General features: G+C 51.5%; 4 protein-coding genes across 5 annotated transcripts; 2 read left to right on the top strand and 2 right to left on the bottom strand.

The window, feature by feature from the left end:
• The first annotated feature begins 35,417 nt into the window (after positions 1-35,417).
• On the top strand, positions 35,418-61,375 carry LOC306755806 (uncharacterized protein). The gene is made up of 9 exons (XM_079240343.1): positions 35,418-35,640; positions 36,427-36,576; positions 49,821-49,954; positions 50,178-50,295; positions 50,393-50,463; positions 55,971-56,046; positions 58,568-58,630; positions 61,026-61,095; positions 61,242-61,375. Exons 2-9 carry the CDS (start codon positions 36,442-36,444, stop codon positions 61,322-61,324), a joined length of 750 nt encoding a protein of 249 aa, XP_079096469.1. The 5' UTR covers positions 35,418-35,640; positions 36,427-36,441; the 3' UTR covers positions 61,325-61,375.
• Positions 61,376-62,030: 655 nt separating this feature from the next.
• Positions 62,031-67,716, bottom strand: pmvk (phosphomevalonate kinase; the record flags this gene model as incomplete). Its single annotated transcript, XM_079240344.1, has 5 exons — positions 67,512-67,716; positions 65,193-65,256; positions 64,969-65,121; positions 64,756-64,885; positions 62,031-62,182 (listed from the first exon to the last, which is right to left on the bottom strand). Exons 1-5 carry the CDS (start codon positions 67,604-67,606, stop codon positions 62,031-62,033), a joined length of 594 nt encoding a protein of 197 aa, XP_079096470.1. The 5' UTR covers positions 67,607-67,716.
• Positions 67,717-67,777: 61 nt separating this feature from the next.
• Positions 67,778-94,725, top strand: decr1 (2,4-dienoyl CoA reductase 1, mitochondrial). 2 transcript variants are annotated; one of them, XM_079240342.1, is made up of 10 exons: positions 67,778-67,858; positions 77,444-77,637; positions 80,227-80,284; positions 81,110-81,196; positions 82,819-82,966; positions 87,302-87,401; positions 87,522-87,594; positions 87,682-87,828; positions 94,404-94,466; positions 94,543-94,725. In XM_079240342.1, exons 1-10 carry the CDS (start codon positions 67,802-67,804, stop codon positions 94,600-94,602), a joined length of 987 nt encoding a protein of 328 aa, XP_079096468.1. In that variant the 5' UTR covers positions 67,778-67,801; the 3' UTR covers positions 94,603-94,725. The 2 variants fall into 2 exon arrangements, with proteins under 2 accessions (XP_079096468.1, XP_079096467.1); XM_079240341.1 differs by having other exon boundaries at positions 87,302-87,594.
• A 3,736-nt stretch (positions 94,726-98,461) lies between these two features.
• pnp4b (purine nucleoside phosphorylase 4b) lies at positions 98,462-141,447 on the bottom strand (the record flags this gene model as incomplete). The annotated part of the gene is made up of 7 exons (XM_079240523.1): positions 98,462-98,602; positions 98,683-98,762; positions 99,002-99,192; positions 99,264-99,439; positions 99,671-99,774; positions 109,255-109,427; positions 141,425-141,447. The coding sequence occupies 7 exons, from the start codon at positions 141,445-141,447 to the stop codon at positions 98,462-98,464; spliced, it is 888 nt and encodes a 295-aa protein (XP_079096649.1).
• Between the last annotated feature and the right edge of the window lie 2,732 nt (positions 141,448-144,179).

Raw genomic sequence — 144,179 nt, 5'->3', positions numbered from 1 at the left:
CATTACCACACCTACCGGTGAACATCCAGGAGGAGGACATTACCACACCTACCGGTGAACATCCAGGAGGAGGACATTACCACACCTACCGGTGAACATCCAGGAGGAGGACATTACCACACCTACCGGTGAACATCCAGGAGGACATTACCACACCTACCGGTGAACATCCAGGAGGACATTACCACACCCACCGGTGAACATCCAGGAGGACATTACCACACCTACCGGTGAACATCCAGGAGGAGGACATTACCACACCTACCGGTGAACATCCAGGGGGAGGACATTACCACACCTACCGGTGAACATCCAGGGGGAGGACATTACCACACCTACCGGTGAACATCCAGGAGGAGGACATTACCACACCTACCGGTGAACATCCAGGAGGAGGACATTACCACACCTACCGGTGAACATCCAGGAGGAGGACATTACCACACCTACCGGTGAACATCCAGGAGGACATTACCACACCTACCGGTGAACATCCAGGAGGACATTACCACACCTACCGGTGAACATCCAGGAGGACATTACCACACCTACCGGTGAACATCCAGGAGGACATTACCACACCTACCGGTCAACATCCAGGAGGACATTACCACACCTACCGGTGAACATCCAGGAGGAGGACATTACCACACCTACCGGTGAACATCCAGGAGGACATTACCACACCTACCGGTGAACATCCAGGAGGAGGACATTACCACACCCACCGGTGAACATCCAGGAGGACATTACCACACCTACCGGTGAACATCCAGGAGGACATTACCACACCTACCGGTGAACATCCAGGAGGAGGACATTACCACACCTACCGGTGAACATCCAGGAGGACATTACCACACCTACCGGTGAACATCCAGGAGGACATTACCACACCCACCGGTGAACATCCAGGAGGACATTACCACACCTACCGGTGAACATCCAGGAGGACATTACCACACCTACCGGTCAACATCCAGGAGGACATTACCACACCTACCGGTGAACATCCAGGAGGAGGACATTACCACACCCACCGGTGAACATCCAGGGGGACATTACCACACCTACCGGTGAACATCCAGGAGGACATTACCACACCTACCGGTTAACATCCAGGAGGACATTACCACACCTACCGGTGAACATCCAGGAGGACATTACCACACCTACCGGTGAACATCCAGGAGGACATTACCACACCTACCGGTGAACATCGAGGAGGAGGACATTACCACACCTACCGGTGAACATCGAGGAGGAGGACATTACCACACCTACCGGTGAACATCCAGGAGGACATTACCACATCTACCGGTGAACATCCAGGGGGAGGACATTACCACACCTACCGGTGAACATCCAGGAGGACATTACCACATCTACCGGTGAACATCCAGGAGGAGGACATTACCACACCCACCGGTGAACATCTAGGAGGACATTACCACACCCACCGGTGAACATCCAGGAGGACATTACCACACCTACCGGTCAACATCCAGGAGGACATTACCACACCTACCGGTGAACATCCAGGAGGACATTACCACACCTACCGGTGAACATCCAGGAGGACATTACCACACCTACCGGTGAACATCCAGGAGGACATTACCACACCCACCGGTGAACATCCAGGAGGACATTACCACACCTACCGGTCAACATCCAGGAGGACATTACCACACCTACCGGTCAACATCCAGGAGGAGGACATTACCACACCCACCGGTGAACATCCAGGAGGACATTAGCACACCTACCGGTGAACATCCAGGAGGACATTAGCACACCTACCGGTGAACATCCAGGGGGAGGACATTACCACACCTACCGGTAAACATCCAGGAGGACATTACCACACCTACCGGTGAACATCCAGGAGGAGGACATTACCACACCTACCGGTGAACATCCAGGAGGACATTACCACACCTACCGGTGAACATCCAGGAGGACATTACCACACCCACCGGTGAACATCCAGGAGGACATTACCACACCCACCGGTGAACATCCAGGAGGACATTACCACACCCACCGGTGAACATCCAGGAGGACATTACCACGCCTACCGGTGAACCTCCAGGAGGACATTACCACACCTACCGGTGAACATCCAGGAGGACATTACCACACCCACCGGTGAACATCCAGGAGGACATTACCACACCCACCGGTGAACATCCAGGAGGACATTACCACGCCTACCGGTGAACATCCAGGGGGACATTACCACACCTACCGGTCAACATCCAGGAGGACATTACCACACCTACCGGTCAACATCCAGGAGGACATTACCACACCTACCGGTGAACATCCAGGAGGACATTACCACACCTACCGGTTAACATCCAGGAGGACATTACCACACCTACCGGTGAACATCCAGGAGGACATTACCACACCTACCGGTCAACATCCAGGAGGAGGACATTACCACACCTACCGGTTAACATCCAGGAGGACATTACCACACCTACCGGTGAACATCCAGGGGGAGGACATTACCACACCTACCGGTGAACATCCAGGAGGACATTACCACACCTACCGGTGAACATCCAGGAGGACATTACCACACCTACCGCTGAACATCCAGGAGGACATTACCACACCTACCGCTGAACATCCAGGAGGACATTACCACACCTACCGGTGAACATCCAGGGGGAGGACATTACCACACCTACCGGTGAACATCCAGGAGGAGGACATTACCACACCTACCGGTAAACATCCAGGAGGACATTACCACACCTACCGGTGAACATCCAGGAGGACATTACCACACCCACCGGTGAACATCCAGGAGGACATTACCACACCCACCGGTGAACATCCAGGAGGACATTACCACACCCACCGGTGAACATCCAGGGGGACATTACCACACCTACCGGTGAACATCCAGGAGGACATTACCACACCTACCGGTGAACATCCAGGAGGATATTACCACACCCACCGGTGAACATCCAGGAGGACATTACCACACCTACCGGTCAACATCCAGGAGGAGGACATTACCACACCCACCGGTGAACATCCAGGGGGACATTACCACACCTACCGGTTAACATCCAGGAGGACATTACCACACCTACCGGTGAACATCCAGGGGGAGGACATTACCACACCTACCGGTGAACATCCAGGAGGACATTACCACACCTACCGGTGAACATCCAGGGGGACATTACCACACCTACCGGTGAACATCCAGGGGGACATTACCACACCTACCGGTGAACATCCAGGGGGAGGACATTACCACACCTACCGGTGAACATCCAGGAGGAGGACATTACCACACCTACCGGTGAACATCCAGGGGGACATTACCACACCTACCGGTGAACATCCAGGGGGACATTACCACACCTACCGGTGAACATCCAGGGGGAGGACATTACCACACCTACCGGTGAACATCCAGGAGGAGGACATTACCACACCTACCGGTGAACATCCAGGAAGACATTACCACACCTACCGGTGAACATCCAGGAGGAGGACATTACCACACCCACCGGTGAACATCTAGGAGGACATTACCACACCTACCGGTGAACATCCAGGAGGAGGACATTACCACACCCACCGGTGAACATCTAGGAGGACATTACCACACCTACCGGTGAACATCCAGGAGGACATTACCACACCTACCGGTGAACATCCAGGAGGACATTACCACACCCACCGGTCAACATCCAGGAGGAGGACATTACCACACCCACCGGTGAACATCCAGGGGGACATTACCACACCTACCGGTTAACATCCAGGAGGACATTAGCACACCTACCGGTGAACATCCAGGGGGACATTACCACACCTACCGGTGAACATCCAGGAGGAGGACATTACCACACCCACCGGTGAACATCCAGGGGGACATTACCACACCTACCGGTTAACATCCAGGAGGACATTACCACACCTACCGGTGAACATCCAGGGGGAGGACATTACCACACCTACCGGTAAACATCCAGGAGGACATTACCACACCTACCGGTGAACATCCAGGAGGACATTACCACACCTACCGGTGAACATCCAGGAGGAGGACATTACCACACCTACCGGTGAACATCTAGGAGGACATTACCACACCCACCGGTGAACATCCAGGAGGAGGACATTACCAGACCCACCGGTGAACATCTAGGAGGACATTACCACACCCACCGGTGAACATCCAGGAGGACATTACCACACCTACCGGTGAACATCCAGGAGGACATTAGCACACCTACCGGTGAACATCCAGGAGGACATTACCACACCTACCGGTGAACATCCAGGAGGACATTACCACACCTACCGGTGAACATCCAGGAGGAGGACATTACCACACCCACCGGTGAACATCTAGGAGGACATTACCACACCCACCGGTGAACATCCAGGAGGACATTACCACACCTACCGGTGAACATCCAGGAGGACATTACCACACCTACCGGTAAACATCCAGGAGGACATTACCACACCTACCGGTGAACATCCAGGAGGACATTACCACACCTACCGGTGAACATCCAGGAGGAGGACATTACCACACCCACCGGTGAACATCTAGGAGGACATTACCACACCCACCGGTGAACATCCAGGAGGAGGACATTACCACACCCACCGGTGAACATCCAGGGGGACATTACCACACCTACCGGTGAACATCCAGGAGGACATTACCACACCTACCGGTAAACATCCAGGAGGACATTACCACACCTACCGGTGAACATCCAGGAGGACATTACCACACCTACCGGTAAACATCCAGGAGGACATTACCACACCTACCGGTGAACATCCAGGAGGACATTACCACACCTACCGGTGAACATCCAGGAGGACATTACCACACCTACCGGTGAACATCCAGGAGGAGGACATTACCACACCCACCGGTGAACATCTAGGAGGACATTACCACACCTACCGGTCTACATCCAGGAGGAGGACATTACCACACCCACCGGTGAACATCCAGGGGGACATTACCACACCTACCGGTGAACATCCAGGAGGACATTACCACACCTACCGGTAAACATCCAGGAGGACATTACCACACCTACCGGTGAACATCCAGGAGGACATTACCACACCTACCGCTGAACATCCAGGAGGACATTACCACACCTACCGGTGAACATCCAGGAGGACATTACCACACCTACCGGTGAACATCCAGGGGGAGGACATTACCACACCTACCGGTAAACATCCAGGAGGACATTACCACACCTACCGGTGAACATCCAGGAGGAGGACATTACCACACCTACCGGTGAACATCCAGGAGGACATTACCACACCTACCGGTGAACATCCAGGAGGACATTACCACACCTACCGGTGAACATCCAGGGGGAGGACATTACCACACCTACCGGTGAACATCCAGGGGGAGGACATTACCACACCTACCGGTGAACATCCAGGAGGACATTACCACACCTACCGGTGAACATCCAGGAGGACATTACCACACCTACCGGTGAACATCCAGGAGGAGGACATTACCACACCTACCGGTGAACATCCAGGAGGACATTACCACACCTACCGGTGAACATCCAGGAGGACATTACCACACCTACCGGTGAACATCCAGGAGGACATTACCACACCTACCGGTAAACATCCAGGAGGAGGACATTACCACACCTACCGGTGAACATCCAGGAGGACATTACCACATCTACCGGTTAACATCCAGGAGGACATTACCACACCTACCGGTGAACATCCAGGGGGAGGACATTACCACACCTACCGGTGAACATCCAGGGGGACATTACCACACCTACCGGTAAACATTCAGGGGGAGGACATTACCACACCTACCGGTAAACATCCAGGAGGACATTACCACACCTACCGGTGAACATCCAGGAGGACATTACCACACCTACCGGTGAACATCCAGGAGGAGGACATTACCACACCTACCGGTGAACATCCAGGAGGACAGTACCACACCTACCGGTGAACATCCAGGAGGACAGTACCACACCTACCGGTGAACATCCAGGAGGACATTACCACACCTACCGGTGAACATCCAGGAGGACAGTACCACACCTACCGGTGAACATCCAGGAGGACATTACCACACCTACCGGTGAACATCCAGGAGGACATTACCACACCTACCGGTGAACATCCAGGAGGAGGACATTACCACACCTACCGGTGAACATCCAGGAGGACATTACCACGCCTACCGGTGAACATCCAGGAGGACATTACCACACCTACCGGTGAACATCCAGGAGGACATTACCACACCCACCGGTGAACATCCAGGAGGACATTACCACACCCACCGGTGAACATCCAGGAGGACATTACCACACCCACCGGTGAACATCCAGGGGGACATTACCACACCTACCGGTGAACATCCAGGAGGACATTACCACACCTACCGGTGAACATCCAGGGGGAGGACATTACCACACCTACCGGTGAACATCCAGGAGGACATTACCACACCTACCGGTGAATATCCAGGAGGACATTACCACACCTACCGGTGAACATCCAGGGGGAGGACATTACCACACCCACCGGTGAACATCCAGGGGGACATTACCACACCTACCGGTGAACATCCAGGAGGAGGACATTACCACACCTACCGGTAAACATCCAGGAGGACATTACCACACCTACCGGTGAACATCTAGGAGGACATTACCACACCCACCGGTGAACATCCAGGGGGACATTACCACACCTACCGGTAAACATCCAGGGGGACATTACCACACCTACCGGTGAACATCCAGGGGGACATTACCACACCTACCGGTGAACATCCAGGAGGAGGACATTACCACACCTACCGGTGAACATCTAGGAGGACATTACCACACCTACCGGTGAACATCCAGGAGGACATTACCACACCAACCGTGAACATCCAGGAGGAGGACATTACCACACCTACCGGTGAACATCCAGGAGGAGGACATTACCACACCTACCGGTGAACATCCAGGAGGAGGACATTACCACACCTACCGGTGAACATCCAGGAGGACATTACCACACCTACCGGTGAACATCCAGGAGGACATTACCACACCTACCGGTGAACATCCAGGAGGACATTACCACACCTACCGGTCAACATCCAGGAGGACATTACCACACCTACCGGTGAACATCCAGGAGGACATTACCACACCTACCGGTGAACATCCAGGAGGAGGACATTACCACACCCACCGGTGAACATCCAGGAGGACATTACCACACCTACCGGTGAACATCCAGGAGGACATTACCACACCTACCGGTGAACATCCAGGAGGACATTACCACACCTACCGGTGAACATCCAGGAGGACATTACCACACCCACCGGTGAACATCCAGGAGGACATTACCACACCTACCGGTGAACATCCAGGAGGACATTACCACACCTACCGGTCAACATCCAGGAGGACATTACCACACCTACCGGTCAACATCCAGGAGGAGGACATTACCACACCCACCGGTGAACATCCAGGGGGACATTACCACACCTACCGGTGAACATCCAGGAGGACATTACCACACCTACCGGTTAACATCCAGGAGGACATTACCACACCTACCGGTGAACATCCAGGAGGACATTACCACACCTACCGGTGAACATCCAGGAGGACATTACCACACCTACTGGTTAACATCCAGGAGGACATTACCACACCTACCGGTGAACATCCAGGAGGAGGACATTACCACACCTACCGGTTAACATCCAGGAGGACATTACCACACCTACCGGTGAACATCCAGGAGGACATTACCACACCTACCGGTGAACATCGAGGAGGAGGACATTACCACACCTACCGGTGAACATCCAGGAGGACATTACCACATCTACCGGTGAACATCCAGGGGGAGGACATTACCACACCTACCGGTGAACATCCAGGAGGACATTACCACATCTACCGGTGAACATCCAGGAGGAGGACATTACCACACCCACCGGTGAACATCTAGGAGGACATTACCACACCCACCGGTGAACATCCAGGAGGACATTACCACACCTACCGGTCAACATCCAGGAGGAGGACATTACCACACCTACCGGTGAACATCCAGGAGGACATTACCACACCTACCGGTGAACATCCAGGAGGACATTACCACACCTACCGGTGAACATCCAGGAGGACATTACCACACCCACCGGTGAACATCCAGGAGGACATTACCACACCTACCGGTCAACATCCAGGAGGACATTACCACACCTACCGGTCAACATCCAGGAGGAGGACATTACCACACCCACCGGTGAACATCCAGGAGGACATTAGCACACCTACCGGTGAACATCCAGGAGGACATTAGCACACCTACCGGTGAACATCCAGGGGGAGGACATTACCACACCTACCGGTAAACATCCAGGAGGACATTACCACACCTACCGGTGAACATCCAGGAGGAGGACATTACCACACCTACCGGTGAACATCCAGGAGGACATTACCACACCTACCGGTGAACATCCAGGAGGACATTACCACACCTACCGGTGAACCTCCAGGAGGACATTACCACACCTACCGGTGAACATCCAGGAGGACATTACCACACCCACCGGTGAACATCCAGGAGGACATTACCACACCCACCGGTGAACATCCAGGAGGACATTACCACGCCTACCGGTGAACATCCAGGGGGACATTACCACACCCACCGGTGAACATCCAGGGGGACATTACCACACCTACCGGTGAACATCCAGGAGGACATTACCACACCTACCGGTTAACATCCAGGAGGACATTACCACACCTACCGGTGAACATCCAGGAGGACATTACCACACCTACCGGTCAACATCCAGGAGGAGGACATTACCACACCTACCGGTTAACATCCAGGAGGACATTACCACACCTACCGGTGAACATCCAGGGGGAGGACATTACCACACCTACCGGTGAACATCCAGGAGGACATTACCACACCTACCGGTGAACATCCAGGAGGACATTACCACACCTACCGCTGAACATCCAGGAGGACATTACCACACCTACCGCTGAACATCCAGGAGGACATTACCACACCTACCGGTGAACATCCAGGGGGAGGACATTACCACACCTACCGGTGAACATCCAGGAGGAGGACATTACCACACCTACCGGTAAACATCCAGGAGGACATTACCACACCTACCGGTGAACATCCAGGAGGACATTACCACACCCACCGGTGAACATCCAGGGGGACATTACCACACCCACCGGTGAACATCCAGGAGGACATTACCACACCCACCGGTGAACATCCAGGGGGACATTACCACACCTACCGGTGAACATCCAGGAGGACATTACCACACCTACCGGTGAACATCCAGGAGGATATTACCACACCCACCGGTGAACATCCAGGAGGACATTACCACACCTACCGGTCAACATCCAGGAGGAGGACATTACCACACCCACCGGTGAACATCCAGGGGGACATTACCACACCTACCGGTTAACATCCAGGAGGACATTACCACACCTACCGGTGAACATCCAGGGGGAGGACATTACCACACCTACCGGTGAACATCCAGGAGGACATTACCACACCTACCGGTGAACATCCAGGGGGACATTACCACACCTACCGGTGAACATCCAGGGGGACATTACCACACCTACCGGTGAACATCCAGGGGGAGGACATTACCACACCTACCGGTGAACATCCAGGAGGAGGACATTACCACACCTACCGGTGAACATCCAGGAGGACATTACCACACCTACCGGTGAACATCCAGGAAGACATTACCACACCTACCGGTGAACATCCAGGAGGAGGACATTACCACACCCACCGGTGAACATCTAGGAGGACATTACCACACCTACCGGTGAACATCCAGGAGGAGGACATTACCACACCCACCGGTGAACATCTAGGAGGACATTACCACACCTACCGGTGAACATCCAGGAGGACATTACCACACCTACCGGTGAACATCCAGGAGGACATTACCACACCCACCGGTCAACATCCAGGAGGAGGACATTACCACACCCACCGGTGAACATCCAGGGGGACATTACCACACCTACCGGTTAACATCCAGGAGGACATTAGCACACCTACCGGTGAACATCCAGGGGGACATTACCACACCTACCGGTGAACATCCAGGAGGAGGACATTACCACACCCACCGGTGAACATCCAGGGGGACATTACCACACCTACCGGTTAACATCCAGGAGGACATTACCACACCTACCGGTGAACATCCAGGGGGAGGACATTACCACACCTACCGGTAAACATCCAGGAGGACATTACCACACCTACCGGTGAACATCCAGGAGGACATTACCACACCTACCGGTGAACATCCAGGAGGAGGACATTACCACACCTACCGGTGAACATCTAGGAGGACATTACCACACCCACCGGTGAACATCCAGGAGGAGGACATTACCACACCCACCGGTGAACATCTAGGAGGACATTACCACACCCACCGGTGAACATCCAGGAGGAGGACATTACCACACCCACCGGTGAACATCCAGGAGGACATTACCACACCTACCGGTGAACATCCAGGAGGACATTAGCACACCTACCGGTGAACATCCAGGAGGACATTACCACACCTACCGGTGAACATCCAGGAGGACATTACCACACCTACCGGTGAACATCCAGGAGGAGGACATTACCACACCCACCGGTGAACATCTAGGAGGACATTACCACACCCACCGGTGAACATCCAGGAGGACATTACCACACCTACCGGTGAACATCCAGGAGGACATTACCACACCTACCGGTAAACATCCAGGAGGACATTACCACACCTACCGGTGAACATCCAGGAGGACATTACCACACCTACCGGTGAACATCCAGGAGGAGGACATTACCACACCCACCGGTGAACATCTAGGAGGACATTACCACACCCACCGGTGAACATCCAGGAGGAGGACATTACCACACCCACCGGTGAACATCCAGGGGGACATTACCACACCTACCGGTCAACATCCAGGAGGACATTACCACACCTACCGGTAAACATCCAGGAGGACATTACCACACCTACCGGTGAACATCCAGGAGGACATTACCACACCTACCGGTAAACATCCAGGAGGACATTACCACACCTACCGGTGAACATCCAGGAGGACATTACCACACCTACCGGTGAACATCCAGGAGGACATTACCACACCTACCGGTGAACATCCAGGAGGAGGACATTACCACACCCACCGGTGAACATCTAGGAGGACATTACCACACCTACCGGTCTACATCCAGGAGGAGGACATTACCACACCCACCGGTGAACATCCAGGGGGACATTACCACACCTACCGGTGAACATCCAGGAGGACATTACCACACCTACCGGTAAACATCCAGGAGGACATTACCACACCTACCGGTGAACATCCAGGAGGACATTACCACACCTACCGCTGAACATCCAGGAGGACATTACCACACCTACCGGTGAACATCCAGGAGGACATTACCACACCTACCGGTGAACATCCAGGGGGAGGACATTACCACACCTACCGGTAAACATCCAGGAGGACATTACCACACCTACCGGTGAACATCCAGGAGGAGGACATTACCACACCTACCGGTGAACATCCAGGAGGACATTACCACACCTACCGGTGAACATCCAGGAGGACATTACCACACCTACCGGTGAACATCCAGGGGGAGGACATTACCACACCTACCGGTGAACATCCAGGGGGAGGACATTACCACACCTACCGGTGAACATCCAGGAGGACATTACCACACCTACCGGTGAACATCCAGGAGGACATTACCACACCTACCGGTGAACATCCAGGAGGAGGACATTACCACACCTACCGGTGAACATCCAGGAGGACATTACCACACCTACCGGTGAACATCCAGGAGGACATTACCACACCTACCGGTGAACATCCAGGAGGACATTACCACACCTACCGGTAAACATCCAGGAGGAGGACATTACCACACCTACCGGTGAACATCCAGGAGGACATTACCACACCTACCGGTGAACATCCAGGAGGACATTACCACATCTACCGGTTAACATCCAGGAGGACATTACCACACCTACCGGTGAACATCCAGGGGGAGGACATTACCACACCTACCGGTGAACATCCAGGGGGACATTACCACACCTACCGGTAAACATTCAGGGGGAGGACATTACCACACCTACCGGTAAACATCCAGGAGGACATTACCACACCTACCGGTGAACATCCAGGAGGACATTACCACACCTACCGGTGAACATCCAGGAGGACATTACCACACCTACCGGTGAACATCCAGGAGGACATTACCACACCTACCGGTGAACATCCAGGAGGAGGACATTACCACACCTACCGGTGAACATCCAGGAGGACATTACCACGCCTACCGGTGAACATCCAGGAGGACATTACCACACCTACCGGTGAACATCCAGGAGGACATTACCACACCCACCGGTGAACATCCAGGAGGACATTACCACACCCACCGGTGAACATCCAGGGGGAGGACATTACCACACCTACCGGTGAACATCCAGGAGGACATTACCACACCTACCGGTGAACATCCAGGAGGACATTACCACACCTACCGGTGAACATCCAGGGGGAGGACATTACCACACCCACCGGTGAACATCCAGGAGGACATTACCACACCTACCGGTGAACATCCAGGAGGACATTACCACACCTACCGGTGAACATCCAGGGGGAGGACATTACCACACCCACCGGTGAACATCCAGGAGGAGGACATTACCACACCTACCGGTGAACATCCAGGGGGACATTACCACACCTACCGGTGAACATCCAGGAGGAGGACATTACCACACCTACCGGTAAACATCCAGGAGGACATTACCACACCTACCGGTGAACATCTAGGAGGACATTACCACACCCACCGGTGAACATCCAGGGGGACATTACCACACCTACCGGTAAACATCCAGGGGGACATTACCACACCTACCGGTGAACATCCAGGGGGACATTACCACACCTACCGGTGAACATCCAGGAGGAGGACATTACCACACCTACCGGTGAACATCTAGGAGGACATTACCACACCTACCGGTGAACATCCAGGAGGACATTACCACACCAACCGTGAACATCCAGGAGGAGGACATTACCACACCTACCGGTGAACATCCAGGGGGACATTACCACACCTACCGGTAAACATCCAGGAGGACATTACCACACCTACCGGTGAACATCTAGGAGGACATTACCACACCCACCGGTGAACATCCAGGGGGACATTACCACACCTACCGGTAAACATCCAGGGGGACATTACCACACCTACCGGTGAACATCCAGGGGGACATTACCACACCTACCGGTGAACATCCAGGAGGAGGACATTGCCACACCTACCGGTGAACATCTAGGAGGACATTACCACACCCACCGGTGAACATCCAGGGGGACATTACCACACCTACCGGTGAACATCCAGGGGGACATTACCACACCTACCGGTGAACATCCAGGGGGACATTACCACACCTACCGGTGAACATCCAGGAGGAGGACATTACCACACCTACCGGTGAAAATCCAGGGGGACATTACCACACCTACCGGTGAACATCCAGGAGGAGGACATTACCACACCTACCGGTCAACATCCAGGAGGAGGACATTACCACACCTACCGGTCAACATCCAGGAGGAGGACATTACCACACCTACCGGTCAACATCCAGGAGGAGGACATTACCACACCTATCGGTCAACATCCAGGAGGAGGACATTACCACACCTACCGGTCAACATCCAGGAGGAGGACATTACCACACCTACCGGTGAACATCCAGGGGGAGGACATTACCACACCTACCGGTGAACATCCAGGAGGACATTACCACACCTACCGGTGAACATCCAGGAGGACATTACCACACCTACCGGTGAACATCCAGGAGGACATTACCACACCTACCGGTCAACATCCAGGAGGAGCACATTACCAACCTACCGGTCAACATCCAGGAGGACATTACCACACCTACCGGTGAACATCCAGGAGGACATTACCACACCTACCGGTGAACATCCAGGGGGAGGACATTACCACACCTACCGGTGAACATCCAGGAGGAGGACATTACCACACCTACCGGTGAACATCCAGGAGGAGGACATTACCACACCTACTGGTCAACATCCAGGAGGAGGACATTACCACACCTACCGGTGAACATCCAGGAGGACATTACCACACCTACCGGTGAACATCCAGGAGGACATTACCACACCCACCGGTGAACATCCAGGAGGACATTACCACACCTACCGGTGAACATCAAGGAGGACATTACCACACTTACCGGTCAACATCCAGGAGGAGGACATTACCACACCTACCGGTGAACATCCAGGAGGACATTACCACACCTACCGGTCAACATCCAGGAGGATCACATTACCACACCTACCGGTGAACATCCAGGAGGACATTACCACACCTACCGGTGAACATCAAGGAGGACATTACCACACCTACCGGTCAACATCCAGGAGGAGGACATTACCACACCTACCGGTGAACATCAAGGAGGACATTACCACACCTACCGGTCAACATCCAGGAGGAGGACATTACCACACCTACCGGTGAAAATCCAGGAGGACATTACCACACCTACTGGTCAACATCCAGGAGGAGGACATTACCACACCTACCGGTGAACATCCAGGAGGACATTACCACACCCACCGGTAAACATCCAGGAGGACATTACCACACCTACCGGTGAACATCCAGGAGGACATTACCACACCCACCGGTAAACATCCAGGAGGACATTACCACACCTACCGGTCAACATCCAGGAGGATCACATTACCACACCTACCGGTCAAAATCCAGGAGGACATTACCACACCTACCGGTGAACATCCAGGAGGACATTACCACACCTACTGGTGAACATCCAGGAGGAGGACATTACCACACCTACCGGTGAACATCCAGGAGGAGGACATTACCACATCTACCGGTGAACATCCAGGAGGACATTACCACACCTACCGGTAAACATCCAGGAGGACATTACCACACCTACCGGTGAACATCCAGGAGGACATTACCACACCTACCGGTGAACATCCAGGGGGACATTACCACACCCACCGGTGAACATCCAGGGGGACATTACCACACCTACCGGTGAACATCCAGGGGGACATTACCACACCTACCGGTGAACATCCAGGGGGACATTACCACACCTACCGGTGAACATCCAGGGGGACATTACCACACCTACCGGTGAACATCCAGGGGGACATTACCACACCTACCGGTGAACATCCAGGAGGAGGACATTACCACACCTACCGGTGAACATCCAGGAGGAGGACATTACCACACCTACCGGTGAACATCCAGGAGGAGGACATTACCACACCTACCGGTGAACATCCAGGAGGAGGACATTACCACACCTACCGGTGAACATCCAGGAGGAGGACATTACCACACCTACCGGTGAACATCCAGGAGGACATTACCACACCTACCGGTGAACATCCAGGAGGAGGACATTACCACACCTACCGGTAAACATCCAGGAGGAGGACATTACCACACCTACCGGTGAACATCCAGGAGGAGGACATTACCACACCCACCGGTGAAAATCCAGGGGGACATTACCACACCTACCGGTGAACATCCAGGAGGAGGACATTACCACACCTACCGGTGAACATCCAGGAGGAGGACATTACCACACCTACCGGTAAACATCCAGGAGGACATTACCACACCTACCGGTGAACATCCAGGGGGAGGACATTACCACACCTACCGGTGAAAATCCAGGGGGACATTACCACACCTACCGGTGAACATCCAGGAGGAGGACATTACCACACCTACCGGTGAACATCCAGGAGGACATTACCACACCTACCGGTGAACATCCAGGAGGACATTACCACACCTACCGGTGAACATCCAGGAGGACATTACCACACCTACCGGTGAACATCCAGGAGGACATTACCACACCTACCGGTAAAAGTCCAGGAGGACATTACCACACCTACCGGTGAACATCCAGGAGGACATTACCACACCTACCGGTGAACATCCAGGAGGACATTACCACAACTACCGGTGAACATCCAGGAGGACATTACCACACCTACCGGTAAACATCCAGGAGGACATTACCACACCTACCGGTAAACATTCAGGAGGACATTACCACACCTACCGGTAAACATCCAGGAGGACATTACCACACCTACCGGTGAACATCCAGGAGGACATTACCACACCTACCGGTGAACATCCAGGAGGACATTACCACATCTACCGGTGAACATCCAGGAGGAGGACATTACCACACCTACCGGTGAACATCCAGGAGGAGGACATTACCACACCTACCGGTAAACATCCAGGAGGAGGACATTACCACATCTACCGGTGAACATCCAGGAGGAGGACATTACCACACCTACCGGTGAACATCCAGGGGGAGGACATTACCACACCTACCGGTGAACATCCAGGGGGAGGACATTACCACACCTACCGGTGAACATCCAGGGGGAGGACATTACCACACCTACCGGTGAAATTCCAGGAGGAGGACATTACCACATCTACCGGTGAACATCCAGGAGGACATTACCACACCTACCGGTAAACATCCAGGAGGACATTACCACACCTACCGGTGAACATCCAGGAGGAGGACATTACCACATCTACCGGTGAACATCCAGGAGGAGGACATTACCACATCTACCAGTGAACATCCAGGAGGACATTACCACACCTACCGGTGAACATCCAGGAGGACATTACCACACCTACCGGTAAATATCCAGGAGGACATTACCACACCTACCGGTGAACATCCAGGGGGAGGACATTACCACACCTACCGGTGAACATCCAGGAGGACATTACCACACCTACCGGTGAACATCTAGGAGGAGGACATTACCACACCTACCGGTCAACATCCAGGAGGAGGACATTACCACACCTACCGGTCAACATCCAGGAGGAGGACATTACCACACCTACCGGTCAACATCCAGGAGGAGGACATTACCACACCTACCGGTGAACATCCAGGAGGAGGACATTACCACATCTACCGGTGAACATCCAGGAGGACATTACCACACCTACCGGTGAACATCCAGGAGGAGGACATTACCACACCTACCGGTCAACATCCAGGAGGAGGACATTACCACACCTACCGGTGAACATCCAGGAGGAGGACATTACCACATCTACCGGTGAACATCCAGGAGGACATTACCACACCTACCAGTGAACATCCAGGAGGAGGACATTACCACACCTACCGGTCAACATCCAGGAGGAGGACATTACCACACCTACCGGTGAACATCCAGGAGGAGGACATTACCACATCTACCGGTGAACATCCAGGAGGACATTACCACATCTACCAGTGAACATCCAGGAGGACATTACCACACCTACCGGTAAATATCCAGGAGGACATTACCACACCTACCGGTGAACATCCAGGAGGAGGACATTACCACACCTACCGGTGAACATCCAGGAGGAGGACATTACCACACCTACCGGTGAACATCCAGGGGGAGGACATTACCACACCTACCGGTGAACATCCAGGAGGAGGACATTACCACACCTACCGGTGAACATCCAGGGGGAGGACATTACCACACCTACCGGTGAACATCCAGGAGGAGGACATTACCACACCTACCGGTGAACATCCAGGAGGACATTACCACACCTACCGGTGAACATCCAGGGGGAGGACATTACCACACCTACCGGTGAACATCCAGGAGGAGGACATTACCACACCTACCGGTAAACATCCAGGGGGACATTACCACACCTACCGGTGAACATCCAGGAGGACATTACCACACCTACCAGTGAACATCCAGGAGGAGGACATTACCACACCTACCGGTGAACATCCAGGAGGAGGACATTACCACACCTACCGGTGAACATCCAGGAGGACATTACCACACCTACCGGTGAACATCCAGGAGGACATTACCACACCTACCGGTGAACATCCAGGAGGAGGACATTACCACACCTACCGGTGAACATCCAGGAGGAGGACATTACCACACCTACCGGTGAACATCCAGGAGGAGGACATTACCACACCTACCGGTGAACATCCAGGAGGACATTACCACACCTACCGGTGAACGTCCAGGAGGAGGACATTACCACACCTACCGGTGAACATCCAGGAGGACATTACCACATCTACCGGTGAACATCCAGGAGGACATTACCACACCTACCGGTGAACATCCAGGAGGACATTACCACACCTACCGGTGAACATCCAGGAGGAGGACATTACCACACCTACCGGTGAACATCCAGGAGGAGGACATTACCACACCTACCGGTGAACATCCAGGAGGAGGACATTACCACACCTACCGGTAAACATCCAGGAGGACATTACCACACCCACCGGTGAACATCCAGGAGGACATTACCACACCTACCGGTGAACATCCAGGAGGAGGACATTACCACACCTACCGGTGAACATCCAGGAGGAGGACATTACCACATCTACCGGTGAACATCCAGGAGGAGGACATTACCACACCTACCGGTGAACATCCAGGAGGACATTACCACACCTACCGGTGAACATCCAGGGGGAGGACATTACCACACCTACCGGTAAACATCCAGGGGGACATTACCACACCTACCGGTGAACATCCAGGAGGACATTACCACACCCACCGGTGAACATCCAGGAGGACATTACCACACCCACCGGTGAACATCCAGGAGGACATTACCACACCTACCGGTGAACATCCAGGAGGAGGACATTACCACACCTACCGGTAAACATCCAGGGGGACATTACCACACCTACCGGTGAACATCCAGGAGGACATTACCACACCTACCAGTGAACATCCAGGAGGAGGACATTACCACACCTACCGGTGAACATCCAGGAGGAGGACATTACCACACCTACCGGTGAACATCCAGGAGGACATTACCACACCTACCGGTGAACATCCAGGAGGACATTACCACACCTACCGGTGAACATCCAGGAGGAGGACATTACCACACCTACCGGTGAACATCCAGGAGGAGGACATTACCACACCTACCGGTGAACATCCAGGAGGAGGACATTACCACACCTACCGGTGAACATCCAGGAGGACATTACCACACCTACCGGTGAACGTCCAGGAGGAGGACATTACCACACCTACCGGTGAACATCCAGGAGGACATTACCACATCTACCGGTGAACATCCAGGAGGACATTACCACACCTACCGGTGAACATCCAGGAGGACATTACCACACCTACCGGTGAACATCCAGGAGGAGGACATTACCACACCTACCGGTGAACATCCAGGAGGAGGACATTACCACACCTACCGGTGAACATCCAGGAGGAGGACATTACCACACCTACCGGTAAACATCCAGGAGGACATTACCACACCCACCGGTGAACATCCAGGAGGACATTACCACACCTACCGGTGAACATCCAGGAGGAGGACATTACCACACCTACCGGTGAACATCCAGGAGGAGGACATTACCACATCTACCGGTGAACATCCAGGAGGAGGACATTGAGGTAGTGGACAGTTTTAAGTACCTGGGTGTTCACCTCAACAATGAACTGGACTGGTCTCACAACACTGATGCCCTGTACAAGAAGGGTCAGAGTCGCCTCCACCTTCTGAGGAGACTGAGGTCCTTCGGAGTCTGCAGACCTCTGCTCAGGACATTTTATGACTCTGGAGTAGCCTCTGCTATCCACTACGCCGCAGTCTGCTGGGCCCCGGGCAGCACAGAGCGGGACAGGAAGAGACTTAACAAGCTGGTCAGGAGGGCCAGCTCTGTCCTGGGCTGCCCACTGGACTCTGTAGAGGAGGTGGGGGAGAGAAGGGTGTTGGCCAAACTCACATCCATCATGGACAACAGCTCTCACCCACTGCACCAGACTGTAGAGGAGCTGAGCAGCTCCTTCAGTGGGCGACTTAGACACCCTCAGTGCAGGAAGGAGCGCTACCGCAGGTCCTTCATACCCACAGCTGTTAGACTGTACAACTCCACTGTGGAAATAGTGCAGATGTATAGATGTATAGATCTTGTATGTACAGACAGATGTATATATCTTATAAATAAATATATATTATATTTTATATATATATTGTATATCACATCTTTAATGTGCATTGTACAGTATTTTGCTCGTTTTGCTTGTTCTTTAGATTTTTTAACTTGTAGTGGATTTGTTATATTTTTATTTTTATTATTATTATTCACTACCTATTTGCTACTACCTACTTTGTTTGCACCTTTCATTACTATTTGCACCCTCCTTGTTGTTTCTGAGAGCCTATGTAACAGTGAATTTCTCCACTGTGAGATAAATAAAGTCTTATCTTATCCATTACTTATGTAGCAATGGAGATGTTACCTGATGCACTGAGAAGTACCTCGCTCCATTTCTCTAATATATTAATGTATAAATATATGCCAATATTGCAGTCTCTAACTTATTTCTCCTTTTTTCCGCAGGTCTTCCTGAATAAGTGCAGTTGTACATGTTGATCTGTCTTTCCTTTTGGAGTTGCGACTGTGGGCCTAGAAACACTAACTAAACATTCAAAAACTGAAATCAGGAACCTTGGTTTTAAAATGGACAGTGACTTTAAGTTGGACAGTCAGATTCGCTCTGTGGTCAAGTCCAGTTTCTACCACCTAAGGCAGCTAGCCAAAGTAAAGCACTTTTTATCACGACAGCCCCACACCAGTGATCCACGCCTTTGTCACCACACGGCTGGATTACTGCAATGCACTTTACTTTGGTGGAAACCAGTCCGCAGTTACTCGCCTGCAGCTTGTACAAAATGCTGCTGCACGTCTTTTAACTGGCACTCGTAAATATGAGCACATCACCCCAGTTTTATCGTCTCTTCACTGGCTGTCCGTGCATTTTAGGATCCATATTAAACTTCTTTTATTTGTTTTTAAATGTTTGAATGATGTTGCCCCCCTCTACCTCTCTGAGTTGTTGTGCCCTTACTCTCCGACGCGGTCACTCAGGTCGGCTGACCAGCACCTCCTGAGTGAACCAAACACCCACCGTAAACTCAGAGGGGACAGAGCCTTTTCAGTTGCAGCTCCAAAACTATGGAACGAGCTGCCTTTGCACATCCGACAGGCCTCTTCTGTAACTGTTTTTAACCCACCTGTTTTCACTGGCTTTTAACACCACCTGAGATGTTGACATTATTAATCTGACTGTTTTTATCATGATTCTACCAGTTTTAGAAATTTTATATGTTTTTGCACTCTGTATTTGTATTATGATCATTATCTCTGTTTTACTCTGTACAGCACTTTGGTCGACTGTGGTTGTGTTAAAAGTGCTATATAAATAAAGTTGCAGTTGCAGTCTTTCCTGTCCTCTCCACCCCAACCAGTCGAGGCAGATGGCTGCCCTCCCTGAGCCGGGTTCTGCTGGAGGTTTTCTTCCTGTTAAAGGGGAGTTTTTTCCTTCCCACTGTCGCCTCGTGCAGCTCAGGATGGAGGATTGGATCCAAGTCATGACTCGATGCTATCAGTTGGTTTCTTTTATAGGATATGTATGAACTGGCCTGAAATGATGTGGATGTAAAGTGTCCTGAGACAACATTGTTGTGAAGTGGCGCTATACAAATAAAGCTGAATTGAATTGAATTGAATCATAAATGAAAATGGGCACCTTGCTATTCTTAGGTGTAAAATCAATAACCAGTTGCCGGGTTTCAAAAGTATTTAGAAGAAGGTTATTTTCTTCGCTCCAGCGGACATTTCCTACCTCTGTTCTGTAATGTGATTCATCATCTGATCAGACGGATAACGGTGGTATCGTCTGCATACTGACCACCAGACTGTTGAGTAGCAGCGCAGTCATATGCCTACAAAGTGAAAAGCAAAGGATTTAAAATACAACCTTGTGGAGAACCGATGCTTACACAGAGTTCATCAGAGACTGTCACTAATTTTGGCTCTCTGTGGTCTACAAATTAAAAAGTTATTTGCAAATGGCACCAAGACCAAAAATCTTCAATTTGTGAATGAGGTTCACAGGAACCAAGGAGTTAAAAGCAGAGCAATATTCTATAAAAACCATCCTTGCATAAGATTTCCCTTTGTCTAAATGTTCAAATACAGAGTTCAGAGCAAAAGAAACAGCATCTTGTTTTTCCTGTAAGCAAACTGGAATAGGTCCACAGACAGAAATCTGTCCTTTAATATAGTCCAGCACCAGTTGCTCAAAGGTTTCCATGAAGACAGAAGTTAACACTACTGGCCGGTAGTCAGTAAGACATGTCACAGGTGTCTTTTTAGGCACTGATATATGACACGCTTTTAAAAACCAAGTGGAAACCAGTAGATCCCTCTCAGGAAAACAGCTCCCATTACATCAGGAATGATTAAGACCTGGTCTGAAGGTGCATCTCAGCAAGACTGCTTTGAGACAACAAACTGGGATGTGTTTGACAATAAAGACCTGCAGCAGCACATAACAACGGTTTTAGATTACATTAAATTCTGCACTGATGTCCCAACTGTGGATAAACACATCTGGGTTCATCCAAACAAGAAGCTCTGGATTACCAGACAGGTCCAGAGCCTGCTGAGGGAGAGGACCATCGCTCTACTGCAAAGCTAGACCTGAGGAGAGGTGTTAGGGAGGCAAAGGCTGCGTACAGCCGGAAGATAGAAGACCACTTCAAGAACAAGAACGCCCGGTGTGGAGGGTATCCAGCACATAACCAGTTCCAGACCCTGCAGCCTCTCAACTGAGGACGGTGGCGTCTCTTTAGCGTAGGAGTTAAACAGCTTCTTCACTCGTTTTGATGTTCCACCAGTGGATCTGACCCCCCCACACCATCCAGCTCGCAGCAGCAGCACTCTTGTGGTGGAAGAGTTCCAGGTGAGGCACATGTCTGTAGGCCCAAGGAAAGCTGCCGGACCGGGAGCCATCCCTGGTCAGGTGCTGTAGGACTGTAGCACAGCTCCCGGCGGTCTTTACCAGGATCTTCGGGCCTTCGTCCCACCCTCTCTGAAATCGTCTATCATCACCCCGCCCCAAAGAAAAACAACATCAGCAGTCTGAACGATTGTCGTCCAGTGGCTCGAACACCAGTCATCACCAAATGTGTTGAAGAACTCAGTCCCTCATCACCTCCATCCTACATCCCGTCTCGACCCGCTGGAGTTTGCCTACACGGCCAAAAGGTCTCCCAAGGACACCATCACCACAGACCTCCATGCTGCCTTGTCCCACCTGGAGCAGCTGGGGGGGGGCAATGCCCGACTGCTCTTTGTGGATTTCAGTTCAGCCTTTAATACTTTATGGCCTGACAGACTGCTGGCTAAACTTGTTGTGATCCTGTTCCCTGGTGGGCGTGTCGGGCATCCTGGCACCTGGATCAGCACCTGAGCTTCATCTGGCAATCAGCAACGGCACTATTTAAGACCTGCCCAGCCTGCTGTTCATCGCCAGATTGTTGAATGCCCTGCGGTACAACTCTCGGCCTCAAAGATTCTTCCCAGTGTGAATCATAGATCGATAACCTGTGTGTTTTTACCCCATCAGAGATCCTTTCTGCATGCCCGATTGCTGCCCTACCGCTTGCCTGCCTGCCTGCCCGCCCGCCCGCCTGCCTGCTCGCCTCTCTGCCCGCTAGTTTACCTCCTCACTTGCCTGCCTGCCGACTAACCTGTCTCCCGCATCCACCTTGGAAAGAACCCGAAGTCTGAAAGGAACAAATAAAAGCATTGTTTGGAACTCCGAGCCGAGTCCGCATGTGAATGCCACGCACATACGTCAGCATAACAAAACAATCTGGCCACAAATGGATTCAGCGGACTCAAACCCGGAAGTCGCCTCGGACCCACTTCAACAAGCCTTCTCAGGTCAGAATGCTCGTCTCGCTCGACATGAGCAGATGATGTTGACTCTGGATCAGAATTACCACACTATACTCTCTCAGCTGGCTCAACTTACCACACATGTCGCTGGAATGACCCCTCCTGCACCTTCCCAGCTGCCGGTTCCCGACGCACCTGCACTTCGACCTGGTCAAGCAGTCACAGTAAGAGAGACACACATCCCGGATCCCAAGCCCTAAGCTGGGGATTTGGGAAAATGTAGGGGATTCCTCCTCCAATGCTCCATTGTTTTTGACCAGAAACCACTCACCTATGCTAATGATAGATCCAAGGTTTCATATGTTATTGGACTTCTGGAAGGAAAGGCACTGGCATGGGCGGAGGCAGCATATGAACAGCAGGGTTTCAGACACTCATCATACTCCTCATTTGTCAAGGAGATGAAAAAAGTCTTTGATCACCCAGTTCGGGGTGGACAATCAGTCAAGCGTCTCCTTAATCTCCGCCAGGGAGATCGGTGTGTAGCTTACTTTGCAATTGATTTCAGGACAGCAGCTGCTGATTCAGGTTGGAACAACGAGGCACTCCGAGACATCTTCGCCAACGGATTAAGCAGTCGGCTAAAGGATGAGTTGGCAACCAGAGACACTCCTGGCTCTCTGGTTTCCCTCGCCATACGAATAGATAACCGGCTACGGGAAAGGGACAGGGAACGGCGATCCGGATCTGGCCGAGACTCTGGGATTCCCTCTGGAGCAACTACTTCCCCTCTGCCTCACACACCACCTACGGAGGAGCCCATGCAACTGGGCAGGGCTCACCTCTCTCCAGAGGAGCGGCAGAGGAGAAGGGACTCTGGAGATTGGTATTACTGCGGAAAATCCGGATATCTCTCTGTCCCTACCGGGCAAAAGACCAGGGTTGTCAGTAGCGGTGGGAGGACTGATGACCACATCTTCCAATGAGATCCCCCACACCAAGATACTTATCCCTGCAACCCTGTTCGTAGATAAGACCCCCCCCCCATTCTGTTGAGACCTTAGTTGATTCCGGAGCTGAGGCCAATTTTCTGGACGAGACTTTGGCCACCACTCTTGAGATGTCTGGAGGCTCTTTCTTCCCCTGTATCAGCACAGGCTCTGGATGGAAGCCATCTTTATTCCATAACCCGACAGTCCATTCCCGTTAGACTGATAGTCTCCGGCAACCACCAAGAATACATCCATTTTTTTCATTGTTGACTCACCCAAGTCTCCACTGGTCTTGGGTCACCCCTGGCTGTCATTACATAACTCGCACCTAGATTGGTGTACTGGGAGAATAATTAATTGGAGCGCCTTTTGTCATGCCACCTGTCTTCAGTCGGCTGTTCCCTCGACCTCATCCGTTTCTGGTCTTCAACCCGTTGCCCCAGACCTATCTGCAGTACCTACGGTGTATCACGACCTAATGGAGGTTTTCAGCAAAGACAAGGCTTTAGCACTGCCACCTCATCGACCTTATGATTGCGCCATTGATTTGCTCCCAGGTGCCCCGCTACCTACCAGCCGACTATACAACATATCCCGACCTGAGATGGAGACCTTGGAGGGGTACATCTCAGATTCCCTGGCAGCTGGATTAATTAGGCCCTCATCTTCACCCCTAGGAGCTGGTTTCTTCTTTGTCTCAAAGAAGGATGGCTCACTTAGACCCTGCATTGACTACCGGGGCTTAAATGCAATCACCGTTAGAAATAAGTACCCTTTACCCTTACTGGAGTCAGTTTTCAATTCCCTTCATGGCTCCACAATCTTCACTAAGCTCGACCTACGCAACGCATACCACTTGGTCAGGATAAAGGAGGGAGATGAATGGAAAACAGCGTTTAGGACACCCTTGGGCCATTTTGAGTACAAAGTCATGCCGTTCGGCCTGTGTAATGCTCCTGCCATGTTTCAGGCCCTGGTAAATGACATATTGCGAGATTTCCTTAACCACTTCGTCTTTGTCTATCTAGACGACATCCTCATGTTCTCCCAGACCCAGTCTGAGCACATTCAACACATCCGACTAGTCCTACAGAGACTGTTGGAGAACCGCTTGTTCGTCAAGGCTGAGAAATGTGAGTTTCATAAAAGTACTGTATCATTCCTTGGTTACATCTTTGAGACTGGGCAAGTCCGAGCAGACCCGGAGAAGGTAAAGGCGGTTGTAGATTGGCCCACTCCCACCTCTGCAACGCTTCTTGGGATTGCTAATTTCTACCGCCGTTTCATACGTAACTATGTCAGATTGCAGCCCCTCTCACTCGTCTTACCTCTCCATCAATTCCCTTTACCTGGTCTGAACCTGCAGATCAGGCTTTCCTTAAACTGAAGGACCTATTCACCACAGCCCCTGTTCTCCTCCACCCTGATCCCAGTCGTCAATTTGTGGTTGAGGTTGATGCCTCAGACAAAGGAGTTGGAGCCGTGCTGTCTCAGCGATCACCTAAGACTCAGAAACTCCATTCCTGTGCTCATTTCTCTCGACGCCTCACCCCAGCTGAACAAAATTACCACGTCGGAGATCATGAGCTCCTAGCCATTAAATTGGCTCTTGAACTGTGGCGTCACTGGCTGGAGGGCTCTAAGGAGCCATTCCTCATTTGGACAGATCATAAGAACTTGGAATACCTGCAGTCAGCCAAACAGCTAAATCCCCGTCAAGCCCGTTGGTCCCTTTTCTTCAACCGCTTCAACTTCACCTTATCGTACAGACCTGGTTCCAAGAACCAGAAGCCAGATTCTCTTTCCCGCCAGTCCACTTCTGAGTCCACAACCTCCACGGCCACTATCCTGCCTGCTACCTGCACTGTTGCAGCAGTTACCTGGGAGGTGGAGGATAAGGTCCTCGCAGCCCAGCAACAGCAACCTGACCCAGGTACAGGACCTCCTAACCGTCTATTCGTTCCAGATGCCGTCCGTTCCCTGGTCCTCCAGTGGGGTCACTTGTCTCTGGCCTGCCACCCTGGATCCACACGCACTCTGTCTCTCATAAGGCGTAGGTTTTGGTGGCCCACGATGGAGAGGGATGCTCGGGAGTATGTAGAAACCTGTACCACCTGTGCCCGGAGTAAGGCCACACACAAACCACCAGCCGGACTTCTACGCCCCTTACCTGTTCCTAGCCGGCCATGGTCCCACATTGCCCTGGACTTCGTCACTGGCCTTCCCGTCTCCAGAGGTAATGATACCATCTTAACCATTGTTGACCGCTTTTCCAAGGCCGTGCATTTTGTTGCACTCCCCAAACTCCCTTCAGCTAAGGAGACGGCTGACCTACTGGTTCATCACGTTTTTCGGCTCCACGGACTGCCCGCGGACATCGTATCTGACAGGGGGCCCCAGTTCACGTCACAGGTATGGCGAGCCTTTTGTCAGTCCATTGGAGGCACACTGAGTTTGTCGTCAGGATTTCATCCCCAGACCAATGGTCAGGCTGAAAGGACAAATCAGGACTTGGAGACTGCCCTCCAGTGTGTGGCACAGGTAAACCCATCATCTTGGAGTGAACATCTGGACTGGGTTGAGTATGCACACAACTCTCTCACCTCCTCAGCCTCTGGATTGTCCCCTTTTGAGTGCTCTCTAGGGTACCAGCCACCACGATTCCCCGCCCAGGAAGGTGAGGTTTCTGTGCCATCTGTCCAGCTTCACATCCGCCGTTGTCGACGGGTTTGGCGGACCGCTCGGGCTGCGCTTCTCCGTACTGGGGAACGGAACCGGCGCCAAGTGGATCGACATCGGACTCCTGCGCCCAGTTATTCCCCGGGTCAGAAGGTTTGGCTTTCATCCAGGAACATTCCTTTGCGGACCGATGCCAGGAAGCTGACACCTCGTTACTTGGGCCCCTTTGAAATCCAACGGATCATCAACCCTACTGTGGTTCAACTTAAGCTCCCCAGCTCCATGCGGGTCCATCCCTCCTTCCACGTCTCCACTTAAACCAGTTTCATCCAGTCCTCTGGTCCCTCCTTCCAGGCCCCCTCCTCCCGCCCGGCTTGTGGCTGGTCGCCCGGCCTACACGGTCCGACGTCTTCTGGATGTGCGCCGTCGTGGTCGGGGTTTTCAGTTCCTGGTTGACTGGGTGGGGTATGGTCCTGAGGAGCGTGCCTGGGTCCCTCGCTCTTTCATTCTGGATGCCTCCCTGGTTCGTGACTTTCGCCGGGCTCATCCTGACCAGTTTCGGTCGCCTGGTGGCTCCCGTTGAGGGGGGGTACTGTTCCCTGGTGGGCGTGTCGGGCATCCTGGCACCTGGATCAGCACCTGAGCTTCATCTGGCAATCAGCAACGGCACTATTTAAGACCTGCCCAGCCTGCTGTTCATCACCAGATTGCTGAATGCCCTGCGGTACAACTTTCGGCCTCAAAGATTCTTCCCAGTGTGAATCATAGATCGATAACCTGTGTGTTTTTTTCCCCGTCAGAGATCCTTTCTGCATGCCCGATTGCTGCCCTACCGCTTGCCTGCCTGCCTGCCCACCCGCCTGCCTGCTTGCCTCTCTGCCCGCTAGTTTACCTCCCCGCTTGCCTGCCTGCCGACTAACCTGTCTCCCGCATCCACCTTGGAAAGAACCCGAAGTCTGAAAGGAACAAATAAAAGCATTGTTTGGAACTCCGAGCCGAGTCCGCATGTGAATGCCACGCACATACGTCAGCATAACAAAACTGGCCAAGCTGGAAGTCTCCCAGTCCATCTGCCACTGGGTCAAAGGCTTCCTGACGGATCGTCCCCAGAGAGCGAGAGTAGGCCCCCATGTCTCGTCCACCATCAGCACCGGCTCCCCATAGGGCTGTGTGCTGAGCCCCCCACTCTTCAACCTGTACACTGATGACTGCTACTCACCCCACGATACAACAATGGTGGTGATGAGTCTCCATTACGTGTATGAGTGGTGTGTGGAAAATAACCTCCTCCTCAACACCTAGAAGACCAAAGAGGTCATCGTGGACTTCAGGAGGGGGTGGGGGGGGGTGGGCCACTGCTTATCAGGTGAGTGTGTGGAGAGTCTCCAGCTTCTGTTTCCTGCTGGTTAATAGTGAAACTATTCTTCTCACAACAAAGGGAAGAGAGGACGTCAGGCTCCTTATTCTCAGTTCCAAATCTACCATAAAACTGATTCAGGTCATTTGGCAGTGGTCCGAAACGATGATGTCTCCTCAAGGTTTCCAGGAGGTATTAGTGTTCAGACTTGACCACATGCGCTGTGGGTTGTCCTCTTTAAAATATCCCTCTTTTATCTCCGTAGGACCGTTTTTTGGCCTTTATGGACCCCACACTATTACTGACCCACTGCCAAACCGGTCCTGCTGCTGGGTTGTTGTCCTCCCACGGCCTCCTCCACGTCTCCTGATGTACTGGCCTGTCTCCTGGTAGCGCCTCCATGCTCTGGACACTATGCTGACAGACACAGCAAACCTTCTTGTCACAGCTGGCATTGATGTGCCATCCTGGATGAGCTGCACTACCTGAGCCTAGTGATGGCCAACACGAAGCAGGGCTCCGAAGCTTGTATCGAGTAATTCCGGAAGCGCTTTGCCGAAGCGCTTGTCGACGTGTGTGTCGCTGACGTATGCAGTGACGTGTGAAGCATCGTGAAGCCTCGCCGAGCATGCGGCGTCACGTGACAGGTTCAGGAAGTGTCTCGCGCTTTTGGAGCGGCATTCGAAATAAAAGGGGGGTTGAAACGCAATGGATTGCCCGTGTCATCTCGTTCATCTTGAGTTATTGGGTCCACTTTGTTGCTGTTTCAATACAATTATCACGTTTTTGAACTGTGTAATTGTTGCTATGGAACCAGCAGCCAGAAAAAGAAAAACTTCACCTGTCTGGGAACATTTTGATTTGATTTCTCCGAATAAGGTAACTACCTTGTTATGTACAAATTCTACAAATGTAAGTTTAAAAACAGCTGTATTCTGTTTGCATTTTACTAAATCTATAGCCCTCTTTTTTTTTTTTTCAGGTTAAGTGTCTGTTGTGCCTCAGGGAGCTGGTGTATAACAACAACACCTCATCAATGCTAAGGCATTATCGGTCTTTGCATGTCAATGTGGAGGCCACTCAAGAAAATCCAGGCCCAGGTATGCCTTTTGGAAACACAATAATGTGATCTCACTGTATAATAACACATTATTGTAATGCATTTAGACAAGAATGCTGATATTGCAGAGTTGTTGGTGAATATGGTCGTTGAAGATTCCCAACCCTTTTCCTTTGTGGAGGGCACTGGCTTCAAAAAACTTTTTGAAGCATTGGCCCCTAATTATGTTCTACCCACAAGGAAGGTAAGTACACAAAGCATTTTTTATATTTTTCTCATTTTCTTTTTAACACATTATATTTTTATTGTAGACTCTGAAAGCCATGGTGGATAAACGATACCAAGAAACCAAGGAGAAAGCCAAGGCTGTGGTTTCTAAAGCCCAGGCTGTCAGCATTACATCAGATTTGTGGACATCCATCAACACAGAATCTTTTTTGGCGGTGACATGCCATTTCATTGATGAAAGCACCAGTCTTTACATGCACCATGTGAATTGTTTTATTTGTGTGTGTGTGTGTTGACAAGTTTGTTGTTTTTTTATAGGAAAGACTGTCACAAATGCAAGTTCAGATGAACCTTCCTGTGTTGAAGCTTGTTCAAGAGGTGGAAACTCGCTGGAACAGCACCTATTTAATGTTCCAGCGGCTATATGATCTCCGTGAACCTGTTGGTGCAGCTTTGGCCGGACTGCGAACTGACATTCAACCGCTGTCGGCAGATACTTTTACAATTATCAAAGACTGCCTCAAAGTTTTGGAGCCTTTCAATCAGGTAACGACTGAGTTGTCTGAGGAGAAGAGAGTGTCGGGGTCAAAAGTTATTCCACTCCTTTCAATGCTCCACTGTTCCCTGGAAGAGGAGGAGATTGGGATGATCCAGACAGCAGAGAGCAGAGAAATGGCCCAGTTTCTTCGAAGCTGAGGGACAAACTAAATAACATCCAGTCAATGAGCATCATGTACCGGTCAACACTTCTGGACCCAAGATTTAAAAAAATTGGTTTCTTTAGCCCAAATAAAGCAGTGGATGCAGAGACAAGACTGATATCAGAGTGTGCTGCTATTATAAGGCATCATCAGTCATCATCATCATCATCATCATCTCCATCTCCATCCACTCCATCAACATCAGCTACTCAATCTGTGGAGCAAGGTAATTAATACAGTACAATTGTGCTAATAAGTAATGTTTATTTATTCATTTTTTTGTAGGAAGCAAATTGTGGCATCGCTTTGATGCAACTAGTCAGCAGACTAGAAAGTCCCACCTCACCGGGACAGCCCCAGGGCAGAAGGGCAACTCACGGCCCGCCAGGCGTTGCAGGAGGCAGCACCCCGGTCGTCCCCATATCCCCGGCGGCCCAGCGCCAACACTCCAGGGGCCGGAGAGTCCCCGGCTCCCACCCAGACATCCATCCAGGTCCGGGGCCCGGTGCCACCAGCAACGCCAAGACTGCCGCTGACAGGAGGAGACAGAGCCAGAGGGAGGATCCCCTCCGCCTGCTTTTAGAGATCCCAAAAATTGACTATAATTGGTGTACGCGGGGTTCTGTGCGACAGTACTAGTTTAGTACAGTAGTTTCCGTGCTACATTCCTACTAGTTTAGTACCGTGGTTTCTGGGCTACATTCCTACTAGTTCAGTACCGTAGTTTGCGTGCTACATTCCTACTAGTTTAGTACCGTAGTTTGCGTGCTACATTCCTACTAGTTTAGTACCGTGGTTTCTGGGCTACATTCCTACTAGTTTAGTACCGTAGTTTCCGGGCTACATTCCTACTAGTTTAGTACCGTGGTTTCTGGGCTACATTCCTACTAGTTCAGTACCGTAGTTTGCGTGCTACATTCCTACTAGTTTAGTACCGTAGTTTCCGTGCTACATTGCTACTAGTTTAGTACCGTAGTTTCCGGGCTACATTCCTACTAGTTTAGTACCGTAGTTTCCGGGCTACATTCCTACTAGTTTAGCACCGTAGTTTCCGTGCTACATTCCTACTAGTTTAGTACCGTAGTTTCCGTGCTACATTCCTACTAGTTTAGTACCGTAGTTTCCGGGCTACATTCCTACTAGTTTAGTACCGTAGTTTCCGGGCTACATTCCTACTAGTTTAGTTCCGTAGTTTCCGTGCTACTTTCCCACTAGTTTAGTACCGTAGTTTGCGTGCTACATTCCTACTAGTTTAGTACCGTAGTTTCCGGGCTACATTCCTACTAGTTTAGTACCGTAGTTTCCGTGCTACATTCCTACTAGTTTAGTACCGTAGTTTCCGGGCTACATTCCTACTAGTTTAGTTCTGTAGTTTCCGTGCTACATTCCTACTAGTTTAGTACCGTAGTTTCCAGGCTACATTCCTACTAGTTTAGTTCTGTAGTTTCCGTGCTACATTCCTACTAGTTTAGTACCGTAGTTTCCGGGCTACATTCCTACTAGTTTAGTACCGTAGTTTCCGGGCTACATTCCTACTAGTTTAGTACCGTAGTTTCCGGGCTACATTCCTACTAGTTTAGTACCGTAGTTTCCGGGCTACATTCCTACTAGTTTAGTACCGTAGTTTCCGGGCTACATTCCTACTAGTTTAGTACCGTAGTTTCCGGGCTACATTCCTACTAGTTTAGTACCGTAGTTTCCGGGCTACATTCCTACTAGTTTAGTTCCGTAGTTTCCGTGCTACTTTCCCACTAGTTTAGTACCGTAGTTTGCGTGCTACATTCCCACTAGTTTAGTACCGTAGTTTCCGGGCTACATTCCTACTAGTTTAGTACCGTAGTTTGCGTGCTACATTCCTACTAGTTTAGTACCGTAGTTTCCGGGCTACATTCCTACTAGTTTAGTTCTGTAGTTTCCGTGCTACATTCCTACTAGTTTAGTACCGTAGTTTCCGGGCTACATTCCTACTAGTTTAGTTCTGTAGTTTCCGTGCTACATTCCTACTAGTTTAGTACCGTAGTTTCCGGGCTACATTCCTACTAGTTTAGTACCGTAGTTTCCGGGCTACATTCCTACTAGTTTAGTACCGTAGTTTCCGGGCTACATTCCTACTAGTTTAGTACCGTAGTTTCCGGGCTACATTCCTACTAGTTTAGTACCGTAGTTTCCGGGCTACATTCCTACTAGTTTAGTACCGTAGTTTCCGGGCTACATTCCTACTAGTTTAGTACCGTAGTTTCCGGGCTACATTCCTACTAGTTTAGTTCCGTAGTTTCCGTGCTACTTTCCCACTAGTTTAGTACCGTAGTTTGCGTGCTACATTCCCACTAGTTTAGTACCGTAGTTTCCGGGCTACATTCCTACTAGTTTAGTACCGTAGTTTCCGTGCTACATTCCTACTAGTTTAGTACCGTAGTTTCCGGGCTACATTCCTACTAGTTTAGTTCTGTAGTTTCCGTGCTACATTCCTACTAGTTTAGTACCGTAGTTTCCGGGCTACATTCCTACTAGTTTAGTTCTGTAGTTTCCGTGCTACATTCCTACTAGTTTAGTACCGTAGTTTCCGGGCTACATTCCTACTAGTTTAGTACCGTAGTTTCCGGGCTACATTCCTACTAGTTTAGTACCGTAGTTTCCGGGCTACATTCCTACTAGTTTAGTACCGTAGTTTCCGGGCTACATTCCTACTAGTTTAGTACCGTAGTTTCCGGGCTACATTCCTACTAGTTTAGTACCGTAGTTTCCGGGCTACATTCCTACTAGTTTAGTACCGTAGTTTCCGGGCTACATTCCTACTAGTTTAGTTCCGTAGTTTCCGTGCTACTTTCCCACTAGTTTAGTACCGTAGTTTGCGTGCTACATTCCCACTAGTTTAGTACCGTAGTTTCCGGGCTACATTCCTACTAGTTTAGTACCGTAGTTTCCGTGCTACATTCCTACTAGTTTAGTACCGTAGTTTCCGGGCTACATTCCTACTAGTTTAGTTCCGTAGTTTCCGTGCTACATTCCTACTAGTTTAGTACCGTAGTTTCCGGGCTACATTCCTACTAGTTTAGTACCGTAGTTTCCGGGCTACATTCCTACTAGTTTAGTACCGTAGTTTCCGGGCTACATTCCTACTAGTTTAGTACCGTAGTTTCCGTGCTACATTCCTACTAGTTTAGTACCGTAGTTTCCGGGCTACATTCCTACTAGTTTAGTACCGTAGTTTCCGGGCTACATTCCTACTAGTTTAGTACCGTAGTTTCCGGGCTACATTCCTACTAGTTTAGTACCGTAGTTTCCGGGCTACATTCCTACTAGTTTAGTACAGTAGTTTCCGTGCTACATTCCTACTAGTTTAGTACCGTAGTTTCCGGGCTACATTCCTACTAGTTTAGTTCCGTAGTTTCCGTGCTACATTCCTACTAGTTTAGTACCGTAGTTTCCGGGCTACATTCCTACTAGTTTAGTACCGTAGTTTCCGTGCTACATTCCTACTAGTTTAGTACCGTAGTTTCCGTGCTACATTCCTACTAGTTTAGTACCGTAGTTTCCGGGCTACATTCCTACTAGTTTAGTACCGTAGTTTCCGGGCTACATTCCTACTAGTTTAGTACCGTAGTTTCCGGGCTACATTCCTACTAGTTTAGTACCGTAGTTTCCGGGCTACATTCCTACTAGTTTAGTACCGTAGTTTCCGGGCTACATTCCTACTAGTTTAGTTCCGTAGTTTCCGTGCTACATTCCTACTAGTTTAGTACCGTAGTTTCCGGGCTACATTCCTACTAGTTTAGTTCCGTAGTTTCCGTGCTACATTCCTACTAGTTTAGTACCGTAGTTTCCGGGCTACATTCCTACTAGTTTAGTACCGTAGTTTCCGGGCTACATTCCTACTAGTTTAGTACCGTAGTTTCCGGGCTACATTCCTACTAGTTTAGTACCGTAGTTTCCGGGCTACATTCCTACTAGTTTAGTACCGTAGTTTCCGGGCTACATTCCTACTAGTTTAGTACCGTAGTTTCCGTGCTACATTCCTACTAGTTTAGTACCGTAGTTTCCGTGCTACATTCCTACTAGTTTAGTACCGTAGTTTGCGTGCTACATTCCTACTAGTTTAGTACCGTAGTTTCCGTGCTACATTCCTACTAGTTTAGTACAGTAGTTTGCGTGCTACATTCCTACTAGTTTAGTACCGTAGTTTCCGTGCTATATCACGCCTTTATGAGGTTTTCTGCTCAATCTGTTTCGTTTAAAATAAAGTCTTGCGTCTTCGTGACATCACGTCCGGTGCAGGGAACTAAACCCGGAAGTGGGTCTCGTACCCGGAACCTGGCTAAACGGCGGAGAGCAGTCACAAGTCTAGAAGCGAGAGGGACCAGCCGAGGATTGGAACCAGAACCGCGTCAAGCGGACACACCGACCGGAAGGGTTAGAGCAGCACTTAGTCCAACTTCCGCCCGGCTGGCGACAGCCCGCGTGCTAACAGCGAACGGTCAGGTGAAGCTCGTGCCCAGGTGTGATTTACCGAAGTACTCAGGCAGGTGAGTAACACTGCAGGCAGACTGAGCTCACCTTGCTCACAGCTGACCTGCATTTTGCGCTGCTGTTGGAGCTAACATGCTAACATCCCGGAAGGGTGATCAGAGAAGGTCGATGATCTGATCGAGGATGATGATGAGGATGAAGATAATGAGTTAAAGTTAAGGATTTTAAGGAACTTTAAGAAAAAACAAACAAACAAATATTCAGCCTAAAGAGCAAGTTTGTTCTTGCAACGCGCATGCGCACACGCCTTCCTGCGTTGTTCTGTCTTTTGACGTCGCAGGACGTTTCCATGACGTCATTCCAGGCAGATGTAGTTTGCTCTGGAAAGTTAGTCTGAATAACTTGCTAATCAATAAGTGTGTGAGCAGCAGCTTGAGGCTCAGGTCTCACCTGACAGGTGTTTCCAGGTGAGGGGTGGAGCTAAGAGACAACATACTGTCAGTTTCCTGCTTCTGATCAATGAATGTGATCAGACAGCTGTGGTGAAAAGTTTTCTCCCTGATTGGACTGTATCAATATTCTGATCAGTAGACTGTCGGGTTTATTGATCTCTGGGTCCGGTTCCGTTGGCTTTATTGATCTCTGGGTCCGGTTCCGTTGGCTTTATTGATCTCTGGGTCCGGTTCCGTTGGCTTTATTGATCTCTGGGTCCGGTTCCGTTGGCTTTATTGATCTCTGGGTCCGGTTCCGTTGGCTTTATTGATCTCTGGGTCCGGTTCCGTTGGCTTTATTGATCTCTGGGTTCCGTGAGACATGAACCAGCTGCTGCTGTTTTTCTGCAGGAGAAGAAGAAGAAGATGAGTCGAGGGCTGAACAGCATCGAGGCCGTGAAGAAGAAGATCAAGGTGCTGCAGGAGCAGGCAGACGAGGCGGAGGAGCGCGCTGACAGCCTGCAGAAGGAGGTGGAAAAGGAGAAGAGGAGCAGAGAGGAGGTACCAACATGGAACAGTTACTGATCACCATAAAGCTGAGCGGTGTGGGGGATCACGGGAAAGCGTGATCGAGCAAATTGGTACGGAAGGGGCGTGACGACTGCAGGTATGTGGGAGGAGCCTGTTGATCATCCAATCAGTTTTCAGCGTGGCGCATCGACTGATGTCATCACTTAGAGGAAAAATAGGTTTTTCATTGATTATATCAAACACGGACCTGATGGCTAATTCCAGCTGGTAAGAGCTGGTTGCCATGGGAACCCAGTGGTTAACACCTGTAACCGAACAGGGACAGCGCGGTTCCAATAGGTCGGTCTCTGGGACCCAGTTCAGAACATGGATCCAGGAGCAACGGAGTCTAAATCAGCATATGATCCAGTTCTCATCGGGGACCAGGATCCTGAAAACACCTTCCCTCCTGATTGTCCAGGAGAACCAGCGATCCATGGAGAACCATGACACACGCGTGTCACCATTGTGTTTCATGTTCATGTCGACACCTACATGCTCATGTCGACGCCCACACGCTCATGTCGACGCCTAGACGCTCATGTCGACGCCTAGACGCTCATGTCGACGCCGAGACGCTCATGTCGACGCCGAGACGCTCATGTCGACGCCGAGACGCTCATGTCGACGCCGAGACGCTCATGTCGACGCCGAGACGCTCATGTCGACGCCGAGACGCTCATGTCGACGCCGAGACGCTCATGTCGACGCCGAGACGCTCATGTCGACGCCGAGACGCTCATGTCGACGCCTAGACGCTCATGTCGAAATCTAGACGCTCATGTCGACGCCTAGACGCTCATGTCGACGCCTAGACGCTCATGTTGAAATCTAGACGCTCATGTCGACGCCGAGACGTTCATGTCGACGCCTAGACGCTCATGTTGAAATCTAGACGCTCATGTCGACGCCGAGACGCTCATGTCGACGCCTACACGTTCATGTCGACGCCTACACGTTCATGTCGACGCCTACACGTTCATGTCGACGCCGAGACGCTCATGTCGACGCCGAGACGCTCATGTCGACGCCTAGACCCTCATGTCGACGCCGAGACGCTCATGTCGACGCCGAGACGCTCATGTCGACGCCGAGACGCTCATGTCGACGCCGAGACGCTCATGTCGACGCCTAGACGCTCATGTCGACGCCGAGACGCTCATGTCGACGCCGAGACGCTCATGTCGAGAAATCTAGACGCTCATGTCGACGCCGAGACGCTCATGTCGACGCCTACACGTTCATGTCGACGCCTAGACGCTCATGTTGAAATCTAGACGCTCATGTCGACGCCGAGACGCTGATGTCGACGCCTACACGTTCATGTCGACGCCTAGACGCTCATGTTGAAATCTAGACGCTCATGTCGACGCCGAGACGTTCATGTCGACGCCTAGACGCTCATGTTGAAATCTAGACGCTCATGTCGACGCCTAGACGCTCATGTCGACGCCGAGACGCTCATGTCGACGCCGAGACGCTCATGTCGAGAAATCTAGACGCTCATGTCGACGCCGAGACGCTGATGTCGACGCCTACACGTTCATGTCGACGCCTAGACGCTCATGTTGAAATCTAGACGCTCATGTCGACGCCGAGACGCTGATGTCGACGCCTACACGTTCATGTCGACGCCGAGACGCTCATGTCGACGCCGAGACGCTCATGTCGACGCCTAGACCCTCATGTCGACGCCTAGACCCTCATGTCGACGCCGAGACGCTCACGTCGACGCCGAGACGCTCACGTCGACGCCGAGACGCTCACGTCGACGCCGAGACGCTCACGGCGACGCCGAGACGCTCACGGCGACGCCTAGACGCTCACGGCGACGCCTAGACGCTCACGTCGACGCCTAGACGCTCACGTCGACGCCTAGACGCTCACGTCGACGCCTAGACGCTCACGTCGACGCCTAGACGCTCATGTTGAAATCTAGACTCTCATGTCTCCGTTTTCATGCCGACATTAGACGCTGATGTCGACGCCTAGACGCTGATGTCGACGCCTAGACGCTGATGTCGACGCCTAGACGCTCATGTCGACGCCTAGACGCCTTACGTCGACGCCTAGACGCTCACGTCGACACCGAGACGCTCACGTCGACGCCTAGACGCTCACGTCGACGCCTAGACGCTCACGTCGACGCCTAGACGCTCACGTCGACGCCTAGACGCTCACGGCGACACCTAGACGCTCACGTCGACATCTAGACGCTCATGTCTCTGTGTTCATGCCGACACCTAGACACTCATGTCTCCGTGTTCATGCCAACATCTAGACGCTCATGTCGACACCTAGATGCTCATGACGACGCCTAGACGCTCATGTCGACGCCTAGACGCTCATGTCGACGCCTAGACGCTCATGACGACGCTTAGACGCTCATGTCGACGCCTAGACGCTCATGACGACGCCTAGACGCTCATGACGACGCCTAGACGCTCATGACGACGCCTAGACGCTCATGTCGACGCCTAGACGCTCATGACGACGCTTAGACGCTCATGACGATGCCTAGACGCTCATGTCGACGCCTAGACGCTCATGTCGACGCCTAGACGCTCATGTCGACGCCTAGACGCTCATGTCGACGCCTAGACGCTCATGTCGACCTGTTCATGCCGACATCTAGATGCTCATGTCTCCGTGTATATGTCGACATCTAGACGCTCATGTTGACGCCTAGACGCTCATGACAACGCCTAGATGCTCATGTTGACGCTTAGACGCTCATGTCGACGCCTAGACGCTCATGTCGACGTGTTCATGCCGACATCGAGATGCTCATGTTGACGTGTTAATGCCGACATCTAGATGCTCATGTCTCCGTGTACATGTCGACATCTAGACGCTCATGACTACGCTTAGACGCTCATGTCGACGTGTTCATGCCGACATCTAGACGCTCATGTCTCCGTGTATATGTCGACATCTAGACGCTCATGTCTCCGTGTATATGTCGACATCTAGACGCTCATGTCGACGCCTAGACGCTCATGTCGACGCCTAGACGCTCATGACGACGCCTAGACGCTCATGACGACGCCTAGACGCTCATGACGACGCCTAGACGCTCATGTCGACACATAGACGCTCATGTCGACGTGTTCATGCCGACATCTAGATGCTCATGTCTCCGTGTATATGTCGACATCTAGACGCTCATGTCGACGCCTAGACGCTCATGTCGACGCCTAGACGCTCATGTCGACGCCTAGACGCTCATGTCGACGCCTAGACGCTCATGTCGACGCCTAGACGCTCATGTCGACGCCTAGACGCTCATGTCGACGCATAGACGCTCATGACGATGCCTAGACGCTCATGTCGACGCCTAGACGCTCATGTCGACGCCTAGACGCTCATGTCGACGCCTAGACGCTCATGTCGACGCCTAGACGCTCATGTCGACGCCTAGACGCTCATGTCGACGCCTAGACGCTCATGTCGACGCCTAGACGCTCATGTCGACGCCTAGACGCTCATGTCGACGCCTAGACGCTCATGTTGACGCCTAGACGCTCATGTCCACGCCTAGACGCTCATGTCCACGCCTAGATGCTCATGTTGACGCCTAGACGCTCATGTTGACGCCTAGACGCTCATGTTGACGCCTAGACGCTCATGTTGACGCCTAGACGCTCACGACGACGCCTAGACGCTCACGACGACGCCTAGACGCTCACGACGACGCTTAGACGCTCACGACGACGCCTAGACGCTCACGACGACGCCTAGACGCTCACGACGACGCCTAGACGCTCACGACGACGCCTAGACGCTCATGACTACGCTTAGACGCCCATGACGACGCTTAGACGCTCATGTCGACGCCGAGACGCTCATGGCGACACATAGACGCTCATGGCAACACATAGACGCTGATGTCGACACCTAGACACTCATGTCTCCGTGTTCATGGCGACATCTAAATGCTCACATCTCCGTGTTCCTATTTCTGTATTCATGTCGACACCTAGACGCTCATATCGACACCGAGACGCTCATGTCGACACCGAGATGCTCATGTCGACGCATAGACGCTCATGGCGACACATAGACGCTCATGGCGACACATAGACGCTCATGGCGACACATAAACGCTCATGGCGACACCTAGACGCTCATGGCGACACCTAGACGCTCATGGCGACACCTAGACGCTCATGGCGACACCTAGACGCTCATGGCGACACATAGACGCTCATGTCTCCGTGTTCATGGCGACATCTAAATGCTCACATCTCCGTGTTCCTATTTCTGTATTCATGTCGACACCGAGACGCTCATGTCGACACCTAGACGCTCATGTCGACGCCTAGACGCTCATGTCGACACCTAGACGCTGATGTCGACACCTAGATGCTGATGTCGACACCTAGACGCTGATGTCGACACCTAGACGCTCATGACATCGCATAGACGCTCATGACGACGCTTACACGCTCATGACGACGCTTAGACGCTCATGACATCGCTTAGACGCTGATGTCGACGCCTAGACGCTGATGTCGACGCCTAGACGCTGATGTCGACGCCTAGACGCTCATGTCGACACCTAGACGCTCATGTTGAAATCTAGACTCTCATGTCTCCGTGTTCATGCTGACATCTAGACGCTGATGTCGACACCTAGACGCTGATGTCGACACCTAGACGCTGATGTCGACATCTAGACGCTCATGTCGACGCCTAGACGCTCATGTTGAAATCTAGACTCTCATGTCTCCGTGTTCATGCTGACATCTAAATGCTCATGTCTCCGTGTTCCTGTCTCTGTATTCCTGTCGACACCTAGACGCTCATGTCGACGCCTAGACGCTCATGTCGACGCCTAGACGCTCATGTCGACGCCTAGACGCTCATGTCGACGCCTAGACGCTCATGTCGACGCCTAGACGCTGATGTCGACGCCTAGACGCTGATGTCGACGCCTAGACGCTGATGTCGACACCTACACGTTCATGTCGACGCCTAGACGCTCATGTCGACGCCTAGACGCTCATGTCGACGCCTAGACGCTCATGTCGACGCCGAGACGCTCATGTCGACGCCGAGACGCTCATGTCGACGCCGAGACGCTCATGTCGACCCCGAGACGCTCATGGCGACGCCGAGACGCTCATGGCGACGCCGAGACGCTCATGTCGACGCCGAGACGCTCATGGCGACGCATAGACGCTCATGGCGACGCATAGACGCTCATGGCGACGCATAGACGCTCATGGCGACACATAGACGCTCATGGCGACACATAAACGCTCATGGCGACACCTAGACGCTCATGGCGACACCTAGACGCTCATGGCGACACCTAGACGCTCATGGCGACACATAGACGCTCATGTCTCCGTGTTCATGGCGACATCTAAATGCTCACATCTCCGTGTTCCTATTTCTGTATTCATGTCGACACCGAGACGCTCATGTCGACACCTAGACGCTCATGTCGACGCCTAGACGCTCATGTCGACACCTAGACGCTGATGTCGACGCCTAGACGCTCATGTCGACCTGTTCATGCCGACATCTAGATGCTCATGTCTCCGTGTATATGTCGACATCTAGACGCTCATGTTGACGCCTAGACGCTCATGACAACGCCTAGATGCTCATGTTGACGCTTAGACGCTCATGTCGATGCCTAGACGCTCATGTCGACGTGTTCATGCCGAAATCTAGATGCTCATGTTGACGTGTTAATGCCGACATCTAGATGCTCATGTCTCCGTGTTAATGCCGACATCTAGATGCTCATGTCTCCGTGTACATGTCGACATCTAGACGCTCATGACTACGCTTAGACGCTCATGTCGACGTGTTCATGCCGACATCTAGACGCTCATGTCTCCGTGTATATGTCGACATCTAGACGCTCATGTCTCCGTGTATATGTCGACATCTAGACGCTCATGTCGACGCCTAGACGCTCATGTCGACGCCTAGACGCTCATGTCGACGCCTAGACGCTCATGTCGACGCCTAGACGCTCATGACGACGCCTAGACGCTCATGTCGACGCCTAGACGCTCATGTCGACGTGTTCATGCCGACATCTAGATGCTCATGTCTCCGTGTATATGTCGACATCTAGACGCTCATGTCGACGCCTAGACGCTCATGTCGACGCCTAGACGCTCATGTCGACGCCTAGACGCTCATGTCGACGCCTAGACGCTCATGACGACGCATAGACGCTCATGACGATGCCTAGACGCTCATGTCGACGCCTAGACGCTCATGTCGACGCCTAGACGCTCATGTCGACGCCTAGACGCTCATGTCGACGCCTAGACGCTCATGTCGACGCCTAGACGCTCATGTCGACGCCTAGACGCTCATGACGACGCCTAGACGCTCACGACGACGCTTAGACGCTCACGACGACGCCTAGACGCTCACGACGACGCCTAGACGCTCATGTCCACGCCTAGATGCTCATGGCGACACCTAGACGCTCATGGCGACACCTAGACGCTTATGGCGACACCTAGACGCTTATGGCGACACCTAGACGCTTATGGCGACACCTAGACGCTCATGGCGACACCTAGACGCTCATGTCTCCGTGTTTAAGTCAACATCTAGACTCTCATGTCTCCGTGTTTAAGTCAACATCTAGACTCTCATGTCTCCGTGTTTAAGTCAACATCTAGACTCTCATGTCTCCGTGTTCATGCCGACATCTAGACTCTCATGTCTCCGTGTTCATGCCCACATCTAGACTCTCATGTCTCCGTGTTCATGCCCACATCTAGACTCTCATGTCTCCGTGTTCATGTCTCTGTATTCCTGACGACACCTAGACGCTCATGTCGACACCTAGACGCTCATGTCGACATCTAGACGCTCATGTCTCTGTGTTCACATCGACACCTAGACGCTCATGTCGAAATCTAGGCGCTCATGTCTTTGTGTTCATGCTGACATCTAAATGCTCATGTCTCCGTGTTCCTGTCTCTGTATTCCTGTCGACACCTAGACGCTCATGTCTTTGTGTTCATGCTGACATCTAAATGCTCATGTCTCCGTGTTCCTGTCTCTGTATTCCTGTCGACACCTAGACGCTCATGTCGACACCTAGACGCTCATGTCGACATCTAGACGCTCATGTCTCCGTGTTTAAGTCGACATCTAGACGCTCATGGCGACACCTAGACGCTCATGTCGACATCTAGACGCTCATGTCGACATCTAGACGCTCATGTCTCTGTGTTCACATCGACACCTAGACGCTCATGTCGACACCTAGACGCTAATGTCGACATCTAGACGCTCATGTCTCTGTGTTCACATCGACACCTAGACGCTCATGTCGAAATCTAGGCGCTCATGTCTCCGTGTTCATGCCGACACCTAGACGCTCATGTCTCCGTGTTCATGCCGACACCTAGACACTCATGTCTCCGTGTTCATGCCGACACCTAGACACTCATGTCTCCGTGTTCATGCTGACACCTAGACGCTCATGTCTCCGTGTTCATGCCGACACCTAGACTCTCATGTCTCTGTGTTCATGCCGACACCTAGACTCTCATGTCTCCGTGTTCATGCTGACACCTAGACGCTCATGTCTCCGTGTTCATGCCGACACCTAGACTCTCATGTCTCCGTGTTCATGCCGACACCTAGACGCTCATGTCTCCATATACATCTCTACACCTAGACACTCATGTTTAGACCGAGGCGCTCATGTCTCTGTGTTCATGTCGCCACCTTGACGCTCATGTCGCCACCTAGACGCTTATGCTCACATCTAGACGCTAATGCCAACATCTAGACGCTCATGTCTCCGTGTTCATGTCGACATCTAGACGCTCATGTCTCCGTGTTCATGTCGACACCTAGACGCTCATGTCTCCGTGTTTAAGTCGACACCTAGACGCTCATGGTGACACCTAGACGCTCACGGCGACACCTAGACGCTCACGGCGACACCTAGACGCTCACGGCGACACCTAGACGCTCACGGCGACACCTAGACGCTCACGGCGACATCTAGATGCTCATGTCTCCGTGTTCATGTCTACACCTAGATGCTCATGTCTCTGTGTTTAAGTCGACATCTAGACGCTCATGGCGACACCTAGACGCTCATGGCGACACCTAGACGCTCATGGCGACACCTAGACGCTCATGGCGACACCTAGACGCTCATGGCGACATCTAGATGCTCATGTCTCTGTGTTCATGCTGACATCTAGACGCTCATGTCTCCGTGTTCATGTCTACACCTAGACGCTCATATCTCCGTGTTTAAGTCGACATCTAGACGCTCATGGCGACACCTAGACGCTCATGTCTCCGTGTTCATGTCGACATCTAGACGCTCATGTCTCCGTGTTTAAGTCGACATCTAGACGCTCATGGCGACACCTAGACGCTCATGTCTCCGTGTTCATGTCGACATCTAGACGCTCATGTCGACGCCTAGACGCTCATGGCGACACCTAGACGCTCATGTCTCCGTGTTCAAGTCGACATCTAGACGCTCATGTCTCAGTGTTCATGTCGACATCTAGACGCTCATGTCGACACCTAGACGCTCATGTCTCAGTGTTCATGTCAACACCTAGACGCTCATGTCGACACCTAGACGCTCATGTTTCCGTGCTCATGTCAACATCTAGACGCTCTTGTCTCCGTGTTCAAGCCGACACCTAGACGCTCATGTCTCCGTGTTCCTGTCTCTGTATTTATGTCAACATCTAGATGCTCATGTCGACACCTAGACGCTCATGTCTCAGTGTTCATGTCGACGCCTAGACGTTCATGTCGACACCTAGACGCTCATGTCGACGCCTAGACGCTCATGTCGACGCCTAGACGCTCATGTCGACGCCTAGACGCTCATGTCGACGCCTAGACGCTCATGTCGACGCCTAGACGCTCATGTCGACGCCTAGACGCTCATGTCGACGCCTAGACGCTCATGTTGAGACCGATGCGCTCATGTCTCTGTGTTCATGTCGCCACCTTGACGCTCATGTCGCCACCTAGACGCTCATGGCGACACCTAGACGCTCATGTCTCCGTGTTCATGCCGACACCTAGACGCTCATGTCTCCATATACATCTCTACACCTAGACACTCATGTTTAGACCGAGGCGCTCATGTCTCTGTGTTCATGTCGCCACCTTGACGCTCATGTCGCCACCTAGACGCTTATGCTCACATCTAGACGCTAATGCCAACATCTAGACGCTCATGTCTCCGTGTTCATGTCGACATCTAGACGCTCATGTCTCCGTGTTCATGTCGACACCTAGACGCTCATGTCTCCGTGTTTAAGTCGACACCTAGACGCTCATGGTGACACCTAGACGCTCACGGCGACACCTAGACGCTCACGGCGACACCTAGACGCTCACGGCGACACCTAGACGCTCACGGCGACACCTAGACGCTCACGGCGACACCTAGACGCTCACGGCGACATCTAGATGCTCATGTCTCCGTGTTCATGTCTACACCTAGATGCTCATGTCTCTGTGTTTAAGTCGACATCTAGACGCTCATGGCGACACCTAGACGCTCATGGCGACACCTAGACGCTCATGGCGACACCTAGACGCTCATGGCGACACCTAGACGCTCATGGCGACATCTAGATGCTCATGTCTCTGTGTTCATGCTGACATCTAGACGCTCATGTCTCTGTGTTCATGCTGACATCTAGACGCTCATGTCTCCGTGTTCATGTCTACACCTAGACGCTCATATCTCCGTGTTTAAGTCGACATCTAGACGCTCATGGCGACACCTAGACGCTCATGTCTCCGTGTTCATGTCGACATCTAGACGCTCATGTCTCCGTGTTTAAGTCGACATCTAGACGCTCATGGCGACACCTAGACGCTCATGTCTCCGTGTTCATGTCGACATCTAGACGCTCATGTCGACGCCTAGACGCTCATGGCGACACCTAGACGCTCATGTCTCCGTGTTCAAGTCGACATCTAGACGCTCATGTCTCAGTGTTCATGTCGACATCTAGACGCTCATGTCGACACCTAGACGCTCATGTCTCAGTGTTCATGTCAACACCTAGACGCTCATGTCGACACCTAGACGCTCATGTTTCCGTGCTCATGTCAACATCTAGACGCTCTTGTCTCCGTGTTCAAGCCGACACCTAGACGCTCATGTCTCCGTGTTCCTGTCTCTGTATTTATGTCAACATCTAGATGCTCATGTCGACACCTAGACGCTCATGTCTCAGTGTTCATGTCGACGCCTAGACGTTCATGTCGACACCTAGACGCTCATGTCGACGCCTAGACGCTCATGTCGACGCCTAGACGCTCATGTCGACATCTAGACGCTCATGTCGACGCCTAGACGCTCATGGCGACATCTAGACGCTCATGTCTCCGTGTTCATGTCGACATCTAGACGCTCATGTCGACGCCTAGACGCTCATGGCGACACCTAGACGCTCATGTCTCCGTGTTCATGTCGACACCTAGACGCTCATGGCGACACCTAGACGCTCATGTCGACACCTAGACGCTCATGTCGACACCTAGACGCTCATGTCTCCGTGTTCAAGTCGACACCTAGACGCTCATGTCTCCGTGTTCATGCCGACATCTAGACTCTCATGTCTCCGTGTTCCTGTCTCTGTATTTATGTCAACATCTAGACGCTCTTGTCTCCGTGTTCAAGTCGACACCTAGACGCTCATGTCTCCGTGTTCATGCCGACATCTAGACTCTCATGTCTCCGTGTTCCTGTCTCTGTATTTATGTCAACATCTAGATGCTCATGTCGACACCGAGACGCTCATGTCGACACCTAGACGCTCATGTCTGTGTTCATGTCAACACCTAGACGCTCATGTCGACGCCTAGACGCTCATGTTTCCGTGTTCATGTCAACATCTAGACGCTCTTGTCTCCGTGTTCAAGTCGACACCTAGACGCTCATGTCTACGTGTTCATGCCGACATCTAGACTCTCATGTCTCCGTGTTCCTGTCTCTGTATTTATGTCAACACCTAGACGCTCATGTCGACGCCTAGACGCTCATGTCGACGCCTCGACGCTCATGTCGACGCCTAGACGCTCATGTCGACGCCTCGACGCTCATGTCGACGCCTAGACGCTCATGTCGACGCCTAGACGCTCATGTCGACGCCTAGACGCTCATGTCGACGCCTAGACGCTCATGACGACGCCTAGACGCTCATGACGACGCCTAGACGCTCATGTCGACGCCTAGACGCTCATGTCGACGCCTAGACGCTCATGTCGACGCCTAGACGCTCATGTCGACGCCTAGACGCTCATGTCTCTATATACATCTCTACACCTAGACACTCATGTTGAGACCGAGGCGCTCATGTCTCTGTGTTCATGTCGCCACCTTGACGCTCATGTCTCCACCTAGACGCTTATGCTGACATCTAGACGCTAATGCCAATATCTAGACGCTCATGTCTCCGTGTTCATGTCGACATCTAGACGCTCATGTCTCCGTGTTTAAGTCGACATCTAGACGCTCATGTCGACGCCTAGACGCTCATGGCGACACCTAGATGCTCATGTCTCCGTGTTTATGTCGACAAATATAAACTCATGTCTCCGTCATCATGTCGACACTGAGATGTTCAGGTCGACACCAAGATGCTCATGTCGAAATCTAGACGCTAATGTCTCTGTGTTGATGCTGACACCTAGACGCTAATGTCTCTGTGTTGATGCTGACACCTAGACGCTCATGTCTCTGTGTTCATGCTGACACCTAGACGCTCATGTCTCCTTGTTCCTGTTGACACCTAGACGCTCATGTCTCTGTGTTCATGCTGACACCTAGACGCTCATGTCTCTGTGTTCATGCTGACACCTAGACGCTCATGTCTCTGTGTTCATGCTGACACCTAGACGCTCATGTCTCTGTGTTCATGCTGACACCTAGACGCTCATGTCTCTGTGTTCATGCTGACACCTAGACGCTCATGTCTCTGTGTTCATGCTGACACCTAGACGCTCATGTCTCTGTGTTCATGCTGACACCTAGACGCTCATGTCTCTGTGTTCATGCTGACACCTAGACGCTCATGTCTCCTTGTTCCTGTTGACACCTAGACGCTCATGTCTCTGTGTTCCTGTCGACACCCAGACGCTCATGTCTCCTTGTTCCTGTCGACACCCAGACGCTCATGTCTCTGTGTTCATGCTGACACCTAGACGCTCATGCCTCTGTGTTCATGCTGACACCTAGACGCTCATGTCTCCTTGTTCCTGTCGACACCCAGACGCTCATGTCTCTGTGTTCATGCTGACACCTAGACGCTCATGTCTCTGTGTTCATGCTGACACCCAGACGCTCATGTCTCTGTGTTCATGCTGACACCTAGACGCTCATGTCTCTGTGTTCATGCTGACACCTAGATGCTCATGTCTCTGTGTTCATGCTGACACCTAGACGCTCATGTCTCTGTGTTCATGCTGACACCTAGACGCTCATGTCTCTGTGTTCATGCTGACACCTAGACGCTCATGTCTCTGTGTTCATGCTGACACCTAGACGCTCATGTCTCTGTGTTCCTGTCGACACCTAGACGCTCATGTCTCTTTGTTCCTGTCGACACCTAGACGCTCATGTCTCTTTGTTCCTGTCGACACCCAGACGCTCATGTCTCTTTGTTCCTGTCGACACCTAGACGCTCATGTCTCTTTGTTCCTGTCGACACCTAGACGCTCATGTCTCTTTGTTCCTGTCGACACCTAAACGCTCATGTCTCTGTGTTCATGCTGACACCTAGACGCTCATGTCTGCTTGTTCCTGTCGACACCCAGACGCTCATGTCTCTGTGTTCATGCTGACACCTAGACGCTCATGTCTCTGTGTTCCTGTCGACACCTAGACGCTCATGTCTCTTTGTTCCTGTCGACACCCAGACGCTCATGTCTCTGTGTTCATGCTGACACCTAGACGCTCATGTCTCTGTGTTCATGCTGACACCTAGACGCTCATGTCTCTGTGTTCATGCTGACACCTAGACGCTCATGTCTCTTTGTTCCTGTCGACACCTAAACGCTCATGTCTCTGTGTTCATGCTGACACCTAGACGCTCATGTCTCTTTGTTCCTGTCGACACCTAGACGCTCATGTCGAATTCTATGAGCAGTCTTTAGCAGTCGATCAATCAGTACCAAATCCATATTTATTCTTGCTTCATATCATTTTGATCTGGGTTCTTTGTGCCCTGCTCTGTGTCTGACAGGCGGAGGGAGAGGTGACGGCGCTGAGCCGCCGCCTGCAGCTCAGCGAGGAGAACCTGGACAGAATCCAGGAGAGACTGGGCACCGCCCTGCGTAAGCTGGACGAGGTGGAGAAGGCTGCTGACGAGAGCGAGAGGTGGACACACACCCGGACACACTGACACACACCCGGACACACTGACACACACCCGGACACACTGACACACACCCGGACACACTGACACACACACCTGGACACACTGACACACACACCTGGACACACTGACACACACACCTGGACACACTGACACACACACCTGGACACACTGACACACACACCCGGAGACACTGACACACACCTGGCTCCTGGTCTTCCTCAGAGGGATGAAGGTGATTGAGAACAGGGCTCTGAAGGATGAGGAGAAGATGGAGCTGCTGGAGGTCCACCTGAGGGAAGCCAAGCTGATTGCTGAGGAAGCTGACCGCAAATACGAAGAGGTAAGCCCCGCCCACACGAGACCACACCTAGCTACGTCACCTGTTTCTGCTACCGATGTCACACACACTCCAAGGTGACCTGGTGTGTGATCGACAGGTGGCTCGTAAACTGGTGATGGTAGAAGGAGAGCTGGAACGAGCCGAAGAACGGGCGGAGCAGGCTGAAAGGTGACATCATCATTACCCACAGTGATGACCTCAGTATGATGTCATCACTTCACCGCATCTACCTTTTTTTGTTTCCATGGAAACTCTTACTGTTGCTCATCTTTCATCCACCTTTCTGGGAGTCTTTCTCCACCCGTGTCTCTCCGTCTCCACCCGCCTCTCCGTCTCCACCCGCCTCTCTGTCTCCACCCGCCTCTCCGTCTCCACCCGCCTCTCTGTCTCCACCCGTGTCTCTCCGTCTCCACCCATCTCTCCGTCTCCACCCGCGTCTCTCCGTCTCCACCCGCCTCTCTGTCTCCACCCATCTCTCCGTCTCCACCCGTGTCTCTCCGTCTCCACCCGCCTCTCCGTCTCCACCCGCCTCTCCGTCTCCACCCGTGTCTCTCCGTCTCCACCCATCTCTCCGTCTCCACCCATCTCTCCGTCTCCACCCGCCTCTCCGTCTCCACCCATCTCTCCGTCTCCACCCATCTCTCCGTCTCCACCCGCCTCTCCGTCTCCACCCATCTCTCCGTCTCCACCCGCCTCTCTGTCTCCACCCATCTCTCCGTCTCCACCCGCCTCTCCGTCTCCACCCGCCTCTGTCTCCACCCATCTCTCCGTCTCCACCCGCCTCTCTGTCTCCACCCATCTCTCCGTCTCCACCCGCCTCTCTGTCTCCACCCATCTCTCCGTCTCCACCCGTGTCTCTCCGTCTCCACCCGCCTCTCTGTCTCCACCCATCTCTCCGTCTCCACCCATCTCTCCGTCTCCTCTCCGTCTCCACCCGCCTCTCTGTCTCCACCCATCTCTCCGTCTCCTCTCCGTCTCCACCCGCCTCTCTGTCTCCACCCATCTCTCCTCTCCATCTCCACCCGCCTCTCTGTCTCCACCCATCTCTCCGTCTCCACCCATCTCTCCGTCTCCTCTCCGTCTCCACCCGCCTCTCTGTCTCCACCCATCTCTCCGTCTCCTCTCCGTCTCCACCCGCCTCTCTGTCTCCACCCATCTCTCCGTCTCCACCCGTGTCTCTCCGTCTCCACCCATCTCTCCGTCTCCACCCATCTCTCCGTCTCCACCCGCCTCTCTGTCTCCACCCATCTCTCCGTCTCCACCCGCCTCTCCGTCTCCACCCGTATGTCTGTCTCCACCCATCTCTCCGTCTCCACCCGTGTCTCTCCATCTCCACCCGCCTCTCTGTCTCCACCCATCTCTCCGTCTCCTCTCCGTCTCCACCCGCCTCTCCGTCTCCACCCGCCTCTGTCTCCACCCATCTCTCCGTCTCCACCCGCCTCTCTGTCTCCACCCATCTCTCCGTCTCCACCCGCCTCTCTGTCTCCACCCATCTCTCCGTCTCCACCCGTGTCTCTCCGTCTCCACCCGCCTCTCTGTCTCCACCCATCTCTCCGTCTCCACCCATCTCTCCGTCTCCTCTCCGTCTCCACCCGCCTCTCTGTCTCCACCCATCTCTCCGTCTCCTCTCCGTCTCCACCCGCCTCTCTGTCTCCACCCATCTCTCCGTCTCCTCTCCATCTCCACCCGCCTCTCCGTCTCCACCCATCTCTCCGTCTCCTCTCCGTCTCCACCCGCCTCTCTGTCTCCACCCATCTCTCCGTCTCCTCTCCGTCTCCACCCATCTCTCCGTCTCCACCCATCTCTCCGTCTCCTCTCCGTCTCCACCCGCCTCTCTGTCTCCACCCATCTCTCCGTCTCCTCTCCGTCTCCACCCGCCTCTCTGTCTCCACCCATCTCTCCGTCTCCACCCGTGTCTCTCCGTCTCCACCCATCTCTCCGTCTCCACCCGCCTCTCTGTCTCCACCCATCTCTCCGTCTCCACCCGCCTCTCTGTCTCCACCCATCTCTCCGTCTCCTCTCCGTCTCCACCCGCCTCTCCGTCTCCACCCGCCTCTCTGTCTCCACCCATCTCTCCGTCTCCACCCGTGTCTCTCCATCTCCACCCGCCTCTCTGTCTCCACCCATCTCTCCGTCTCCTCTCCGTCTCCACCCGCCTCTCCGTCTCCACCCGCCTCTCTGTCTCCACCCATCTCTCCGTCTCCACCCATCTTTCCGTCTCCACCCATCTCTCCGTCTCCTCTCCGTCTCCACCCGCCTCTCCGTCTCCACCCGCCTCTCCGTCTCCTCTCCGTCTCCACCCGCCTCTCCGTCTCCACCCGCCTCTGTCTCCACCCATCTCTCCGTCTCCACCCATCTCTCCGTCTCCTCTCCGTCTCCACCCGCCTCTCCGTCTCCACCCGCCTCTCCGTCTCCTCTCCGTCTCCACCCGCCTCTCCGTCTCCACCCGCCTCTGTCTCCACCCATCTCTCCGTCTCCACCCATCTCTCCGTCTCCTCTCCGTCTCCACCCGCCTCTCCGTCTCCACCCGCCTCTCCGTCTCCACCCGCCTCTCCGTCTCCACCCATCTCTCCGTCTCCACCCGCCTCTCCGTCTCCACCCATCTCTCTGTCTCCACCCGCCTTTCCGTCTCCACCCGCCTCTCCGTCTCCACCCGCCTCTGTCTCCACCCATCTCTCCGTCTCCACCCATCTCTCCGTCTCCTCTCCGTCTCCACCCGCCTCTCCGTCTCCACCCGCCTCTCCGTCTCCACCCATCTCTCCGTCTCCACCCGCCTCTCCGTCTCCACCCATCTCTCTGTCTCCACCCGCCTTTCCGTCTCCACCCGCCTTTCCGTCTCCACCCATCTCTCCGTCCCCACCCGCCTCTCTGTCTCCACCCGCCTGTATCTGTCTCCACCCGTCTCTCTCTGTCTCCACCCATCTGTCTCTGTCTCCACCCGTATGTCTGTCTCCACCCGTCTGTCTCTGTCTCCACCTGTCTCTCTCTGTCTCCACCCGTCTGTCTCTGTCTCCACCCGCCTGTCTCTGTCTCCACCCGTCTCTCTCTGTCTCCACCCGTCTGTCTCTGTCTCCACCCGTATGTCTGTCTCCACCCGTATGTCTGTCTCCACCCGTCTGTCTCTGTCTCCACCCGTATGTCTGTCTCCACCCGTCTCTCTCTGTCTCCACCCGTATGTCTGTCTCCACCCGTCTGTCTCTGTCTCCACCCGTATGTCTGTCTCCACCCGTCTCTCTCTGTCTCCACCCGTATGTCTGTCTCCACCCGTCTGTCTCTGTCTCCACCCGTCTGTCTCCGTCTCCACCCGTCTGTCTCCGTCTCCACCCGTATGTCTGTCTCCATCCGTATGTCTGTCTCTGTCTCCACCCGTCTGTCTCCATCTCCACCCGTCTGTCTCTGTCTCCACCCGTATGTCTGTCTCCACCCGTCTGTCTGTCTCCACCCGTATGTCTGTCTCCACCCGTATGTCTGTCTCCACCCGTCTGTCTGTCTCCACCCGTATGTCTGTCTCCACCCGTATGTCTGTCTCCACCCGTCTCTCTCTGTCTCCACCCGTCTGTCTCTGTCTCCACCCGTCTGTCTCCATCTCCACCCGTCTGTCTCTGTCTCCACCCGTCTGTCTGTCTCCACCCGTCTGTCTGTCTCCACCCGTATGTCTGTCTCCACCCGTATGTCTGTCTCCACCCGTCTCTCTCTGTCTCCACCCGTCTGTCTCTGTCTCCACCCGTCTGTCTCCGTCTCCACCCGTATGTCTGTCTCCATCCGTATGTCTGTCTCTGTCTCCACCCGTCTGTCTCCATCTCCACCCGTCTGTCTCTGTCTCCACCCGTATGTCTGTCTCCACCCGTCTGTCTGTCTCCACCCGTATGTCTGTCTCCACCCGTATGTCTGTCTCCACCCGTCTCTCTCTGTCTCCACCCGTCTGTCTGTCTCCACCCGTCTGTCTCTGTCTCCACCCGTATGTCTGTCTCCACCCGTCTGTCTCTGTCTCCACCCGTCTGTCTCCATCTCCACCCGTCTGTCTCTGTCTCCACCCGTATGTCTGTCTCCACCCGTCTGTCTGTCTCCACCCGTCTGTCTGTCTCCACCCGTATGTCTGTCTCCACCCGTCTCTCTCTGTCTCCACCCGTCTCTCTCTGTCTCCACCCGTATGTCTGTCTCCACCCGTCTGTCTCTGTCTCCACCCGTCTGTCTCCATCTCCACCCGTCTGTCTCTGTCTCCACCCGTATGTCTGTCTCCACCCGTCTGTCTGTCTCCACCCGTCTGTCTGTCTCCACCCGTCTCAGTCTGTCTCCACCCGTCTCTCTCTGTCTCCACCCGTCTGTCTCTGTCTCCACCCGTCTGTCTGTCTCCACCCGTCTGTCTCTGTCTCCACCCGTCTGTCTCTGTCTCCACCCGTCTGTCTGTCTCCACCCGTATGTCTGTCTCCACCCGTCTCTCTCTGTCTCCACCCGTCTGTCTCTGTCTCCACCCGTATGTCTGTCTCCACCCGTCTGTCTCTGTCTCCACCCGTATGTCTGTCTCCACCCGTCTCTCTCTGTCTCCACCCGTCTCTCTCTGTCTCCACCCGTCTGTCTCTGTCTCCACCCGTATGTCTGTCTCCACCCGTCTCTCTGTCTCCACCCGTCTCTCTCTGTCTCCACCCGTATGTCTGTCTCCACCCGTCTCTCTGTCTCCACCCGTCTCTCTCTGTCTCCACCCGTCTCTCTCTGTCTCCACCCGTATGTCTGTCTCCACCCGTCTGTCTGTCTCCACCCGTCTGTCTCTGTCTCCACCCGTCTGTCTCTGTCTCCACCCGTCTCTCTGTCTCCACCCGTCTGTCTCTGTCTCCACCCGTCTGTCTCTGTCTCCACCCGTATGTCTGTCTCCACCCGTCTCTCTCTGTCTCCACCCGTATGTCTGTCTCCACCCGTCTGTCTCTGTCTCCACCCGTCTGTCTCCGTCTCCACCCGTCTGTCTCCGTCTCCACCCGTATGTCTGTCTCCACCCGTATGTCTGTCTCCATCCGTATGTCTGTCTCTGTCTCCACCCGTCTGTCTCCATCTCCACCCGTCTGTCTCTGTCTCCACCCGTATGTCTGTCTCCACCCGTCTGTCTGTCTCCACCCGTATGTCTGTCTCCACCCGTCTCTCTCTGTCTCCACCCGTCTGTCTCCACCCGTATGTCTGTCTCCACCCGTCTGTCTCTGTCTCCACCCGTATGTCTGTCTCCACCCGTCTGTCTCTGTCTCCACCCGTCTGTCTCCATCTCCACCCGTCTGTCTCTGTCTCCACCCGTCTGTCTGTCTCCACCCGTCTGTCTCTGTCTCCACCCGTCTGTCTCTGTCTCCACCCGTCTGTCTCTGTCTCCACCCGTATGTCTGTCTCCACCCGTCTCTCTCTGTCTCCACCCGTCTGTCTGTCTCCACCCGTATGTCTGTCTCCACCCGTCTGTCTCTGTCTCCACCCGTATGTCTGTCTCCACCCGTCTCTCTCTGTCTCCACCCGTCTAACAGTAAGGTTTTGAGGGTGGAGGAGCAGTTTAGGAGTTTCGACCAATGCCTGAAAAGTCTTCAGGCATTTGAAGGCAAGATGCAGGTCACCTCCACCTGTCGATGAAGCTCCTCCTCCTCCTCCATCTGCTGCCTTTAAACACCTCCACCTGACAGTTCTGTCATGTGACCTCTGACCTGCAGTAAAAGTCGTGTGATGGAGGAGGAGCTGAAGACGGTCTTCGCCAGCGCCAAATCTCTGGAGGCTCAGGCTGACAAGGTAGGAGGAGGTGCTTCCACGGATCAGCTGCTCCTCATCAGAGGGAGTTCCTCACGAGGCGTTTAGGGACCCGTCTAGTATAATCTGGTCCCGTGTAGTCTAGTCCCGTCCCGTCTAGTCTAGTCCAGTCTAGTCTAGTCCAGTCTAGTCTAGTCCAGTCTAGTCCAGTCCCGTCTAGTCTAGTCTTGTCTAGTCCCGTCTAGTTTAATCCTGTCCCGCCTAGTCTAGTCCCGCCTAGTCTAGTCCCGTCTAGTCTAGTCCCGTCTAGTCTAGTCTAGTCCCGTCCCGTCTAGTCTAGTCCCATCCCGTCTAGTCTAGTCTAGTCCAGTCCCGTCTAGTCTAGTCTTGTCTAGTCCCGTCTAGTTTAATCCCGTCCCGCCTAGTCTAGTCCCGCCTAGTCTAGTCCCGTCTAGTCTAGTCCCGTCTAGTCTAGTCCCGTCTAGTCTAGTCTAGTCCCGTCCCGTCTAGTCTAGTCCCGTCCCGTCTAGTCTAGTCCCGTCCCGCCTAGTCTAGTCCCATCTAGTCTAGTCCCATCTAGTCTAGTCTAGTCTAGTCCCGTCTAGTCTAGTCTAGTCCCGTCTAGTCTAGTCCAGTCCCGTCTAGTCTAGTCTAGTCCCGTCCAGTCTAGTCTAGTCTAGTCCAGTCCCGTCTAGTCTAGTCCCGTCCCGTCTAGTCTAGTCTAGTCTAGTCCCGTCCCGTCTTGTCTAGTCCCGTCCCGCCTAGTCTAGTCCCATCTAGTCTAGTCCCATCTAGTCTAGTCTAGTCTAGTCCCGTCTAGTCTAGTCTAGTCCCGTCTAGTCCAGTCCCGTCTAGTCCAGTCCCGTCTAGTCTAGTCCCGTCCAGTCTAGTCTAGTCTAGTCCAGTCCAGTCCAGTCCCGTCCAGTCTAGTCTAGTCCAGTCCCGTCTAGTCTAGTCTTGTCTAGTCCCGTCTAGTTTAATCCCGTCCCGCCTAGTCTAGTCCCGCCTAGTCTAGTCCCGCCTAGTCTAGTCCCGTCTAGTCTAGTCCAGTCCCGTCCCGTCTAGTCCCGTCCCGCCTAGTCTAGTCCCATCTAGTCCCGTCTAGTCCAGTCCCGTCTAGTCTAGTCCAGTCCGTCTAGTCTAGTCCCGTCCAGTCTAGTCTAGTCCAGTCCCGTCTAGTCTAGTCCCGTCCCGTCTAGTCTAGTCCCGTCCCGTCTAGTCTAGTCCCGTCCTCGTCTAGTCCAGTCCCGTCTAGTCTAGTCCCGTCCTAGTCTAGTCCCGTCCTAGTCTAGTCTAGTCTAGTCCCGTCTAGTCTAGTCCCGTCCTAGTCTAGTCTAGTCTAGTCCAGTCCCGTCTAGTCTAGTCCCGTCCCGTGTAGTCTAGTCCCGTCCTAGTCTAGTCCCGTCCTAGTCTAGTCCCGTCCCGTCTAGTCTAGTCCCGTCCTAGTCTAGTCCCGTCCCGTCTAGTCTAGTCCCGTCTAGTCTAGTCCCGTCCCGACTAGTCTAGTCCCGTCCCGACTAGTCCCGTCCCGTCTAGTCCAGTCCCGTCCTAGTCTAGTCCCGTCCCGTCTAGTCCCGTCCCGTCTAGTCTAGTCCCGTCCTAGTCTAGTCCCGTCTAGTCTAGTCTAGTCCCGTCCCGTCTAGTCTAGTCCCGTCTAGTCTAGTCCCGTCCCGACTAGTCTAGTCTAGTCCCGTCCCATCTAGTCTAGTCCCGTCTAGTCTAGTCCCGTCCCGACTAGTCTAGTCCCGTCCCGTCTAGTCCAGTCCCGTCCTAGTCTAGTCCCGTCCCGTCTAGTCTAGTCCCGTCCTAGTCTAGTCCCGTCCTAGTCTAGTCTAGTCCCGTCTAGTCTAGTCTAGTCCCGTCCTAGTCTAGTCTAGTCCCGTCCCGTCTAGTCTAGTCCCGTCTAGTCTAGTCCCGTCTAGTCTAGTCCCGTCCCGTCTAGTCTAGTCCCGTCTAGTCTAGTCCCGTCCCGACTAGTCTAGTCCCGTCTAGTCTAGTCCCGTCCCGTCTAGTCTAGTCCCGTCTAGTCTAGTCCCGTCCCGTCTAGTCTAGTCCCGTCCCGACTAGTCTAGTCCCGTCCCGTCTAGTCCCGTCTAGTCCAGTCCCGTCCTAGTCTAGTCCCGTCCCGTCTAGTCTAGTCCCGTCCTAGTCTAGTCCCGTCCTAGTCTAGTCTAGTCCCGTCTAGACTAGTCCCGTCTAGTCTAGTCCCGTCCCGTCTAGTCCAGTCCCGTCCCGTCTAGTCCAGTCCCGTCCTAGTCTAGTCCCGTCCCGTCTAGTCTAGTCCCGTCCTAGTCTAGTCCCGTCTAGTCTAGTCTAGTCCAGTCCCGTCTAGTCTAGTCTAGTCCCGTCCCGTCTAGTCTAGTCCCGTCCCAGTCTAGTCTAATCCCGTCCCGTCTAGTCCAATCCCGTCTAGTCTAGTCCACTTGGTGATTATCAGAGTGCAAAGGGGGCGCTCTGGAGCCTGTCTGACTGTAAAACTTAACAGTTTCATGAAGAGTTTTATCCCCTCCCACCTGTCCACACCTGGCTCTCTGATTGGCTGCTGTCATTCTTTTTTTCTCAGTACTCCCACAAGGAGGACAGGTATGAAGAAGAAATCAAGAACCTGAGCAACAAACTTAAGGAGGTTAGTCATCGCCTTTTTGTTGATGTTTTTGTTTTGAAAGATGGGACAATATTCCAAGCAGCAACTCCAAGCAAACAAGCTGCAGTTCTACCCTCATCCACTAAGGGCAGCAAATCCCCATAGACTCCCATGTTAAAGGGACCAACTTCACAGCATGTTTACAGCAGGAATAAACATGTTTACAGCGGAAATAAACATGTTTACAGCAGAAATAAACATGTTTACAGCGGAAATAAACATGTTTACAGCGGAAATAAACATGTTTACAGCAGGAATAAACATGTTTACAGCAGATATAAACATGTTTACAGCAGAAATAAACATGTTTACAGCAGATATAAACATGTTTACAGCAGGAATAAAACGTTTACAGCAGGAATAAACATGTTTACAGCAGATATAAACATGTTGACAGCAGAAATAAACATGTTTACAGCAGGAATAAACATGTTTACATCAGATATAAACAAGTTTACAGCAGGAATAAACACGTTTACATCAGAAATAAATACGTTTACAGCAGGAATAAACACGTTTACAGCAGGAATAAACACGTTTACAGCAGGAATAAACACGTTTACAGCAGGAATAAACACGTTTACAGCAGGAATAAACACGTTTACAGCAGGAATAAACACGTTTACAGCAGGAATAAACATGTTTACAGCAGATATAAACATGTTTACAGCGGGAATAAAACGTTTACAGCGGGAATAAACATGTTTACAGCAGAAATAAACATGTTTACAGCAGAAATAAACATGTTTACAGCAGGAATAAACATGTTTACATCAGATATAAACAAGTTTACAGCAGGAATAAACACGTTTACATCAGAAATAAATACGTTTACAGCAGGAATAAACACGTTTACAGCAGGAATAAACACGTTTACAGCAGGAATAAACACGTTTACAGCAGGAATAAACACGTTTACAGCAGAAATAAACATGTTTACAGCACATATAAACATGTTTACAGCACATATAAACATGTTTACAGCACATATAAACATGTTTACAGCAGGAATAAACATGTTTACAGCAGATATAAACATGTTTACAGCGGAAATAAACATGTTTACAGCGGAAATAAACATGTTTACAGCGGAAATAAACACGTTTACAGCGGGAATAAACACGTTTACAGCAGGAATAAACACGTTTACAGCAGGAATAAACACGTTTACAGCAGGAATAAACACGTTTACAGCAGGAATAAACACGTTTACAGCAGGAATAAACACGTTTACAGCAGGAATAAACACGTTTTCAGCAGATATAAACATGTTTACAGCAGATATAAACATGTTTACAGCAGGAATAAAACGTTTACAGCAGGAATAAAACGTTTACAGCAGGAATAAACATGTTTACAGAGGAAATAAACATGTTTACAGCAGGAATAAACATGTTTACAGCAGGAATAAACATGTTTACAGCAGATATAAACATGTTTACAGCGGAAATAAACATGTTTACAGCAGATATAAACACGTTTACAGCAGATATAAACACGTTTACAGCAGGAATAAACATGTTTACAGCAGGAATAAACACGTTTACAGCAGATATAAACACGTTTACAGCAGGAATAAACACGTTTACAGCAGATATAAACATGTTTACAGCGGAAATAAACATGTTTACAGCAGATATAAACATGTTTACAGCAGGAATAAACACGTTTACAGCAGGAATAAACACGTTTACAGCAGATATAAACACGTTTACAGCAGATATAAACACGTTTACAGCAGATATAAACACGTTTACAGCAGGAATAAACACGTTTACAGCAGATATAGACACGTTTACAGCAGGAATAAACACGTTTACAGCAGATATAAACATGTTTACAGCGGAAATAAACATGTTTACAGCAGATATAAACATGTTTACAGCAGGAATAAACACGTTTACAGCAGGAATAAACACGTTTACAGCAGATATAAACACGTTTACAGCAGATATAAACACGTTTACAGCAGATATAAACACGTTTACAGCAGGAATAAACACGTTTACAGCAGATATAAACACGTTTACAGCAGATATAAACACGTTTACAGCGGAAATAAACATGTTTAAAGCAGATATAAACATGTTTACAGCGGAAATAAACACGTTTAAAGCAGATATAAACACGTTTAAAGTGGAAATAAACATGTTTACATCAGAAATAAACACGTTTACAGCAGATATAAACACGTTTACAGCAGGAATAAACATGTTTACAGCAGATATAAACACGTTTACAGCAGATATAAACACGTTTACAGCAGGAATAAACATTTTTACAGGCTGCTACGAAAACATTTTAGGTTTTATAGATGAATTAAATCGATCTTCTTCCTGACTTCCCGTTTGCTGACGGCTCATTTCCTGCGTTCCAGGCGGAGACCAGAGCAGAGTTCGCCGAGCGTTCTGTGGCCAAACTGGAGAAAACTATAGATGGTCTGGAAGGTCAGCCCCCTTTTTCCTTCAAATCAATGTTGATCAGTTGTTGTTGTTGTTGATGGAGACAGAAAAATTTGATTAGATGACAGATCAATAATCAGGAGGCTGATTTTCTGAACCGTGGAGTGATTGACGAATGTTCCTGTTTGCAGATTCTTTAACTTCGGCCAGAAATGCCAACATGGAGCTGCAGGCGACTCTCAGCCAAACCATGGACGAGCTCAACTCCTGCTGAACCTCCTCACTGCTCCTTTCCCTCCGCAGGCTGAGAGGAGGAGCGACCCTCTGGCTCCCCCTGCTGGTGGAGGTCAGGTGCTGGTCCTCCTCCTGACAACATTCCTTCATGTCATGTTTAGTGTTTCCTCCTCCTCCTGGAGCAGACGTTGAGTAACCACTAGTCAGCGTTTACCAGGTTGCTAATTGGTAGTATAATTGATTAAGTCAACGTGTGTGTGTGTGGGGGGGGTTCCACTGCCAAACCAGGGGCCAATCAGAAGCTTTTATTCCATGCCACAGATGACCTTTGACCCAGTAAGAGTTTATGTTTTACCTGGTGATGTCATCACCGTGCTGATGTCACCAATGTGAAAACATGAGGATTTTATAAAATAAAGCCTGTTGTGTCGACTTGCTGTTGTCATTTGATCGGCCGATTGATCCGATTGCAGGTGGATCAGTTTGTTTGTAAACTTTATTTAGTAAACAAGATGAACGAGGTCGTAAAGAAACTTTATTTAGTACTGATTGGAAACCAAAACGGACCAATCAGCTTCTCCCTGTCTGAAGCAGTTGCCATGGTGATCCAGCTTCAGGAAGTGACCTGAACTCAGGTGAGATTTTACTTTGATCAATAAGTATTGATTTCACAATCGCAGTTTCTGATTGGTTGTCAGACGGATTTGCTGCAAGTTAAAACATGATCAATCAGATCGATCAGACGTTCAGCTGTGGCGGCGTGCGGCGGCGGCTTCCGCCATCTCCAGGATGGGCCGCAGCTGTTGGTCCAGCGGGGGGGCGGCGGCCTCGTTGCTGATGGTCCAGTCGAAGGCGACGCCGCTGTCCAGGCCGCACTCGGACTCGGCGTCGTCGACACCTGCGGAGCAGCGGACAGGTGAGCTGGCGGTCCTCCCTGCTGTGAAGCTCCACCCCCTCTGCCAGACTGGCGGTCCTCCCTGCTGTGAAGCTCCACCCCCTCTGCCAGACTGGCGGTCCTCCCTGCTGTGAAGCTCCACCCCCTCTGCCAGACTGGCGGTCCTACCTGCTGTGAAGCTCCACCCCCTCTGCCAGACTGGCGGTCCTACCTGTTGTGAAGCTCCACCCCCTCTGCCAGACTGGAGGTCCTACCTGCTGTGAAGCTCCACCCCCTCTGCCAGACTGGCGGTCCTACCTGCTGTGAAGCTCCACCCCCTCTGCCAGACTGGCGGTCCTACCTGCTGTGAAGCTCCACCCCCTCTGCCAGACTGGCGGTCCTACCTGCTGTGAAGCTCCACCCCCTCTGCCAGACTGGCGGTCCTACCTGCTGTGAAGCTCCACCCCCTCTGCCAGACTGGCGGTCCTACCTGCTGTGAAGCTCCACCCCCTCTGCCAGACTGGAGGTCCTACCTGCTGTGAAGCTCCACCCCCTCTGCCAGACTGGCGGTCCTACCTGCTGTGAAGCTCCACCCCCTCTGCCAGACTGGCGGTCCTACCTGCTGTGAAGCTCCACCCCCTCTGCCAGACTGGAGGTCCTACCTGTTGTGAAGCTCCACCCCCTCTGCCAGACTGGAGGTCCTACCTGTTGTGAAGCTCCACCCCCTCTGCCAGACTGGAGGTCCTACCTGCTGTGAAGCTCCACCCCCTCTGCCAGACTGGAGGTCCTACCTGCTGTGAAGCTCCACCCCCTCTGCCAGACTGGCGGTCCTACCTGCTGTGAAGCTCCACCCCCTCTGCCAGACTGGAGGTCCTACCTGCTGTGAAGCTCCACCCCCTCTGCCAGACTGGCGGTCCTACCTGCTGTGAAGCTCCACCCCCTCTGCCAGACTGGCGGTCCTACCTGCTGTGAAGCTCCACCCCCTCTGCCAGACTGGCGGTCCTACCTGCTGTGAAGCTCCACCCCCTCTGCCAGACTGGAGGTCCTACCTGTTGTGAAGCTCCACCCCCTCTGCCAGACTGGAGGTCCTACCTGTTGTGAAGCTCCACCCCCTCTGCCAGACTGGAGGTCCTACCTGCTGTGAAGCTCCACCCCCTCTGCCAGACTGGAGGTCCTACCTGCTGTGAAGCTCCACCCCCTCTGCCAGACTGGCGGTCCTACCTGCTGTGAAGCTCCACCCCCTCTGCCAGACTGGCGGTCCTACCTGCTGTGAAGCTCCACCCCCTCTGCCAGACTGGAGGTCCTACCTGCTGTGAAGCTCCACCCCCTCTGCCAGACTGGCGGTCCTACCTGCTGTGAAGCTCCACCCCCTCTGCCAGACTGGCGGTCCTACCTGCTGTGAAGCTCCACCCCCTCTGCCAGACTGGCGGTCCTACCTGCTGTGAAGCTCCACCCCCTCTGCCAGACTGGCGGTCCTACCTGCTGTGAAGCTCCACCCCCTCTGCCAGACTGGCGGTCCTACCTGCTGTGAAGCTCCACCCCCTCTGCCAGACTGGAGGTCCTACCTGCTGTGAAGCTCCACCCCCTCTGCCAGACTGGAGGTCCTACCTGCTGTGAAGCTCCACCCCCTCTGCCAGACTGGCGGTCCTACCTGTTGTGAAGCTCCACCCCCTCTGCCAGACTGGAGGTCCTACCTGTTGTGAAGCTCCACCCCCTCTGCCAGACTGGAGGTCCTACCTGTTGTGAAGCTCCACCCCCTCTGCCAGACTGGCGGTCCTACCTGCTGTGAAGCTCCACCCCCTCTGCCAGACTGGCGGTCCTACCTGCTGTGAAGCTCCACCCCCTCTGCCAGACTGGAGGTCCTACCTGTTGTGAAGCTCCACCCCCTCTGCCAGACTGGAGGTCCTACCTGCTGTGAAGCTCCACCCCCTCTGCCAGACTGGCGGTCCTACCTGCTGTGAAGCTCCACCCCCTCTGCCAGACTGGAGGTCCTACCTGCTGTGAAGCTCCACCCCCTCTGCCAGACTGGCGGTCCTACCTGCTGTGAAGCTCCACCCCCTCTGCCAGACTGGCGGTCCTACCTGCTGTGAAGCTCCACCCCCTCTGCCAGACTGGAGGTCCTACCTGTTGTGAAGCTCCACCCCCTCTGCCAGACTGGAGGTCCTACCTGTTGTGAAGCTCCACCCCCTCTGCCAGACTGGAGGTCCTACCTGCTGTGAAGCTCCACCCCCTCTGCCAGACTGGCGGTCCTCCCTGCTGTGAAGCTCCACCCCCTCTGCCAGACTGGCGGTCCTACCTGCTGTGAAGCTCCACCCCCTCTGCCAGACTGGCGGTCCTACCTGTTGTGAAGCTCCACCCCCTCTGCCAGACTGGAGGTCCTACCTGCTGTGAAGCTCCACCCCCTCTGCCAGACTGGCGGTCCTACCTGCTGTGAAGCTCCACCCCCTCTGCCAGACTGGAGGTCCTACCTGCTGTGAAGCTCCACCCCCTCTGCCAGACTGGAGGTCCTACCTGTTGTGAAGCTCCACCCCCTCTGCCAGACTGGCGGTCCTACCTGCTGTGAAGCTCCACCCCCTCTGCCAGACTGGCGGTCCTACCTGCTGTGAAGCTCCACCCCCTCTGCCTCCTCGTCTCCTCGGAACACCGAACCCGGACGCTGCGGGTCTGGCTGGGAAACTCGGACTGGAACCACTGGAGGTCGGACAGCCGGCGGGCATCGCTCACCACCTGACCAATCAGAGAAGAGTCTGCGTCTGACCAGCTCGCGAAGCGACGGTTGCCATGGAAACACAGCTGCCACCCCAACATACCCACACTGGTTGCCAGGCACCTCTGGTTGCTAGGCGACAGAAGAAGCCGGGGTCCAGGTTCCGGCGGGCTTCTCCCCAGGAGATCATGTCGGCCCGGTACGTCTCCTTGTACGGACCCGGACCCAGAAGCTGATCCAGGTCCAGACCGTGTTCCTGCAGGAAGAGTGACCTGAGTGGGGCGTCGCCATGCCAACGTGGGCCGCTCCCAGCAGGTGTGGGCTCACCTGGGCGTATTGCTGCTTCAGGGGTCCAGACAACCGCAGGACGGCGCAGGATGCAGAACCGAGCCTGCAGGAGGACAAACGCATGGCCTCAACTGGTGCGGCAAGTGGGGGCGGGGCATGGGGGCGGGGCTGGGCGGCGAACATGCGCCATGCTGGCAGCTCTTTAGTGGGTTCTGTCCGCCGGTTCCGATGGACGGTTCTGTTGGATATGACTGAAGTTTCTCATTTGGGACAATAAGAAAAACGCCGGACATTGAACGCTCCTCGGGAGTCTCAGCAGTATCGATCGCCTTCTGATCGATCATAAATTAATTGATTATGGGACTTTTCAGTCCAGTCTTTGGTTCTGTGTACTGTTTCGGTACCGGTCCAGATTCTGGTCTTGGAGACTTTAGTCTGGATGCAGTATAAGAATCATGGAAACGAACAGGTCTGGCAGAACCAAGTTGGCCCAGTTGGACCACCTTGGCTCAGAGTCCGGTCTGGACGGATCCAGTCAGAACTTATGAGGAAACTGTTCTGGAGCCTCATCAATAAACCTGTACGATGCCTCCAGGCGGCGTCCGCACGGAAACCAGGGGAACCTTCCAAGTTCCCACGCCTGTTTCCTCCATAAATCAGGATCAACAGGAAGTTTAACACGGTGAGGGAACATCTGGCCACGCCCACATGTTGGCCATAAAAGGTCAGGCCGACGCCCTGATAAATATGAATCCATCTCATTTCCATGACGGCTCTGCAGGAAAAAAGAGGAATTTTCTGGAAAATGAGGAAGAAATTCTAACAGATAAAGCTGTAAAATGTAAAAGTATTTAATCTGGTGGAGACGGGATGGACATCACCACCAGCAGAAAGACAGAGGAGGTCAGCAGGGGACAGATGCTGTCAGCGTCTCATCAGACCACCGGACTTATCCAGAAAGGACAAATAAAGTGGTCAGACAATAAAATGTAGGGAGAGAGGACATCTTGGTCCACCTTGTCCCCCCAGCAGGCGTGTCCTGGCAGAGGAGGAGGTGCAGGAGACGGAGACATGAAGACAGAAATGAGACTAAACCTGTGAATAAATGAGAATTGTCCACCTCTGATGTGTTGCATCACTTCTAGACGTTTGGCAGCAGTTTGGTTCCAACATGATGGTTGGAGGTCGGGGACAACAGCGCTGGTCGCAGCTGAACGGGACACGTTACCATTTAGTAGCATGTTATGTAGCGTCTCCACTATCTGCACACATCTGCAGCTGTACAACAGGTTTCCTCCTGGGCATGGAGGCACCTCCACCTGCCTCCATCTGCCCGATGGCCGCTACACCACGTCTGGCTGTGGAGAACATCGTTCTGTTCCTCTGCTCTGGGTTGGGAAAAGGAGCGGACCCGACCTGTCAGTCCCTTCCCTTTGGAAGGTGCCGGACTGGAGTCCAGAGTCTCCATGTTCCATGTCCACCAGCAGGGACAGATAAGCCACATTGGGGAGCATTTTAGCTCCAACCATCACTTCATGTTCTGTATCTGCAGGTGGAGGAAACACCTGAGCAGCCTGATGATGGGCTGTTGTCATGGCGACACGTCATTTTAATGCAACTATTCATTTAGACTTTTATTATTAATGCAGCTTCACGTAGAACGGCTTCGTTTCAGGACAGATTAATGGTTGATGTTTTACGTGGTGGTGGAACGATATCAAATGTGCATTGTTTTTTTTTTTTGCAAAAGCTGTCAGTATCCATCATTCTGCGTAAAGGTTTATATTTCATTTTGAACAAATGTATCAAATTTCACACCATTTCTTTGCTTTTATTTCCTGCCTTTGGTGTCTCCAGATGTTGTCGTACGCCGGGGTCAGAGTTGGCGTGGAGGTCGGGACGTTTTACCGCCAAGTGCTGCTTTTAGAAACCCCAGAAGTGGACTGGGACTGGTCTACGGCGGGTTTGGAGCTGCAGGGTTCAACATGAGGCTCCTGGTCTCCATGCTCAGTCGGAACCACCAGATTCAGGACAGGTCCAACTCTGAGTTGGTTTGGATCTGGATCTGCTCAGAACCAGAACCAGAGTTTATTTTTACATCAAGAAAACACTGAACTACAAGTCAGTCCGAGTCGCTTTCGGAACCAGAGGTCCGGTCTCGGACCGTTAGTCGGTTCTGACTGGACCGTTCAGGAACCAAAACCTGCATCAGAACCCCTGAAGGAAACTTTATGGATCAGTGACGTCAGAGCAATAGATGATCAATAATAAAATATAAAATTAGAACACGGCTCTGGTTCTGGTACCTCGGTCCGAACCGGATCTATCTTAGTCACGCACTCTGGGTCCAAAACATACCGGTCCAGAATCAGGTCCGTGACGTAGTCTTTGCCGGACTTCCTCTTCCCGCTGAAGACCAGAACCAGTTCGGGTCCATAGGGTCCGTCCTCCATGTGGAAATGATCACTCGCTCTGTGGACCGAACCAGGACTGATGAAGCAGGCTCGATTCCGACCTGGACGGGTTTTGGCTGCAGTTTTATACACGAGATGGAAACACGTGACCATCGTCGGACCTGGACTGAACCAATCAGTCCCCCCCCCACCCCCCTTCTGTTGGTTCGTTCCACTGTGACGTCACACAGCAAAATGGCGGCGCTTCGGATGTCCGCTGAGTTTCTGGGAAGAAGAAGAAGAACTCTGAAGGTGATGAACACGTCATCAAATTTACGTCACTTAGTGGTTTCTGGATCTGGCTAGTCTGGTTTCTGGATCTGGCTAGTCTGGACGGTGGGTCTGGTTTCTGGATCTGGCTAGTCTGGACGGTGGGTCTGGTTTCTGGATCTGGCTAGTCTGGACGGTGGGTCTGGTTTCTGGATCTGGCTAGTCTGGACGCTGGGTCTGGTTTCTGGATCTGGCTAGTCTGGACGGTAGGTCTGGTTTCTGGATCTGGCTAGTCTGGACGCTGGGTCTGGTTTCTGGATCTGGCTAGTCTGGACGCTGGGTCTGGTTTCTGGATCTGGCTAGTCTGGACGCTGGGTCTGGTTTCTGGATCTGGCTAGTCTGGACGCTGGGTCTGGTTTCTGGATCTGGCTAGTCTGGACGCTGGGTCTGGTTTCTGGATCTGGCTAGTCTGGACGGTGGGTCTTGTTTCTGGATCTGGCTAGTCTGGACGCTGGGTCTGGTTTCTGGATCTGGCTAGTCTGGACGCTGGGTCTGGTTTCTGGATCTGGCTAGTCTGGACGGTGGGTCTGGTTTCTGGATCTAGCTAGTCTGGATGGTGGGTCTGGTTTCTGGATCTGGCTAGTCTGGACGGTGGGTCTGGTTTCTGGGTCTAGCTAGTCTGGACGCTGGGTCTGGTTTCTGGATCTGGCTAGTCTGGACGCTGGGTCTGGTTTCTGGATCTGGCTAGTCTGGACGCTGGGTCTGGTTTCTGGATCTGGCTAGTCTGGACGGTGGGTCTGGTTTCTGGATCTGGCTAGTCTGGACGGTGGGTCTGGTTTCTGGATCTGGCTAGTCTCGACGGTGGGTCTGGTTTCTGGATCTGGCTAGTCTGGATGCTGGGTCTGGTTTCTGGATCTGGCTAGTCTGGACGGTGGGTCTGGTTTCTGGATCTGGCTAGTCTGGACGGTGGGTCTGGTTTCTGGATCTAGCTAGTCTGGACGGTGGGTCTGGTTTCTGGATCTGGCTAGTCTGGACGGTGGGTCTGGTTTCTGGATCTGGCTAGTCTGGACGGTGGGTCTTGTTTCTGGATCTGGCTAGTCTGGACCCTGGGTCTGGTTTCTGGATCTAGCTAGTCTGGATGCTGGGTCTGGTTTCTGGATCTAGCTAGTCTGGATGCTGGGTCTGGTTTCTGGATCTGGCTAGTCTGGACGGTGGGTCTGGTTTCTGGATCTGGCTAGTCTGGACGGTGGGTCTTGTTTCTGGATCTGGCTAGTCTGGTTTCTGGATCTGGCTAGTCTGGACGGTGGGTCTGGTTTCTGGATCTGGCTAGTCTGGTTTCTGGATCTGGCTAGTCTGGACGGTGGGTCTGGTTTCTGGATCTGGCTAGTCTGGACGCTGGGTCTGGTTTCTGGATCTGGCTAGTCTGGACGGTGGGTCTGGTTTCTGGATCTGGCTAGTCTGGACGGTGGGTCTGGTTTCTGGATCTGGCTAGTCTGGACGGTGGGTCTGGTTTCTGGATCTGGCTAGTCTCGACGGTGGGTCTGGTTTCTGGATCTGGCTAGTCTGGATGCTGGGTCTGGTTTCTGGATCTGGCTAGTCTGGACGGTGGGTCTGGTTTCTGGATCTGGCTAGTCTGGACGGTGGGTCTGGTTTCTGGATCTAGCTAGTCTGGACGGTGGGTCTGGTTTCTGGATCTGGCTAGTCTGGACGGTGGGTCTGGTTTCTGGATCTAGCTAGTCTGGACGGTGGGTCTGGTTTCTGGATCTGGCTAGTCTGGACGGTGGGTCTGGTTTCTGGATCTGGCTAGTCTGGACGCTGGGTCTGGTTTCTGGATCTGGCTAGTCTGGATGGTGGGTCTGGTTTCTGGATCTAGCTAGTCTGGACGGTGGGTCTGGTTTCTGGATCTGGCTAGTCTGGACGCTGGGTCTGGTTTCTGGATCTGGCTAGTCTGGATGCTGGGTCTGGTTTCTGGATCTGGCTAGTCTGGATGCTGGGTCTGGTTTCTGGATCTAGCTAGTCTGGACGGTGGGTCTGGTTTCTGGATCTGGCTAGTCTGGACGGTGGGTCTGGTTTCTGGATCTAGCTAGTCTGGACGCTGGGTCTGGTTTCTGGATCTGGCTAGTCTGGATGCTGGGTCTGGTTTCTGGATCTGGCTAGTCTGGATGCTGGGTCTGGTTTCTGGATCTGGCTAGTCTGGACGGTGGGTCTGGTTTCTGGATCTGGCTAGTCTGGACGGTGGGTCTGGTTTCTGGATCTAGCTAGTCTGGACGGTGGGTCTGGTTTCTGGATCTGGCTAGTCTGGACGCTGGGTCTGGTTTCTGGATCTGGCTAGTCTGGACGCTGGGTCTGGTTTCTGGATCTAGCTAGTCTGGACGGTGGGTCTGGTTTCTGGATCTGGCTAGTCTGGACGGTGGGTCTGGTTTCTGGATCTGGCTAGTCTGGACGGTGGGTCTGGTTTCTGGATCTAGCTAGTCTGGACGCTGGGTCTGGTTTCTGGATCTGGCTAGTCTGGATGCTGGGTCTGGTTTCTGGATCTGGCTAGTCTGGATGCTGGGTCTGGTTTCTGGATCTGGCTAGTCTGGACGGTGGGTCTGGTTTCTGGATCTGGCTAGTCTGGACGGTGGGTCTGGTTTCTGGATCTAGCTAGTCTGGACGGTGGGTCTGGTTTCTGGATCTGGCTAGTCTGGACGCTGGGTCTGGTTTCTGGATCTGGCTAGTCTGGACGCTGGGTCTGGTTTCTGGATCTGGCTAGTCTGGACGGTGGGTCTGGTTTCTGGATCTGGCTAGTCTGGATGCTGGGTCTGGTTTCTGGATCTGGCTAGTCTGGACGCTGGGTCTGGTTTCTGGATCTGGCTAGTCTGGACGGTGGGTCTGGTTTCTGGATCTGGCTAGTCTGGACGCTGGGTCTGGTTTCTGGATCTGGCTAGTCTGGACGCTGGGTCTGGTTTCTGGATCTGGCTAGTCTGGACGCTGGGTCTGGTTTCTGGATCTGGCTAGTCTGGACGCTGGGTCTGGTTTCTGGATCTGGCTAGTCTGGACGCTGGGTCTGGTTTCTGGATCTGGCTAGTCTGGACGCTGGGTCTGGTTTCTGGATCTGGCTAGTCTGGACGCTGGGTCTGGTTTCTGGATCTGGCTAGTCTGGACGCTGGGTCTGGTTTCTGGATCTGGCTAGTCTGGACGCTGGGTCTGGTTTCTGGATCTGGCTAGTCTGGACGCTGGGTCTGGTTTCTGGATCTGGCTAGTCTGGACGCTGGGTCTGGTTTCTGGATCTGGCTAGTCTGGACGCTGGGTCTGGTTTCTGGATCTGGCTAGTCTGGACGCTGGGTCTGGTTTCTGGATCTGGCTAGTCTGGACGCTGGGTCTGGTTTCTGGATCTGGCTAGTCTGGACGGTGGGTCTGGTTTCTGGATCTGGCTAGTCTGGACGGTGGGTCTGGTTTCTGGATCTGGCTAGTCTGGACGGTGGGTCTGGTTTCTGGATCTGGCTAGTCTGGACGGTGGGTCTGGTTTCTGGATCTGGCTAGTCTGGACGGTGGGTCTGGTTTCTGGATCTGGCTAGTCTGGACGCTGGGTCTGGTTTCCGGATCTGGCTAGTCTGGACGCTGGGTCTGGTTTCCGGATCTGGCTAGTCTGGACGCTGGGTCTGGCTAGTCTGGACGGTGGGTCTGGTTTCTGGATCTGGCTAGTCTCGACGGTGGGTCTGGTTTCTGGATCTAGCTAGTCTGGACGGTGGGTCTGGTTTCTGGATCTGGCTAGTCTCGACGGTGGGTCTGGTTTCTGGATCTAGCTAGTCTGGACGGTGGGTCTGGTTTCTGGATCTGGCTAGTCTGGACGGTGGGTCTGGTTTCTGGATCTGGCTAGTCTGGACGCTGGGTCTGGTTTCTGGATCTGGCTAGTCTGGACGCTGGGTCTGGTTTCTGGATCTGGCTAGTCTGGACGCTGGGTCTGGTTTCTGGATCTGGCTAGTCTGGACGCTGGGTCTGGTTTCTGGATCTGGCTAGTCTGGACGCTGGGTCTGGTTTCTGGATCTGGCTAGTCTGGACGCTGGGTCTGGTTTCTGGATCTGGCTAGTCTGGACGCTGGGTCTGGTTTCTGGATCTGGCTAGTCTGGACCCTGGGTCTGGTTTCTGGATCTGGCTAGTCTGGACGCTGGGTCTGGTTTCTGGATCTGGCTAGTCTGGACGCTGGGTCTGGTTTCCGGATCTGGGTAGTCTGGACGCTGGGTCTGGCTAGTCTGGACGCTGGGTCTGGTTTCTGGATCTGGCTAGTCTGGACGCTGGGTCTGGTTTCTGGATCTGGCTAGTCTGGACGCTGGGTCTGGTTTCTGGATCTGGTTAGTCTGGACGGTGGGTCTGGTTTCTGGATCTGGCTAGTCTGGACGCTGGGTCTGGTTTCTGGATCTGGCTAGTCTGGACGGTGGGTCTGGTTTCTGGATCTGGCTAGTCTGGACGCTGGGTCTGGTTTCTGGATCTGGCTAGTCTGGACGGTGGGTCTGGTTTCTGGATCTGGCTAGTCTGGACGGTGGGTCTGGTTTCTGGATCTGGCTAGTCTGGACGGTGGGTCTGGTTTCTGGATCTGGCTAGTCTGGACGCTGGGTCTGGTTTCTGGATCTGGCTAGTCTGGACGCTGGGTCTGGTTTCTGGATCTGGCTAGTCTGGACGCTGGGTCTGGTTTCTGGATCTGGCTAGTCTGGACGCTGGGTCTGGTTTCTGGATCTGGCTAGTCTGGACGCTGGGTCTGGTTTCTGGATCTGGCTAGTCTGGACGCTGGGTCTGGTTTCTGGATCTGGCTAGTCTGGACGCTGGGTCTGGTTTCTGGATCTGGCTAGTCTGGACGCTGGGTCTGGTTTCTGGATCTGGCTAGTCTGGACGCTGGGTCTGGTTTCTGGATCTGGCTAGTCTGGACGCTGGGTCTGGTTTCTGGATCTGGCTAGTCTGGACGCTGGGTCTGGTTTCTGGATCTGGCTAGTCTGGACGCTGGGTCTGGTTTCTGGATCTGGCTAGTCTGGACGGTGGGTCTGGTTTCTGGATCTGGCTAGTCTGGACGGTGGGTCTGGTTTCTGGATCTGGCTAGTCTGGACGGTTGGTCTGGTTTCTGGATCTGGCTAGTCTGGACGGTGGGTCTGGTTTCTGGATCTGGCTAGTCTGGACCCTGGGTCTGGTTTCTGGATCTGGCTAGTCTGGACGCTGGGTCTGGTTTCTGGATCTGGCTAGTCTGGACGCTGGGTCTGGTTTCTGGATCTGGCTAGTCTGGACGCTGGGTCTGGTTTCTGGATCTGGCTAGTCTGGACGCTGGGTCTGGTTTCTGGATCTGGCTAGTCTGGACGCTGGGTCTGGTTTCTGGATCTGGCTAGTCTGGACGCTGGGTCTGGTTTCTGGATCTGGCTAGTCTGGACGGTGGGTCTGGTTTCTGGATCTGGCTAGTCTGGACGCTGGGTCTGGTTTCTGGATCTGGCTAGTCTGGACGGTGGGTCTGGTTTCTGGATCTGGCTAGTCTGGACGGTGGGTCTGGTTTCTGGATCTGGCTAGTCTGGACGGTTGGTCTGGTTTCTGGATCTGGCTAGTCTGGACGGTGGGTCTGGTTTCTGGATCTGGCTAGTCTGGACCCTGGGTCTGGTTTCTGGATCTGGCTAGTCTGGACGCTGGGTCTGGTTTCTGGATCTGGCTAGTCTGGACGGTGGGTCTGGTTTCTGGATCTGGCTAGTCTGGACGCTGGGTCTGGTTTCTGGATCTGGCTAGTCTGGACGCTGGGTCTGGTTTCTGGATCTGGCTAGTCTGGACGGTGGGTCTGGTTTCTGGATCTGGCTAGTCTGGACGGTGGGTCTGGTTTCTGGATCTGGCTAGTCTGGACGCTGGGTCTGGTTTCTGGATCTGGCTAGTCTGGACGCTGGGTCTGGTTTCTGGATCTGGCTAGTCTGGACGCTGGGTCTGGTTTCTGGATCTGGCTAGTCTGGACGCTGGGTCTGGTTTCTGGATCTGGCTAGTCTGGACGCTGGGTCTGGTTTCTGGATCTGGCTAGTCTGGACGGTGGGTCTGGTTTCTGGATCTGGCTAGTCTGGACGCTGGGTCTGGTTTCTGGATCTGGCTAGTCTGGACGGTGGGTCTGGTTTCTGGATCTGGCTAGTCTGGACGGTGGGTCTGGTTTCTGGATCTGGCTAGTCTGGACGCTGGGTCTGGTTTCTGGATCTGGCTAGTCTGGACGCTGGGTCTGGTTTCTGGATCTGGCTAGTCTGGACGCTGGGTCTGGTTTCTGGATCTGGCTAGTCTGGACGCTGGGTCTGGTTTCTGGATCTGGCTAGTCTGGACGCTGGGTCTGGTTTCTGGATCTGGCTAGTCTGGACGCTGGGTCTGGTTTCTGGATCTGGCTAGTCTGGACGCTGGGTCTGGTTTCTGGATCTGGCTAGTCTGGACGCTGGGTCTGGTTTCTGGATCTGGCTAGTCTGGACGCTGGGTCTGGTTTCTGGATCTGGCTAGTCTGGACGCTGGGTCTGGTTTCTGGATCTGGCTAGTCTGGACGGTGGGTCTGGTTTCTGGATCTGGCTAATCTGGACGCTGGGTCTGGTTTCTGGATCTGGCTAGTCTGGACGCTGGGTCTGGCTAGTCTGGACGCTGGGTCTGGTTTCTGGATCTGGCTAGTCTGGACGCTGGGTCTGGTTTCTGGATCTGGCTAGTCTGGACGGTGGGTCTGGTTTCTGGATCTGGCTAGTCTGGACGGTGGGTCTGGTTTCTGGATCTGGCTAGTCTGGACGCTGGGTCTGGTTTCTGGATCTGGCTAGTCTGGACGCTGGGTCTGGTTTCTGGATCTGGCTAGTCTGGACGGTGGGTCTGGTTTCTGGATCTGGCTAGTCTGGACGCTGGGTCTGGTTTCTGGATCTGGCTAGTCTGGACGGTGGGTCTGGTTTCTGGATCTGGCTAGTCTGGACGGTGGGTCTGGTTTCTGGATCTGGCTAGTCTGGACGGTGGGTCTGGTTTCTGGATCTGGCTAGTCTGGACGCTGGGTCTGGTTTCTGGATCTGGCTAGTCTGGACGCTGGGTCTGGTTTCTGGATCTGGCTAGTCTGGACGCTGGGTCTGGTTTCTGGATCTGGCTAGTCTGGACGCTGGGTCTGGTTTCTGGATCTGGCTAGTCTGGACGCTGGGTCTGGTTTCTGGATCTGGCTAGTCTGGACGCTGGGTCTGGTTTCTGGATCTGGCTAGTCTGGACGCTGGGTCTGGTTTCTGGATCTGGCTAGTCTGGACGCTGGGTCTGGTTTCTGGATCTGGCTAGTCTGGACGCTGGGTCTGGTTTCTGGATCTGGCTAGTCTGGACGCTGGGTCTGGCTAGTCTGGACGCTGGGTCTGGTTTCTGGATCTGGCTAGTCTGGACGCTGGGTCTGGTTTCTGGATCTGGCTAGTCTGGACGCTGGGTCTGGTTTCTGGATCTGGCTAGTCTGGACGCTGGGTCTGGTTTCTGGATCTGGCTAGTCTGGACGGTGGGTCTGGTTTCTGGATCTGGCTAGTCTGGATGCTGGGTCTGGTTTCTGGGTCTGGCTAGTCTGGACGCTGGGTCTGGTTTCTGGATCTGGCTAGTCTGGACGCTGGGTCTGGTTTCTGGATCTGGCTAGTCTGGACGGTGGGTCTGGTTTCTGGATCTGGCTAGTCTGGACGGTGGGTCTGGTTTCTGGATCTGGCTAGTCTGGACGGTGGGTCTGGTTTCTGGATCTGGCTAGTCTGGACGGTGGGTCTGGTTTCTGGATCTGGCTAGTCTGGACGCTGGGTCTGGTTTCTGGATCTGGCTAGTCTGGACGGTGGGTCTGGTTTCTGGGTCTAGCTAGTCTGGACGCTGGGTCTGGTTTCTGGATCTGGCTAGTCTGGACGCTGGGTCTGGTTTCTGGATCTGGCTAGTCTGGACGCTGGGTCTGGTTTCTGGATCTGGCTAGTCTGGACGCTGGGTCTGGTTTCTGGATCTAGCTAGTCTGGACGGTGGGTCTGGTTTCTGGATCTGGCTAGTCTGGACGCTGGGTCTGGTTTCTGGATCTGGCTAGTCTGGACGGTGGGTCTGGTTTCTGGATCTGGCTAGTCTGGACGGTGGGTCTGGTTTCTGGATCTGGCTAGTCTGGACCCTGGGTCTGGTTTCTGGATCTGGCTAGTCTGGACCCTGGGTCTGGTTTCTGGATCTGGCTAGTCTGGACCCTGGGTCTGGTTTCTGGATCTGGCTAGTCTGGACCCTGGGTCTGGTTTCTGGATCTGGCTAGTCTGGACGCTGGGTCTGGTTTCTGGATCTGGCTAGTCTGGACGCTGGGTCTGGTTTCTGGATCTGGCTAGTCTGGACGCTGGGTCTGGTTTCTGGATCTGGCTAGTCTGGACCCTGGGTCTGGTTTCTGGATCTGGCTAGTCTGGACCCTGGGTCTGGTTTCTGGATCTGGCTAGTCTGGACGCTGGGTCTGGTTTCTGGATCTGGCTAGTCTGGACGCTGGGTCTGGTTTCTGGATCTGGGTAGTCTGGACGCTGGGTCTGGTTTCTGGATCTGGGTAGTCTGGGCGGTGGGTCTGGTTTCTGGATCTGGCTAGTCTGGATGCTGGGTCTGGTTTCTGGATCTGGCTAGTCTGGACGGTGGGTCTGGTTTCTGGGTCTAGCTAGTCTGGACGCTGGGTCTGGTTTCTGGATCTGGCTAGTCTGGACGCTGGGTCTGGTTTCTGGATCTGGCTAGTCTGGACGGTGGGTCTGGTTTCTGGATCTGGCTAGTCTGGACGCTGGGTCTGGTTTCTGGATCTGGCTAGTCTGGACGCTGGGTCTGGTTTCTGGATCTGGCTAGTCTGGACGCTGGGTCTGGTTTCTGGATCTGGCTAGTCTGGACGCTGGGTCTGGTTTCTGGATCTGGCTAGTCTGGACGGTGGGTCTGGTTTCTGGATCTGGCTAGTCTGGACGGTGGGTCTGGTTTCTGGATCTGGCTAGTCTGGACGCTGGGTCTGGTTTCTGGATCTAGCTAGTCTGGACGCTGGGTCTGGTTTCTGGATCTGGCTAGTCTGGACGCTGGGTCTGGTTTCTGGATCTGGCTAGTCTGGACGCTGGGTCTGGTTTCTGGATCTGGCTAGTCTGGACGCTGGGTCTGGTTTCTGGATCTGGCTAGTCTGGACGCTGGGTCTGGTTTCTGGATCTGGCTAGTCTGGACGCTGGGTCTGGTTTCTGGATCTGGCTAGTCTGGACGCTGGGTCTGGTTTCTGGATCTGGCTAGTCTGGACGCTGGGTCTGGTTTCTGGATCTGGCTAGTCTGGACGCTGGGTCTGGTTTCTGGATCTGGCTAGTCTGGACGGTAGGTCTGGTTTCTGGATCTGGCTAGTCTGGACGGTAGGTCTGGTTTCTGGATCTGGCTAGTCTGGACGGTAGGTCTGGTTTCTGGATCTGGCTAGTCTGGACGCTGGGTCTGGTTTCTGGTCTGTCTGGCTGCATCATTAATAATGGAGACTCTGATTATAATGGTCGATATCAATATGATTGTTTAGATCCCAAATAACTGGGTCTAGACCCACTGCAGGGACCCGGTTCTAGACCCACTGCAGGGACCCGGTTCTAGACCCACTGCAGGGACCCGGTTCTAGACCCACTGCAGGGACCCGGTTCTGACCCCACTGAGTTGTGTTCTGTGTGTTAGTCCTGGTTCCACAGGTATGCAGGTCTTGCGACTGGATCTGCGTCCCGGTTCTTCCCGCCGGCTGAAAGTGCGATGCTGCCACCTGGAAGCTTCAACAACAAAGTGGCCTTCATCACCGGGGGCGGCACCGGTCTGGGCCGGGCCATGACCTCCATCCTGTCCCAACTCGGAGCACAGTGCGTCATTGCCAGCAGGTCAGAGGTCACAGAGGTCATGTGATCCTCACATGGACAATGGTTCTGGAAGGGGGATCAGGTCTAGGCCACCGTGACCAGTGCTTTAAGTGGACCGGTACGCAGTACCAGACCTTCTGAATTCTGTCCCTTTGCATACCGGGACTACTTTTTACAGCGTATAGTACGTACCGGGTACTGCTAACCCTAATAGTACTACAGTAGTACTACTTAACAGTCATTTACTACAGTAGTACTACTACCAGTCATTTACTACAGTAGTACTACTTAACAGTCATTTACTACAGTAGTACTACTACCAGTCATTTACTACAGTAGTACTACTACCAGTCATTTACTACAGTAGTACTACTACCAGTCATTTACTACAGTAGTACTACTTAACAGTCATTTACTACAGTAGTACTACTACCAGTCATTTACTACAGTAGTACTACTTAACAGTCATTTACTACAGTAGTACTACTACCAGTCATTTACTACAGTAGTACTACTTAACAGTCATTTACTACAGTAGTACTACTACCAGTCATTTACTACAGTAGTACTACTTAACAGTCATTTACTACAGTAGTACTACTACCAGTCATTTACTACAGTAGTACTACTTAACAGTCATTTACTACAGTAGTACTACTACCAGTCATTTACTACAGTAGTACTACTTAACAGTCATTTACTACAGTAGTACTACTACCAGTCATTTACTACAGTAGTACTACTTAACAGTCATTTACTACAGTAGTACTACTACCAGTCATTTACTACAGTAGTACTACTTAACAGTCATTTACTACAGTAGTACTACTACCAGTCATTTACTACAGTAGTACTACTTAACAGTCATTTACTACAGTAGTACTACTACCAGTCATTTACTACAGTAGTACTACTTAACAGTCATTTACTACAGTAGTACTACTACCAGTCATTTACTACAGTAGTACTACTACCAGTCATTTACTACAGTAGTACTACTACCAGTCATTTACTACAGTAGTACTACTACCAGTCATTTACTACAGTAGTACTACTTAACAGTCATTTACTACAGTAGTACTACTACCAGTCATTTACTACAGTAGTACTACTTAACAGTCATTTACTACAGTAGTACTACTTAACAGTCATTTACTACAGTAGTACTACTACCAGTCATTTACTACAGTAGTACTACTTAAGTCATTTACTACAGTAGTACTACTACCAGTCATTTACTACAGTAGTACTACGACAGGCATTTACTACAGTATTACTACTAGCAGTCATTCACTACAGTAGTACTTCTTAATACTAAGACCGAGTCCCCTAATAGACGAGTCCCTAACTGGGCCGAGTCCCCCACTGGACCGAGTCCCCTAATAGACGAGTCCCTAACTGGGCCGAGTCCCCCACTGGACCGAGTCCCCTAATAGACGAGTCCCTAACTGGGCCGAGTCCCCAACTGCACCGAGTCCCCTAATAGACGAGTCCCTAACTGGGCCGAGTCCCCCACTGGACCGAGTCCCCTAATAGACGAGTCCCTAACTGGGCCGAGTCCCCCACTGGACCGAGTCCCCTAATAGACGAGTCCCTAACTGGGCCGAGTCCCCCACTGGACCGAGTCCCCTAATAGACGAGTCCCTAACTGGGCCGAGTCCCCCACTGGACCGAGTCCCCTAATAGACGAGTCCCCCACTGGGCCGAGTCCCCCACTGGACCGAGTCCCCTAATAGACGAGTCCCCCACTGGGCCGAGTCCCCCACTGGACCGAGTCCCCTAATAGACGAGTCCCTAACTGGGCCGAGTCCCCCACTGGGCCGAGTCCCCTAATAGACGAGTCCCTAACTGGGCCGAGTCCCCAACTGGACCGAGTCCCCTAATAGACGAGTCCCCCACTGGGCCGAGTCCCCCACTGGACCGAGTCCCCTAATAGACGAGTCCCTAACTGGGCCGAGTCCCCAACTGCACCGAGTCCCCTAATAGACGAGTCCCTAACTGGGCCGAGTCCCCCACTGGACCGAGTCCCCTAATAGACGAGTCCCTAACTGGGCCGAGTCCCCCACTGGACCGAGTCCCCCACTGGACCGAGTCCCTAACTGGGCAGAGTCCCCCACTGGACCGAGTCCCCTAATAGACGAGTCCCTAACTGGGCCGAGTCCCCCACTGGACCGAGTCCCCTAATAGACGAGTCCCCAACTGGACCGAGTCCCCAACCGGACCGAGTCCCCAGTCGGACCGGGTCCCCAACCGGACCGAGCCCCTAAATGGACACAGTCCTCAAATGTACCAAGTCACCCAACCGGGCCGAGTCCCCAACTGAGCCAAGTCCTCAACCAAACGACAACAACTGTTGTCGTTTTCTACGACCCTGAAGCGGCCCTCGCTCCAAGCAGACCAAACAGTAGTAGTGTGAATGTAGATCCAGACCTTCTAAACTAGATTTGGTTCAGTTGGGGGACATATAAAGTCTGCAGGACTGATGCAGACATGGGCTGAAAAGAGTCATGATTCACAGTGGCCTGGTGTGGTTCTCTGGCTGAACTGGAACTGGAACCATGTCTGTGTGGAGATCCTGATCCAGCTTTGTGTTCCTGTGTTTCTGTACAGGAAGCTGGATGTCCTGCAGAAAACCGCTGAAGAGATCAGCAGCCAGACTGGAAACAAGGTGAGACAGGTTTTTCTCACAGAACCAAGCTGGATTGACCCAGTCAGACCTGGTGCAGTCCAGTATGATCCACTTTGATTCAAGTCAGTCCAGTTTTATGTGTATAGTACCGCTTCACAACTCAGGGCAGCCACAACGTTGTCTCAGCTCACTTTACAGACATCAGTTTGATTTAGAATCAGTCTAGTTAACGGAAGCCAACAAAGACTTGGATCCAGTCCTCCATCCTGAGCTGCATGAGGCGACAGTGGTAAGGAAAACCACCCAGCAGAACCTGGTTCAGGGAGGGCAACCATCTCAGATCAACATGTACAACAGCTTTTATTCAGAAAGACCTGCAGAAAGAGGAGGAACATACTTTGCTGATATCCCATCCAGGTCTTGATGTCTGTAAGACATCTTTGTAATCTAAGAAACTGATTGGTTTCATCTGGCTTCATGGAGAGGTAGATCTGAGTGTCATCCGCATAGAAATGAACATTTATACCATGCTGCCTGATGATATTTCCTAAGGGAAGCATGTATAATGTGAAAAGTGTTGGTCCAAGTACAGAACCCTGAGGAACTCCATGACTTAGCCTGGTGTGTGAGGAAGACTCATCATTTACATTTACAAACTGAAATCTATCAGATAAATCTGACTGGAACCAGTCTAATGCGGTCCCTTTAATCCCAATAACATGTTCCAGCCTCTGTAGCAGAATATCGTGATCAATAGTGTCGAATGCAGCACTGAGATCTAAAAGAATGAGTCCAGACAGAAGTCCTTTATCTGAGGCCATGAGAAGATCATTACTGACTTCCAGTCCCCCTCTGTCTCCTCAGGTCCATGTGGTTCAGTGTGATGTCAGAGACCCCCAAGCCGTCTCTCAGTGTGTCGACCAGATGGAATCTCTAACTGGACTTCCTGATGTAACCACATACACCTGACCCTTACCTGACACATGTGTAGGACACACCTGGAACCAAACGGCAACCTTCTGCAGTTCCCCCTTCATCCACTAGGGGCTCCAGAACAGAGCAAATCCCCATAGACTCCCATGTTAAGACACTGTAAAACATTTGCCATTTTCCCGTCAGCGCCCCCTACCGACGGCGAACCCACCCTGCATCCTACCTGACCTGTTAGCTCTCTAGCCAGCAGAAGATGATCTGATGATGTTTTCTCTCTTTTAATCTTCTTGTTTCTTTGCTGAATCAACGACGCTGCGTGTTCAGAACATCCAGTTCCTCATGATGAAGCAAAACGTCGCGTCCTGGATGTAAACGTTGTGTCAGTTTCTCAGGACGCTGCAGGCAGCAGCGGCTCTACGGATACACATGATAGATGACACCGTGTCATGGAACACGTCCGGGACGCCGAGTTTTAGTGTCAGAGCGTTACGGAACGCGTCTTTTAAAACAGACCAACTCCATCCATCCATCTTCTGCCGCTTATCCGGGGTCGGGTCGCGGGGGCAGCAGCCTAAGCAGGGAAGCCCAGACTTCCCTCTCCTCAGCCACATTTGCCAACTCTGCGGGGGGGATCCCGAGGCGTTCCCAGGCCAGCCGAGAGATGTAATCCCTCCAGTGTGTCCTGGGTCTTCCCCGGGGTCTCCTCCCAGAGGGATGTGCCTGGAACACCTCACCAGGGAGGTCCAGGAGGCATCCTGACCAGATGCCCGAGCCACCTCTACTGGTTCCTCTCGATGCGGAGGAGCAGCGGCTCTACTCTGATCTCCTCCCGGATGACCGAGCTCCTCACCCTATCTCTAAGGGAGAGCCCGGCCACCCTGCGGAGGAAACTCATTTCAGCCGCCTGTATACGAGATCTCCTTCTTTCGGTCACGACCCACAGCTCATGACCATAGGTGAGGGTAGGAACGTAGATCGACTGGTAAATGGAGAGCTTCGCCTTCTGGCTCAGCTCCTTCTTCACCACGACAGACCGGCGCAGAGCCTGCATTACTGCAGACGCCGCACCGATCCGTCCAGGGACACTTGGGTCTGTATCACAACCAGAAACTTGAGCCCGAATGCTCCAAATTTTTTCTGTAAAAAATTGACTAAAATATTCACATAGCTCAGCACTTTAAGTAACAGCAGTATGTTCAGGTGGGTTAACAACTTTGTTGATCATTAAAAGCGCTTGAAAAGAGAGGACCAGTAGACTGCGTTATAAAGCGTTGTTGTAGAGCTGGTGCGCACGCTCTCTTTGGGCAGTAAGCTACCATCATGTTGTCATTGCCACTGAATCCATCATTGGATGCGTTTTTTCTCCGCTGGCTGCAGATGGTATCGGAGGGAGCTGGAGATCTGAGGCAGTTCTCAGCTTTGAGTGTTTAATTCGGTGAAGTATTCCCGCTGCTGCTTTGCGTTGCTTTATCTGCCGCAGGGTGCAGCTACTGACGTCATCACACTGGTGTGTGCAAAGCGGCGTTCATGTGCAGCTTAGAAATGGGCTCATAAGGATGCACTTAGGCACTGAAAAATGGTACCTTTACATGCTAGTACCAACCTGACACCTGATGGTTCTGTTTTTCTGATTGGTTCAGGTTATCATCAACAACGCAGCAGGAAACTTCATCTGTCCATCGGAACGTCTCACACCGAACGGCTGGAAGAGCATCACAGACATTGTCCTCAGTGGGACGGCGTTCACCACTCTGGAACTTGGCAAGAGACTGATCCAGAACCAGAAAGGTACCAGATCCACAGACCAGAAGTGCTAACAGAACTGGCCGACTCCAGCCCTGAACATTTATAATCATGTGTCAAAGGATTTTCCAGCCCAGAAGAAATAAGTTTACATTAGCTGAGCTGCTGTATGACATTAAATAAGAAGGTAGTTTTGTAATTTCCTGGCTTCAGTGAATGCAACACATGTACAACAATGCGACCAATCAGAGAAGAATTTTACAAAAGGAGGGAATCCTGTGTTTTATTTACTGACAGCCCGGTGATTTATTCCGAATCTGAACTTTATTATTTGGAATTCGAGCAGGTCTCTGCTTTATTTTCATTCATTCATTCATTTTCTGAACCGCTTAATCCAATTCAGGGTCGCAGGGAAGCTGGAGCCTATCCCAGCTGGCTTTGGGCAACAGGCAGGGTACACCCTGGACAGCTCGCCAGTCCATCGCAGGCTTTATTATCATGTTCAAATCAAAGATACTTCATTTATTTCCCCCCAAGGGGAAATTCAAGGTTCAAGCCAGCTCGTCCAACGTCCGACATACAGACATGTGACAAGTTTACAGAATGGAACTGAAACTTAGGCCCTGCAGCCAATTTTACAGTTTTTAAAAGAAGTATCTCTACACTTCACCTAAAGGGGGAAGGATAAAGGTGCAACAAAAAAAATAGCTGCAACACCTCCTCCTCTGCCTGTAGTTCTAGGAATGTGAAAGTTTAAATAGTTAGCTGGCGTAGCTTCATTAATACTAACATAATCCTCTTGCTGTCACCAGGTTTCCGTAAGACAGAATAAATCAATGTGGTGATCACCTATCAAGTCATTGACTAATAAAGACTTATTTGGGAGGGATCTAATATTCAGTAGGCCACACTTTATTGTCTTATTTTCTGATTTTATTAGATCCATTGTTTTTATTTTTATGAGGTTTTCACGATTAACCCCAGAAGTGTTTTTGTGTTGTTTAATTCTTACTGCTGGGGAGTTGTATAAGGTCGGAATGGGGTTTTGGGTGGGCGGCGGCAGGTGGGAAGCTGCAGAAAAGTGTGTAGGACTACAATTCTGCCTCCTGGTCCCAACCCTGAGTTGTCAGTTTAGCTGACTAATAAAAGAGTCCATATTGCTGGATAAGAGAGCGGCTCCATCCAACGTGGGATGGATGCCATCTCTCCTAATAAGACCAGGCTTTCCCCAAAAAGCGCTCCAATTATCTATAAAACCCACGTTGTTATCGGGACACCACCTAGACAACCAGCGGTTGAAGGATGACATGCGGCTAAACATGTCATTGCTGATTAAATTTGGCAAGGGACCAGAGAAAACTACGGAGTCCGACATGCTCTTGGCAAAGTTACACACCGAAGCAACATTAATTTTAGTGACCTCCGATTGGCGTAACCGGGTGTCGTTACCGCCGACGTGAATTACAATCTTACGGTATTTACGTTTAGCCTTAGCCAGCAGTTTCAAATACGATTCGACGTGGCCCGCTCTGGCCCCAGGAATGCATCTGACTATGGTCCCCGGTGTCTCTAGAGCCACGTTTCTGACTATGGAACTACCTATAATCAGGGTTTCTGCCTCAGCGGGTGTGTCGCCGAGCGGGGAAAATCTGTTAGAAACGTGAACAGGTCGGTGGTGGCCAGTGGGTTTTGGTTTGGGGCTACGCTTCCGCCTGACCGTCGTCCAGCCCGCCTCGGCTCCCGGCTGCGCGGGAACTGCTGAGGGACCGCTAGGTGGGCTAGCTGCCCTGGCTGGTAGCTCCGCACTGGCTAATGGGGGCTTGCTGACTAACTGCTTCCCTAACTGAGTGCGGAGCTGGGCTTCTAACTCACAGAGCCTCGCCTCCAAGGCTGCCACGCTGCTACACTTAATACACCTACCGTTATCACTAAAGGTGGCGGAGGAGTAGCTAAACATCAGACACACCGAGCAAGAAAAGGCAGGGGACCGGGGTGTGGGAAGAGAGCTAGCAGCCATGCTAAAACCGAGTGCTTGAGCTGTTTAAGTCAGTAAACAGAAAGCCAAAGATCCCAAAAATAAATGCAATATATAGAACAGTGGTTTGGGAAGATATTGTGCGCTAAAGTGAGTGGTTGTTTAACAGTAGATAGAAGTTAGAAAGAAGTTAAAGGAGCCAACGGCTCGTAGCAATCCGCAGTGACACACGCTAGGGAAACAGGAAATGACACAATACGTTACCGCAACGTCAGCACGTCACCTGCATGACAGATCCTGAACCCGATGTTCCAGAACCAGACATCCAGTCAATGGAGGTCAGGGTCCCGTAGGTTTTAGATGTCAGGGTCCCGTAGGTTTCAGATGTCAGGGTCATGTAGGTTTTAGATGTCAGGGTCCTGTAGGTTTCAGATGTCAGGGTCCCGTAGGTTTCAGATGTCAGGGTCATGTAGGTTTTAGATGTCAGGGTCCCGTAGGTTTCAGATGTCAGGGTCCTGTAGGTTTTAGATGTCAGGGTCCTGTAGGTTTCAGATGTCAGGGTCCCGTAGGTTTCAGATGTCAGGGTCATGTAGGTTTTAGATGTCAGGGTCCCGTAGGTTTCAGATGTCAGGGTCATGTAGGTTTCAGATGTCAGGGTCCCGTAGGTTTCAGATGTCAGGGTCATGTAGGTTTTAGATGTCAGGGTCCCGTAGGTTTCAGATGTCAGGGTCATGTAGGTTTTAGATGTCAGGGTCATGTAGGTTTTAGATGTCAGGGTCCCGTAGGTTTCAGATGTCAGGGTCATGTAGGTTTTAGATGTCAGGGTCCCGTAGGTTTCAGATGTCAGGGTCCTGTAGGTTTTAGATGTCAGGGTCCCGTAGGTTTCAGATGTCAGGGTCATGTAGGTTTTAGATGTCAGGGTCCCGTAGGTTTCAGATGTCAGGGTCATGTAGGTTTTAGATGTCAGGGTCCCGTAGGTTTCAGATGTCAGGGTCATGTAGGTTTTAGATGTCAGGGTCCCGTAGGTTTCAGATGTCAGGGTCATGTAGGTTTTAGATGTCAGGGTCCCGTAGGTTTCAGATGTCAGGGTCATGTAGGTTTTAGATGTCAGGGTCCTGTAGGTTTTAGATGTCAGGGTCCTGTAGGTTTCAGATGTCAGGGTCCCGTAGGTTTCAGATGTCAGGGTCATGTAGGTTTTAGATGTCAGGGTCCTGTAGGTTTCAGATGTCAGGGTCATGTAGGTTTCAGATGTCAGGGTCATGTAGGTTTTAGATGTCAGGGTCATGTAGGTTTTAGATGTCAGGGTCCCGTAGGTTTCAGATGTCAGGGTCATGTAGGTTTTAGATGTCAGGGTCCCGTAGGTTTCAGATGTCAGGGTCCCGTAGGTTTCAGATGTCAGGGACCCGTAGGTTTCAGATGTCAGGGACCCGTAGGTTTCAGATGTCAGGGTCATGTAGGTTTTAGATGTCAGGGTCCTGTAGGTTTCAGATGTCAGGGTCATGTAGGTTTCAGATGTCAGGGTCCCGTAGGTTTCAGATGTCAGGGTCCCGTAGGTTTCAGATGTCAGGGTCCTGTAGGTTTTAGATGTCAGGGTCATGTAGGTTTCAGATGTCAGGGTCCTGTAGGTTTCAGATGTCAGGGTCATGTAGGTTTCAGATGTCAGGGTCATGTAGGTTTTAGATGTCAGGGTCCCGTAGGTTTCAGATGTCAGGGTCCTGTAGGTTTCAGATGTCAGGGTCCTGTAGGTTTTAGATGTCAGGGTCATGTAGGTTTTAGATGTCAGGGTCCCGTAGGTTTCAGATGTCGGGGTCATGTAGGTTTTAGATGTCAGGGTCCCGTAGGTTTCAGATGTCAGGGTCCCGTAGGTTTCAGATGTCAGGGTCATGTAGGTTTTAGATGTCAGGGTCCCGTAGGTTTCAGATGTCAGGGTCCCGTAGGTTTCAGATGTCAGGGTCATGTAGGTTTCAGATGTCAGGGTCCCGTAGGTTTCAGATGTCAGGGTCATGTAGGTTTCAGATGTCAGGGTCCCGTAGGTTTCAGATGTCAGGGTCATGTAGGTTTCAGATGTCAGGGTCCCGTAGGTTTCAGATGTCAGGGTCATGTAGGTTTCAGATGTCAGGGTCCCGTAGGTTTCAGATGTCAGGGTCCCGTAGGTTTCAGATGTCAGGGTCCTGTAGGTTTTAGATGTCAGGGTCCCGTAGGTTTCAGATGTCAGGGTCATGTAGGTTTTAGATGTCAGGGTCCCGTAGGTTTCAGATGTCAGGGTCATGTAGGTTTTAGAGGGCAGTTGTCCTATAGGTTTTCCATGTTGAGCAATGAGTGAAGAACTTTAAGAAGTGTAGATGAATTACAGCTATACTTTGTGATATCTTCACATGCTTTTTTCTTTACATTAATGGTTTCAGGAGCTTCCTTCTTGGCCATCACCACAATTTACGCCGCGTCCGGTTCTGGATTTGTGGTTCCAAGTGCATCAGCAAAGGCCGGAGTTGAAGCGCTCTACAAGTCAGAAGGATCTTTGACATCATCCGAATTAAATAGTGATCCGAGATCAGATCAAGATCATGTGAATGTAACATCTCCTGGGTGTGTGGCTACCATGGTAACGGTGTTATTATTTCACAGGTCTCTTGCTGCAGAATGGGGTCGTTATGGCCACAGGTTCAACATCATCCAACCTGGACCAATCAAAACAAAGGTACCGCTAAAATGATCAAAGCTAGAGATGCATTTTTTCCCCCTTGTTTTGTTGTTTACCTGTTTTATTGTATGATGGGGGTATCAGGGGGCATTTAGCCGCCTGGACCCGACTGGAACCTTTGAGAAGTCCATGATCGATCGAATCCCAGCCGGCCGCCTTGGAACATCAGCAGAACTTGCAAACCTGGCAGCTTACCTGAGCAGTGACTATGCCACCTGGATGTCAGGAGCAGTAAGTTCTGCTGGACCTTGGTCCATGTACACCTGTAGACCCTGGTCCATTTACACCTGTAGACTCTGGTCCATTTACACCTGTAGACCCTGGTCCATATACACCTGTAGACTCTGGTCCATATACACCTGTAGACCCTGGTCCATATACACCTGTAGACCCTGGTCCATATACACCTGTAGACCCTGGTCCATTTACACCTGTAGACTCTGGTCCATTTACACCTGTAGACCCTGGTCCATTTACACCTGTAGACTCTGGTCCATTTACACCTGTAGACCCTGGTCCATATACACCTGTAGACCCTGGTCCATATACACCTGTAGACCCTGGTCCATATACACCTGTAGACCCTGGTCCATATACACCTGTAGACCCTGGTCCATATACACCTGTAGACCCTGGTCCATTTACACCTGTAGACCCTGGTCCATATACACCTGTAGACCCTGGTCCAGTTACACCTGTAGACCCTGGTCCATTTACACCTGTAGACCCTGGTCCATATACACCTGTAGACCCTGGTCCATTTACACCTGTAGACTCTGGTCCATTTACACCTGTAGACCCTGGTCCATATACACCTGTAGACCCTGGTCCATATACACCTGTAGACCCTGGTCCATATACACCTGTAGACCCTGGTCCATTTACACCTGTAGACCCTGGTCCATATACACCTGTAGACCCTGGTCCATATACACCTGTAGACCCTGGTCCATATACACCTGTAGACCCTGGTCCATTTACACCTGTAGACCCTGGTCCATATACACCTGTAGACCCTGGTCCATTTACACCTGTAGACCCTGGTCCATATACACCTGTAGACCCTGGTCCAGTTACACCTGTAGACCCTGGTCCATTTACACCTGTAGACCCTGGTCCATATACACCTGTAGACCCTGGTCGATATACATCTGTAGACCCTGGTCCATCTACACCTGTAGACCCTGGTCCATCTACACCTGTAGACCCTGGTCCATTTACACCTGTAGACCCTGGTCCATTTACACCTGTAGACCCTGGTCCATTTACACCTGTAGACCCTGGTCCATTTACACCTGTAGATCCCTGTCCATATACACCTGTAGACCCTGGTCCATTTACACCTGTAGACCCTGGTCCATATACACCTGTAGACCCTGGTCCATATACACCTGTAGACCCTGGTCCATATACACCTGTAGACCCTGGTCCATTTACACCTGTAGACCCTGGTCCATATACACCTGTAGACCCTGGTCCATTTACACCTGTAGACCCTGGTCCATTTACACCTGTAGACCCTGGTCCATTTACACCTGTAGATCCCTGTCCATATACACCTGTAGACCCTGGTCCATATACACCTGTAGACCCTGGTCCATTTACACCTGTAGACCCTGGTCCATATACACCTGTAGACCCTGGTCCATTTACACCTGTAGACCCTGGTCCATATACACCTGTAGACCCTGGTCCATTTACACCTGTAGACCCTGGTCCATATACACCTGTAGACTCTGGTCCATTTACACCTGTAGACCCTGGTCCATTTACACCTGTAGACCCTGGTCCATTTACACCTGTAGACCCTGGTCCATATACACCTGTAGACCCTGGTCCATTTACACCTGTAGACCCTGGTCCATATACACCTGTAGACCCTGGTCCATTTACACCTGTAGACCCTGGTCCATATACACCTGTAGACTCTGGTCCATTTACACCTGTAGACCCTGGTCCATTTACACCTGTAGACCCTGGTCCATATAGACCTGTAGACCCTGGTCCATATACACCTGTAGACTCTGGTCCATTTACACCTGTAGACCCTGGTCCATTTACACCTGTAGACCCTGGTCCATTTACACCTGTAGACCCTGGTCCATATACACCTGTAGACCCTGGTCCATTTACACCTGTAGACCCTGGTCCATATACACCTGTAGACCCTGGTCCATTTACACCTGTAGACCCTGGTCCATATACACCTGTAGACCCTGGTCCATATACACCTGTAGACCCTGGTCCATTTACACCTGTAGACCCTGGTCCATATACACCTGTAGACTCTGGTCCATCTACACTTGTAGACCCTGGTCCATTTACACCTGTAGACCCTGGTCCATTTACACCTGTAGACCCTGGTCCATATACACCTGTAGACCCTGGTCCATTTACACCTGTAGACCCTGGTCCATATACACCTGTAGACCCTGGTCCATTTACACCTGTAGACCCTGGTCCATTTACACCTGTAGACCCTGGTCCATATACACCTGTAGACCCTGGTCCAGTTACACCTGTAGACCCTGGTCCATATACATCTGTAGACCCTGGTCCATTTACACCTGTAGACTCTGGTTCATTTACACCTGTAGACCCTGGTCGATATACATCTGTGGACCCTGGTCCATTTACACCTGTAGACCCTGGTCCAGTTACACCTGTAGACCCTGGTCCATATACACCTGTAGACTCTGGTCCATTTACACCTGTAGACCCTGGTCCATATACACCTGTAGACCCTGGTCCATTTACACCTGTAGACCCTGGTCCATTTACACCTGTAGACCCTGGTCCATATACACCTGTAGACCCTGGTCCATTTACACCTGTAGACCCTGGTCCATATACACCTGTAGACCCTGGTCCATTTACACCTGTAGACCCTGGTCCATATACACCTGTAGACCCTGGTCCATTTACACCTGTAGACCCTGGTCCATATACACCTGTAGACCCTGGTCCATTTACACCTGTAGACCCTGGTCCATTTACACCTGTAGACCCTGGTCCATATACACCTGTAGACCCTGGTCCATTTACACCTGTAGACCCTGGTCCATTTACACCTGTAGACCCTGGTCCATTTACACCTGTAGACCCTGGTCCATATACACCTGTAGACCCTGGTCCATTTACACCTGTAGACCCTGGTCCATATACACCTGTAGACTCTGGTCCATTTACACCTGTAGACCCTGGTCCATATAGACCTGTAGACCCTGGTCCATATACACCTGTAGACTCTGGTCCATTTACACCTGTAGACCCTGGTCCATTTACACCTGTAGAACCTGGTCCATTTACACCTGTAGACCCTGGTCCATATACACCTGTAGACCCTGGTCCATTTACACCTGTAGACCCTGGTCCATATACACCTGTAGACCCTGGTCCATTTACACCTGTAGACCCTGGTCCATATACACCTGTAGACCCTGGTCCATATACACCTGTAGACCCTGGTCCATTTACACCTGTAGACCCTGGTCCATATACACCTGTAGACTCTGGTCCATCTACACTTGTAGACCCTGGTCCATTTACACCTGTAGACCCTGGTCCATTTACACCTGTAGACTCTGGTCCATTTACACCTGTAGACCCTGGTCGATATACATCTGTGGACCCTGGTCCATTTACACCTGTAGACCCTGGTCCATTTACACCTGTAGACCCTGGTCCATATACACCTGTAGACTCTGGTCCATTTACACCTGTAGACCCTGGTCCATTTACACCTGTAGACCCTGGTCCATTTACACCTGTAGACCCTGGTCCATATACACCTGTAGACCCTGGTCCATTTACACCTGTAGACCCTGGTCCATATACACCTGTAGACCCTGGTCCATTTACACCTGTAGACCCTGGTCCATATACACCTGTAGACCCTGGTCCATTTACACCTGTAGACCCTGGTCCATATACACCTGTAGACCCTGGTCCATTTACACCTGTAGACCCTGGTCCATTTACACCTGTAGACCCTGGTCCATATACACCTGTAGACCCTGGTCCATTTACACCTGTAGACCCTGGTCCATTTACACCTGTAGACCCTGGTCCATTTACACCTGTAGACCCTGGTCCATATACACCTGTAGACCCTGGTCCAGTTACACCTGTAGACCCTGGTCCATATACACCTGTAGACCCTGGTCGATATAAATCTGTAGACCCTGGTCCATTTACACCTGTAGACTCTGGTCCATATACACCTGTAGACCCTGGTCCATATACACCTGTAGACCCTGGTCCATATACACCTGTAGACTCTGGTCCATTTACACCTGTAGACCCTGGTCCATATACACCTGTAGACCCTGGTCCATCTACACCTGTAGACCCTGGTCGATATACACCTGTAGACCCTGGTCGATATACACCTGTAGACCCTGGTCCATTTACACCTGTAGACCCTGGTCCATTTACACCTGTAGACCCTGGTCCATATACACCTGTAGACCCTGGTCCATTTACACCTGTAGACCCTGGTCCATATACACCTGTAGACCCTGGTCCATTTACACCTGTAGACCCTGGTCCATATACACCTGTAGACTCTGGTCCATTTACACCTGTAGACCCTGGTCCATTTACACCTGTAGACCCTGGTCCATATACACCTGTAGACCCTGGTCCATTTACACCTGTAGACCCTGGTCCATATACACCTGTAGACTCTGGTCCATATACACCTGTAGACCCTGGTCCATTTACACCTGTAGACCCTGGTCCATTTACACCTGTAGACCCTGGTCCATTTACACCTGTAGACCCTGGTCCATTTACACCTGTAGACCCTGGTCCATTTACACCTGTAGACCCTGGTCCATATACACCTGTAGACCCTGGTCCATATACACCTGTAGACCCTGGTCCATTTACACCTGTAGACCCTGGTCCATTTACACCTGTAGACCCTGGTCCATATAGACCTGTAGACCCTGGTCCATATAGACCTGTAGACCCTCGTCCATATACACCTGTAGACCCTGGTCCATATACACCTGTAGACCCTGGTCCATATACACCTGTAGATTCTGGTCCATTTACACCTGTAGACCCTGGTCCATATACACCTGTAGACCCTGGTCCATCTACACCTGTAGACCCTGGTCGATATACACCTGTAGACCCTGGTCGATATACACCTGTAGACCCTGGTCCATTTACACCTGTAGACCCTGGTCCATTTACACCTGTAGACCCTGGTCCATATACACCTGTAGACCCTGGTCCATTTACACCTGTAGACCCTGGTCCATATACACCTGTAGACCCTGGTCCAGTTACACCTGTAGACCCTGGTCCATTTACACCTGTAGACCCTGGTCCATATACACCTGTAGACCCTGGTCCATTTACACCTGTAGACCCTGGTCCATATACACCTGTAGACCCTGGTCCATATAGACCTGTAGACCCTGGTCCATATACACCTGTAGACCCTGGTCCATATACACCTGTAGACCCTGGTCCATATACACCTGTAGACTCTGGTCCATTTACACCTGTAGACCCTGGTCCATTTACACCTGTAGACCCTGGTCCATTTACACCTGTAGACCCTGGTCCATATACACCTGTAGACCCTGGTCCATATACACCTGTAGACCCTGGTCCATATACACCTGTAGACTCTGGTCCATTTACACCTGTAGACCCTGGTCCATTTACACCTGTAGACCCTGGTCCATTTACACCTGTAGACCCTGGTCCATATACACCTGTAGACCCTGGTCCATATACACCTGTAGACCCTGGTCCATATACACCTGTAGACCCTGGTCCATATACACCTGTAGACCCTGGTCCATTTACACCTGTAGACCCTGGTCCATTTACACCTGTAGACCCTGGTCCATATACACCTGTAGACCCTGGTCCATTTACACCTGTAGACCCTGGTCCATTTACACCTGTAGACCCTGGTCCATATACACCTGTAGACCCTGGTCCATTTACACCTGTAGACTCTGGTCCATATACACCTGTAGACTCTGGTCCATATACACCTGTAGACTCTGGTCCATATACACCTGTAGACTCTGGTCCATATACACCTGTAGACCCTGGTCCATTTACACCTGTAGACTCTGGTCCATATACACCTGTAGACCCTGGTCCATATACACCTGTAGACTCTGGTCCATATACACCTGTAGACTCTGGTCCATATACACCTGTAGACTCTGGTCCATATACACCTGTAGACTCTGGTCCATATACACCTGTAGACCCTGGTCCATTTACACCTGTAGACCCTGGTCCATATACACCTGTAGACCCTGGTCCATTTACACCTGTAGACTCTGGTCCATATACACCTGTAGACCCTGGTCCATATACACCTGTAGACTCTGGTCCATATACACCTGTAGACTCTGGTCCATATACACCTGTAGACCCTGGTCCATTTACACCTGTAGACTCTGGTCCATTTACACATGTAGACTCTGGTCCATATACACCTGTAGACTCTGGTCCATATACACCTGTAGACTCTGGTCCATATACACCTGTAGACTCTGGTCCATTTACACCTGTAGACTCTGGTCCATATACACCTGTAGACCCTGGTCCATTTACACATGTAGACTCTGGTCCATATACACCTGTAGACTCTGGTCCATATACACCTGTAGACTCTGGTCCATTTACACCTGTAGACTCTGGTCCATATACACCTGTAGACTCTGGTCCATATACACCTGTAGACCCTGGTCCATTTACACCTGTAGACTCTGGTCCATATACACCTGTAGACTCTGGTTCAGTCTATGTCCATGTCTTTTCAGGTGATCCGGTTTGATGGAGGGGAGTTCGTCTCGATGGCTGGAGAGTTTAATGAACTGCGTAAAGTAAGTGTCCGTCTGAAACGTGTCATCCAGAAGCTGGAGCAGATTGGCTGTGGACTCATCAGCAGGTGTGTTTCAGGTGACACCTGTTCAGTGGAAGATGATGGAGGCCATGATCAGAAGCACTAAAGGATCTTAACGACCAACGACGATTCCATTGGACCAGAACAGCCAGTCAGATCTCTGTGCCTTGCTCCTCCACCCCCGTCACCGTACATCCTCAATGCAAATCAACATTTGTTAATAAATCCGATCAATTTGCTCAAGCTTTATTTGTGCCCCTTTATTTCACAAGGGTGTCATCTCAGGACACACGAGACACACCGATTCCAGCCAATCCATAATCAATAACCTACAGAAGAAAAACCAATATACTAATTCTTGTCTTGAAATGATTTCTTTGGAATATCTTTTGCCGATAGCTGGCGGGTCGTGCATGTAGCAGTGTGCAGGTGGCAGGGCGGGGCGTGCATGTAGCAGTGTGCACGTGGCAGGGCGGGGCGTGCATGTAGCAGTGTGCACGTGGCAGGGCGGGGTGTGCACGTGGCAGGGCGGGGCGTGCACGTGGCAGTGTGCAGGTGGCAGGGCGGGGCGTGCATGTAGCAGTGTGCACGTGGCAGGGCGGGGTGTGCACGTGGCAGGGCGGGGCGTGCACGTGGCAGTGTGCAGGTGGCAGGGCGGGGCGTGCATGTAGCAGTGTGCAGGTGGCAGGGCGGGTCGTGCATGTAGCAGTGTGCAGGTGGCAGGGCGGGGCGTGCATGTAGCAGTGTGCACGTGGCAGGGCGGGTCGTGCATGTAGCAGTGTGCACGTGGCAGGGCGGGTCGTGCATGTAGCAGTGTGCACGTGGCAGGGCGGGGCGTGCACGTGGCAGGGCGGGGTGTGCATGTAGCAGTGTGCAGGTGGCAGGGCGGGGCGTGCATGTAGCAGTGTGCACGTGGCAGGGCGGGTCGTGCATGTAGCAGTGTGCACGTGGCAGGGCGGGGTGTGCACGTGGCAGGGCGGGTCGTGCATGTAGCAGTGTGCAGGTGGCAGGGCGGGTCGTGCATGTAGCAGTGTGCAGGTGGCAGGGCGGGGCGTGCATGTTGCAGTGTGCAGGTGGCAGGGCGGGGCGTGCATGTAGCAGTGTGCAGGTGGGAGGGCGGGGCGTGCATGTAGCAGTGTGCAGGTGGGAGGGCGGGTCGTGCATGTAGCAGTGTGCAGGTGGGAGGGCGGGTCGTGCATGTAGCAGTGTGCACGTGGCAGGGCGGGGCGTGCACGTGGCAGTGTGCAGGTGGCAGGGCGGGGCGTGCATGTAGCAGTGTGCAGGTGGCAGGGCGGGGCGTGCATGTAGCAGTGTGCAGGTGGCAGGGCGGGGCGTGCATGTAGCAGTGTGCACGTGGCAGGGCGGGGCGTGCATGTAGCAGTGTGCACGTGGCAGGGCGGGGCGTGCATGTAGCAGTGTGCAGGTGGCAGGGCGGGGCGTGCATGTAGCAGTGTGCAGGTGGCAGGGCGGGGCGTGCATGTAGCAGTGTGCAGGTGGCAGGGCGGGGCGTGCATGTAGCAGTGTGCACGTGGCAGGGCGGGTCGTGCATGTAGCAGTGTGCAGGTGGGAGGGCGGGTCGTGCATGTAGCAGTGTGCAGGTGGCAGGGCGGGGTGTGCACGTGGCAGGGCGGGGCGTGCACGTGGCAGTGTGCAGGTGGCAGGGCGGGGCGTGCATGTAGCAGTGTGCAGGTGGCAGGGCGGGGCGTGCATGTAGCAGTGTGCACGTGGCAGGGTGTGTTTTAGCGATCAGCTGTTTTATCTGTTTGACCTGCAACAGGAAAAACAGGAAGCAGCGACTTTCTGCTTCCTGTTTTTCCGTGTTAACCCCGCCCACCTGACATGTCAGACCAATCGCACGACACTTCTCGGAGCCCAACAGGAACAAACCTTGGCTAGCCTGAGAAGCTAACCCCTAACCCTGAAAACAATGAGTGTTGTTCTGTTCTCAGGAGAAGTTGTGGCTCCGCGGGGAGGACGGAACACGCTTCAGTTCCGTTTCCTGGATCCCAGGAGTTCCGTTCCGTTTCCTGGATCCCAGGAGTTCCGTTCCGTTTCCTGGATCCCAGGAGTTCCGTTCCGTTTCCTGGATCCCAGGAGTTCCGTTCCGTTTCCTGGATCCCAGGAGTTCCGTTCCGTTTCCTGGATCCCAGGAGTTCAGTTCCGTTTCCTGGATCCCAGGAGTTCAGTTCCGTTCCCTGGATCCCAGGAGTTCAGTTCCGTTCCCTGGATCCCAGGAGTTCAGTTCCGTTTCCTGGATCCCAGGAGTTCAGTTCCGTTCCCTGGATCCCAGGAGTTCAGTTCCGTTTCCTGGATCCCAGGAGTTCAGTTCCGTTTCCTGGATCCCAGGAGTTCAGTTCCGTTTCCTGGATCCCAGGAGTTCCGTTCCGTTTCCTGGATCCCAGGAGTTCCGTTCCGTTTCCTGGATCCCAGGAGTTCCGTTCCGTTTCCTGGATCCCAGGAGTTCAGTTCCGTTTCCTGGATCCCAGGAGTTCAGTTCCGTTTCCTGGATCCCAGGAGTTCCGTTCCGTTTCCTGGATCCCAGGAGTTCAGTTCCGTTCCCTGGATCCCAGGAGTTCCGTTCCGTTTCCTGGATCCCAGGAGTTCAGTTCCGTTCCCTGGATCCCAGGAGTTCAGTTCCGTTTCCTGGATCCCAGGAGTTCAGTTCCGTTTCCTGGATCCCAGGAGTTCCGTTCCGTTTCCTGGATCCCAGGAGTTCCGTTCCGTTTCCTGGATCCCAGGAGTTCAGTTCCGTTTCCTGGATCCCAGGAGTTCCGTTCCGTTTCCTGGATCCCAGGAGTTCAGTTCCGTTTCCTGGATCCCAGGAGTTCCGTTCCGTTTCCTGGATCCCAGGAGTTCAGTTCCGTTTCCTGGATCCCAGGAGTTCCGTTCCGTTTCCTGGATCCCAGGAGTTCAGTTCCGTTTCCTGGATCCCAGGAGTTCCGTTCCGTTTCCCAGGAGTTCCGTTCCGTTTCCTGGATCCCAGGAGTTCCGTTCCGTTTCCTGGATCCCAGGAGTTCAGTTCCGTTTCCTGGATCCCAGGAGTTCAGTTCCGTTTCCTGGATCCCAGGAGTTCCGTTCCCTGGATCCCAGGAGTTCCGTTCCGTTTCCTGGATCCCAGGAGTTCAGTTCCGTTTCCTGGATCCCAGGAGTTCCGTTCCGTTTCCTGGATCCCAGGAGTTCAGTTCCGTTTCCTGGATCCCAGGAGTTCCGTTCCGTTTCCTGGATCCCAGGAGTTGGGACTCGATGCATGAGGCAGGTTTATAAATGAGAGCCCTGCTTTCTGGTGTGAACCCGTCATTTCTCTTATTAACCAGACCAACTTCATACCAGCTGATCCAGATCCCATCCCCTCCAGACTGCTGACCTGCCTAACAGCTCTTCCTTCCTGGATTCCTGATACTGGTCCTAATCTGGACCACATCCTGATCCCAGTACGAGTATTGTGAGTTTATTGATCCCCAACCACAAGATGTCTGAACCTGTGTGGTCTTGGATTCTGTCTATTCTGTCATCTGTAAGGATCTGGCCCGAGTCCTGGATTTGGATAACAGCACCAGCGTCGGGTTTATTCTCTGGAACTCTGATTTGTCTGCCATCTGGATGAACTCCATTACCCATAATCCCTTGCTGAGCTGTGGACTCTGGCTCCACCCCCTATCCATGGCTGCAGCTTCCTGCATGACGGGTTCGTCCTCCATCAGTTTGTCCAACAGAACTTTGAGCAAAGTTTTTACTGGAAACTGAAGCCAGATGTCTCAGAAACCGGATCAGATCCTGGTAGAGGACTGGATACATACTGGGTTGTCTGTCCGTCCGGAATAGTCCAGACTATTCTCACAGTCAAACTGGTGAGACATTTGTTTCAGCAGATGGGACCATCAGAACCTCGGCTGAGCCCGTAGGTTCTTCTGAATCACAGAACAAACAGCAGCTTTAAGTCGAACTTTATTCAGACCAGCCAGCCTGGCCGGCGGCTCAGTGGGTGTTAATGCTCTGCTGCTGGCAGCGGCTAACCAGCAAGGTGACAAGGTTCTGCAGGACCTCTGCCCTCATCTTGCTGATCTCCAGAACCTCTTCATGGTTGACCTTCTCCTCCCGGCTGTAGTCCAGACTCACCTGAAGGACACAGAGACAACGTGAGACAGGCAGATCTGCAGGGTTCTGCCACTGAAGCCGAGGACATTTGGACTGCTGACCATGTTGGTGATGAGGGACAGACCAAGAACCCTGAGTCCACAATGTTTGGCCACGGTTACCTCAGGAACCATGCTCATACCTGAAGACCCAAAAGACATGAACAAGATTTCAAGTGTCCAACAAACCTGGTTCTTCAGCGTTCAATCCTGCATGAATGGAACTGCTTTTAAAAGAGAACCTGAACTAGAACCTGTAGAAATAAACTCCAGGTGGAGGTCTAAACCACCTGGGCTACTGTCCACCATCTTTCTCAGGTTCCACCTCTCTCTGGTAACGTTCCTGTGTGTCTGGCTTTGTCCATCCATCCTCCTGTCTTACCCACAGAGTCACAGCCCAGGACCAGTAGCATCCTGGCCTCAGCAATGGTCTCGAAGTTGGGTCCGCTCACCATGCAGTAGACCCCTTCCCTGAGGAAATCACTGCAGCCCAGTTCAGAACCAACATCCAGAACCAGACCCCTCAGCTCCTTACTGTAGGCATCTGACATGCAGGGAAACCGGATGCCAAACCTGGAGACAGACAGACATTTCAAACCACCATACCTGTCTCGCCCTTCACCACCTCCTCATTCCTGTCTCACCGTTCGTCATTGGGTCCACACAGCGGGTGCTGTCCTGCAAATCCGGGCAGGTTGATGTGGTCTTTGATGATCATGATGTCCCCTACCTTAAAATCTGGACAGATCCCTCCAGAGGCATTTGTCACCAGCATTGACTCCACCCCCATCAACTTAAACATCCTGACGGGGAAGGTCACCTGGGACAGGTGGACAGACACCTGCGTTAACACCTGTCCATATAGACCGTGTCTCAGATTGGTCCAGTTGATCTTCGCCTGGCTCCGTCCACGCCCAGATCTTTCAGAGCACTTTGTGGTTTCTGTCCAGAGTTTAATCTGACTGAAGACCATGAAACTGTCCTTCGCTCTTCCTGTCAACATGTCCCACTGCATGCTGGGTAAAAGCATAATGAAGGTGTGACGGCTCACCTGACAGAGGGAGTAACCTTCATACAGGTGAAAGTGACCCTTCATGAAGACACAAGGAGTGTCCTCAATCGTCCCGAACACCAGGCAGCCATCGTGACCTGGAACTAGAAGACAGACGCCGGATCAGCTGCGTCTTATCGCGTCATTCTGCGGTGAAGGAAAACGGAAGACTCCGGTGGTCAGTCTGAGCTCTCGCATGGATTTAGCATTAGCATTAGCATTAGCAGCAAGCTGCTGTCTGACATGTTTGTTCCTGTGTTGGTTTTAAAAGAAGGGATGGAAAGCAGCGGATCTGAGCTGTGTAGCACTCGGCTTGCAGCAGAGAGCAGCATTAACCCCATAAAGCTTGGCTTTATATCAGATCTTTGTCCAAAAAGACTTGATCGTTTCTCCAGGTTTTACATTTGTTTTCTAACAGAAACATGACTGACAGAAGGTGCAAGCGCTGCTCTTCTTAATGAAACTAATTAGTTTCATAATTCAATGTGGAAATGGGAGGAAAGGAGGAGGAGAAGCTGCTTTATTTAAAGATTCCTTTACAGTGTAGATTTCATTTGGGAGTTTTACTTCTTTTGAATATCTTTGTTTTTTTTAAGAGCTTTTCCTAAAATCCTCTTTTTCATCATCTCAAGTTTTATTGATGAATTTTCTGAAACAATGTCAGTTATCTCAACTGATTTAAATCATTTTATCCTAACGGGTGATTTTAATATTCACAAACAAGATGATTAAAATATTGCTGTAAGTTGTGTGTAATGACGTTAAAAATTCACAAAATCCTTGAATAAAACAGGAAGGAAGTTTTGGTGTCGGTAGACTGGGACACATGAAACAGCTGGGCTGCTACAAATAAATGCATGTTGCTGGAAAGCAGAATAATTGATTAAACTGACTTTGTTAAAAATGAGCTTTGAGCAGCCGCTGCCTCTTTTGCCTCCCCTGTGGAAAATAAAAAAATGTGTTATTTGGTGGAGAATTCCTGAAGCGTCGGTGCCAAGCCAGGTTTCAGTTAAATAGAGACAATCTATGTTATGTAAAAGCAGGTGATTGATGATACAAGTCTTATTTACAAAGCCAAGTTGGAAGTGTGTTTGGTGGAGTCTTGGTCAGGTGAGATGCAGGATGTCTGAGTGTGGTGATGGATGGGATGTCTGCTGGTGATGTGGACTGGAATGGGATGTGCTGGAGCTGAGGGTTTAACGGACATGTTTAGTGGTTGTTAGACAGACTGGAAAGGGAGTGAAGAGTCAGATTGATATTCATGGATAAAATACTGGATCCTGTTTTGTTCGGATGTTTGCCGTCGTGTTTGAACAGGAATTGTCTACTTTAAAAAGCTGTAAAATTGTCCACATATGGAGTGTTGTTTGTGGTGCAGTAACCTTTATGCCAGATGTGTATTTTCTGTAAACAGCCGAATTTGACGTCTCCAAACCGGAGGAGGGGCCAGAAATGATGCACGTGCTCGCCAACCTGTCATTCACGATCGACTGGTTGATCTTTGAGACTTTCCCTGTAGCTCCAAAAGATATAATAAAATTTAATTCAGAAATGCATTTTCTGCTTGAATAACTGGCTTTGCAAGTACCGATCTCATAATGCGTTTTTGTCCAGTGTCGCCATGCCAACACACCACACTAAGTGACCAATGAGAAAAGAGAAGAGCGCCGTAACGTATACTGTCGCTAATATCAACATAAAGTCCCCCGGTGTGAGGCTGCTAACGTAACACTCAGCTAGCATGGCAGCTAGCCAGAATGGGAAGAGGAATTTCTTTTCACCTTGGTCAAGGACAAGTGTGTGTGTTGTGCTACCAAACCCAGTCGCTGTCTGAGAGGAAAGTTAGAGCGGCACCATAACCCTGAAAACATTCATCTGGAAAGGGATAGATTCTTTCCAACAGCTGTCAGATCGTTATAACTTGGAAAAAGATTAGTTTTTCAGGTAATTTCCAGTTAAGATGTTATTTTAATGTTATTATTATTACTAAAAACCATCAGTCAATATTTTTAAAGAATCTTGCAAAAGGAAACTAAACAGAAAACGTATCTCTGGGACCTATTTAACACTGCAAATGGAGCAGAAAAAGTCTACGATGTACATTAAACTCAGATGGGAGAAAGAAGCTCAAATAGAATTAACTGAAGAAGATTGGTTAAATATTTGTAAAACCATGGTAACTTCTTCAAACTCTGATTTGTGGGGGAGTTTACTTGGAAGAACACAATTTGTTTCTTAATTAGCCCTGAGTCGAGGCACTTCAAAGCAAAAACACTGAACATGGTAAATGCTGGAGGAAATGTGGGTGCATCTCTGCCGATTAGCTTCATAGCTTCTTCTTCTACAGATGTGGTGAAGACTATCCAACCGATTATCTGGAAATGACTGGAAAAAAAAGTTTTACCGTATTTATTTGGGTAATATACCAACCACAATGAAGAAACAAGACTGTTATCTATTTCAAATACTGCAAGCAGCCTGTAAGAGGGCCATCACGCGGAAATGGCTACAAGAAGAACCTCCAACAATCTTGGAATGGAAGGAGATAATGCATGGAATCTAACTTTCTCCCTCAGACAATCATCAAAGAAATGCAAAAACCTTTGGAAAAAATGGACCCATTTCCTCACGATGAAGTCTGATTAAATTAGTTCATAAAACAGAGATGGCCTTTTTTTTCTTTTTCTCCTTAGTTCCTTTTCTAGGTCATTCCGTTTACTTTTTGTGTGTGTTTGTAAAATAAAATTGCTTCAATAAAAGAGAAAATATAAAAGAAATAAATGAAGACTATATCCGTAAAAACAACATTCCAATTCAGAAACTGGTGACTACTGCAACAGATGGGGCTCATGCAGGTGCACGCAGGTAGGACTGTGTCGTAATGATCTGGATTCACCAACAAGCTTTGGCTAGCACAGTAAGGAAACATGGTCTAGGATGACTCTGCCAATGGAAACCTTCTTCTCTGCCGATGTCCAGTGGCTGAGTCGCTGCAAAGTGCTGCAGCGTTTTGTTGACTTGCTTCCAGAAATACCGATGTTTCTGTCAACAAGGATTGCAGTTCCCCCTGACTGCGGGGGACTCTGGTTGGGGACCTCCTTCGCCACCTCCTGGGCGGATGCATGGCTGGCTCCGGAGTGGGGGGGTTGGGATCTGTACCTGGGGGTGACTGTCGGTTACCCGGGTCTCTGGGTTCTCCTGGCCAGCCTCTAGCTGTAGGCGGGCGGGGTCACATTGGCATGATCTCTCTTCTCTGAACACGTTCCACTCTGAATGTTCTGCATGAATGTTCTGCATGTGTCACAGTCACTGAGTCATCCAGCAAGTTTATTCACTAACAGCAGGAAGCTCTCTTTCTGTCTTTCTGATTTAACTTGCTAGTTTCTGGTCCTCCTGATTGTCAATGGTTCTGTTCTCCACAGGGACCATGAATCTAGAGTTGGCTTGTGTGGGTGGGTATGTGTGTGTACATATGTATGTGTGTATGTATATATATATATATATATATATATATATATATATATATATATATAATAGATGTATGTGTGTGTGTGTGTATGTATATATGTATATATATAATGTATGTATGTGCGTGTGTATATACATATCTATGTAGGTGGGTATGTATGCCCATATACGTATATGCATTGATCTCTTTTTGTTTTTTCTGTTCTCTTTCTGCCCCTTTCCTGTCCTTTCCGGTCCAGCAGCATAAACTCTGTAATACAAACTATTATCCAAAGAAAATAGAAAAATAAAATAAGAATCCAGAAATACAAGGAGATCATTACATCTATAAAAGTTCCCCTTGGCAAAATAAATTTGCTCAGCAGAACATCCAGAACATCAGTCTGCTGCTTAAATGCTGGACAAGACAAAAAAAAAACAAGGATTACAAGGAACTATCAGATGATGCGTGGCTACTGGACCAAGGGGAAAAGGCCGACACCTGCCCCACATGATAAGTGCTGTTCAAGACCAAGCTCAGTGTCTGGACCACACATCTCAAAAAAGGGAATTTGACACACTTTCCCAACCTGCTCCCGGAGCAGTGCCGTGTGTACATGGACAACGTGGCGGCAGTGTTTTTGTGAGTTATGCAGCATGGAAGATATTGCTGCATTTGTCTCAAATCCATTTCTGCCTGTTAATATTAAGGAGGTATCAGCCAAACTCCAGCTTTGCCATGTGGAAATGACAGGGAGATGGTTGATAAGGAGGATGTGAGCAGAACGATGTGGAGCTGAAAGCCAGGTAGAGGGACAGGGACTTTTGGGGACTGGTCAGCAAAGAGAAGTTTCCTCTGCTCCATGCATGTGCATTAAAAATGAGTGCCTACTTTGGATCAACTTACCTTGTGAAATGGTATTTTTACAGATGAAAATCATCAAATGAAAGTACAGGAGCTGACTTACTGCCAGACACCTCACAGATTGCCTCAGACTGGCTGTTTGTAGTTCGGAGCCGAACTACAAGGCCCTCACAGACACAGTTCAGTCCCAGCCGTCACACTGACTTAGTTAACAAGGCTGCATCAGATTTGCATTCCTACAGAACAGTAAGGATGCATGTAACACAGACCTGCACTGGCTGAAAGGTCATCAGCTAAACACAACAGGGTATGTATCATCTGCTCACTACAGATAAGAAATGTGTCACATGCTTCTGGTTTTTGTGTCATTCTGATGATAACTTTAGAAGTCGTGATGTGAAGAAAAAACAATGATGGCCTTACAATGACTGTGTTACAGTGTGTTCTTGTTCACATCTAATCTGGAGTGTTTGATGCATGTTTATTACAATTACACTGAATAAAAAGCCTTAACTTACAAGTATTATCTGGACAGTCTTTTTCACTCCATATCTTATTCAATATTCCATTCTAGATTGCGCCGTCTGTTGGCAGCAGACTGTAGTAGCTCTGAGCTGCTATCATGATTTTTTGAAGTACAAACTCTTCTCACATAGATATTACCTCAAATTAGGTCTTTTCTCTGAGGATTTCATGCCGGTTCGGAGGGTGTGCTGCAAGGAAGATTTTTCTGCATAATTTAGCTCTTTCAAGACTTATTATGATGAGTCTTCATGGCAAAGAAAGACTTGTTTACAATCAGGATTAACTCTCCCAAATCAGGATTATCAGCAAAACAACACATCAAATCCCGATGGAGTTGAAAAGAAAAAGAGGATGCAGAGTGGGAGTCAGACAGAGGATAAAGCGATGGAGATTTAAACCATTTCTACAAACTGTCATCATGGGTAATGTGAGATCGCTAGCTAACAAAACGGACGAACTCGAGATGCTAACAAGGTCTCAGAAAGAATACAGAGAGTGCAGTGTTATGTGCTTCACCGAGACATGGCTGCATGAACACATCCCTGACTGTAATGTGTCTGTACCGGGCTTTAAAACGGTCCGTGCAGACCGCAGTAGACAACACAGCGGAAAGCTAAAGGGTGGTGGAATTGCAGTGCTGGTTAACCAGCGTTGGTGTCATCCTGGACATGTTACTGTCAAGGAGAAGATATGCACAAGGGACATGGAACTGTTAGCTGTGAGCTTCCGTCCATATTATTTACCCAGAGAGTTTACCTGTGTTATTCTGGTAGCGGTTTATATAATACCTGGTACCGCACCAGACACAGCCTGTGATGTCATCAGCTCCGTCGTTGCTCGGCTACAAACACAGCATCCAAACTCATTCATGGCGATCTCCGGAGACTTCAACAACGTCTCCCTCTCTGCAACTCTACCAACATTCCAGCAGTTTGTCAGCTGCTCCACCAGAGAAAATAAGATCTTGGACTTATTTTATGCAAACATGAATAATGGATCCAGTTGTTCTGCCCCGCCTCCTTTAGGAAGATCTGACCATAATCTGGTTCTTCTCACCTCCACCTACAAGCCCATCGTTCAGCAGCAACCAGTCATCACAAAGACTATCAACATCTGGTCTGCTGAAGCTGAAGATGCTCTTAGAGGAGGCTTTGAGGCTACAGACTGGAACGTCCTCTGTGAACCTCATGGAGACGACATCAACGCCATGACTGAGTGTGTGACAGATTACATAAACTTCTGTGTGGACAGCATCGTCCCAACAAGAACAGTGAGGTGCTTCCCCAATAACAAACCCTGGATCACCAGTGACCTGAAAAAGCTGCTGAATATCAAAAAGAAAGCCTTCAGGGATGGAGACAGGGAGTTATTGAGGGCAACACAAAAACAACTTAAAACACACACTAAGAAGTGCAAGGAGGACTACAGGAAGAAGTTAGAAAGTCAGCTCCAGCAGAATAACCTCAGGGATGTGTGGTCTGGAATGAAGAAGATCACCGGCTTCAAGTTAAAGGGGGACCAGCCTGATGGAGGTCTGGACAGAGCTAATGAGCTGAACATATTCTTCAACAGGTTCAGTTCACCCCCTACCTCCAGCCCAACAGACCACACACCCTCCATAAGCCCACTGCTTTCCTGTCACGCCTCCAATCTGTCACCCTGCAGCTCAGTCATGGACCAGAACACAGCTTCATCTCCCTCCACATCAGGACATCCTGAGACCTCCACCTTGTTTGTCTCCTGCAATCAGGTTAAGAAGCAACTTGAGAAACTGAACCAGAACAAGGCTGCAGGTCCAGATGGTGTCAGTCCCAGAGTTCTCAAGACCTGCTCAGAACAACTATGTCCGATTCTCCAGCACCTTTTCAGCACCAGTCTGAGACTAAATAGAGTCCCAGTGCTGTGGAAAACCTCCTGCCTTGTTCCAGTGCCTAAAAAAACACAACCAGCTGAACCAAGTGACTACAGACCAGTTGCCCTGACTTCTCACATCATGAAAGTCCTGGAGAGACTCTTACTGGCTCACCTCAACAAGCAAGTAAACACCTTTCAGGACCCATTCCAGTTTGCATATCGTAATGGACTTGGGGTTGAAGATGCCATCATATACCTGCTCCAGAGAGCACACTCTCATCTGGACCATTCAGGCAGCACTCTGAGGGTCATGTTCTTTCATTTCTCAGTGCTTTTAATACCATTCAGCCTGCTTTGTTATGTAAGAAGCTCCATAAATTCCAGGTGGATACCTCCACAACCACCTGGATCTATGACTACCTCACAAACAGATCACAGTTTGTGAGACTGAAAGGTTGTGTGTCTGAGATGGAGGTCAGCAGCACTGGTGCACCACAAGGAACTGTACTCTGGCCATTCCTCTTCACTCTGTACACCTCAGACTTCCAGTACAACTCTGAGTCCTGTCATCTGCAGAAATACTCTGATGACTGCAGTTGTGGGGTGTATCAGGGATGGACAAGAAGCAGAGTACAGAGAACTGGTCAGTCAGTTTGTTAAATGGTGCGGTGACAATCATCTCATATTAAATAGCAGCAAAACAAAAGAGATGATTGTTGACTTCAGGAGGAAGAAGAATAAACAAAGCACTGTTTCCATCCTAGGAGAGGAGGTGGAGGTGGTGGAGGAATACAAGTATCTTGGAGTTCAGCTGGACAACAAACTGGACTGGAAATGCAACACTGACTACATCTACAAGAAAGGTCAGAGCAGACTGTACTTCTTAAGGAAGCTGAGATGGTTTAACGTCTGCACCAAGATGTTGCATATCTTCTAGAAGTCTGTTGTGGAGAGTGCAGTCAGCTTTGCAGCATCTGCTGGGGTAGTAGCATCAGAACCAGAGACTTGAAGAGAATCAACAAACTGATCCAGAAAGCTGCTTCTGTGCTTGGAGTAACTCTGGAGCCGCTGGAGCTGATTGTCCAAAGAAGAATGCTGCACAAGCTGATGAAGATGATGGAGGATTCTTCACACCCTCTCCACAACACAGTGATGAAACAACAAAGTGTGTTCAGTGAGAGGCTTCTTCAGGTCCCATGTAAGACTGAAAGATACAGAAGATCATTCCTGCCAGCAGCCATCAGCCTCCGGAACAAGACCTCCTCTAGTTATTATTATTATATACTGCAATATTTCCCTTTGGGGATTAATAAAGTATTTTTAATTTCATCTCAGGACACAGATCTTATCTGTCATCCATACTGAGGCAAGAGATTTTGAGTTTAAAAAGGATCACTGCTTTAACTGTATGATGGTGTGGATGAGGGTGATGAAGGTCTTTTTGACCTTCTCTGACTGTTGCAGCTTGAGGTCATTTATGCCTGTTTGTACAGTTATTGTGGAAACTGATGGGTGCAACATTACGGATGGAGTTAGTGATGTCATAGACGAGTGCTCCTGTGTAGCAGAATGTGTGGCACCTGGATGCACCGACAAGTCTGATGATAGAGAGCATCTGGGTTGTGTCCACATGAGAGATATGTGACCGGAGGAGATGGAGGACAGCGGGTGGAAGTTCTCTGTGGAGCTGGTGTGAAGAAGGGCACAGAGCATCAAACCTCGGTGCAGGTGCGCCGTTCAGACCCAGGTGGAAGAAAAAACCTGTGGTGCTATTTCACTTTCAGACTTGAGAGTTGTGTCGATTGGACCCTGATTTGTCGCCTAATGGAGGGAATGTTGTTGGTCGAAGTGCACCAGAGTGACTCCATCGAGGACGGGCAACAAGCTAGGGTGCCTCCTAGCATGGTGTTGAGCTCACTGAATCCTTTGGTCAGGCTCCACACCTGGAGCTGTGCTTGGTGCCAGGTGGTGGAGTGACCTTAGCAGTGAATTCACGGTATTATTCTATTCTACAGTCATTTCGCAGACGCTTTTATCCAAAGGGACGTACATATATACCCCGATAGGCACATCGGGGGGGCAACTTGGGGTTCAGTGTCTTGCCCAAGGACACTTCGGCATGCAGTCAGGGGAAGCCTGGAATCGATTTCCCAACTTTCCAGTTGAAAGACGACTGCTCTTCCTCCTGAGCTATAGCCGCCACGGTTGGGTTCACGGTTGATGTTACTGAGCTCTCCAAGGGACACCAAATCGATGACGATTCCTGCATTTCAGGGAAACATGACATCAGGCACCCAGGAGTCTGGTGCGCAGCACCGAGGACAATGGTGTCCATCAGCATCTCGGCTTCTTGAATCTGGTGTAGGTTGGATCTCCTCCTCTCCAGCTCAGATATCTAGTCAGACAGATGCATGCACTGAACACAGCCAGACAAGGATGGAGAGGTGTGGAGCCATCTTGGTGTCTGGTTAACATTAGCCGCCTGCAGCTAGCTAACATTGGCTCTGGCCAGTTGACAGGAACTTTCCCACCTATCGGTCCAGCAGCTTTCGGAACAAGCGAGAAAGTTGCAGATTATAAAAGAAATGGTTCTTCTCCTCTGTGAAGTAAGAACTCAACTGGTATATACGGTTTATCTTTAGAATTAAATAAAAACCCAATCAAGCCAGATAAAATGAAGTTTTTGAGAACATGAGGTGACAGAGCTAAAAAACCAAACATTGTGCTGATCTGTTTTCTAAAATCATGTTTGGTTACTATGGAGACACAGTTTTTAGAAGAAAATGGCAACATTATGTGACAGATCTTCCTTCTCCCAGATAGATGGGTCTGATGGACGAGAGCTACTCACCTGTACTGACGGGAAAGGGTCTGATGGACGAGAGCTACTCACCTGTACTGACAGGAAAGTTGGGGATGTCCTGATACCTAAAGGTCTGCTTGTTGGCAGCTCTGTCGGCCAGCAGACCGAGTCCTGATCCACAGATCACTGCCACCTTTGGACGGTGACTCGTCTGGTTCAGGAGCCACTCGGTGGTCAGTTTGGAGTCCTCAAAGGAGCAGCAGCTGATGAGGAAAACATGCTTATTCACTTAAAGACATGTTAAACTCACACATGGAAACATGAAAACACGCTGACAGCAAGCGACCAAGATGTTGACAACATACCAGAAGCATAGAGACAACACAACACGATATGCTCAAACTGCCGACAACATGTCAACATTATGCTGAAACCTTGCAGAGAACAGGTCAACAACATGCCAGAACCATGTCGACAACACGCCAAAAACAGACCAACAAAACGCCAGAACCATGTCGACAACACGCCAGAACCATGTCGACAACACGCCAGAACCATGTCGACAACACGCCAAAAACAGACCAACAAAACGCCAGAACCATGTCGATAACACGCCAGAACCATGTCGACAACACGCCAGAACCATGTCGACAACATGCCAGAACCATGTCGACAACACGCCAGAACCATGTCGACAACACGCCAGAACCATGTCGACAACACGCCAAAAACAGACCAACAAAACGCCAGAACCATGTCGACAACACGCCAGAACCATGTCGACAACACGCCAGAACCATGTCGACAACACGCCAAAAACAGACCAACAAAACGCCAGAACCATGTCGACAACACGCCAGAACCATGTCGACAACATGCCAGAACCATGTCGACAACACACCAGAACCATGTCGACAACACGCCAGAACCATGTCGACAACACGCCAAAAACAGACCAACAAAACGCCAGAACCATGTCGACAACACGCCAGAACCATGTCGACAACACGCCAGAACCATGTCGACAACACGCCAAAAACAGACCAACAACACGCCAGAACCATGTCGACAACACACCAGAACCATGTCGACAACACGCCAGAACCATGTCGACAACACGCCAAAACCATGTCGACAACACGCCAGAACCATGTCGACAACACGCCAAAACCATGTCGACAACATGCCAGAAGCATGTCGACAACATGCCAAAAAAAGACCGACAACACGCCAGAACCATGTCGACAACACGCCAAAACCATGTCGACAACACGCCAGAACCATGTCGACAACACGCCAAAAACAGACCAACAACACACCAGAACCATGTCGACAACACACCAAAACCATGTCGACAACACGCCAAAACCATGTCGACAACACGCCAGAACCATGTCGACAACACGCCAAAACCATGTCGACAACACGCCAGAAGCATGTCGACAACATGCCAAAAAAAGACCGACAACACGCCAGAACCATGTCAACAACACGCCAAAAACAGACCGACAACACGCCAGAACCATGTCGACAACACACCAGAACCATGTCGACAACACGCCAGAACCATGTCAACAACACGCCAAAAACAGACCGACAACACGCCAGAACCATGTCGACAACACACCAGAACCATGTCGACAACACGCCAGAACCATGTCAACAACACGCCAAAAACAGACCGACAACGGGCCAGAACCATGTCGACAACACGCCAGAACCATGTCGACAACACGCCAAAAACAGACCAACAAAACGCCAGAACCATGTCGACAACACGCCAGAACCATGTCGACAACACGCCAAAACGATGTCGACAACACGCCAAAAAAAGACCGACAACACGCCAGAACCATGTCGACAACACGCCAAAACCATGTCGACAACACGCCAGAACCATGTCGACAACACGCCAAAACCATGTCAACAACACGCCAGAACCATGTCGACAACACACCAGAACCATGTCGACAACACGCCAGAACCATGTCAACAACACGCCAAAAACAGACCGACAACACGCCAGAACCATGTCGACAACACACCAGAACCATGTCGACAACACGCCAGAACCATGTCAACAACACGCCAAAAACAGACCGACAACACGCCAGAACCATGTCGACAACACACCAGAACCATGTCGACAACACGCCAGAACCATGTCGACAACACACCAGAACCATGTCGAACACACACCAAAGCCATGTCGGAAACACGCCAGAACCGTGTCGACAACACACCAAAACCATGTCGACAACACGCCAGAACCATGTCGAACACACGCCAAAGCCATGTCGGCAACACGCCAGAACCAGGCAGACAACACACCAAAACCATGTCGACAACACGCCAGAACCATGTCGACAACACGCCAAAAAAAGACCGACAACACGCCAGAACCATGTCGACAACACGCCAAAACCATGTCGACAACACGCCAGAACCATGTCGACAACACGCCAAAACCATGTCAACAACACGCCAGAACCATGTCGACAACACACCAGAACCATGTCGACAACACGCCAGAACCATGTCAACAACACGCCAAAAACAGACCGACAACACGCCAGAACCATGTCGACAACACACCAGAACCATGTCGACAACACGCCAGAACCATGTCAACAACACGCCAAAAACAGACCGACAACACGCCAGAACCATGTCGACAACACACCAGAACCATGTCGACAACACGCCAGAACCATGTCGACAACACACCAGAACCATGTCGAACACACACCAAAGCCATGTCGGAAACACGCCAGAACCGTGTCGACAACACACCAAAACCATGTCGACAACACGCCAGAACCATGTCGAACACACGCCAAAGCCATGTCGGCAACACGCCAGAACCAGGCAGACAACACACCAAAACCATGTCGACAACACGCCAGAACCATGTCGACAACACGCCAGAACCATGTCGACAACACGCCAAAGCCATGTCGGCAACACGCCAGAACCATGTCGACAACACACCAAAACCATGTCGACAACACGCCAGAACCATGTCGAACACACGCCAAAAACATGTCGACAACACGCCAGAACCATGTCGACAACACGCCAAAACCATGTCAACAACACGCCAGAACCATGTCGACAACACGCCAAAACCATGTCGACAACACGCCAAAACCATGTCGAACACACGCCAAAAACATGTCGACAACACGCCAGAACCATGTCGACAACACGCCAAAACCATGTCGACAACACGCCAGAACCATGTCGACAACACGCCAAAACCATGTCGACAACACGCCAGAACCATGTCGACAACACGCCAAAAAAAGACCGACAACACGCCAGAACCATGTCGACAACACGCCAAAACCATGTCGACAACACGCCAGAACCATGTCGACAACACGCCAAAACCATGTCAACAACACGCCAGAACCATGTCAACAACACACCAGAACCATGTCGACAACACGCCAGAACCATGTCAACAACACGCCAAAAACCGACCGACAACACGCCAGAACCATGTCGACAACACACCAGAACCATGTTGACAACACGCCAGAACCATGTCAACAACACGCCAAAAACAGACCGACAACACGCCAGAACCATGTCGACAACACACCAGAACCATGTCGACAACACGCCAGAACCATGTCAACAACACGCCAAAAAATGACCGACAACACGCCAGAACCATGTCGACAACACACCAGAACCATGTCGACAACACGCCAAAACCATGTCGACAACACACCAACAAAAGACTGATAACACTCCAGAACCATGTCGACAACACGCCAGAACAATGTTGACAACACGCCAGAACCTTGTCGACAACACGCCAGAACCATGTCGACAATACGCCAAAACCATTTCGACAACATGCCAAAACCATGTCGACAATACGCCAGAACCATGTCGACAACACGCGAAAGCCATGTCGGCAACACGCCAGAACCATGTCGACAACACACCAAAACCATGTCGACAACATGCCAGAACCATGTCGAACACACACCAAAAACATGTCGACAACACGCCAGAACCATGTCGACAACACGCCAAAACCATGTCAACAACACGCCAGAACCATGTCGACAACACGCCAAAACCATGTCGACAACACGCCAGAACCATGTCGAACACACGCCAAAAACATGTCGACAACACGCCAGAACCATGTCGACAACACGCCAAAACCATGTCGACAACACGCCAAAACCATGTCGACAACACGCCAGAACCATGTCGACAACACGCCAGAACCATGTCGACAACACACCAGAACCATGTCGACAACACGCCAGAACCATGTCGACAACACGCCAAAACCATGTCGACAACACGCCAGAACCATGTCGACAACACGCCAAAACCATGTCGACAACACGCCAGAAGCATGTCGACAACATGCCAAAAAAAGACCGACAACACGCCAGAACCATGTCGACAACACGCCAAAACCATGTTGACAACACGCCAGAACCATGTCAACAACACGCCAAAAACAGACCAACAACACACCAGAACCATGTCGACAACACACCAAAACCATGTCGACAACACGCCAAAACCATGTCGACAACACGCCAGAACCATGTCGACAACACGCCAAAACCATGTCGACAACACGCCAGAAGCATGTCGACAACATGCCAAAAAAAGACCGACAACACGCCAGAACCATGTCAACAACACGCCAAAAACAGACCGACAACACGCCAGAACCATGTCGACAACACACCAGAACCATGTCGACAACACGCCAGAACCATGTCAACAACACGCCAAAAACAGACCGACAACACGCCAGAACCATGTCGACAACACACCAGAACCATGTCGACAACACGCCAGAACCATGTCAACAACACGCCAAAAACAGACCGACAACGGGCCAGAACCATGTCGACAACACGCCAGAACCATGTCGACAACACGCCAAAAACAGACCAACAAAACGCCAGAACCATGTCGACAACACGCCAGAACCATGTCGACAACACGGCAAAACGATGTTAACAACACGCCAAAAACAGACCGACAACACGCCAGAACCATGTCGACAACACGCCAGAACCATGTCGACAACACGCCAAAAACAGACCAACAAAACGCCAGAACCATGTCGACAACACGCCAGAACAATGTTGACAACACGCCAGAACCATGTCGACAACACGCCAGAACCATGTCGACAATACGCCAGAACCATGTCGACAATACGCCAGAACCATGTCGACAACACGCCAAAGCCATGTCGGCAACACGCCAGAACCATGTCGACAACACACCAAAACCATGTCGACAACACGCCAGAACCATGTCGAACACACGCCAGAACCATGTCGACAACACGCCAGAACCATGTCGACAACACGCCAAAACCATGTCGACAACACACCAAAACCATGTCGACAACACGCCAGAACCATGTCGAACACACGCCAAAAACATGTCGACAACACGCCAGAACCATGTCGACAACACGCCAAAACCATGTCAACAACACGCCAGAACCATGTCAACAACACGCCAAAACCATGTCGACAACACGCCAGAACCATGTCGAACACACGCCAGAACCATGTCGACAACACGCCAGAACCATGTCGACAACACGCCAGAACCATGTCGACAACACACCAAAACCATGTCGACAACACGCCAGAACCATGTCGACAACACGCCAAAACCATGTCGACAACACGCCAGAACCATGTCGACAACACGCCAGAACCATGTCGACAACACGCCAGAACCATGTCGACAACACGCCAGAACCATGTCGACAACACACCAGAACCATGTCGACAACACGCCAAAACCATGTCGACAACACGCCAGAACCATGTCGACAACACGCCAGAACCATGTCGACCACATGCCAGAACCATGTCACCAACACGCCAGAACCATGTCGACAACACGCCAAAACCATGTCGACAACACGCCAGAACCATGTCGACAACACGCCAAAAAACGACCGACAACACGCCAGAACCATGTCGACAACACGCCAAAACCATGTCGACAACACGCCAGAACCATGTCGACAACACGCCAAAACCATGTCAACAACACGCCAGAACCATGTCGACAACACACCAGAACCATGTCGACAACACGCCAGAACCATGTCAACAACACGCCAAAAACAGACCGACAACACGCCAGAACCATGTCGACAACACACCAGAACCATGTCGACAACACGCCAGAACCATGTCAACAACACGCCAAAAACAGACCGACAACACGCCAGAACCATGTCGACAACACACCAGAACCATGTCGACAACACGCCAGAACCATGTCGACAACACACCAGAACCATGTCGAACACACACCAAAGCCATGTCGGAAACACGCCAGAACCGTGTCGACAACACACCAAAACCATGTCGACAACACGCCAGAACCATGTCGAACACACGCCAAAGCCATGTCGGCAACACGCCAGAACCAGGTCGACAACACACCAAAACCATGTCGACAACACGCCAGAACCATGTCGACAACACGCCAGAACCATGTCGACAACACGCCAAAGCCATGTCGGCAACACGCCAGAACCATGTCGACAACACACCAAAACCATGTCGACAACACGCCAGAACCATGTCGAACACACGCCAAAAACATGTCGACAACACGCCAGAACCATGTCGACAACACGCCAAAACCATGTCAACAACACGCCAGAACCATGTCGACAACACGCCAAAACCATGTCGACAACACGCCAAAACCATGTCGAACACACGCCAAAAACATGTCGACAACACGCCAGAACCATGTCGACAACACGCCAAAACCATGTCGACAACACGCCAGAACCATGTCGACAACACGCCAAAACCATGTCGACAACACGCCAGAACCATGTCGACAACACGCCAAAAAAAGACCGACAACACGCCAGAACCATGTCGACAACACGCCAAAACCATGTCGACAACACGCCAGAACCATGTCGACAACACGCCAAAACCATGTCAACAACACGCCAGAACCATGTCAACAACACACCAGAACCATGTCGACAACACGCCAGAACCATGTCAACAACACGCCAAAAACCGACCGACAACACGCCAGAACCATGTCGACAACACACCAGAACCATGTTGACAACACGCCAGAACCATGTCAACAACACGCCAAAAACAGACCGACAACACGCCAGAACCATGTCGACAACACACCAGAACCATGTCGACAACACGCCAGAACCATGTCAACAACACGCCAAAAAATGACCGACAACACGCCAGAACCATGTCGACAACACACCAGAACCATGTCGACAACACGCCAAAACCATGTCGACAACACACCAACAAAAGACTGATAACACTCCAGAACCATGTCGACAACACGCCAGAACAATGTTGACAACACGCCAGAACCTTGTCGACAACACGCCAGAACCATGTCGACAATACGCCAAAACCATTTCGACAACATGCCAAAACCATGTCGACAATACGCCAGAACCATGTCGACAACACGCGAAAGCCATGTCGGCAACACGCCAGAACCATGTCGACAACACACCAAAACCATGTCGACAACATGCCAGAACCATGTCGAACACACACCAAAAACATGTCGACAACACGCCAGAACCATGTCGACAACACGCCAAAACCATGTCAACAACACGCCAGAACCATGTCGACAACACGCCAAAACCATGTCGACAACACGCCAGAACCATGTCGAACACACGCCAAAAACATGTCGACAACACGCCAGAACCATGTCGACAACACGCCAAAACCATGTCGACAACACGCCAAAACCATGTCGACAACACGCCAGAACCATGTCGACAACACGCCAGAACCATGTCGACAACACACCAGAACCATGTCGACAACACGCCAGAACCATGTCGACAACACGCCAAAACCATGTCGACAACACGCCAGAACCATGTCGAACACACGCCAAAAACATGTCGACAACACGCCAGAACCATGTCGACAACACGCCAAAACCATGTCGACAACACGCCAAAACCATGTCGACAACACGCCAGAACCATGTCGAACACACGCCAAAAACATGTCGACAACACGCCAGAACCATGTCGACAACACGCCAAAACCATGTCGACAACACGCCAGAACCATGTCGACAACACGCCAAAACCATGTCGACAACACGCCAGAACCATGTCGACAACACGCCAAAAAAAGACCGACAACACGCCAGAACCATGTCGACAACACGCCAAAACCATGTCGACAACACGCCAGAACCATGTCGACAACACGCCAGAACCATGTCGACAACACACCAGAACCATGTCGACAACACGCCAGAACCATGTCAACAACACGCCAAAAACAGACCGACAACATGCCAGAACCATGTCGACAACACGCCAGAACCATGTCGACAACACGCCAGAACCATGTTGACAACACGCCAGAACCATGTCGAACACACGCCAAAAACATGTCGACAACACGCCAAAACCATGTCGACAACACGCCAGAACCATGTCGACAACACGCCAAAACCATGTCGACAACACGCCAGAACCATGTCGACAACACGCCAAAAAAAGACCGACAACACGCCAGAACCATGTCGACAACACGCCAAAACCATGTCGACAACACGCCAGAACCATGTCGACAACACGCCAAAACCATGTCAACAACACGCCAGAACCATGTCGACAACACACCAGAACCATGTCGACAACACGCCAGAACCATGTCGACAACACGCCAAAACCATGTCGACAACACGCCAGAACCATGTCGAACACACGCCAAAAACATGTCGACAACACGCCAGAACCATGTCGACAACACGCCAAAACCATGTCGACAACACGCCAAAACCATGTCGACAACACGCCAGAACCATGTCGAACACACGCCAAAAACATGTCGACAACACGCCAGAACCATGTCGACAACACGCCAAAACCATGTCGACAACACGCCAGAACCATGTCGACAACACGCCAAAACCATGTCGACAACACGCCAGAACCATGTCGACAACACGCCAAAAAAAGACCGACAACACGCCAGAACCATGTCGACAACACGCCAAAACCATGTCGACAACACGCCAGAACCATGTCGACAACACGCCAAAACCATGTCAACAACACGCCAGAACCATGTCGACAACACACCAGAACCATGTCGACAACACGCCAGAACCATGTCAACAACACGCCAAAAACAGACCGACAACACGCCAGAACCATGTCGACAACATGCCAGAACCATGTCGACAACACGCCAGAACCATGTTGACAACACGCCAGAACCATGTCGACAACACGCCAAAAACAGACCAACAACACGCCAGAACCATGTCGACAACACACCAGAACCATGTCGACAACACGCCAGAACCATGTCAACAACACGCCAAAAACAGACCGACAACACGCCAGAACCATGTCGACAACACACCAGAACCATGTCGACAACACGCCAGAACCATGTCAACAACACGCCAAAAACAGACCGACAACACGCCAGAACCATGTCGACAACACACCAGAACCATGTCGACAACACGCCAGAACCATGTCAACAACACGCCAAAAACAGACCGATAACACGCCAGAACCATGTCGACAACACACCAGAACCATGTCGACAACACGCCAAAACCATGTCGACAACACACCAACAAAAGACTGACAACACGCCAGAGCCATGTCGACAACACGCCAGAACCATGTCGACAACACACCAGAACCATGTCGACAACACGCCAGAACCATGTCAACAACACGCCAAAAACAGACCGATAACACGCCAGAACCATGTCGACAACACACCAGAACCATGTCGACAACACGCCAAAACCATGTCGACAACACACCAACAAAAGACTGACAACACGCCAGAGCCATGTCGACAACACGCCAGAACCATGTCAACAACACGCCAGAACCATGTCGACAACACACCAGAACCATGTCGACAACACGCCAGAACCATGTCGACAACACGCCAGAACCATGTCGACAACACGCCAGAACCATGTCGACCACATGCCAGAACCATGTCACCAACACGCCAGAACCATGTCGACAACACGCCAAAACCATGTCGACAACACGCCAGAACCATGTCGACAACACGCCAAAAAAAGACCGACAACACGCCAGAACCATGTCGACAACACGCCAAAACCATGTCGACAACACGCCAGAACCATGTCGACAACACGCCAAAACCATGTCAACAACACGCCAGAACCATGTCGACAACACACCAGAACCATGTCGACAACACGCCAGAACCATGTCAACAACACGCCAAAAACAGACCGACAACACGCCAGAACCATGTCGACAACACACCAGAACCATGTCGACAACACGCCAGAACCATGTCAACAACACGCCAAAAACAGACCGACAACACGCCAGAACCATGTCGACAACACACCAGAACCATGTCGACAACACGCCAGAACCATGTCGACAACACACCAGAACCATGTCGAACACACACCAAAGCCATGTCGGAAACACGCCAGAACCGTGTCGACAACACACCAAAACCATGTCGACAACACGCCAGAACCATGTCGAACACACGCCAAAGCCATGTCGGCAACACGCCAGAACCAGGTCGACAACACACCAAAACCATGTCGACAACACGCCAGAACCATGTCGACAACACGCCAGAACCATGTCGACAACACGCCAAAGCCATGTCGGCAACACGCCAGAACCATGTCGACAACACACCAAAACCATGTCGACAACACGCCAGAACCATGTCGAACACACGCCAAAAACATGTCGACAACACGCCAGAACCATGTCGACAACACGCCAGAACCATGTCAACAACACGCCAGAACCATGTCGACAACACGCCAAAACCATGTCGACAACACGCCAAAACCATGTCGAACACACGCCAAAAACATGTCGACAACACGCCAGAACCATGTCGACAACACGCCAAAACCATGTCGACAACACGCCAGAACCATGTCGACAACACGCCAAAACCATGTCGACAACACGCCAGAACCATGTCGACAACACGCCAAAAAAAGACCGACAACACGCCAGAACCATGTCGACAACACGCCAAAACCATGTCGACAACACGCCAGAACCATGTCGACAACACGCCAAAACCATGTCAACAACACGCCAGAACCATGTCAACAACACACCAGAACCATGTCGACAACACGCCAGAACCATGTCAACAACACGCCAAAAACCGACCGACAACACGCCAGAACCATGTCGACAACACACCAGAACCATGTTGACAACACGCCAGAACCATGTCAACAACACGCCAAAAACAGACCGACAACACGCCAGAACCATGTCGACAACACACCAGAACCATGTCGACAACACGCCAGAACCATGTCAACAACACGCCAAAAAATGACCGACAACACGCCAGAACCATGTCGACAACACACCAGAACCATGTCGACAACACGCCAAAACCATGTCGACAACACACCAACAAAAGACTGATAACACTCCAGAACCATGTCGACAACACGCCAGAACAATGTTGACAACACGCCAGAACCTTGTCGACAACACGCCAGAACCATGTCGACAATACGCCAAAACCATTTCGACAACATGCCAAAACCATGTCGACAATACGCCAGAACCATGTCGACAACACGCGAAAGCCATGTCGGCAACACTCCAGAACCATGTCGACAACACACCAAAACCATGTCGACAACATGCCAGAACCATGTCGAACACACACCAAAAACATGTCGACAACACGCCAGAACCATGTCGACAACACGCCAAAACCATGTCAACAACACGCCAGAACCATGTCGACAACACGCCAAAACCATGTCGACAACACGCCAGAACCATGTCGAACACACGCCAAAAACATGTCGACAACACGCCAGAACCATGTCGACAACACGCCAAAACCATGTCGACAACACGCCAAAACCATGTCGACAACACGCCAGAACCATGTCGACAACACGCCAGAACCATGTCGACAACACACCAGAACCATGTCGACAACACGCCAGAACCATGTCGACAACACGCCAAAACCATGTCGACAACACGCCAGAACCATGTCGACAACACGCCAAAACCATGTCGACAACACGCCAGAAGCATGTCGACAACATGCCAAAAAAAGACCGACAACACGCCAGAACCATGTCGACAACACGCCAAAACCATGTCGACAACACGCCAGAACCATGTCGACAACACACCAGAACCATGTCGACAACACGCCAGAACCATGTCAACAACACGCCAAAAACAGACCGACAACATGCCAGAACCATGTCGACAACACGCCAGAACCATGTCGACAACACGCCAGAACCATGTTGACAACACGCCAGAACCATGTCGAACACACGCCAAAAACATGTCGACAACACGCCAAAACCATGTCGACAACACGCCAGAACCATGTCGACAACACGCCAAAACCATGTCGACAACACGCCAGAACCATGTCGACAACACGCCAAAAAAAGACCGACAACACGCCAGAACCATGTCGACAACACGCCAAAACCATGTCGACAACACGCCAGAACCATGTCGACAACACGCCAAAACCATGTCAACAACACGCCAGAACCATGTCGACAACACACCAGAACCATGTCGACAACACGCCAGAACCATGTCGACAACACGCCAAAACCATGTCGACAACACGCCAGAACCATGTCGAACACACGCCAAAAACATGTCGACAACACGCCAGAACCATGTCGACAACACGCCAAAACCATGTCGACAACACGCCAAAACCATGTCGACAACACGCCAGAACTATGTCGAACACACGCCAAAAACATGTCGACAACACGCCAGAACCATGTCGACAACACGCCAAAACCATGTCGACAACACGCCAGAACCATGTCGACAACACGCCAAAACCATGTCGACAACACGCCAGAACCATGTCGACAACACGCCAAAAAAAGACCGACAACACGCCAGAACCATGTCGACAACACGCCAAAACCATGTCGACAACACGCCAGAACCATGTCGACAACACGCCAAAACCATGTCAACAACACGCCAGAACCATGTCGACAACACACCAGAACCATGTCGACAACACGCCAGAACCATGTCAACAACACGCCAAAAACAGACCGACAACACGCCAGAACCATGTCGACAACATGCCAGAACCATGTCGACAACACGCCAGAACCATGTTGACAACACGCCAGAACCATGTCGACAACACGCCAAAAACAGACCAACAACACGCCAGAACCATGTCGACAACACACCAGAACCATGTCGACAACACGCCAGAACCATGTCAACAACACGCCAAAAACAGACCGACAACACGCCAGAACCATGTCGACAACACACCAGAACCATGTCGACAACACGCCAGAACCATGTCAACAACACGCCAAAAACAGACCGACAACACGCCAGAACCATGTCGACAACACACCAGAACCATGTCGACAACACGCCAGAACCATGTCAACAACACGCCAAAAACAGACCGATAACACGCCAGAACCATGTCGACAACACACCAGAACCATGTCGACAACACGCCAAAACCATGTCGACAACACACCAACAAAAGACTGACAACACGCCAGAGCCATGTCGACAACACGCCAGAACCATGTCGACAACACACCAGAACCATGTCGACAACACGCCAGAACCATGTCAACAACACGCCAAAAACAGACCGATAACACGCCAGAACCATGTCGACAACACACCAGAACCATGTCGACAACACGCCAAAACCATGTCGACAACACACCAACAAAAGACTGACAACACGCCAGAGCCATGTCGACAACACGCCAGAACCATGTCAACAACACGCCAGAACCATGTCGACAACACACCAGAACCATGTCGACAACACGCCAAAACCATGTCGACAACACGCCAGAACCATGTCGACAACACGCCAGAACCATGTCGACCACATGCCAGAACCATGTCACCAACACGCCAGAACCATGTCGACAACACGCCAAAACCATGTCGACAACACGCCAGAACCATGTCGACAACACGCCAAAAAAAGACCGACAACACGCCAGAACCATGTCGACAACACGCCAAAACCATGTCGACAACACGCCAGAACCATGTCGCCAACACGCCAAAACCATGTCAACAACACGCCAGAACCATGTCGACAACACACCAGAACCATGTCGACAACACGCCAGAACCATGTCAACAACACGCCAAAAACAGACCGACAACACGCCAGAACCATGTCGACAACACACCAGAACCATGTCGACAACACGCCAGAACCATGTCAACAACACGCCAAAAACAGACCGACAACACGCCAGAACCATGTCGACAACACACCAGAACCATGTCGACAACACGCCAGAACCATGTCGACAACACACCAGAACCATGTCGAACACACACCAAAGCCATGTCGGAAACACGCCAGAACCGTGTCGACAACACACCAAAACCATGTCGACAACACGCCAGAACCATGTCGAACACACGCCAAAGCCATGTCGGCAACACGCCAGAACCAGGTCGACAACACACCAAAACCATGTCGACAACACGCCAGAACCATGTCGACAACACGCCAGAACCATGTCGACAACACGCCAAAGCCATGTCGGCAACACGCCAGAACCATGTCGACAACACACCAAAACCATGTCGACAACACGCCAGAACCATGTCGAACACACGCCAAAAACATGTCGACAACACGCCAGAACCATGTCGACAACACGCCAAAACCATGTCAACAACACGCCAGAACCATGTCGACAACACGCCAAAACCATGTCGACAACACGCCAAAACCATGTCGAACACACGCCAAAAACATGTCGACAACACGCCAGAACCATGTCGACAACACGCCAAAACCATGTCGACAACACGCCAGAACCATGTCGACAACACGCCAAAACCATGTCGACAACACGCCAGAACCATGTCGACAACACGCCAAAAAAAGACCGACAACACGCCAGAACCATGTCGACAACACGCCAAAACCATGTCGACAACACGCCAGAACCATGTCGACAACACGCCAAAACCATGTCAACAACACGCCAGAACCATGTCAACAACACACCAGAACCATGTCGACAACACGCCAGAACCATGTCAACAACACGCCAAAAACCGACCGACAACACGCCAGAACCATGTCGACAACACACCAGAACCATGTTGACAACACGCCAGAACCATGTCAACAACACGCCAAAAACAGACCGACAACACGCCAGAACCATGTCGACAACACACCAGAACCATGTCGACAACACGCCAGAACCATGTCAACAACACGCCAAAAAATGACCGACAACACGCCAGAACCATGTCGACAACACACCAGAACCATGTCGACAACACGCCAAAACCATGTCGACAACACACCAACAAAAGACTGATAACACTCCAGAACCATGTCGACAACACGCCAGAACAATGTTGACAACACGCCAGAACCTTGTCGACAACACGCCAGAACCATGTCGACAATACGCCAAAACCATTTCGACAACATGCCAAAACCATGTCGACAATACGCCAGAACCATGTCGACAACACGCGAAAGCCATGTCGGCAACACTCCAGAACCATGTCGACAACACACCAAAACCATGTCGACAACATGCCAGAACCATGTCGAACACACACCAAAAACATGTCGACAACACGCCAGAACCATGTCGACAACACGCCAAAACCATGTCAACAACACGCCAGAACCATGTCGACAACACGCCAAAACCATGTCGACAACACGCCAGAACCATGTCGAACACACGCCAAAAACATGTCGACAACACGCCAGAACCATGTCGACAACACGCCAAAACCATGTCGACAACACGCCAAAACCATGTCGACAACACGCCAGAACCATGTCGACAACACGCCAGAACCATGTCGACAACACACCAGAACCATGTCGACAACACGCCAGAACCATGTCGACAACACGCCAAAACCATGTCGACAACACGCCAGAACCATGTCGACAACACGCCAAAACCATGTCGACAACACGCCAGAAGCATGTCGACAACATGCCAAAAAAAGACCGACAACACGCCAGAACCATGTCGACAACACGCCAAAACCATGTCGACAACACGCCAGAACCATGTCGACAACACGCCAAAAACAGACCAACAACACACCAGAACCATGTCGACAACACACCAAAACCATGTCGACAACACGCCAAAACCATGTCGACAACACGCCAGAACCATGTCGACAACACGCCAAAACCATGTCGACAACACGCCAGAAGCATGTCGACAACATGCCAAAAAAAGACCGACAACACGCCAGAACCATGTCAACAACACGCCAAAAACAGACCGACAACACGCCAGAACCATGTCGACAACACACCAGAACCATGTCGACAACACGCCAGAACCATGTCAACAACACGCCAAAAACAGACCGACAACACGCCAGAACCATGTCGACAACACACCAGAACCATGTCGACAACACGCCAGAACCATGTCAACAACACGCCAAAAACAGACCGACAACGGGCCAGAACCATGTCGACAACACGCCAGAACCATGTCGACAACACGCCAAAAACAGACCAACAAAACGCCAGAACCATGTCGACAACACGCCAGAACCATGTCGACAACACGCCAAAACGATGTCGACAACACGCCAAAAACAGACCGACAACACGCCAGAACCATGTCGACAACACGCCAGAACCATGTCGACAACACGCCAAAAACAGACCAACAAAACGCCAGAACCATGTCGACAACACGCCAGAACAATGTTGACAACACGCCAGAACCATGTCGACAATACGCCAGAACCATGTCGACAATACGCCAGAACCATGTCGACAACACGCCAAAGCCATGTCGGCAACACGCCAGAACCATGTCGACAACACACCAAAACCATGTCGACAACACGCCAGAACCATGTCGAACACACGCCAGAACCATGTCGACAACACGCCAGAACCATGTCGACAACACGCCAAAACCATGTCGACAACACACCAAAACCATGTCGACAACACGCCAGAACCATGTCGAACACACGCCAAAAACATGTCGACAACATGCCAGAACCATGTCGACAACACGCCAAAACCATGTCAACAACACGCCAGAACCATGTCAACAATACGCCAAAACCATGTCGACAACACGCCAGAACCATGTCGAACACACGCCAGAACCATGTCGACAACACGCCAGAACCATGTCGACAACACGCCAGAACCATGTCGACAACACACCAAAACCATGTCGACAACACGCCAGAACCATGTCGACAACACGCCAAAACCATGTCGACAACACGCCAGAACCATGTCGACAACACGCCAGAACCATGTCGACAAAACGCCAGAACCATGTCGACAACACACCAGAACCATGTCGACAACACGCCAAAACCATGTCGACAACACGCCAGAACCATGTCGACAACACGCCAGAACCATGTCGACCACATGCCAGAACCATGTCACCAACACGCCAGAACCATGTCGACAACACGCCAAAACCATGTCGACAACACGCCAGAACCATGTCGACAACACGCCAAAAAAAGACCGACAACACGCCAGAACCATGTCGACAACACGCCAAAACCATGTCGACAACACGCCAGAACCATGTCGACAACACGCCAAAACCATGTCAACAACACGCCAGAACCATGTCGACAACACACCAGAACCATGTCGACAACACGCCAGAACCATGTCAACAACACGCCAAAAACAGACCGACAACACGCCAGAACCATGTCGACAACACACCAGAACCATGTCGACAACACGCCAGAACCATGTCAACAACACGCCAAAAACAGACCGACAACACACCAGAACCATGTCGACAACACACCAGAACCATGTCGACAACACGCCAGAACCATGTCGACAACACACCAGAACCATGTCGAACACACACCAAAGCCATGTCGGAAACACGCCAGAACCGTGTCGACAACACACCAAAACCATGTCGACAACACGCCAGAACCATGTCGAACACACGCCAAAGCCATGTCGGCAACACGCCAGAACCAGGTCGACAACACACCAAAACCATGTCGACAACACGCCAGAACCATGTCGACAACACGCCAGAACCATGTCGACAACACGCCAAAGCCATGTCGGCAACACGCCAGAACCATGTCGACAACACACCAAAACCATGTCGACAACACGCCAGAACCATGTCGAACACACGCCAAAAACATGTCAAAAACACGCCAGAACCATGTCGACAACACGCCAAAACCATGTCAACAACACGCCAGAACCATGTCGACAACACGCCAAAACCATGTCGACAACACGCCAAAACCATGTCGAACACACGCCAAAAACATGTCGACAACACGCCAGAACCATGTCGACAACACACCAAAACCATGTCGACAACACGCCAGAACCATGTCGACAACACGCCAAAACCATGTCGACAACACGCCAGAACCATGTCGACAACACGCCAAAAAAAGACCGACAACACGCCAGAACCATGTCGACAACACGCCAAAACCATGTCGACAACACGCCAGAACCATGTCGACAACACGCCAAAACCATGTCAACAACACGCCAGAACCATGTCAACAACACACCAGAACCATGTCGACAACACGCCAGAACCATGTCAACAACACGCCAAAAACCGACCGACAACACGCCAGAACCATGTCGACAACACACCAGAACCATGTTGACAACACGCCAGAACCATGTCAACAACACGCCAAAAACAGACCGACAACACGCCAGAACCATGTCGACAACACACCAGAACCATGTCGACAACACGCCAGAACCATGTCAACAACACGCCAAAAAATGACCGACAACACGCCAGAACCATGTCGACAACACACCAGAACCATGTCGACAACACGCCAAAACCATGTCGACAACACACCAACAAAAGACTGATAACACTCCAGAACCATGTCGACAACACGCCAGAACAATGTTGACAACACGCCAGAACCATGTCGACAATACGCCAAAACCATTTCGACAACATGCCAAAACCATGTCGACAATACGCCAGAACCATGTCGACAACACGCGAAAGCCATGTCGGCAACACGCCAGAACCATGTCGACAACACACCAAAACCATGTCGACAACATGCCAGAACCATGTCGAACACACACCAAAAACATGTCGACAACACGCCAGAACCATGTCGACAACACGCCAAAACCATGTCAACAACACGCCAGAACCATGTCGACAACACGCCAAAACCATGTCGACAACACGCCAGAACCATGTCGAACACACGCCAAAAACATGTCGACAACACGCCAGAACCATGTCGACAACACGCCAAAACCATGTCGACAACACGCCAAAACCATGTCGACAACACGCCAGAACCATGTCGACAACACGCCAGAACCATGTCGACAACACACCAGAACCATGTCGACAACACGCCAGAACCATGTCGACAACACGCCAAAACCATGTCGACAACACGCCAGAACCATGTCGAACACACGCCAAAAACATGTCGACAACACGCCAGAACCATGTCGACAACACGCCAAAACCATGTCGACAACACGCCAAAACCATGTCGACAACACGCCAGAACCATGTCGAACACACGCCAAAAACATGTCGACAACACGCCAGAACCATGTCGACAACACGCCAAAACCATGTCGACAACACGCCAGAACCATGTCGACAACACGCCAAAACCATGTCGACAACACGCCAGAACCATGTCGACAACACGCCAAAAAAAGACCGACAACACGCCAGAACCATGTCGACAACACGCCAAAACCATGTCGACAACACGCCAGAACCATGTCGACAACACGCCAGAACCATGTCGACAACACACCAGAACCATGTCGACAACACGCCAGAACCATGTCAACAACACGCCAAAAACAGACCGACAACATGCCAGAACCATGTCGACAACACGCCAGAACCATGTCGACAACACGCCAGAACCATGTTGACAACACGCCAGAACCATGTCGAACACACGCCAAAAACATGTCGACAACACGCCAAAACCATGTCGACAACACGCCAGAACCATGTCGACAACACGCCAAAACCATGTCGACAACACGCCAGAACCATGTCGACAACACGCCAAAAAAAGACCGACAACACGCCAGAACCATGTCGACAACACGCCAAAACCATGTCGACAACACGCCAGAACCATGTCGACAACACGCCAAAACCATGTCAACAACACGCCAGAACCATGTCGACAACACACCAGAACCATGTCGACAACACGCCAGAACCATGTCGACAACACGCCAAAACCATGTCGACAACACGCCAGAACCATGTCGAACACACGCCAAAAACATGTCGACAACACGCCAGAACCATGTCGACAACACGCCAAAACCATGTCGACAACACGCCAAAACCATGTCGACAACACGCCAGAACCATGTCGAACACACGCCAAAAACATGTCGACAACACGCCAGAACCATGTCGACAACACACCAAAACCATGTCGACAACACGCCAGAACCATGTCGACAACACGCCAAAACCATGTCGACAACACGCCAGAACCATGTCGACAACACGCCAAAAAAAGACCGACAACACGCCAGAACCATGTCGACAACACGCCAAAACCATGTCGACAACACGCCAGAACCATGTCGACAACACGCCAAAACCATGTCAACAACACGCCAGAACCATGTTGACAACACACCAGAACCATGTCGACAACACGCCAGAACCATGTCAACAACACGCCAAAAACAGACCGACAACACGCCAGAACCATGTCGACAACATGCCAGAACCATGTCGACAACACGCCAGAACCATGTTGACAACACGCCAGAACCATGTCGACAACACGCCAAAAACAGACCAACAACACGCCAGAACCATGTCGACAACACACCAGAACCATGTCGACAACACGCCAGAACCATGTCAACAACACGCCAAAAACAGACCGACAACACGCCAGAACCATGTCGACAACACACCAGAACCATGTCGACAACACGCCAGAACCATGTCAACAACACGCCAAAAACAGACCGACAACACGCCAGAACCATGTCGACAACACACCAGAACCATGTCGACAACACGCCAGAACCATGTCAACAACACGCCAAAAACAGACCGATAACACGCCAGAACCATGTCGACAACACACCAGAACCATGTCGACAACACGCCAAAACCATGTCGACAACACACCAACAAAAGACTGACAACACGCCAGAGCCATGTCGACAACACGCCAGAACCATGTCGACAACACACCAGAACCATGTCGACAACACGCCAGAACCATGTCAACAACACGCCAAAAACAGACCGATAACACGCCAGAACCATGTCGACAACACACCAGAACCATGTCGACAACACGCCAAAACCATGTCGACAACACACCAACAAAAGACTGACAACACGCCAGAGCCATGTCGACAACACGCCAGAACCATGTCAACAACACGCCAAAAACAGACCAACAAAACGCCAGAACCATGTCGACAACACGCCAGAACAATGTTGACAACACACCAGAACCATGTCGACAACACGCCAGAACCATGTCGACAATACGCCAAAACCATTTCGACAACATGCCAAAACCATGTCGACAATACGCCAGAACCATGTCGACAACACGCCAAAGCCATGTCGGCAACACGCCAGAACCATGTGGACAACACACCAAAACCATGTCGACAACACGCCAGAACCATGTCGAACACACACCAAAAACATGTCGACAACACGCCAGAACCATGTCGACAACACGCCAAAACCATGTCAACAACATGCCAGAACCATGTCGACAACACGCCAAAACCATGTCGACAACACACAAGAACCATGTCGAACACACGCCAAAAACATGTCGACAACACGCCAGAACCATGTCGACAACACGCCAAAACCATGTCGACAACACGCCAGAACCATGTCGACAACACACCAGAACCATGTCGACAACACGCCAAAACTATCTCGACAACACGCCAGAATCATGTCGACAACACGCCAGAACCATGTCGACCACATGCCAGAACTATGTCGACAACACGCCAGAACCATGTCGACAACACGCCAAAAAAAGACCGACAACACGCCAGAACCATGTCGACAACACGCCAGAACCATGTCGACAACACGCCAGAACCATGTCGACAACACGCCAAAAAAAGACCGACAACACGCCAGAACCATGTCGACAACACGCCAGAACCATGTCGACAACACACCAAAACCATGTCGACAACACGCCAGAACCATGTCGAACACACGCCAAAGCCATGTCGGCAACACGCCAGAACCAGGTCGACAACACACCAAAACCATGTCGACAACACGCCAGAACCATGTCGACAACACGCCAGAACCATGTCGACAACACGCCAAAGCCATGTCGGCAACACGCCAGAACCATGTCGACAACACACCAAAACCATGTCGACAACACGCCAGAACCATGTCGAACACACGCCAAAAACATGTCAACAACACGCCAGAACCATGTCGACAACACGCCAAAACCATGTCAACAACACGCCAGAACCATGTCGACAACACGCCAAAACCATGTCGACAACACGCCAAACCATGTCGAACACACGCCAAAAACATGTCGACAACACGCCAGAACCATGTCGACAACACGCCAAAACCATGTCGACAACACGCCAGAACCATGTCGACAACACGCCAAAACCATGTCGACAACACGCCAGAACCATGTCGACAACACGCCAAAAAAAGACCGACAACACGCCAGAACCATGTCGACAACACGCCAAAACCATGTCGACAACACGCCAGAACCATGTCGACAACACGCCAAAACCATGTCAACAACACGCCAGAACCATGTCAACAACACACCAGAACCATGTCGACAACACGCCAGAACCATGTCAACAACACGCCAAAAACCGACCGACAACACGCCAGAACCATGTCGACAACACACCAGAACCATGTTGACAACACGCCAGAACCATGTCAACAACACGCCAAAAACAGACCGACAACACGCCAGAACCATGTCGACAACACACCAAAACTATCTCGACAACACGCCAGAACCATGTCGACAACACGCCAGAACCATGTCGACCACATGCCAGAACTATGTCGACAACACGCCAGAACCATGTCGACAACACGCCAAAAAAAGACCGACAACACGCCAGAACCATGTCGACAACACGCCAGAACCATGTCGACAACACGCCAGAACCATGTCGACAACACGCCAAAAAAAGACCGACAACACGCCAGAACCATGTCGACAACACGCCAGAACCATGTCGACAACACACCAAAACCATGTCGACAACACGCCAGAACCATGTCGAACACACGCCAAAGCCATGTCGGCAACACGCCAGAACCAGGTCGACAACACACCAAAACCATGTCGACAACACGCCAGAACCATGTCGACAACACGCCAGAACCATGTCGACAACACGCCAAAGCCATGTCGGCAACACGCCAGAACCATGTCGACAACACACCAAAACCATGTCGACAACACGCCAGAACCATGTCGAACACACGCCAAAAACATGTCGACAACACGCCAGAACCATGTCGACAACACGCCAAAACCATGTCAACAACACGCCAGAACCATGTCGACAACATGCCAAAACCATGTCGACAACACGCCAAAACCATGTCGAACACACGCCAAAAACATGTCGACAACACGCCAGAACCATGTCGACAACACGCCAAAACCATGTCGACAACACGCCAGAACCATGTCGACAACACGCCAAAACCATGTCGACAACACGCCAGAACCATGTCGACAACACGCCAAAAAAAGACCGACAACACGCCAGAACCATGTCGACAACACGCCAAAACCATGTCGACAACACGCCAGAACCATGTCGACAACACGCCAAAACCATGTCAACAACACGCCAGAACCATGTCAACAACACACCAGAACCATGTCGACAACACGCCAGAACCATGTCAACAACACGCCAAAAACCGACCGACAACACGCCAGAACCATGTCGACAACACACCAGAACCATGTTGACAACACGCCAGAACCATGTCAACAACACGCCAAAAACAGACCGACAACACGCCAGAACCATGTCGACAACACACCAGAACCATGTCGACAACACGCCAGAACCATGTCAACAACACGCCAAAAAATGACCGACAACACGCCAGAACCATGTCGACAACACACCAGAACCATGTCGACAACACGCCAAAACCATGTCGACAACACACCAACAAAAGACTGATTACACTCCAGAACCATGTCGACAACACACCAAAACCATGTCGACAACATGCCAGAACCATGTCGAACACACACCAAAAACATGTCGACAACACGCCAGAACCATGTCGACAACACGCCAAAACCATGTCAACAACACGCCAGAACCATGTCGACAACACGCCAAAACCATGTCGACAACACGCCAGAACCATGTCGAACACACGCCAAAAACATGTCGACAACACGCCAGAACCATGTCGACAACACGCCAAAACCATGTCGACAACACGCCAAAACCATGTCGACAACACGCCAGAACCATGTCGACAACACGCCAGAACCATGTCGACAACACACCAGAACCATGTCGACAACACGCCAGAACCATGTCGACAACACGCCAAAACCATGTCGACAACCCGCCAGAACCATGTCGAACACACGCCAAAAACATGTCGACAACACGCCAGAACCATGTCGACAACACGCCAAAACCATGTCGACAACACGCCAAAACCATGTCGACAACACGCCAGAACCATGTCGAACACACGCCAAAAACATGTCGACAACACGCCAGAACCATGTCGACAACACGCCAAAACCATGTCGACAACACGCCAGAACCATGTCGACAACACGCCAAAACCATGTCGACAACACGCCAGAACCATGTCGACAACACGCCAAAAAAAGACCGACAACACGCCAGAACCATGTCGACAACACGCCAAAACCATGTCGACAACAATCCAGAACCATGTCGACAACACGCCAGAACCATGTCGACAACACACCAGAACCATGTCGACAACACGCCAGAACCATGTCAACAACACGCCAAAAACAGACCGACAACACGCCAGAACCATGTCGACAACACGCCAGAACCATGTCGACAACACGCCAGAACCATGTTGACAACACGCCAGAACCATGTCGAACACACGCCAAAAACATGTCGACAACACGCCAAAACCATGTCGACAACACGCCAGAACCATGTCGACAACACGCCAAAACCATGTCGACAACACGCCAGAACCATGTCGACAACACGCCAAAAAAAGACCGACAACACGCCAGAACCATGTCGACAACACGCCAAAACCATGTCGACAACACGCCAGAACCATGTCGACAACACGCCAAAACCATGTCAACAACACGCCAGAACCATGTCGACAACACACCAGAACCATGTCGACAACACGCCAGAACCATGTCGACAACACGCCAAAACCATGTCGACAACACGCCAGAACCATGTCGAACACACGCCAAAAACATGTCGACAACACGCCAGAACCATGTCGACAACACGCCAAAACCATGTCGACAACACGCCAAAACCATGTCGACAACACGCCAGAACCATGTCGAACACACGCCAAAAACATGTCGACAACACGCCAAAAAAAGACCGACAACACGCCAGAACCATGTCGACAACACGCCAGAACCATGTCGACAACACACCAAAACCATGTCGACAACACGCCAGAACCATGTCGAACACACGCCAAAGCCATGTCGGCAACACGCCAGAACCAGGTCGACAACACACCAAAACCATGTCGACAACACGCCAGAACCATGTCGACAACACGCCAGAACCATGTCGACAACACGCCAAAGCCATGTCGGCAACACGCCAGAACCATGTCGACAACACACCAAAACCATGTCGACAACACGCCAGAACCATGTCGAACACACGCCAAAAACATGTCAACAACACGCCAGAACCATGTCGACAACACGCCAAAACCATGTCAACAACACGCCAGAACCATGTCGACAACACGCCAAAACCATGTCGACAACACGCCAAAACCATGTCGAACACACGCCAAAAACATGTCGACAACACGCCAGAACCATGTCGACAACACGCCAAAACCATGTCGACAACACGCCAGAACCATGTCGACAACACGCCAAAACCATGTCGACAACACGCCAGAACCATGTCGACAACACGCCAAAAAAAGACCGACAACACGCCAGAACCATGTCGACAACACGCCAAAACCATGTCGACAACACGCCAGAACCATGTCGACAACACGCCAAAACCATGTCAACAACCCGCCAGAACCATGTCAACAACACACCAGAACCATGTCGACAACACGCCAGAACCATGTCAACAACACGCCAAAAACCGACCGACAACACGCCAGAACCATGTCGACAACACACCAGAACCATGTTGACAACACGCCAGAACCATGTCAACAACACGCCAAAAACAGACCGACAACACGCCAGAACCATGTCGACAACACACCAAAACTATCTCGACAACACGCCAGAACCATGTCGACAACACGCCAGAACCATGTCGACCACATGCCAGAACTATGTCGACAACACGCCAGAACCATGTCGACAACACGCCAAAAAAAGACCGACAACACGCCAGAACCATGTCGACAACACGCCAGAACCATGTCGACAACACGCCAGAACCATGTCGACAACACGCCAAAAAAAGACCGACAACACGCCAGAACCATGTCGACAACACGCCAGAACCATGTCGACAACACACCAAAACCATGTCGACAACACGCCAGAACCATGTCGAACACACGCCAAAGCCATGTCGGCAACACGCCAGAACCAGGTCGACAACACACCAAAACCATGTCGACAACACGCCAGAACCATGTCGACAACACGCCAGAACCATGTCGACAACACGCCAAAGCCATGTCGGCAACACGCCAGAACCATGTCGACAACACACCAAAACCATGTCGACAACACGCCAGAACCATGTCGAACACACGCCAAAAACATGTCGACAACACGCCAGAACCATGTCGACAACACGCCAAAACCATGTCAACAACACGCCAGAACCATGTCGACAACATGCCAAAACCATGTCGACAACACGCCAAAACCATGTCGAACACACGCCAAAAACATGTCGACAACACGCCAGAACCATGTCGACAACACGCCAAAACCATGTCGACAACACGCCAGAACCATGTCGACAACACGCCAAAACCATGTCGACAACACGCCAGAACCATGTCGACAACACGCCAAAAAAAGACCGACAACACGCCAGAACCATGTCGACAACACGCCAAAACCATGTCGACAACACGCCAGAACCATGTCGACAACACGCCAAAACCATGTCAACAACACGCCAGAACCATGTCAACAACACACCAGAACCATGTCGACAACACGCCAGAACCATGTCAACAACACGCCAAAAACCGACCGACAACACGCCAGAACCATGTCGACAACACACCAGAACCATGTTGACAACACGCCAGAACCATGTCAACAACACGCCAAAAACAGACCGACAACACGCCAGAACCATGTCGACAACACACCAGAACCATGTCGACAACACGCCAGAACCATGTCAACAACACGCCAAAAAATGACCGACAACACGCCAGAACCATGTCGACAACACACCAGAACCATGTCGACAACACGCCAAAACCATGTCGACAACACACCAACAAAAGACTGATTACACTCCAGAACCATGTCGACAACACGCCAGAACAATGTTGACAACACGCCAGAACCTTGTCGACAACACGCCAGAACCATGTCGACAATACGCCAAAACCATTTCGACAACATGCCAAAACCATGTCGACAATACGCCAGAACCATGTCGACAACACGCGAAAGCCATGTCGGCAACACGCCAGAACCATGTCGACAACACACCAAAACCATGTCGACAACATGCCAGAACCATGTCGAACACACACCAAAAACATGTCGACAACACGCCAGAACCATGTCGACAACACGCCAAAACCATGTCAACAACACGCCAGAACCATGTCGACAACACGCCAAAACCATGTCGACAACACGCCAGAACCATGTCGAACACACGCCAAAAACATGTCGACAACACGCCAGAACCATGTCGACAACACGCCAAAACCATGTCGACAACACGCCAGAACCATGTCGACAACACGCCAGAACCATGTCGACAACACGCCAGAACCATGTCGACAACACACCAGAACCATGTCGACAACACGCCAGAACCATGTCGACAACACGCCAAAACCATGTCGACAACCCGCCAGAACCATGTCGAACACACGCCAAAAACATGTCGACAACACGCCAGAACCATGTCGACAACACGCCAAAACCATGTCGACAACACGCCAAAACCATGTCGACAACACGCCAGAACCATGTCGAACACACGCCAAAAACATGTCGACAACACGCCAGAACCATGTCGACAACACGCCAAAACCATGTCGACAACACGCCAGAACCATGTCGACAACACGCCAAAACCATGTCGACAACACGCCAGAACCATGTCGACAACACGCCAAAAAAAGACCGACAACACGCCAGAACCATGTCGACAACACGCCAAAACCATGTCGACAACAATCCAGAACCATGTCGACAACACGCCAGAACCATGTCGACAACACACCAGAACCATGTCGACAACACGCCAGAACCATGTCAACAACACGCCAAAAACAGACCGACAACACGCCAGAACCATGTCGACAACACGCCAGAACCATGTCGACAACACGCCAGAACCATGTTGACAACACGCCAGAACCATGTCGAACACACGCCAAAAACATGTCGACAACACGCCAAAACCATGTCGACAACACGCCAGAACCATGTCGACAACACGCCAAAACCATGTCGACAACACGCCAGAACCATGTCGACAACACGCCAAAAAAAGACCGACAACACGCCAGAACCATGTCGACAACACGCCAAAACCATGTCGACAACACGCCAGAACCATGTCGACAACACGCCAAAACCATGTCAACAACACGCCAGAACCATGTCGACAACACACCAGAACCATGTCGACAACACGCCAGAACCATGTCGACAACACGCCAAAACCATGTCGACAACACGCCAGAACCATGTCGAACACACGCCAAAAACATGTCGACAACACGCCAGAACCATGTCGACAACACGCCAAAACCATGTCGACAACACGCCAAAACCATGTCGACAACACGCCAGAACCATGTCGAACACACGCCAAAAACATGTCGACAACACGCCAGAACCATGTCGACAACACGCCAAAACCATGTCGACAACACGCCAGAACCATGTCGACAACACGCCAAAACCATGTCGACAACACGCCAGAACCATGTCGACAACACGCCAAAAAAAGACCGACAACACGCCAGAACCATGTCGACAACACGCCAAAACCATGTCGACAACACGCCAGAACCATGTCGACAACACGCCAAAACCATGTCAACAACACGCCAGAACCATGTCGACAACACACCAGAACCATGTCGACAACACGCCAGAACCATGTCAACAACACGCCAAAAACAGACCGACAACACGCCAGAACCATGTCGACAACATGCCAGAACCATGTCGACAACACGCCAGAACCATGTTGACAACACGCCAGAACCATGTCGACAACACGCCAAAAACAGACCAACAACACGCCAGACCCATGTCGACAACACACCAGAACCATGTCGACAACACGCCAGAACCATGTCAACAACACGCCAAAAACAGACCGACAACACGCCAGAACCATGTCGACAACACACCAGAACCATGTCGACAACACGCCAGAACCATGTCAACAACACGCCAAAAACAGACCGACAACACGCCAGAACCATGTCGACAACACACCAGAACCATGTCGACAACACGCCAGAACCATGTCAACAACACGCCAAAAACAGACCGATAACACGCCAGAACCATGTCGACAACACACCAGAACCATGTCGACAACACGCCAAAACCATGTCGACAACACACCAACAAAAGACTGACAACACGCCAGAGCCATGTCGACAACACGCCAGAACCATGTCGACAACACACCAGAACCATGTCGACAACACGCCAGAACCATGTCAACAACACGCCAAAAACAGACCGATAACACGCCAGAACCATGTCGACAACACACCAGAACCATGTCGACAACACGCCAAAACCATGTCGACAACACACCAACAAAAGACTGACAACACGCCAGAGCCATGTCGACAACACGCCAGAACCATGTCAACAACACGCCAAAAACAGACCAACAAAACGCCAGAACCATGTCGACAACACGCCAGAACAATGTTGACAACACACCAGAACCATGTCGACAACACGCCAGAACCATGTCGACAATACGCCAAAACCATTTCGACAACATGCCAAAACCATGTCGACAATACGCCAGAACCATGTCGACAACACGCCAAAGCCATGTCGGCAACACGCCAGAACCATGTGGACAACACACCAAAACCATGTCGACAACACGCCAGAACCATGTCGAACACACACCAAAAACATGTCGACAACACGCCAGAACCATGTCGACAACACGCCAAAACCATGTCAACAACATGCCAGAACCATGTCGACAACACGCCAAAACCATGTCGACAACACACCAGAACCATGTCGAACACACGCCAAAAACATGTCGACAACACGCCAGAACCATGTCGACAACACGCCAAAACCATGTCGACAACACGCCAGAACCATGTCGACAACACGCCAGAACCATGTCGACAACACGCCAAAACTATCTCGACAACACGCCAGAACCATGTCGACAACACGCCAGAACCATGTCGACCACATGCCAGAACTATGTCGACAACACGCCAGAACCATGTCGACAACACGCCAAAAAAAGACCGACAACACGCCAGAACCATGTCGACAACACGCCAAAACCATGTCGACAACACGCCAGAACCATGTCGACAACACGCCAAAAAAAGACCGACAACACGCCAGAACCATGTCGACAACACGCCAGAACCATGTCGACAACACACCAGAACCATGTCGACAACACGCCAGAACCATGTCAACAACACGCCAGAACCATGTCAACAACACGCCAAAAACAGACCGACAACACGCCAGAACCATGTCGACAACACACCAGAACCATGTCGACAACACGCCAGAACCATGTCAACAACACGCCAAAAACAGACCGACAACACGCCAGAACCATGTCGACAACACGCCAAAACCATGTCAACAACACGCCAGAACCATGTCGACAACACGCCAAAAAAAGACCGACAACACGCCAGAACCATGTCGACAACACGCCAAAACCATGTCGACAACACGCCAGAACCATGTCGACAACACGCCAAAACCATGTCAACAACACGCCAAAACCATGTCGACAACACGCCAGAACCATGTCGACAACACGCCAGAACCATGTCAACAACACGCCAAAAACAGACCGACAACACGCCAGAACCATGTCGACAACACACCAGAACCATGTCGACAACACGCCAGAACCATGTCAACAACACGCCAAAAACAGACCGACAACACGCCAGAACCATGTCGACAACACGCCAGAACCATGTCGACAACACGCCAAAAAAAGACCGACAACACGCCAGAACCATGTCGACAACACGCCAAAACCATGTCGACAACACGCCAGAACCATGTCGACAACACGCCAAAACCATGTCAACAACACGCCAAAACCATGTCGCCAACACGCCAGAACCATGTCGACAACACGCCAAAACCATGTCGACAACACGCCAGAACCATGTCGACAACACGCCAAAAACAGACCGACAACACGCCAGAACCATGTCGACAACACGCCAGAACCATGTCGACAACACGCCAAAAACAGACCGACAACACGCCAGAACCATGTCGACAACACGCCAAAAACAGACCGACAACACGCCAGAACCATGTCGACAACACGCCAAAAACAGACCGACAAGAAGGCAGACACAGAATCCGGGTCAGACTGGATGTTGAGGACAGTCTGACGTCCGTTTCTGGCGTCTTTTTACCATCTGACCGACGGAGACAGAAATAGGTCTGAGGACAGACTGAAGGTCTCACCAGGAGCTCCCTTTGGTGTGCATCGTCAAGCTGGAGGGAAATCACAAGAAGGCAAAGAAGAGGAAAGAGAGGAGGAGGAGGAGATCTTCCTCATTTCTGATTGGCTCATTCAGAAACCTGTAAACAGCCTCGGTGTTCCAGACTTCAACCTCTGCTGTTTGTTCAGCTCCAGCAGCAGGATCAGCTGATAGCGGCAAGACCAGGACCACATCGTTTCCTGTCTGCATCAACAGAGCCGGAGGACGCCAGGATCCAGGGACCGGAAACAGGGTCCACATCCAGGGTCCGGAGACAGGGTCCACATCCAGGGTCCGGAAACAGGGTCCACATCCAGGGTCCGGAAACAGGGTCCACATCCAGGGTCCGGAGACAGGGTCCACATCCAGGGTCCGGAGACAGGGTCCACATCCAGGGTCCGGAAACAGGGTCCACATCCAGGGTCCGGAGACAGGGTCCACATCCAGGGTCCGGAGACAGGGTCCACATCCAGGGTCCGGAAACAGGGTCCACATCCAGGGTCCGGAGACAGGGTCCACATCCAGGGTCCGGAGACAGGGTCCACATCCAGGGGCCAGAAACAGGGTCCACATCCAGGGACCGGAAACAGGGTCCGGAAACAGGGTCCACATCCAGGGTCCGGAGACAGGGTCCACATCCAGGGTCCGGAGACAGGGTCCACATCCAGGGGCCAGAAACAGGGTCCACATCCAGGGACCGGAAACAGGGTCCGGAAACAGGGTCCACATCCAGGGTCCGGAGACAGGGTCCACATCCAGGGGCCAGAAACAGGGTCCACATCCAGGGTCCGGAAACAGGGTCCACATCCAGGGGCCAGAAACAGGGTCCACATCCAGGGGCCAGAAACAGGGTCCACATCCAGGGTCCGGAAACAGGGTCCAGAAACAGGGTCCACATCCAGGGTCCGGAAACAGGGTCCAGAAACAGTGTCCACATCCAGGGTCCAGAAACAGGGTCCACATCCAGGGTCCAGAAACAGGGTCCAAATCCAGGGTCCAGAAACAGGGTCCACATCCAGGATCCAGAAACAGGGTCCACATCCAGGGTCCGGAAACAGGGTCCAGAAACAGGGTCCACATCCAGGGTCCGGAAACAGGGTCCAGAAACAGTGTCCACATCCAGGGTCCAGAAACAGGGTCCAAATCCAGGGTCCAGAAACAGGGTCCACATCCAGGGTCCAGAAACATGGTCCACATCCAGGGTCCAGAAACAGGGTCCACATCCAGGGTCCGGAAACAGGGTCCACATCCAGGGTCTGGAAACAGGGTCCACATCCAGGGGCCAGAAACAGGGTCCACATCCAGGGTCCGGAAACAGGGTCCAGAAACAGGGTCCACATCCAGGGTCCGGAAACAGGGTCCACATCCAGGGTCCAGAAACAGTGTCCACATCCAGGGTCCACATCCAGGGTCCAGAAACAGGGTCCACATCCAGGGTCCACATCCAGGGTCCAGAAACAGGGTCCACATCCAGGGTCCGAAAACAGGGTCCACATCCAGGGTCCAGAAACAGGGTCCACATCCAGGGTCCAGAAACAGGGTCCAGAAACAGTGTCCACAAACAGGGTCCAGATTCATGGTCCAGAAACAGGGTCCAGATGCAGAGTCCAGACCCAGGGTCCAGAAACAGGTTCCAGATCTAGGATCCAGACCCAGGGTCCAGAAACAGGATCGAGAAGCATGGTCCAGATATGGGTTCCAGATCCAAGGTCTAGATACAGGATCCAGATTCAGGATCCAGATATGGGTTCCAGATCCATGGTCTAGATACAGGATCCAGATTCAGGATCCAGATTCAGGTTCCAGATCCAAGGTCTAGATACACGATCCAGATCCAGGATCCAGATATAGGTTCCAGATCCAAGGTCTAGATACACGATCCAGATCCAGGATCCAGATATAGGTTCCAGATCCAAGGTCTAGATACAGGATCTAGATCCAGGATCCGAATATAGGTTCCAGATCCAAGGTCTAGATACAGGATACAGATCCAGGATCCAGATATAGGTTCCAGATCCAAGGTCTAGATACAGGATCCAGATATAGGTGCCAGATCCAAGGTCTAGATACAGGATCCAGATTCAGGATCCAGATATAGGTTCCAGATCCAAGGTCTAGATACAGGATCCAGATTCAGGATCCAGATATAGGTTCCAGATCAAAGGTCTAGATTCAGGATCCAGATCCAGGATCCAGATATAGGTTCCAGATCCAAGGTCTAGATTCAGGATCCAGATATAGGGTCCAGATCCAAGGTCTAGATTCAGGATCCAGATTAAGGATCCAGATATAGGTTCCAGATCCAAAGTCTAGATTAAGGATCCAGATATAGGTTCCAGATCCAAGGTCTAGATCCAAGATCCAGATATAGGTTCCAGATCCAAGGTCTAGATTCAGGATCCAGATTCAGGATCCAGATATAGGTTCCAGATCCAAAGTCTAGATCAAGGATCCAGATATAGGTTCCAGATCCAAGGTCTAGATCCAAGATCCAGATATAGGTTCCAGATCCAAAGTCTAGATACAAGATCCAGATCCAGGATCCAGATATAGGTGCCAGATCCAAGGTCTAAATTCAGGATCCAGATCCAGGATCCAGATATAGGTTCCAGATGCTATGATATGAGATATGACAATATCCTTTCATTTGGTTATAGTTTCATTTGTTGTGACCCGTTTAAACTTTGAATGATATTCCTAGGTTAAAGTATGGCTGAGCTGTAGAGCTCCAAAGTAGG

This window comes from Telmatherina bonti (genome assembly GCF_933228915.1).
Source record: "Telmatherina bonti genome assembly, chromosome: 5".
In the NCBI taxonomy this organism is placed as follows: Eukaryota; Metazoa; Chordata; class Actinopteri; order Atheriniformes; family Telmatherinidae; genus Telmatherina; species Telmatherina bonti.
This window is presented reverse-complemented; position numbering and strand designations above follow the sequence as displayed.

Bases quoted from the DNA above. Each gene is read 5' to 3' on its own strand.
- decr1 (XM_079240341.1), top strand. From the start codon at position 67,802: ATGGCGGCGCTTCGGATGTCCGCTGAGTTTCTGGGAAGAAGAAGAAGA. The intron at 80,285-81,109 runs GTGAGACAGGTT...CTGTCTCCTCAG, and splicing joins GCAGCCAGACTGGAAACAAG to GTCCATGTGGTTCAGTGTGA. The intron at 82,967-87,301 runs GTACCAGATCCA...TAATGGTTTCAG, and splicing joins ACTGATCCAGAACCAGAAAG to GAGCTTCCTTCTTGGCCATC.
- LOC306755806 (XM_079240343.1), top strand. From the start codon at position 36,442: ATGAGTCGAGGGCTGAACAGCATCGAGGCCGTGAAGAAGAAGATCAAG. The intron at 49,955-50,177 runs GTGGACACACAC...GGTCTTCCTCAG, and splicing joins GCTGCTGACGAGAGCGAGAG to AGGGATGAAGGTGATTGAGA. The intron at 58,631-61,025 runs GTTAGTCATCGC...CCTGCGTTCCAG, and splicing joins TGAGCAACAAACTTAAGGAG to GCGGAGACCAGAGCAGAGTT.